At 37.5% G+C, this 144,179-nt stretch overlaps 1 long non-coding RNA gene across 1 annotated transcript; it reads left to right on the top strand.

The window, feature by feature from the left end:
• Positions 1–136,729: 136,729 nt before the first annotated feature.
• On the top strand, positions 136,730–137,752 carry LOC147623080 (uncharacterized). The gene is made up of 2 exons (XR_015269402.1): positions 136,730–136,980; positions 137,068–137,752. It is a non-coding gene; the product is annotated as an uncharacterized LOC147623080 (long non-coding RNA).
• The last annotated feature ends 6,427 nt before the right edge of the window (positions 137,753–144,179 follow it).

The following is a 144,179-nucleotide window of genomic DNA, read 5'->3' as shown; positions in this document are numbered from 1 at the left end:
TCATCAATATGCATAAACTAAAAGCATAGAAAAAAAAACCATTAATTTGGCCTCAAGCATAGTTTAATCTTGGATTAAGGAAAAGCTTTATGAAAAGCTTCTTTTGGATTGAGAATGGGTCATGAGTATGACCATTTCTTAAGTGAGAGAGAGAATTTACATAAAAATCATTAGAATTTAAACATAAATGAAAATTAACTTCAATAGCATTATGTAACTCTTCACTACTATTCAAACTTCAATAGCATAAAAAAAAAAACCATACCAATTAAACTTCTCAAGCTTGAGAGGGGTTGAGAAGAGAGAAACATTGAGAAATTATAGAAAGATCAATATTCACTAATTACCTTACAACTTGCTTGATTCTTTGTTCACGGTAGAGGCCCCCAACCAATCAATTGGTTAAGTATGTTGATGGAGCCACTAATGGGGATTGAAGAAAGAGGGAAGCTCCAAAAACTAGTGAATTATTAAATGAATTCACAGTTCTTGGCTTAGGTGGAGTAGAGTAACGATGCATAAACACTATATATTTTTCAACAAGGAGGAGGCTTCTATTTATAGGAAAAATTGAGCTCCTAACCAAACAAACTGATTCTAGAATTTTCTAAATCAGTTAGGTCAATATTTGACCATTTTTAGGTCAGTTAAGCTAACTTTTTGGAACTAGACTTAAATGAGGAGAGAGGAGAGATGAAATATCTCAATTTTTATGAGTTTAAAACTCATTAAAGCATGTGAAATATGCACCTCCTTTAAAGAACTCCCCTTCCTTACATATGTCATATTTTTAATATTGCTCATAGTTTTTTACTAATAAACCTTGTACATTTTCAACTCTTCATCTTATGTGAAATATGCACCTCCTTTAAAGAACTCCCCTTCCTTACATATGTCATACTTTTAATATTGCTCATAATTTTTTTCTAATAAACCTTGTACATTTTCAACTCTTCATCTTATGTGAAATATGCACCTCCTTTAAAGAACTCCTCTTCCTTACATATGTCATACTTTTAATATTGCTCATAATTTTTTACTAATAAACCTTGTACATTTTCAACTCTTCATCTTATGTGAAATATGCACCTCCTTTAAAGAACTCCTCTTCCTTACATATGTCATACTTTTAATATTGCTCATAATTTTTTACTAATAAATCTTGTACATTTTCAACTCTTCATCTTATGTGAGCATTTACTCATTTTTGGGTATCTTCTTTTTCAAATTGGATTTATCTCCTCCCTACACATGGATTGATGCTATTGGCCCATAGGAACCTTAATTGGACCATAATCCAAAAATTTCTGAAAATCTAGACCCTTAGACTAAGGTCCTTTATACACATTTCCAATTAATTCTAATTGCACATTGGAAAGTTCTTTTTTGAATTTCTGTTTCAGGGGAACTTATTTTAATAAGATGAGATAATTTTCTATCTAAAAATATTAAAAATCTGAATATTCTCTCTCTAGAATATTTTCTCTCTCTAGGTTAAAACAGTTAGAAACAAGTCTTTTATATTTCTGAAGAGGGATTGATTATAGAAGAAGATACTAGACATCAAAAAGGGTTTGGGGGAGGAATCTTACAATGTCTTAGGAACAAATCACAATGACTAGAGTGTGGGATACTCAATCAAGTCGTCAAAAGATGAATCACCCCATGCAAATAATATACCAAACCATCCATGCTGATGTAGCCAAGTGATGAAGTGATGAAAACACTGTGTGTGGACCACCTAGACCATCTGGCACATATTTGTTCCTCATCGAACAAATGCCGAAAATGCCTAGGCATCAAACTGTGAAGCTCGAACATCTGATACTGGCATGAATATGCTGCCTCAGGATAGCAAGAAGTTGACGAGCGAGGATGTAGAGGCCTAAGCCTCGAAATGCCAAAGGCATGTGTGAATTCTTTAAAAGATATGGATGGAGCACATGACACGAGAAGGCAAATCATAACAGCAATCATAGAGCCATGATGACATGAGCGGATCCCTTCACAATCAGAAATTTTGTCAAAATGATGTCGAGATAACAATGTGAATTCTCCACCATGGTGAGCAAATGAAGGATAAAATTAAAAGTAACAACCCATGGCTGTGTGTGAGCACTACCAAAAGTATACGCACCAAAACACAGTGCACAACAAGTGTGAACACACCTCTCAAACATAAGGCATATAGGACATGTGACCCACGATGTGTGAACAAGCCCAACTAACACTCAACACATAAATCAGTGTGTATAATGTGAAAGAATCCCCACCAAGAACACTCACAGCATGTGAACACCCCTCCTTAAACACCATGCATGTGAACACCCCTCCTTAAACACCATGCATGTAAATAATCCCAAAATGTATGAAGGCTATGAGACTTAATGCATAAACAAGCCCACTAATCACCAAGCGCATGATCACCCCGAAAACAAACGCAACGTGCAAAAGCATGTGAACAAGCCCAAGCAAGGCACATGTACAAACTCACAAGAAAGTACCCCAAAATGTGCTCGTGTTGTGTACAAACACAACAAAAATCCAAATGATGCAAGCTGCATGCGAAACGCCCCTAAGGTGTTATGGACAAGAGAGTAATGTGGTTTGGACCAAAGGTGCGAAGAGCCCAGAAGACAGTGCGGATAATTTAAAGGGAGAGATTCCTAAAGTGTAAAAATAACAAAACCCTAAACATTCAAAAACTTTTCCTTTCTCTTTTCCACACTAGTGGTGGCAAACTAGAAAGCTGTGAACTCGATGATAGCGGCCACTTATTGAACTGAGATGAGAGCTCTCTTGAGCTTCATGATGAGGACTCTTTTGCTGAGCCTAGAGCTTCTTATTAGCTCAGCGATGGTGATGATGCAAAACTTTTTATTTTTTTAATTAAAGATTCAAGTTCAGAGAGCAAGATTCGTGCAAAGATTCACAGTTGTGGATGAGTGATACTTATCAAAATCCTACACCCTCTTTGCATCCCTTTGCTATTTGTTATAGTTCTTGCTGTGACTTCCAAGAAACAGTTGAAATATCAAGAAATAGTTAAAATATCAAGAAATAGTAAAAATGCCAACAAATGTTTGCAAATAAAGATTAAACAACAGTGATTTTCTCATATTAGGTTGTTTACAACTCAATTGGACTAGCACTAGTCTTCAAAGATGAGTATTAATCAGTGGAAGTTTAAGAAAACCAGTTCAAAGAAGTGTTGTCTTGATAAATCAAGTGCAACTTTGGAAAAGATTGAGTTTAGATTGTAGCTTCATGTAGAAAACAATGCAAAGTTCTATGTATTTGATGCAAATACAGAGTATGGCCCTGTTGCGAATTGAGCCTAGTCAATTGGTGCGAGCGAGTGTGCCGCATACACCAAGGGTTCTCCTAACCTGCATGTATGGCCTCTTGAGTGGGAAGGTCTCTCACAAGCATTGATTTGTCCCTCTAAAGCATCATCACTTAGCTTTGCAAAAGCTCTCAACAAGCAACAGTACCAAGCTAGCAATATAGTATCATTAAGTAATATAATAAGAGAAAGATTGAAATACTAGCAGCAGTCAATGTTCTTAGTCAATATATAGAGCAACAACAACCAGCTTGGATACTATGTCTAGATACTATGGAGTCTAGATAAATATATTCTTTTGGTAGTGGCTTTAAAGGACTAAAGCTTGTTTGATTATAGAGATCATGAGTGATACTTCTAAAAGAAATAGATCTGGATTGCTTATAGCAAAACAACACATGTAGAAGTAAAGTAAAAACGAACTAAGGAGCATACCATTTTTGTTTACAACATCCTAAGTTGCAACCCAGCCAAGCAGGTAGCATCATCATCAATGTATCTAGAGAACAAGGTAGTTAGTCAAATCTCTCAAGCTAAATGCAGGTCTCTACCTGTGAGACAAATTCAGATAGTAACCCCATGGTTGATTGCCAATGTTGTGGTAGCCTTGGAGAAACAAGAAATTAGCAGTAAATCTATTTTGAGATCAAATCAGACTCTTTTTAAGATTCTATTTCCCAAACATTTAAGGGTCTCTACCCACAAATGTGGCTGTGGAGTTGTTGAGCATTTTGGGAAAATTTTATAGGCATTAAGGAGTCTCACAGGGACTAGGAATTGGTTTATGTAAGAAGCTCTAGCCATCTACTTCCCTATCTCACCCATTGACACTTGCTTCTTCCACCACCACACTCGCATTCTCAAAGCTCTGGTCATCTGCTTCTCTAGCTCACCCATTGATACTTGCTCCGCCACCGCGCTCTTATTCTCAAAGCTCTTGCTTAGCGCTCAGCACCATGACACTCCATCTCAGAAGGATCGCTTTCTAAGTGGTGTGCCACTTCATAGCCTTGTTTTAAAGATCAACATGTTTGCAACGATGCCTAAGTTGTGTGTTGCTTCATAGCTTGGTTCTAAAGCTCAACATACCTACAAACATCTTATCTAGAGCATAGCATAGATCTTCTATAGAGTGTACAAATCTCTAGTGGAGTGCTACGATTAGCTTACAGGTCTTATTCATCTTGGAGGATTTGCAAGCTCAATTCAGACCTTCCGACGACTCTACTAGCATCTACAATTGTTGCTTCATCATCTTCAAAGGCTTAGCATATTTTTAATTGATTTAAGCACAAGTAGAGCATTAGCGCTTTTGGATATGAAAGTTGTATCGTCACAGTGCCAACAAAGCCCAACTGCCATGGCTAAGCGCATTGGAAAGATTTATTGATCTTGAATTGAATCTTTAATGTTCTTCAACTCTACACTAAAATCTTTGACTCTGTACTTGAGATTGCACAAAAAATTATATTTTGTAACTGTACTAATACTCTTCTTCACAAAAGGAAGACTAGAATGGAATGATCATAAAGCTGAGATATGGGTTATTACGATATTAAAGAGATAATCTCATACAAAGAACCATGATGCCTAAGTGAGTTAACCTTTCACCAAGAGGATGCAAAAAGACTTCCATAATCCAAGGCTCCAAGAACAAACAAAATGTCTAGAGAGATAATGTCCAAAGATCATAAATGGTCATAAAAGTCATAAAGGGCACAAATGACAACCGTGGCCCCCTTATATACTTGAGTCCATGAACATGGTCCTAAGCCTAATATAAAAGTGGTTGCTCCATTACAAAAGCCATCCCCTCCTACATACATGAAATGTAAATCCAAACCATGTAGACTCCAAATCAATGGCTCTCGAATTGCCTGGATAGAATGGAAAATGTAGAGAGCCAATGTTGGTGATGTTCTTGGCCAATCCTCCCGGGTCAAATGGATAGCCACCCATGTCGATGATGTAGCTCGCTTGTTGAGAAAACTTGGTGCTCATGCTAGATCAAGTGTGTGGAGGAAAAGAACTCACAAAATACAAGAACAATATCTTGCTTATTAAGTTGTTTATGCATACAACTAGGCCTTGCTCAATACAAAATGCCTCATAGCTCCACCTTTAAATAGATGAGCTAGTGGACCTTAAGTCCATTCACCCTCACACCCTTCTCTTCCCCTTCTACATAACCTTAGTCTCTTAATACCCCCCCTTAAATAGATGAGCTAGTGGACCTTAAGTCCATTCACACTCACACCCTTCTCTTCCCCTTCTACATAACCTTAGTCTCTTAATACCCCCCCTTAATACCAACTATGAAAGGATGGAATACCAACTATGAAAGGATGGAATAGGTGGTATTGGACATAGGATGCCTTTATAACATTAGGCGTACAAGGTTTGGAATATAGGTGTGATTACATGGAGAATTAAAACAATTTTTCAGCAGAGGTAGAGGCTGATACAAAGTTGGCCTCTGACCCTTTGTTAGGACATTTAGAAGTGATATGTCCCGTTTGTTTACACTTATTATATTTCATTTTGTTGGGATATTTGATCCAACAATTATTTGCCAAATGACCCACCTTTTTGCAATGGGCACATCTTACTTTGACCACTTGATGTGACAAAGCTCCCCCATTTCTCCGTTGCAGTCGGAAGCTGGTCCACATGGTGGATGAGTGTCTCAAGATGAAGCATGATGATGGCTTGTGCCCTCTCATCATCTTCAATATCTTCAGCCTTTGTTCGATCAATAACCTTAGTGCCAGAGATGAATGGCCAAAAGCCTTTGGACATCATCTTGTACTTGACAAGGACTTGCCAAGTGTGGAAGCCCTCTCCCGAGAACTTCTTGATTTGAGTGCTGTCCTTTGACATTGGGTATTGAAAGAGATTATGAGAGAGTAATGGGCTGATTATGAAGAAGAAAAAACCAAAAATTTATGATATTTAGGCTTAATTAGAAAGAGAGAGGCTTATGAGAGTGCAACAACCCTAATCAAGTTGAGAATGTTGCATAAATAGGAGATTAAAATAGTAATTTTTATGATTTAACACTTAGGGTTTGTGCTTAATTACTAATTTTGATGGGTATTAGCTGCATTAGTGTTAAAGAACACTTTGGTTGGTGATTAAGATCACCATTAGTGTGTAGAAAATACAATTAGTGCTTAAAAAAGTACATTTTTAGTGTCAAATGACACTTATTTTGGTGATTAGTTCACCATTAATGTTTAATAACACTCTTAGTGTTTAAAAACACTTTATAATATCTTCCCTTTGCTGGATTAATAGATTGGTTAGTGTTAAACAACACTATTAGTGCTCATAAGCACATTTTGAAAGCTTTGAAAGCTTGAAAGTTAATGTTGATGATGGAGCTTGATGAGAGTGAGGCTTATGGATACCTCATATGGTTGGCCACTCTTCAAAATCAAGAGAAAGATCAGCAACAATCATTCACATCATCACTTGGATGATTAGAGTAAGGGAGAAGGTGATTAGAGCAAGAAAAAAACACTTATGAAGCTTTAATGGAAAGCTTCATATAGAGAAGATGAAGGGGCGACTGGTTTTTTGTCTGCAGCCGGCACGTCAGTGCTTTGTTGCTCAAACTTGAGCTGTGGAGTCCTCAGTGAGTGGGCTACCAAAGCCCTCAAGCCCCTTTCTTAATGATGGCCTACAACTAGCGTATGGCTGTACGGCCAACACTGGCAGAAAACGGCGTCGTCTCCCTCAGTGGGCAATGCCGCAGCAGCGTAGGATCTTTCCTCTCAATCGGCCATACGAATGCATTTGCCTAGGCCTCCTCTACATCTCCCATGAATAAATCTCTGAGAGTTATGCCCTCTACAAGCTGGTATAGCTCCTCCACTGCCAGGGGGTTGAGCTCCACAAGTAGAAGACAAGGGAAAATGAAGAGAAAATGACCTAATCTACACCACAAGAGTCCTAATCAACCTAGGATCTAGATACCATGTTGAGAAAACGTGGTGCTCATGCTAGATCAAGTGTGTGGAGGAAAAGAACTCACAAAATACAAGAACAATATCTTGCTTATTAAGTTGTTTATGCATATAACTAGGCCTTGCTCAATACAAAATGCCTCATAGCTCCACCTTTAAAAAGATGAGCTAGTGGACCTTAAGTCCATTCACACACACACCCTTCTCTTCCCCTTCTACATAACCTTAGTCTCTTAATATCGCTATATATCCACTTGGATCAAATAGATAGCCCAAGTGTGGACCATCCAACCATGGAACAAATGTGTGGCCCTCTGGCTTGAGAAGGAAGTATCCAAGCTCCTTGTCCAAAGTGAAATGACCACCAAAAATACCTCACTTTTGTTTTCTATGGGTGTCAACAGATTCTATTTTCTTTAAAATCAAGACATTTACTTTTAGATGCAATATATGTCTATTGACGCATGGTTCGGCTCATGCCCATACACCTATTGATGCAGTCGATCGTATCTTTGACGAGCGATGCTACATAGGATGACGGCATTGGTTTCCTCTTACCCTCGTATGATGCCAACCTTGAGACATGTTCTTTTGGTTCCTATGGTTGTCGACACAATCCTATTTTCTTTGGAGCCGGGACATTTACTTTTTTGTTCAACTCATGCCCCTATACGTGATGCAGTGGGTCATGTCTTTGACTTTTCAATTGATGCTAAATGGGATGATGGCATTGGTTTGCTCTTACCCTTACATGATGCCAACCTTGACATATGTTCTTTTGGTTCCTTCTTCGGGTGCCGACATGATCCTATTTTCTTTGGAGCCAGGACATTTACAAAATTTTGGGTGTAGTATATGCCATTTGACATGATCCACTATATCAATGGATATATGGGCATGAGCTAAACCGTGCATCATCTCCTCATGTGCAAAACCCTTTATGTGTGTATAATGATCCCAAGATAACAATTTGATCATCCACATCATCATAGTACTACATCACTGAAAAATGAAGAGGTATCCTCACATGAAAGGTAAATGTTATCGTCTCTTAAATCATCATCTATGGCATCCCCAAGGTCTGAAGGTCATCCTGATAAACATGGTCTATCTCCATCAAGAGTTCCCCTATGTGACCTACATCCGATAACAAATTTATCTCCAACAATATAGGATCTAAGGATATGTCTAGATCAAATGCAAATCTCTCAAGATCTAAGTCATATGATCTACTATGGACATGATCAATACGCATAATCCTACTATGATGTGTCACCTCGATGAGATCATCACTACTCTCATCATGCACTATCCTTGATTGCTTAAACACATGAACTCTATCCACATGAAGACTGCCAAGAATGCGCAATGAATACTAGAAGTATTGGTCGTATATCAGCAGCAATATCTCCACAAATAGAAATCCTAGAAGAATAGCCTAATGCATCTAACACTAAGAACTCAGATCTATGCTCATAGGTGTCTCTGTCACTTATATCTGGAGTATCACTAACCTCAAGTGTTCTAATGGGTATACTAATCTCGACTGTGCTAATGGATGCATCATTAATCAAATGCACACTATCCTCTAAAAGGTCGCTAAAAGGTCGCCAAGATCAACTAAAGTGTCCACATGATTTGTAGGAAAGAAGATAGGCATAGAAGTGTCGATGCTCAGTGTGTTAATGAGTATACTAATCCTGAGTGTGCTAATGGCTGCATCATTAATCAAATGCACACTATCCTCTAAAATGTCACCACAATCAACTAAAGTGTCCACATGATTTGTAGGAAAGAAGATAGGCATACAAGTGTCGATGCTCATTGTGCTTGTTGCCACCTCTATCCTCGAGATCATGCCCACATGATATGAATCGCACACATCACTATCACATACATCATCATCATGTGCATATGTGTCAGTGGCATCATGTGCATGTACATCACTATGATCATGTGCATTTTTGTGTGATACACATCAATGTCATCATGTGTGCGTGTGTGTGTGTCCAATACATCATCATGTGTATGAGTGTATAATACAATACATCATGTCTTAGGAACAAATCACATTGACCAGAGTGTGGGATACTTAATCAAGTCGTCAAAAGATGAATCATCCCCATGCAAATAATATACCAAACCATCCATGCCGATGTAGCCAAGCGATGAAGTGATTAAAACACTGTGTGGACCACCTAGACCATCTGGCACATATTTGTTCCTCATCGAACAAATGCTGAAAATGCCTAGGCATCAAACTGTGAAGCTCGAACATCTGATACTGGCATGAATATGCTGCCTCAAGATAGCAAGAAGTTGACGAGCGAGGATGTAGAGGCCTAAGCCTCGAAATGCCAAAGGCATGTGTGAACTCTATAAAAGATATGGATGGAGCACATGACACGAGAAGGCAAATCATGACAGCAATCATAGAGCCATGATGACATGAGCGGCTCCCTTACGATCACAATCAAAAATTTTATCAGAATGATGTCGATGACAATGTGAATTCTCCACCATGGTGAGCAAATGAAGGATAAAATTAAAAGTAACAACCCATGGCTGTGTGTGAGCACTACCAAAAGTATACGCACCAAAACACAGTGCACAACACAGTGCACAACAAGTGTGGACACACCTCTCAAACACAACAAGTGTGGACACACCTCTCAAACACAAGGCATATAGGACATGTGACCCACGATGTGTGATTAAGCCCAACTAACACTCAACACATGAATCAATGTGTACAATGTGAAAGAATCCCCCCACCAAGAACACTCACAGCATGTGAACACCTCTCCTTAAACACCATGCATGTAAATAATCCCAAAATGTATGAAGGCTGTGAAACACAACGCATAAACAAGCCCAATAATCACCAAGCACATGATCACCCCAAAAACAAACACAACGTGCAAAAGCATGTGAACAAGCCCAAGCAAGGCACATGTTCAAACTCACAAGAAAGTACCCCAAAAGGTGCTCGTGTTGTGTACAAACACAACAAAAATCCAAATGATGCAAGCTACATGCAAAACGCCCCTAAGGTGTTATGGACAAGAAGAAGAGAGTAATGTGGTTTGGACAAAAAGTTGTGAAGAGCCCAGAAGATAGTGCGGATAATTTAAAGAGAGAGATTCCTAAAGTGTAAAAATAACAAAACCCTAAACATTCAAAAACTTTTCCTTTATCTTTTCCGCACTAGTGGTGGCAACTAGAAAGCTGTGAACTCTATGATAGCGGCCACTTATTGAACTGAGATGAGAGCTCTCTTGAGCCCCATGATGAGGACTCTTTTGCTGAGCCTAGAGCTTCCTAGCTCAGTGATGGTGATGATGCAAAACTTTCTCTCTTTTTTATAATAAATAAATCTTTCCAATGTGCTTAGCCATGGCAGTTGCGCTTTGTTGGCACTGTGACGATACAACTTTCATATCCAAAAGCGCTAATGCTCTACTTGTGCTTAAATCAATTAAAAATATGCTAAGCCTTTGAAGATGATGAAGCGACAATTGTAGATGCTAGTAGAGTCATCAGAAGGTCCGAATTGAGCTTGCAAATCCTCCAAGATGAATGAGACCTGTAAGCTGATTGTAGCACTCCACTAGAGATTTGTACACTCTATAGAAGATCTATGCTATGCTCTAGATGAGATGTTTGTAGGTATGCTGAGCTTTAGAACCAAGCGATGAAGCAACACAAAACTTAGGCATCGTTGCAATCATGTTGAGCTTTAAAACAAGGCTATGAAGTGGCACACCACTTAGAAAGCAATCCTTCTGAGATGGAGTGTCATGGTGCTAAGCGTTGTGCGAGAGCTTTGAGAATAAGAGCGTGGTGGCAAAGCAAGTATCAATGGGTGAGCTAGAGAAGCAGATGACCAGAGCTTTGAGAATGAGAGTGTGGTGGTGGAAGAAGCATGTGAGATCCCTGTCCCCACCGCACAACAGATTCGGGTACTAGCAGCGGAAGTAGCACTTCTCACGCGGAACAAGGGTCCCACACTCGGGGCCTCGCCCACGGATATCCGGACAAGAGACTAATCCGTCGGTTTGTCCAAAACCGAAACCGGAAAAACTTCCTTTACCCGGAAAGCACGGGCGATTCCACCAGGATAACTCTTTACTCTAACGTAGTCAAGATCATTACTGATCAAACTGATCTGACTGCACCTTTAACGGTACTTGGTCAAATCAAGGAAGAACTTGCACTTGGATCATTGGGATCAACGTTTTTTTCCCCATCAAGAGGCACAGCCGTTGATTCCTATCCATAGAACAATTTCTATCCGGGATTTACTTCATCTATCGTAATAATAGAAATTAAATCTCGATTTACGGATCCATCAGTCCAACCTAACCCCATCCGATCCCATGGGTTAGCCAACCGCCCAACCACTGTAGTGATGGGATCCAATTTGAAATTTGGTTAGGTTTTGTCCCGGGTACCAAGGAAAAGAGTTCCAAGGCCCCCTAGCCGAAAGTTCATGCAAACATAAAACTAGTCATACCACTTACACACCCAATATGAAATTGCCTTTTTCTTAGCATCAACTAGCTTTAAAACAATCCTTTAATAAAACCATTATGTCACTGATGACAATCCTCAAAGTCTCTGGTTGAATCCTTATTTCCAGTCATTCTTTCATCGGTGTACTTATGGCATCATTGGCAAACCAGAACGCTCACCACCTGTTCTCTCAGGGGCCTTTTCCATAGTTCCTAGCTCATAGTAACCGGCAATATATTCATATAATAGAATGGAATCTCCGTGGAAGATCAGCAAGATCAACCCACAGATCCATATAAAAGAGCCATGGACTCATCTGTTGAGGACCAGCAAGGTCAATCAACCAGATCCATGCCCGGTTTCAGAAAACAACTCTTACTCCTTGTTCCAATATCTTCCACGACGCACGTGTGGGTATCTTCGGCGACCCAGAGCCCGAGCACCGTATGGTCAGCACCCTCTAGGATCCTTCGCAGGTGACCTAGCGCTTCACTCATAGGCCGCTTCCTTGGTCCCTCATCCACCGTACCGGAAGCTCACCATTTAAATCGAGCCGAGGCTGGTCAAGACCTCGATCGACCTTGCTACGCGAGACGTCCTCCATTGACTCTCCGTCTCAGCAGTTGCAACTTTATCAGTTCAGTCTTCATGACCTTAATCCTTAAGACGGTCAAAATGCTTCTCCAGCATTCTTGACATAAAACAGTCATTTACAAACAGTCACAAATACAGTTTCTATAACGAACTCTTGTCTTTCCATATTATCCACTCTCGGACCACATTACTTATTCCACATTCCATTCAGTGTGTACTCGTTCTCATCCATTCACTCATATAGACTACATTATCTCACATACATCTTCATATTCATTATTCTACATACATATCCATGTTCGTACGTCCACATCATACATCCAATTTCACATTCATACATACGCATCTACATGCATACATCCACATCTACATTCATACATCCATACCTCCATTTCCACATCCACACATCCACATTCATATTCATACATCCACATTCACATGCATACATCCATTTTCACATCCTCATTCATACATCCACATTCACATACATACATCCACATCCGTATCTACATCCATACATTCACATCCACCTCTTCATTCACAATCACATCCATACATCCACATCTACATACATACATCCACATCTGTATCTACATCCATACATTCACATCCACCTCTTCATTCACAATCACATCCATACATCCACATCTACATACATACATCCATACATCCACATCTATATACATACGTCCATTTTTACATCCTCATTCATACATACACATCCACATACATACATACACATCCGTATCTACATCCATACATCCACATCCACATCAACATTCACATTCATACATATACATCTACATGTATACATCCACATCACATTCATACAACCATATTACATCCATTCTCGTCCTAACACATCCCATATACATCTTAACACATCCTAACTCATCTTAACACATTCTATCACATCTCATACACATCTTATCACATCTTTTTACATCTCATACACCTCTTATCACATCCTATCACTTTCCATACGCATCTTATCAAATCTTATCACATCTCATACACATCTTATCACATCTTTTTACATCTCATACACCTCTTATCACATCCTATCACTTTCCATACGCATCTTATCAATTCTTATCACATCTCATACACCTCTTATCACATCCTATCACTTTCCATACACATCTTATCAATTCTTATCATATCTCATACACCTCTTATCACATCCTATCACTTTCCATACGCATCTTATCAATTCTTATCACATCTCATACACCTCTTATCACATCTTATCACATTTCATATCTTTTTTTTAAAAAAGAGAATTCTTATATTTGATATAAGATTTCTCTACACATTTATTTATACATAAATTCCATTTAAGGAGACTAACACTTTCGAAATTAAAATCAATCTTTTATGCATCTTCTTATGCATAATTTCAATTTGGTAGGGAATTACACTTTTAGAATAAAAGAATTTCTCTTATGCATCTAAGTTAAGCATAAAATCCATTTATGAGGAAAATCACACTTTTAGTATAGAAAGAATATCTTTTATGCATACCTATATGCATGAAATCCAATATGATAAAAGTAACACTTTTGATATAAAAATTTTTCCTTTATGCATACTTCTATGCATGAAAATTAAAAATGATAAAAGTAACACTTTTGATATAAAAAATTTTCCTTTATGCATACTTCTATGCATGAAAATTAAAAATGATAAAAGTAACACTTTTGATATAAAAATTTTTCCTTTATGCATACTTCTATGCATGAAAATTAAAAATGATAAAAGTAACACTTTTGATATAAAAAATTTTCCTTTATGCATACTTCTATGCATGAAAATTAAAAATGATAAAAGTAACACTTTTGATATAAAAAAATTTCCTTTATGCATACTTCTATGCATGAAAAATAAAAAATGATAAAAGTAACACTTTTGATATAAAAAATTTTCCTTTATGCATACTTCTATGCATGAAAATTAAAAATGATAAAAGTAACACTTTTAATATAAAAATTTATCCTTTATGCATACTTCTATGCATGAAAATAAAAATGATAAAAATAACACTTTTGATATAAAAATTTATCCTTTATGCATACTTCTATGCATGAAAATAAAAATGATAAAAATAACACTTTTGATATAAAAATTTATCCATTATGCATACTTCTATGCATGAAAATAAAAATGATAAAAATAACACTTTTGATATAAAAATTTATCCATTATGCATACTTCTATGCATGAAATAAAAATGGTAAAAATAACACTTTTGATATAAAAACTTATCCTTTATGCATGATATTAAAATTCAATTTCTCCATGATTATAATGAGATTCTTTCAATTAATCTAGGATGATAATTCCTAGAATATGGTAGAAAGTCCTCTTTTTATGCTTTGAATGAGATTATTTTATGCATAATTTTTATAAAAATTTTGCCATAGCTCCGCTGCTATGACTGATAAATCTCAATATTTCTAAGGGATAATGCTTATCATTAAGGAAATAATTAAAATAATCTCTAATTGGATTATTAATCCATAATGGATTGAATCATTAATATACATAAACTAAAAGCATAGAAAAAAGCCATTAATTTGGCCTCAAGCATAGCTTAATCTTGGGTTAAGGAAAAGCTTTATAAAAAGCTTGATTTGGATTGAGAACGGGTCATGAGTATGACCATTTCTTGAGTGAGAGAGAGAATTTACATAAAAATCATTAGAATTTAAACATAAATGAAAATTAACTTCAATAGCATTTATTAACTTATGTAACTCTTCACTACTATTCAAACTTCAATAGTATTTAAAAAAAACCATACCAATTAAACTTCTCAAGCTTGAGAGGGGTTGAGAAGAGAGAAACATTGAGAAATTATAGAAAGATCAATATTCACTAATTACCTTACAACTTGCTTGATTCTTTGTTCACGGTAGAGGCCCCCAACCAATCAATTGGTTAAGTATGTTGATGGAGCCACTAATGGGGATTGAAGAAAGAGGGAAGCTCCAAAAACTAGTGAATTATTAAATGAATTCACAGTTCTTGGCTTAGGTGGAGTAGAGTAACGATGCATAAACACTATATATTTTTCAACAAGGGGGAGGCTTCTATTTATAGGAAAAATTGAGCTCCTAACCAAACAAACTGATTCTAGAATTTTCTAAATCAGTTTGGTCAATATTTGACCATTTTTAGGTCAGTTAAGCTAACTTTTTGGAACTAGACTTAAATGAGGAGAGAGGAGAGATGAAATATCTCAATTTTTATGAGTTTAAAACTCATTCAAGCATGTGAAATATGCACCTCCTTTAAAGAACTCCCCTTCCTTACATATGTGTCATAATGGAATCATTTTAATATTGCTCATAGTTTTTTTACTAATAAACCTTGTACATTTTCAACTCTTCATCTTATGTGAAATATGCACCTCCTTTAAAGAATTCTCCTTCCTTACATATGTGTCATAATGGAATCATTTTAATATTGCTCATAGTTTTTTACTAATAAACCTTGTACATTTTCAACTCTTCATCTTATGTGAGCATTTACTCATTTTTGGGTATCTTCTTTTTACAAATTTGGATTTATCTCTTCCCTACACATGGATTGATGCTATTGGCCCATAGGAACCTTAATTGGACCATAGTCTAAAGATTTCTGAAAATCTAGACCCTTAGACTAAGGTTCTTTATACCTATTTCCAATTAATTCCAATTGCACATTGGAAAATTCTTTTTTGAATTTCTGTTTCAGGGGAACTCATCTGAATTATAAGAGATATTTTTCTATCCAGAAATATTCAAAATCTGAATATTCTCTCTCTAGAATAATTTTTCTCTCTCTAGGCTAAAATAGTTAGCAACAGGGTCTTTATATTTCTGAAGAGGGTTGATTACAAGGGAAGATACTAGACATCAAAAAGGGGTTGGGGGAGGAATCTTACATTCTACCCCACTTAAAAAACGCGAGATGTCCTCATCTCGCAACTTGTGATAATTTCGCAAGATTCACGAATATGAGACTTAGAGAAAAATTTTAATCAAGATTAACCACCAAGATAATTCTTAAAGAGAGCAAGATTCAAAATACGAACAAGATTTAAACTTTATTCATTCTCGGAACTTATACAGTAAAGATAGAAGAACTCTTTACACTTCCATAAGCCCGTCCATCATATGATCACAAAAGCAGTCCTCACAAGCTGCACAAGTATAAGGTAACTCATCTATGGGAATGATTCTGTGGGTTATTGCTGCGCCTATCTCAGTGGTATGAGGTGTTCTAACAAAAGGACCTCTGAGAGGCAAGCCAAAAATGGGGTAAAGGCATATCTTCTCATGAGGAAGAAAACACGCCAGTAAGAAGACCCGCTCAGAAAACCCAGGATGCCTTGATCTCATGATGCAGTAGTATCGGGGACCCAAACCCAAAGCTTCAATAACCATGGCCAAGCGGACATTGTTACGAAAGTGCTGCTGACCCCAGGGTGTTACCCTAGTTATGTCTTGATAGGTCCGCCATTTTGTCTACGCTACAGAAGTTCCCAAGTGAGGGAAAAGTGAGCGCTCATACTGCTCTATAAAATCTTTCTTCACAGACTCCCTTGCGTCTTGAAGGTGAGAAATCATTAGGGATAAAACTAGTTCTTGTTGCCAAGCCATGAAGGAGATTAAGAAAGAAAGAAGATCGATGGAAGTAAGATTACTGTGAACGACAAGTAAAAGTTACGACTTATATAAAGGAAGGAGCTAGCGTAACTTAGAAGCCAACGGTAACTTGCCACTGAAGTTTTACCGTCTTTTCATGATTTGGGTTTGGCATATTTTTCTATAGAAGGCATTCAGAACTTTGAGATGAGGAGATAAAAGAAGTTCGTAAGCTAAATCACCTACTTTCTTTGGTCCACAATATCTGGGAGATAACTTCTTATACTTCCCAAGAGATAAAGAACTTCTTTTGGGCCGTACTCGAGACCAAAACCTTGATATCCAAAACATCGATTCTCACTTCTGAACTCGTTGTTCTGAATCCTTAAAACAGGTGGAACTCTTGAGAAGTATTCAGGAAAAAGGTTCTTCCTTTTTTAAACAGAATCTTTCTTTTATTTTAGAGAGAGAATAATTATAAGATCAGAAAGGGAGATTCTTACTCCTGTATACCTCTAAGGTTGGGGGAGGAATCTTACATTTTACCCCACTTAAAAGGAGCAAGATGTCCTCATCTCGCAAGTAGAGGACAACTTTTTTGCTTAAGATCCAATTTATTCTGGGGTTCCTTATATTCCGGTCAACCCAACAGAATATGGGGATAAATATCCCTTATATAGAATTCATCATTAAATAACAATTCATTCAAATCATATCATTCATATCTTTAACACGATAATGGTCCATTAGACCGAAAATTTCCTTCAGAACATTCCTCCACGGAATTTAAGTTAAGCAAGTTCTCAATTTGTCATCCCTTAACTTGATCTACCGTCTCAAGTATTAACAGTAACAATTTGACAGTACAACCCACTAATCTCATAGTGATTTGCTGAATTCATTATCATCATTCCAGTTATGAATATCATCACTGGGACTCGTCCCATTCATCCTCATTGTGGTTTTGTTCAGATTTTTATATTTCAACTAATTTCAGAAATCATCATTTTTCAATCAGAATTTTCAATCAGAATCCAATTCAATTCATCAATTCTCAAACAGAATTAAAAATCAAATCAACCACATTCGAATTCATCATCTGGATAGCATTAACGCTTATAATTTCAAGTCTTAGATTTACTCGTATATACTGTCAGTAAAGACCTGCAGTATACTCTCGGTATATACGGGTAGTCGTGGCTCTTGGAATTATAATGTAAATACCATCATGTCTAGGCCTCAAGCAAGTCAGGGATTCTATATAATTGCGGTACTTCTATCTGAAGACCCAATTACCAAATTACGAATTTCAGTTTGAATATCAAATTGTAGAATTATACCACACAATTACAACCTTTTTGTGTTTCTACATAAATTTTTGACATATTTGTCTTCTCAGTTGATCTTTATTAACCAATTCGCTCTGATACCAACTGTGAGATCCCTGTCCCCACCGCGCAACGGATTCGGGTACTAGCAGCGGAAGTAGCACTTCTCACGCGGAACAAGGGTCCCACACTCGGGGCCTCGCCCACGGATATCCGGACAAGAGACTAATCCGTCGGTTTGTCCAAAACCGAAACCGGAAAAACTTCCTTTACCCGGAAAGCACGGGCGATTCCACCAGGATAACTCTTTACTCTAACGTAGTCAAGATCATTACTGATCAAACTGATCTGACTGCACCTTTAACGGTACTTGGTCAAATCAAGGAAGAACTTGCACTTGGATCATTGGGATCAACGCTTTTTTCCCTATCAAGAGGCACAGCCGTTGATTCCTATCCATAGAACAATTTCTATCCGGGATTTACTTCATCTATCGTAATAATAGAAATTAAATCTCGATTTACGGATCCATCAGTCCAGCCTAACCCCATCCGATCCCATGGGTTAGCCAACCGCCCAACCACTGTAGTGATGGGATCCAATTTGAAATTTGGTTAGGTTTTGTCCCGGGTACCAAGGAAAAGAGTTCCAAGGCCCCCTAGCCGGAAGTTCATGCAAACATAAAACTAGTCATACCACTTACACACCCAATATGAAATTGCCTTTTTCTTAGCATCAACTAGCTTTAAAACAATCCTTTAATAAAACCATTATGTCACTGATGACAATCCTCAAAGTCTCTGGTTGAATCCTTATTTCTAGTCATTCTTTCATCGGTGTACTTATGGCATCATTGGCAAACCAGAACGCTCACCACCTGTTCTCTCAGGGGCCTTTTCCATAGTTCCTAGCTCATAGTAACCGGCAATATATTCATATAATAGAATGGAATCTCCGTGGAAGATCAGCAAGATCAACCCACAGATCCATATAAAAGAGCCATGGACTCATCTGTTGAGGACCAGCAAGGTCAATCAACCAGATCCATGCCCGGTTTCAGAAAACAACTCTTACTCCTTGTTCCAATATCTTCCACGACGCACGTGTGGGTATCTTCGGCGACCCAGAGCCCGAGCACCGTATGGTCAGCACCCTCTAGGATCCTTCGCAGGTGACCTAGCGCTTCACTCATAGGCCGCTTCCTTGGTCCCTCATCCACCGTACCGGAAGCTCACCATTTAAATCGAGCCGAGGCTGGTCAAGACCTCGATCGACCTTGCTACGCGAGACGTCCTCCATTGACTCTCCGTCTCAGCAGTTGCAACTTTATCAGTTCAGTCTTCATGACCTTAATCCTTAAGACGGTCAAAATGCTTCTCCAGCATTCTTGACATAAAACAGTCATTTACAAACAGTCACAAATACAGTTTCTATAACGAACTCTTGTCTTTCCATATTATCCACTCTCGGACCACATTACTTATTCCACATTCCATTCAGTGTGTACTCGTTCTCATCCATTCACTCATATAGACTACATTATCTCACATACATCTTCATATTCATTATTCTACATACATATCCATGTTCGTACGTCCACATCATACATCCAATTTCACATTCATACATACGCATCTACATGCATACATCCACATCTACATTCATACATCCATACCTCCATTTCCACATCCACACATCCACATTCATATTCATACATCCACATTCACATGCATACATCCATTTTCACATCCTCATTCATACATCCACATTCACATACATACATCCACATCCGTATCTACATCCATACATTCACATCCACCTCTTCATTCACAATCACATCCATACATCCACATCTACATACATACATCCACATCTGTATCTACATCCATACATTCACATCCACCTCTTCATTCACAATCACATCCATACATCCACATCTACATACATACATCCATACATCCACATCTATATACATACGTCCATTTTTACATCCTCATTCATACATACACATCCACATACATACATACACATCCGTATCTACATCCATACATCCACATCCACATCAACATTCACATTCATACATATACATCTACATGTATACATCCACATCACATTCATACAACCATATTACATCCATTCTCGTCCTAACACATCCCATATACATCTTAACACATCCTAACTCATCTTAACACATTCTATCACATCTCATACACATCTTATCACATCTTTTTACATCTCATACACCTCTTATCACATCCTATCACTTTCCATACGCATCTTATCAAATCTTATCACATCTCATACACATCTTATCACATCTTTTTACATCTCATACACCTCTTATCACATCCTATCACTTTCCATACGCATCTTATCAATTCTTATCACATCTCATACACCTCTTATCACATCCTATCACTTTCCATACACATCTTATCAATTCTTATCATATCTCATACACCTCTTATCACATCCTATCACTTTCCATACGCATCTTATCAATTCTTATCACATCTCATACACCTCTTATCACATCTTATCACATTTCATATCTTTTTTTTAAAAAAGAGAATTCTTATATTTGATATAAGATTTCTCTACACATTTATTTATACATAAATTCCATTTAAGGAGACTAACACTTTCGAAATTAAAATCAATCTTTTATGCATCTTCTTATGCATAATTTCAATTTGGTAGGGAATTACACTTTTAGAATAAAAGAATTTCTCTTATGCATCTAAGTTAAGCATAAAATCCATTTATGAGGAAAATCACACTTTTAGTATAGAAAGAATATCTTTTATGCATACCTATATGCATGAAATCCAATATGATAAAAGTAACACTTTTGATATAAAAATTTTTCCTTTATGCATACTTCTATGCATGAAAATTAAAAATGATAAAAGTAACACTTTTGATATAAAAAATTTTCCTTTATGCATACTTCTATGCATGAAAATTAAAAATGATAAAAGTAACACTTTTGATATAAAAATTTTTCCTTTATGCATACTTCTATGCATGAAAATTAAAAATGATAAAAGTAACACTTTTGATATAAAAAATTTTCCTTTATGCATACTTCTATGCATGAAAATTAAAAATGATAAAAGTAACACTTTTGATATAAAAAAATTTCCTTTATGCATACTTCTATGCATGAAAAATAAAAAATGATAAAAGTAACACTTTTGATATAAAAAATTTTCCTTTATGCATACTTCTATGCATGAAAATTAAAAATGATAAAAGTAACACTTTTAATATAAAAATTTATCCTTTATGCATACTCCTATGCATGAAAATAAAAATGATAAAAATAACACTTTTGATATAAAAATTTATCCTTTATGCATACTTCTATGCATGAAAATAAAAATGATAAAAATAACACTTTTGATATAAAAATTTATCCATTATGCATACTTCTATGCATGAAAATAAAAATGATAAAAATAACACTTTTGATATAAAAATTTATCCATTATGCATACTTCTATGCATGAAATAAAAATGGTAAAAATAACACTTTTGATATAAAAACTTATCCTTTATGCATGATATTAAAATTCAATTTCTCCATGATTATAATGAGATTCTTTCAATTAATCTAGGATGATAATTCCTAGAATATGGTAGGAAGTCCTCTTTTTATGCTTTGAATGAGATTATTTTATGCATAATTTTTATAAAAATTTTGCCATAGCTCCGCTGCTATGACTGATAAATCTCAATATTTCTAAGGGATAATGCTTATCATTAAGGAAATAATTAAAATAATCTCTAATTGGATTATTAATCCATAATGGATTGAATCATTAATATACATAAACTAAAAGCATAGAAAAAAGCCATTAATTTGGCCTCAAGCATAGCTTAATCTTGGGTTAAGGAAAAGCTTTATGAAAAGCTTGATTTGGATTGAGAACGGGTCATGAGTATGACCATTTCTTGAGTGAGAGAGAGAATTTACATAAAAATCATTAGAATTTAAACATAAATGAAAATTAACTTCAATAGCATTTATTAACTTATGTAACTCTTCACTACTATTCAAACTTCAATAGTATTTAAAAAAAACCATACCAATTAAACTTCTCAAGCTTGAGAGGGGTTGAGAAGAGAGAAACATTGAGAAATTATAGAAAGATCAATATTCACTAATTACCTTACAACTTGCTTGATTCTTTGTTCACGGTAGAGGCCCCCAACCAATCAATTGGTTAAGTATGTTGATGGAGCCACTAATGGGGATTGAAGAAAGAGGGAAGCTCCAAAAACTAGTGAATTATTAAATGAATTCACAGTTCTTGGCTTAGGTGGAGTAGAGTAACGATGCATAAACACTATATATTTTTCAACAAGGGGGAGGCTTCTATTTATAGGAAAAATTGAGCTCCTAACCAAACAAACTGATTCTAGAATTTTCTAAATCAGTTTGGTCAATATTTGACCATTTTTAGGTCAGTTAAGCTAACTTTTTGGAACTAGACTTAAATGAGGAGAGAGGAGAGATGAAATATCTCAATTTTTATGAGTTTAAAACTCATTCAAGCATGTGAAATATGCACCTCCTTTAAAGAACTCCCCTTCCTTACATATGTGTCATAATGGAATCATTTTAATATTGCTCATAGTTTTTTTACTAATAAACCTTGTACATTTTCAACTCTTCATCTTATGTGAAATATGCACCTCCTTTAAAGAATTCTCCTTCCTTACATATGTGTCATAATGGAATCATTTTAATATTGCTCATAGTTTTTTACTAATAAACCTTGTACATTTTCAACTCTTCATCTTATGTGAGCATTTACTCATTTTTGGGTATCTTCTTTTTACAAATTTGGATTTATCTCTTCCCTACACATGGATTGATGCTATTGGCCCATAGGAACCTTAATTGGACCATAGTCTAAAGATTTCTGAAAATCTAGACCCTTAGACTAAGGTTCTTTATACCTATTTCCAATTAATTCCAATTGCACATTGGAAAATTCTTTTTTGAATTTCTGTTTCAGGGGAACTCATCTGAATTATAAGAGATATTTTTCTATCCAGAAATATTCAAAATCTGAATATTCTCTCTCTAGAATAATTTTTCTCTCTCTAGGCTAAAATAGTTAGCAACAGGGTCTTTATATTTCTGAAGAGGGTTGATTACAGGGGAAGATACTAGACATCAAAAAGGGGTTGGGGGAGGAATCTTACAAAGCAAGTGTCAATGGGTGAGATAGGGAAGTAGATGGCTAGAGCTTCTTACATAAACCAATTCCTAGTCCCTCTGAGACTCCTTAATGCCTATAAAATTTTCCCAAAATTCTCAGCAACTCCATTGCCACATCTGTGGGTAGAGAGCCTTAAATTTTTAGGTAATAGAACCTTAAAAAGAGTCTGATTTGTGATCTCAAAATAGATTTACTGCTAATTTCTTATTTCTCTACCAAGGCTACCACAACATTGGCAAACAACCATGGGGTTACTATCTGAATCTGTCTCATAGGTAGAGACCTACATTTAGCTTGAGAGATTTGACTAACTACCTTGTTCTCTAGATACATTGATGATGATGCTACCTACTTGGCGAGGTTGCAACTTAGGATGTTGTAAACAAAAATGGTATGCTCCTTAGTTCATTTTTACTTTACTTTTGCATGAGTTGTTTTGCTATAAGCAATCTACATTTATTTCTTTTAGAAGTATCACTCATGGTCTCTATAATCGAACAAGCTTTAGTCCTTTAAAGCCACTACCAAAATAATATATTTATCTAGACTCCATAGCATAATGGCTCTCGAATTGCCTGGATAGAATGGAAAATGTAGAGAGCCAATGTTGGTGATGTGCTTGGCCAATCCTCGCGGATCAAATGGATAGCCACCCATGTCGATGATGTAGCTCACTATATATCCACTTGGATCAAATGGATAGCCCAAGTGTGGACCATCCAACCATGGAACAAATGTGTGATCCAAGCTCCTTGTCCAAAGTGAAATGACCACCAAAAATACCTCACTTTTGTTTTCTATGGGTGTCAACACGATTCTATTTTCTTTAGAATCGGGACATTTACTTTTGGATGCAATATATGTCTATATACCTATCGACACATGGTTCGGCTCATGCCCATACACCTGCTGATGCAGTGGATTGTATCTTTGACTTTTCAAGCGATGCTACATAGGATGACGACATTGGTTTCCTCTTACCCTCGCATGATGCCAACCTTGAGACATGTTCTTTTGGTTCCTATGGGTGTCGACACAATCCTATTTTCTTTGGAGTCGGGACATTTACTTTTTTGTTCAACTCATGCCCCTATACCTGATGCAATGGGTCATGTCTTTGACTTTTCAATTGATGCTAAATGGGATGATGGCATTGGTTTGCTCTTATCCTTGTATGACGCCAACCTTGACATATGTTCTTTTGGTTCCTTCTGCGGGTGCCGACATGATCCTATTTTCTTTGGAGCCAGGACATTTACAAAATTTTGGGTGCAGTATATGCCATTTGACCATGATCCACTGTATCAATGGATATATGGGCATGAGCCACAAACCGTGCATCATCTCCTCATGTTGTGCAAAACCCTTTATGTGTGTATGATGATCCAAGATAACAATTTGATCATCCACATCATCATAGTACTACATCATTGAAAAATGAAGAGGTATCCTCACATGAAAGGTAAATGTTATCATCTCTTAAATCATCATCTATGGCATCCCCAAGGTCTCCAAGGTCATCCTCATAAACATGGTCTATCTCAATCAATAGTTCCCCTATGTGACCTACATCTCTTAAATCATCATCTATGGCATCCCCAAGGTCTGCAAGGTCATCCTCATAAACATGGTCTATCTCAATCAATAGTTCCCATATGTGACCTACATCCGATAACAAATCTATCTCCAACAATATAGGATCTAAGGATATGTCTAGATCAAATGCAAATCTCTCAAGATCTATGTCATATGATCTACTATGGACATGTTATCATCTCTTAAATCATCATCTATGGCATCCCCAAGGTCTGCAAGGTCATCCTCAATCATAAACATGGTCTATCTCAATCAATAGTTCCCCTATGTGACCTACATCCGATAACAAATCTATCTCCAACAATATCGGATCTAAGGATATGTCTAGATCAAATGCAAATCTCTCAAGATCTATGTCATATGATCTACTATGGACATGATCAATACGCATAATCCTACTACGCTGTGTCACCTCGATGAAATCATCACTACTCTCATGCACTATCCTCGATTGCTTAAACACATGAAGACTGCCAACAAGAATGCGCAATGAATACTAGAAGTATTGGTCATATATCAACGATATCTCCACAAATAGAAATCCTAGAAGAATAGCCTAATGCATCTAACACTAAGAACTCAGATCTATGCTCTTAGGTGTCTCTGTCACTTGTATCTGGAGTATCACTGACCTCAAGTGTGCTAATGGGTATACTAATCCCGAGTGTGCTGATGGATGCATCATTAATCAAATGCACACTATCCTCTAAAAGGTCGCCACGATCAACTAAAGTGTCCACGTGATTTGTAGGAAAGAAGATAGGCACAGAAGTCTCGATGCTCAGTGTGTTAATGAGTATACTAATCTTGAGTGTGCTAATGGATGCATCATTAATCAAATGCACACTATCCTCTAAAATGTCACCACAATCAACTAAAGTGTGCACGTGATTTGTAGGAAAGAAGATAGGCATACAAGTGTCGATGCTCATTGTGCTTGTTGCCATCTCTGTCCTCGAGATCATGCCCACATGATATGAATCGCACACATCACTATCACATACATCATCGTCATGTGCATATGTGTCAGTGGCATCATGTGCACGTGTATCACTATGATCATGTGCATTTTTATGTGATACACATCAATGTCATCATGTGTGCATGTGTGTGTGTCCAATATGTCATCATGTGTATGAGTGTATAATACAATACATCATGTCTTAGGAACAAATCACATTGACCAGAGTGTGGGATACTCAATCAAGTCGTCAAAAGATGAATCATCCCCATGCAAATGATATACCAAACCATCCATGCCGATGTAGACAAGCGATGAAGTGATTAAAACACTGTGTGTGGACCACCTAGACCATCTGGCACATATTTTTTCCTCATCGAACAAATGTCGAAAATGCCTAGGTATCAAACTGTGAAGCTTGAACATCTGATACTGGCATGAATACGCTGCCTTAGGATAGCAAGAAGTTGACGAGCGAGGATGTAGAGGCCTAAGCCTCAAAATGCCAAAGGCATGTGTGAACTCTGTAAAAGATATGGATGGAGCACATGACACGAGAAGGCAAATCATAACAGCAATCATAGAGCCATGATGACAGGAGCGGCTCCCTTATACGATCACAATCAGAAATTTTTTCAGAATGATGTCGATGACAATGTGAATTCTCCACCATGGTGACCAAATGAAGGATAAAATTAAAAGTAACAACCCATGGCTGTGTGTGAGCACTACCAAAAGTATACGCACCAAAACACAGTGCACAACAAGTGTGGACACACCTCTCAAACACAAGGCATATAGGACATGTGACCCACGATGTGTGAACAAGCCCAACTAACACTCAACACACAAATTAGTGTGTACAATGTGAAAGAATGCCCACCAAGAACACTCACAGCATGTGAACACCCCTCCTTAAACACAATGCATGTAAATAATCCCAAAATGTATGAAGGCTGTGAAACACAATGCATAAACAAGCCCAATAATCACCAAGCGCATGATCACCCCGAAAACAAACGCAACGTGCAAAAGCACGTAAACAAGCCCAAGCAAGGCACATGTACAAACTCACAAGAAAGTACCCCAAAGTGTGCTCGTGTTGTGTACAAACACAACAAAAATCCAAATGATGCAAGCTGCATGCCAAATGCCCCTAAGGTGTTGTGGACAAGAGAGTAATGTGGTTTGGACCAAAGGTGCGAAGAGCCTAGAAGACAGTGTAGATATTTTAAAGGGAGAGATTCCTAAAGTGTAAAAATAACAAAACCCTAAACATTCAAAAACTTTTCCTTTCTCTTTTCTGCACTAGTGGTGGCATCTAGAAAGCTGTGAACTCGATGATAGCGGCCACTTATTGAACTGAGATGAGAGCTCTCTTGAGCCCCATGATGAGGACTCTTCTGCTGAGCCTAGAGCTTCCTAGCTCAGTGATGGTGATGATGCAAAACTTTCTCTTTTTTTTAATAAATAAATCTTTCCAATGCGCTTAGCCATGGCAGTTGCACTTTGTTGGCACTGTGAGGATACAACTTTCATATCCAAAAGCGCTAATGCTCTACTTGTGCTTAAATCAATTAAAAATATGCTAAGCCTTTGAAGATGATGAGGTGACAATTGTAGATGCTAGCAGAGTCGTCGGAAGGTCCGAATGGAGCTTGCAAATCCTCTAAGATGAATGAGACGCGTAAGCTAATCGTAGCACTCCACTAGATATTTAAACACTCTATAGAAGATCTATGCTATGCTCTAGATGAGATGTTTGTAGGTGTGCTGAGCTTTAGAACCAAGCGATGAAGCAACACACAACTTAGGCATCGTTGCAATCATGTTGAGCTTTAAAACAAGGCTATGAAGTGGCACACCACTTAGAAAGCGATCCTTCTGAGATGGAGTGTCATGGTGCTGAGCGCTGTGCGAGAGCTTTGAGAAGAATAAGAGAGTGGTGGCGGAGCAAGTATCAATGGGTGAGCTAGAGAAGCAGATGACTAGAGCTTTGAGAATGAGAGTGTGGTGGTGGACGAAGCAAGTGTCAATGGGTGAGATAGGGAAGTAGATTGCTAGAGCTTCTTACATAAACCAATTCCTAGTCCCTCTGAGACTCCTTAATACCTATAAAATTTTCCTAAAATGCTCAGCAACTCCATAGCCACATCTGTGGGTAGAGACCCTTAAATGTTTGGGAAATAGAACCTTAAAAAGAGTCTGATTTGTGATCTCAAAATAGATTTACTATTTCTTGTTTCTATACCAAGGCTACCACAACATTGGCAAACAACCATGGGGTTACTATCTGAATTTGTCTCACAAGCAGAGACCTGCATTTAGCTTGAGAGATTTGACTAACTACCTTGTTCTCTAGATACATTGATGATGATGCTACCTACTTGGCTGGGTTGTAACTTAGGATGTTGTAAACAAAAATGGTATGCTCCTTAGTTTGTTTTTACTTTACGTCTGCATGTGTTGTTTTGCTATAAGCAATCTAGATCTATTTCTCTTAGAAGTATCACTCATGGTCTCTTTAATCGAACAAGCTTTAGTCCTTTAAAGCCACTACCAAAAGAATATATTTATCTAGACTCCATAGTATCTAGACATAGTATCCAAGCTGGTTGTTGTTGCTCTATATATTGACTTAGAACATTGACTGCTGCTAGTATTTCAATCTTGCTCTTCTTATATTACTTAATGATACTATATTGCTAGCCTGGTACTGTTGCTTGCTGAGAGCTTTTGCAAAGCTAAGTGATGATGCTTTAGAGGGAAAAATCAATGCTTGTGAGAGACCTTCCCACTCAAGAGGCCATATATGCAGGTTAGGAGAACCCTTGGTGTATGCAGCACACTCGGTCGCACTAGTTGACTAGGCTCAATTCCCAACAGGGCCATACTCTGTATTTGCATCAAATACATAGAACTTTGCATTGTTTTCTACATGAAGCTACAATCTAAACTCAATCTTTTCCAAAGTTGCACTTGATTTATCAAGACAACACTTCTGTTAACTGGTTTTCTTAAACTTCCAATTGAGTTGTAAACAACCTAATATGAGAAAACCACTGTTGTTTAATTTTTATTTGCAAACATTTGTTGCTGGCATTTTTACCATTTCTTGGTATTTTAACTATTTCTTGATATTTTAATTATTTCTTGATATTTCAACTGTTTCTTCTAACTATAACAAATAGCAAAGGGATGCAAAGAAGGTGTAGGATTTTGATAAGTATCACTCATCCACAACTAGCAATCTTTGCATGAATCTTGCTCTCTGAACTTGAATCTTCAATTTTACATTGATCTTGAATTGAATCTTCAATGTTCAACTCTACATTAAAATCTTTGACTCTGTACTTGAGACTGAACAAAAAATTATATTTTGTAACTGTATTAATACTCTTCTTCACAACAGGAAGACTAGAATGGAATGATCATAAAGCTGAGATATGGGTTATTATGATATTAAAGAGATAATCTCATACAAAGAACCATGATGCCTAAATGAGTTAACCTCTCACCAAGAGGATGCAAAAAGACTTCCATAATCCAAGGCTCCAAGAACAAACAAAATGTCTAGGAGAGATAATGTCCAAAGATCATAAATGGTCATAAAAGTCATAAAGGGCACAAATGACAACCGTGGCCCCCTTATATACTTGAGTCCATGAACATGGTCCTAGGCCTAATATAAAAGTAGCTGCTCCATTACAAAAACCATCCCCTCCTACATACATGAAATGTAAATCCAAACCATGTAGACTCCAAATCAATGGCTCTCGAATTGCCTAGATAGAATGGAAAATGTAGAGAGCCAATGTTGGTGATGTGCTTGGCCAATCCTCCCGGATCAAATGGATAGCCACCCATGTCGATGATGTAGCTCGCTATATATAACACTCTGTGTGGACCACCTAGACCATCTCGCACATATTTGTTCCTCATCAAACAAATGCCGAAAATGCCTAGGCATCAAACTGTGAAGCTCGAACATCTGATACTGGCATGAATATGCTGCCTCAGGATAGCAAGAAGTTGACGACGAGCGAGGATGTAGAGGCCTAAGCCTCGAAATGCCAAAGGCATGTGCCTACTCTATAAAAGATATGGATGGAGCACATGACACGAGAAGGCAAATCATAACAGCAATCATAGAGCCATGATGACATGAGCGGCTCCCTTACGATCACAATTAGAAATTTTGTCAGAATGATGTCGATGACAATGTGAATTCTCCACCATGGTGATCAAATGAAGGATAAAATTAAAAGTAACAACCAATGGCTGTGTGTGAGCACTACCAAAAGTATACACACCAAAACACAGTGCACAACAAGTGTGAACACACCTCTCAAACACAAGGCATATAGGACATGTGACCCACGATGTGTGAACAAGCCCAACTAACACTCAACACACAAATCAGTGTGTACAATGTGAAAGAATCCCCACCAAGAACACTCACAACATGTGAACACCCCTCCTTAAACACCATGCATGTAAATAATCCCAAAATGTATGAAGGTTGTGAAACACAATGCATAAACAAGCCCAATAATCACCAAGCACGTGATCACCCCGAAAACAAACGCAACGTGCAAAAGCATGTGAACAAGCCCAAGCAAGGCACATGTACAAACTCACAAGAAAGTAAACCAAAGCATGCTCGTGTTGTGTACAAACACAACAAAAATCCAAATGATGCAAGCTACATGCGAAACGCCGCTATATAGCCCAGTGTGGACCATCCAACCATGGAGCAAATGTGTGACCCTCTGGCTTGAGAAGGAAGTATCCAAGCTCCTTGTCCAAAGTGAAATGACCACCAAAAATACCTCACTTTTGTTTTCTATGGGTGTCAACATGATTCTATTTTTTTTAGAATCGGGACATTTGCTTTTGGATGCAATATATGTCTATATACCTATTGACGCATGGTTCGGCTCATGCCCATACACCTATTGATGCAGTGGATCATATCTTTGACTTTTCGAGCGATGCTACATAGGATGACGGCATTGGTTTCCTCTTACCCTCGTATGATGCCAACCTTGAGACATGTTCTTTTGGTTCCTATGGGTCTTGACACAATCCTATTTTCTTTAGAGCCGGGACATTTACTTTTTTGTTCAACTCATGCCCCTATACCTGATGCAGTGGGTCATGTCTTTGAATTTTTAATTGATGCTAAATGGGATGATGGCATTTGTTTCCTCTTACCCTTGCATGACGCCAACCATGACATATGTTCTTTTGGTTCCTTCTACGGGTGCCGACATGATCCTACTTTCTTTGGAGCAAGGACATTTACAAAATTCTGGGTGTAGTATATGCCATTTGACATGATCCACTATATATGGGCATGAGCCAAACCGTGCATCATCTCCTCATGTGCAAAACCCTTTATGTGTGTATGATGATCCAAGATAATGATTTGATCATCCACATCATCATAGTACTACATCACTGAAGAAGAAGAATGAAGAGGTATCCTCACATGAAAGGTGAATGTTATCGTCTCTTAAATCATCATCTATGGTATCCCCAAGGTCTACAAGGTCATCCTCATAAACATGGTCTATCTCCATCAATAGTTCCCCTACGTGAGACCTACATCCGATAGCAAATCTATCTCCAACAATATAGGATCTAAGGATATGTCTGGATCAAATGCAAATCTCTCAAGATCTATGTCATATGATCTACTATGGACATGATCAATACACATAATCCTACTACGATGTGTCACCTTAATGAAATCACCACTAATCTCATGCACTATCCTCGATTGCTTAAACACATGAACTCTATCCACATGAAGACTGCCAAGAATGCGCAATGAATATTAGAAGTATTGGTCGTATATCAGCGATATCTCCACAAATAGAAATCCTAGAAGAATAGCCTAATGCATCTAACACTAAGAACACAGATCTATGCTCATAGGTGTCTCTGTCACTTGTATCTGGAGTATCACTAACCTCAAGTGTGCTAATGGGTATACTAATCCCGAGTGTGCTAATGGATGTATCAGTAATCAAATGCACACTATCCTCTAAAAGGTCGCCACGATCAACTAAAGTGTCCACGTGATTTGTAGGAAAGAAGATAGGCACATAAATGTTGATGCTCAGTGTGTTAATGAGTATACTACTCCTGAGTGTGCTAATGGATGCATCATTAATCAAATGCACACTATCCTCTAAAATGTCACCACAATCAACTAAAGTGTCCACATAATTTGTAGGAAAGAAGATAGGCATACAAGTGTCTATGCTCATTGTGCTTGTTGCCATCTCTGTCCTTGAGATCATGCCCACATGATATGAATCGCACACATCACCATCACATACATCATCATCATGTGCATATGTGTCAGTGGCATCATGTGCACGTACATCATGTGCACGTACATCACTATGATCATGTGCATTTTTATGTGATACACATCAATGTCATCATGTGTGCGTGTGTGTGTGTGTCCAATACGTCATCATGTGTATGAGTGTATAATACAATACATCATGTCTTAGAAACAAATCACAATGACCAGAGTGTGGGATACTCAATCAAGTCATCAAAAGATGAATCATCCCCATGCAAATAATATACCAAACCATCCATGCTGATGTAGCCAAGCGATGAAGTGATGAAAAATTGTGTGTGGACCACCTAGACCATCTGGCACATATTTGTGCATCAAACTGTGAAGCTCGAACATCTGATACTGGCATGAATATGCTACCTCAGGATAGCAAGAAGTTGACGAGCAAGAATGTAGAGGCGTAAGCCCCTCGAAATGCCAAAGGCATGTGTGAACTCTGTAAAAGATACGGATGGAGCACATGACACGAGAAGGCAAATCATAACAACAATCATAGAGCCATGATGACATGAGCGGCTTCCTTATGATCACAATCAAAAATTTTGTCAGAATGATGACAATGTGAATTCTCCACCATGGTGAGCAAATGAAGAATAAAATTAAAAGTAACAACCCATGGCTGTGTGTGAGCACTACCAAAAGTATACGCACCAAAACACAGTGCACAACAAGTGTGAACACACCTCTCAAACACAAGGCATATAGGACATGTGACCCACGATGTGTGAACAAGCCCAACTAACACTCAACACACGAATCAGTGTGTACAATGTGAAAGAATCCCCACCAAGAACACTCACAGCATGTGAACACCCCTCCTTAAACACCATGCATGTAAATAATCCCAAAATGTATGAATGCTGTGAAACACAATGGATAAACAAGCCCAATAATCACCAAGCGCGTGATCACCCCGAAAACAAATGCAATGTGCAAAAGCATGTGAACAAGCCCAAGCAAGGCACATGTACAAACTCCCAAGAAAGTACCCCAAAGTGTGCTCGTGTTGTGTACAAACACAACAAAAATCCAAATGATGCAAGCTGCATGCGAAACACCCCTAAGGTGCTGTGGACAAGAGAGTAATGTGGTTTGGACCAAAGGTGCGAAGAGCCCAGAAGATAGTGCGAATAATTTAAAAGGAGAGATTCCTAAAGTGTAAAAATAACAAAACCCTAAACATTTAAAAACTTTTCCTTTCTCTTTTCCACACTAGTGGTGGCAACTAGAAAGCTGTGAACTCGATGATAGCGGCCACTTAATGGGAGGAGCACATGACACGAGAAGGCAAATCATAACAGCAATCATAGAGCCATGATGACATGAGTGGCACCCTTACGATCACAATCAAAATTTTTGTTAGAATGATGTCACACCCCTCCTTAAACACCATGCATGTAAATAATCCCAAAATGTACGAAGGCTGTGCAACACAACGCATAAACAAGCCCAATAATCACCAAGCGCATGATCACCCCAAAAACAAATGCAATGTGCAAAAGCATGTGAACAAGCCCAAGCAAGGCACATGTACAAACTCACAAGAAAGTACCCCAAAGTGTGCTCGTGTTATGTACAAACACAGCAAAAATCCAAATGATGCAAGCTGCATGCGAAACGCCCCTAAGGAGTTGTGGACAAGAGAGTAATGTGGTTTGGACCAAAGGTGCGAAGAGCCTAGAAGACAGTGCGGATAATTTAAAGGGAGAGATTCCTAAAGTGTAAAAATAACAAAACCCTAAACATTCAAAAACTTTTCCTTTCTCTTTTCCGCACTAGTGGTGGCAACAACTAGAAAGCTGTGAACTCGATGATAGCGGCCACTTATTGAACTGAGATGATAGCGGCCACTTATTGAACTGAGATGAGAGCTCTCTTGAGCCCCATGATGAGGACTCTTTTGCTGAGCCTAGAGCTTCCTAGCTCAGTGATGATAATGATGCAAAACTCTGTTTTTTTTATAAATAAATCTTTCCAATGCGCTTAGCCATGGCAGTTGCGCTTTGTTGGCACTGTAAGACGATACAACTTTCATATCCAAAAGCGCTACTGCTCTACTTGTGCTTAAATCAATTAAAAATATGCTAAGCCTTTGAAGATGATGAAGCGACAATTATAGATGCTAGTAGAGTCGTCGTCGGAATGTCCAAATTGAGCTTGCAAATCCTCCAAGATGAATGAGACCCGTAAGTTGATCATAGCACTCCACTAGAGATTTGTACACTCTATAGAAGATCTATGCTATGCTCTAGATGAGATGTTTGTAGGTGTGCTGAGCTTTAGAACCAAGCGATGAAGCAACACTCTATAGAAGATCTATGCTATGCTCTAGATGAGATGTTTGTAGGTGTGCTGAGCTTTAGAACCAAGCGATGAAGCAACACACAACTTAGGCATCGTTGCAATTATGTTGAGCTTTAAAACAAGGCTATGAAGTGGCACACCACTTAGAAAGCGATCCTTCTGAGATGGAGTGTCATGGTGCTGGCGCTGTGCGAGAGCTTTGAGAAGAATAAGAGCGTTGTGGCACGGAGCAAGTATCAATGGGTGAGGTAGAGAAGAAGATGACCAGATCTTTGAGAATAAGAATGTGGTGGGGTGGAAGAAGCAAGTGTCAATGGGTGAGATAGGGAAGTAGATGGCTAGAGCTTCTTACATAAACCAATTCCTAGTCCCTCTAAGACTCCTTGATGCCTATAAAATTTTCCCAAAATGCTCAGCAACTCCATAGCCACATCTGTGGGTAGAGACCCTTAAATGTTTGGCAAATAGAACCTTAAAAAGAGTCTGATTTGTGATCTCAAAATAGATTTACTGCTAATTTCTTATTTCTCTACCAAGGCTACCACAACATTGGAAAACAACCATGGGGTTACTATCTGAATCTGTCTCATAGGCAGAGACCTGCATTTAGCTTGAGAGATTTGACTAACTACCTTGTTCTCTAGATACATTGATGATGATGCTACCTGCTTAGCTAGGTTGCAACTTAGGATGTTGTAAACAAAAATGGTATGCTCCTTAGTTTGTTTTTACTTTACTTCTGCATGTGTTTAGTTCGTTTTTACTTTACTTCTGCATGTGTTGTTTTGCTATAAGCAATCCAGATCTATTTCTTTTAGATGTATCACTCATGGTCTCTATAATTGAACAAGCTTTAGTCCTTTAAAGCCACTACCAAAAGAATATATTTATCTAGACTCCATAGTATCTAGACATAGTATCCAAGCTGGTTGTTGTTGCTCTATATATTGACTTAGAACATTGACTACTGCTAGTATTTCAATCTTGCTCTTCTTATATTACTTAATGATACTATATTGCTAGCCTGGTACTGTTGCTTGCTAAGAGCTTTTGCAAAGCTAAGTGATGATGTTTAGAGGGACAAATCAATGCTTGTCAGAGACCTTCCCACTCAAGAGGCCATATATGCAGGTTAGGAGAACCCTTGGTGTATGCAGCACACTCGCTCGCACCAGTTGACTAGGCTCAATTCCTAACAAGGCCATACTCTGTATTTGCATCAAATACATAGAACTTTGCATTATTTTCTACATGAAGTGTAAGATTCCTCCCCAGCCTCTCAAGATGTCCAGCATCTTCCCCTGTAATTAAATCCCTCTTCAGAAATATACAAGATCTTGTTTCTAACTGTTTGAACCTAGAGAGAGAAAATATTCTAGAGAGAGAATATTCAGATTTTGAATATTTTTAGATAGAAAAATTTCTCATATTATTAAAATAAGTTTCCCTGAAACAAAAATTCAAAAAGAACTTTCCAATGTGCAATTGGAATTAATTGGAAATGGGTATAAAGAACCTTAGTCTAAGGGTCTAGATTTTCAGAAATCTTTGAAGGAGATAAATCCAATTTTGTAAAAGAAGATACCCAAAAATGAGTAAATGCTCACATAAGATGAAGAGTTGACTATGTACAAAGTTTATTAGTAAAAACTATGAGCAATATTAAAAATATGAGATATTTTGGGTATCCAAAAATGAGTAAATGCTCACATAAGATGAAGAGTTGAAAATGTACAAGGTTTATTAGTAAAAAACTATGAGAAGTATTAAAATATGAGATATTTTGGGTATAATCATTCCATTTTGACACATATATAAGGAAGGGGAGTCCATTAAAGGAGGTGCATATTTCACATGCTTGAATGAGTCTTAAACTCAAAGATAATGTGATATTTTTATCTCTCCTCTCTCTTGAACCAAACCAAATCAAAAAGGAATCAAACCGAATCAAAAAAGTAACCAAACTAGGTCCAAATCTAGTCTAAATTTAACCAAACTGAATCTGGAAAATTCTAGAAATCACTTAACCTTGGTTAGAGCCCCCCTCTCCTATAAATAGAACATGAGTCCTTTGAAAAAAAATGGAGAGGAGAATTTTACTATTCTAGAACTATGCTGAAATAATGCTAATATTTACTGTTCTCTAAAATTCTCTCCAAATTGGAGAAATTGGAGCTTCCCTCTTTCTTCAATCCCCATTGGTGGCTCCTTCAACATACTAAACCAATTGATTGGTTGGGGGCCTCTACCGTGAACAAAGAATCAAGCAATTTATAAAGTTAGTGGTGAATTTTGATCTTTTCTATAATTTCTCAATGTTTCTCTCTTCTCAACCCCTCTCAAGCTTGAGAAGCTTAATTGGAATAGTTTTTGAATGCTATTGAAGTAATTAATGAATGATAGTAAAGAATTACATAAATTTACATTTATGCTTAATTCTAATGGTTTTTATGTAATATCATTATCTCACTCAAGAAATGGTCATACTCATGACCTATTCTCAATCCAAATGAAGCTTTTCATAAAGCTTTTTCTTAATCCAAGATTAATCTATGCTTAAGACCAAATTAATGGCTTTCCCTATGCTTTTAGTTTATGTATTTCATGAATGTTGATGATTCAATCCATTATGGGTTAATGATCCAATTAGGGATCATTCTAATCATTCCCTTAATGATAAGCTTTATCTTTTAAGATAATTGAGATTTATCAGTCATAGCAGCGGAGCTATGGTAAAATTTTTGTAAAAATTATACATAAAATAATTTCATTCAAAGCATGAAAAGAGGACTTCCTACCATATTCTAGGAATTATCATCCTAGATTAAATAAAAGAATTTTATTGTAATCATGGAGATGTGGATGTATGCATGTAGATGTAGATGTATAGATGTGGATGTGAATATGGAGGTGGATGTATAGATGTATAGATGTGAATGTGGAGGTGGATGTATAGATGTATAGATGTGAATGTGGAGGTATAGATGTATGCATGTAGATGTAGATGTATGGATGTGAATGTGAATGTGGATGTGAGGTGGATGTATAGATGTGGATGTATAGATGTATAGATGTGGATGTGAATGTGGAGGTGGATGTATAGATGTATAGATGTGAATGTGGAGGTGGATGTATGCATGTAGATGTAGATGTATGGATGTGAATGTGAATGTGGATATGGATGTATGCATGGAGATGTGGATGTATGCATGTAGATGTAGATGTATAGATGTGGATGTGAATGTGGAGGTGGATGTATGCATGTAGATGTAGATGTATGGATGCGAATGGGAATGTAGACGTATAGATGTGGATGTGAATGTGGAGGTGGATGTATGCATGTAGATATAGATGTATGGATGTGAATGTGAATGTGGATGTGGATGTATGCATGGAGATGTGGATGTATGCATGTAGATGTATATGTATAGATGTGAATGTGAATGTGGATGTGGATGGATGCATGGAGATGTGGATGTATGCATGTAGATGTAGATGTATAGATGTGGATGTGAATGTGGAGGTGGATGTATGCATGTAGATGTAGATGTATGGATGTGAATGTGAATGCGGATGTGGATGTATGCATGGAGATGTAGATGTATGGATGTGAATGTGAATGTGGATGTGGATGTATGCATGGAGATATGGATGTATGCATGTAGATGTAGATGTATAGATGTGGATGTGAATGTGGAGGTGGATGTATGCATGTAGATGTAGATGTATAGATGTGGATGTAAATGTGGAGGTGGATGTATGCATGTAGATGTAGATGTATGGATGTGAATGTGAATGTGGATGTGGATGTATGCATGGAGATGTGGATGTATGCATGTAGATGAAGATGTATAGATGTAGATGTGAATGTGAAGGTGGATGTATGCATGTAGATGTAGATGTATGGATGTGAATGTGAATGTGGATGTGGATGTATGCATAGAGATGTGGATATATGCATGTAGATGTAGATATATGGATGTGAATGTGAATGTGGATGTGGATGTATGCATGGAGATGTGGATGTATACATACAAATGTAGATGTATAGATGTGAATGTGAATGTGGATGTGGATATATGCATGGAGATGTGGATGTATGCATGTAGATATAGATGTATAGATGTGGATGTGAATGTGGAGGTGGATGTATGCATGTAGATATATATGTATGGATGTGAATGTGAATGTGGATGTGGATGTATGCATGGAGATGTGGATGTATGCATGTAGATGTAGATGTATAGATGTAGATGTGAATGTGGAGGTGGATGTATGCATGTAGATGTAGATGTATGGATGTGAATGTGAATGTGGATGTGGATGTATGCATAGAGATGTGGATGTATGCGTGTAGATGTAGATATATGGATGTGAATGTGAATGTGGATGTGGATGTATGCATGGAGATGTGGATGTATACATGTAGATGTAGATGTATGGATGTGAATGTGAATGTGGATGTGGATGTATGCATAGAGATGTGGATGTATGCATGTAGATGTAGATGTATATATGTGGATGTGAATGTGGAGGTGGATGTATGCATGTAGATGTAGATGTATAGATGTGGATGTGAATGTGGAGGTGGATGTATGCATGTAGTTGTAGATGTATGGATGTGGATGTGAATGTGGATGTGGATGTATGCATGGAGATATGGATGTATGCATGTAGATGTAGATGTATGAATGTGGATGTGGATGTATGCATGTAGATGTAAAGTACGCATATAGATGTGGATGTATGGATGTGAATGTGCATGTAGATGTGGATGTATGGATGAGGATACATGAATGTGCATGTAGATGTGGATGTGAAAATAGATGCATGGATTTAGATGTGGATGTATGGATGTGAATGTGGATGTGGATGTGGATATATGTATGGATGTGAATATATGATATGTGATGTGAAGGAATCTGAAGTGATGAGATGGAAAATAATGTGATGGGATGAGTACACATGTAAATGGAATATGGAATAAGTAATGTGGATTGATGAGGGATAATGTGGAAAAATGAGAGTTAATATAGAAACTGTATTTGTAAACTGTTTGTAAATGCTGTCTGTAAATGGCTGTTTTATGTCAAGAATGCTGGGGAAGCATTTTGACCGTCTTGTGATTAAGTCGTGGAGACCTAACTGATAAAGTTGCAACTGCTGAGACGGAGAGTCAATGGAGGACGTCTCGCGTAGCAAAGTCGGCCAAGGTCTTGACGGAGAGTCAATGGAGGACGTCTAGCGTAGCAAAGTCGGCTGAGGTCTTGACCAGCCTCAGTTCGATTAAAATGGTGAGCTTCCGGTACGGTGGATGAGGGACCAAGGAAGTAGCCTATGAGTGAAGCGCTAGGTCACCTGCGAAGGATCCTAGAGGGTGCTGACCATACGGTGCTCGGGCTCTGGGTCGCCTAGGATATCCACACGTGCGTCGAGGAAGATATTGGAACAAGGAGTAAGAGTTGTTTTCTGAAACCGGGCATGGATCTGGTTGATTGACCTTGCTGGTCTTCAATGGATGAGTCCATGGCTCTTTATATGGATCTGTTGGTTGATCTTGCTGATCTTCAACGAGAGTCCATCTTGATTTTTATACGTGATTATATTGCCGAGTATTATGGGCTAGGAACTATTGAAAAGACTCCTGAGTGGATAGGTGGTGAGCGTTCTGGTTGCCAATGATGCCATAGATACTCTGATGAAGGAATGATGGGAAATTAAGAATCAACCGGATAATTTAGAAGATTGTGATCAGTGATACTATGTTGCATTAAAGGATTGTTTTAAAATTGGTTGAATCTGTGAAAAAGGCAATTTCATATTGGGTGTGTAAGTGGTGTGACTAGTTTTATTTTTGCATGAACATCCGGCTAGGGGGCTTGGGAACTCTTTTCCCTGGTACCCGGGACAAAAATCAAATTCTAAATTGGATCCCATCATTACAGTGGTTGGGCAGTTGGCTAACCCATGGGATCGGATGGGGTTAGGCTAGACTGATGGATCCATAAATCAAGACTCAATTTCTGTTATTACGATAGATGAAGTAAGTCCCGGATAGTAATTGTTCTATGGATAGGAATCAACGGCTGTGCCTCTTGATGGGGAAAAAAGCGTTGATCCCAATGATCCAAGTACAAGTTTCTTCTTTGATCTGACCGAGTATCTTTATAGGTGCAATCGGATCAGTTTGATCACTAATGGTCTTGACTACGTTAGAGTAAAAAGTTATCCTGGAGGAATCGCCCGTGCTTTTCGGATAAGCGAAGTTTTTTCGAGTTCGGTTTTGGAAAAACCGACGGATTAGTCTTTTGTCCGGAAATCCGTGGACAAATAAAGACTAATAAAGATCAAGTGAGAAGACAAATATGTCAAAAATTTATCAAGAAACACAAAAAGATTGTAATTGTGTGATATAAGTCATACAATTTGATATTCAAACTGAAATTCGTAATTTGGTAATTGGGTCTTCAGATGGAAGTACCGCAATTATATAGAATCCCTGACTTGCTTGAGGCCTAGACATGATGGTATTTACCTTATAATTCCAAGGGCCGTGACTACCCGTATATACCAAGAGTATAACTGCAGCTCTTTAATGATAGTATATACGAGTAAATCTAAGACTTGAAATTATAAGTGTTAATGCTATCCAGATGATGATTTCGAATGTGGTTGATATGATTTTTAATTCTGTTTGAGAATTGATGAATTGATTTGGATTCTGATTGAAAAATGATGATTTCTGAAATTTAGTTGAAATATAATAACCTGAGCAAAACCACAATGAGGATGAATGGGACGAGTCCCTCTGTGATGATACTCATAATTAGAATGATGATAATGATTTCAGCAAATCACTATGAGATTAGTGGATTGTGATGTCAAATTGCTACTGTTAACACTTGTCACGGTAGATCAAATTAAGGGATGATAAATTGAGAACTTGCTTGACTGAAATTCCCATGGAGGAATGTTCAGAAGGAAATTTTTCAGTCTAATGGACCATTATCATGTTAAAGATATGAATGATATGATCTGAATGAATTGTTATTTAACGATGAGTTCGATATTAGGGATATTTATCCCAGTATTCTGTTGGGTTGACCAGAATATAAGGAACCCCAGAATAAAATTGGATCTTAAGAAAAAGAGTTGTCCTCTACCTTGCGAGATGAGGACATCTCGCACTTTTTTAAGTGGGGTAGAATGTAAGATTCCTCTCCAGCCTTCGAGGTATACATGAGTAAGAATCTCCCTTTTTGATCTTATAATTATTCCCTCTCTAAAATAAAAGAAAGACTCTATTTAAAAAAGGAAGACCCTTTCCCTAGAATACTTCTCAGGAGTCCCACATGTTTTAGGGATTCAGAACAATGAGTTCAGAAGTGAAAATCGATGTTTTGGATATCAAGGTTTTGGTCTTCATTCGAGTACGGCCCAAAAGAAGTTCTTTATCTCTTAGGAAGTATAAGAAATTATCCCCCAGATATTGTGGGCCTTATCTGAATTCAAAGAAAGTAGGTGACTTAGCCTACGAGCTTCTTTTATCTCCTCATCTCAAAGTTCATAATGTATCTCATGTAAGCCTTCTATAGAAATATGTGCCAAAAACAAATCATGGAAAGACGGTAAAACTTCAGTGGCAAGATACCCCGTTGGCTTCTAGGTTACGCTAGCTCCTTCTTTTATATAAGTCGTAACTCTTACTTGTCGCTCGCAGTAATCTTACTTCCATCGGTCTCCTTTCTTCTTAATCTCCTTTATGGCTTGGCAGCAGGAATTGGTTTTATCCATGTGATGATTTCTCACCTTCAAGATGCAAGCGAGTTTGTGAAGAAGGATTTTATAGAACTGTATGAGCGCTCACTTTTCCCTCACTTGGGAACTTCTGTAGCTCAGACCAAATGGCGGACCTGTCGAGATATAACTAGGGTAACACCGTGGGGGCGACAGCACTTCCGTAACAATGTCCGCTTGGCTATGGTTATTGAAGCTTTGGGTTTGGGTCCCCGATACTACTGCGTGATGAGATCAAGGCATGGTGGATTTTCTGAGTGGGTCTTCTTACTAGCGTGCTTTCTTCCTCACCAGAAGATATGCCTTTATCCCGTTTTCGGCTTGCCTCTTAGAGGTCCTTTTGTTAGATCACCTCGTACCACTAAGGTAGGTGCTGCAATAACCGGCCGAATTATTCCCATAGATGAGTTACCTTATATGTGTGTGCAGCTTGTGAGTGCTGCTTTTGTGACCATATGATGGACGGGCTTATGGAACTGTAAAAAGTCCTTCTATCTTTGCTGTATATGTTCCAAGAGTGAATAAAGTTGAAACCTTTGTTCTTGTCTTGAGTCTTGTTCTCTTTGAGACTTTTCTTGGTGGTTAATCTTAATTAAATTTATCTTAGTCTCATATTCGCGCATCTTGCGAAATTACCCCCAGTTTGCGAGATGAGGACATCTCGCGTTTTTCAAATGGGAGAGAATGTAAGATTCCTCCCCAGCCTCTCAAGATGTCCAACATCTTCCCCTGTAATTAAATCCCTCTTCAGAAATATAAAAGATCTTGTTTCTAACTGTTTGAACCTAGAGAGAGAAAATATTCTAGAGAGAGAATATTCAGATTTTGAATATTTTTAGATAGAAAAATTTCTCATATTATTAAAATAAGTTTCCCTGAAACAGAAATTCAAAAAGAACTTTCCAATGTGCAATTGGAATTAATTGGAAATGGGTTTTAAGAACCTTAGTCTAAGGGTCTAGATTTTCAAAAATCTTTGGATTATAGTCCAATTAAGGTTCCTCTGGGCCAATAGGATCAACCAATGTGTGGGAAGGAGATAAATCCAATTTTGTAAAAGAAGATACCCAAAAATGAGTAAATGCTCACATAAGATGAAGAGTTGACTATGTACAAAGTTTATTAGTAAAAAACTATGAGCAATATTAAAAATATGAGACATTTTGGGTATCCAAAAATGAGTAAATGCTCACATAAGATGAAGAGTTGAAAATGTACAAGGTTTATTAGTAAAAAACTATGAGCAATATTAAAAATATGAGATATTTTGGGTATAATCATTCCATTTTGACACATATGTAAGGAAGGGGAGTCCATTAAAGGAGGTACATATTTCACATGCTTAAATCAGTTTTAAACTCAAAGATAATGTGATATTTTTATCTCTCCTCTCTCTTGAACCAAACTAAATCAAAAAAGAATCAAACCGAATCAAAAAAAGTAACCAACTAGGTCCAAATCTAGTCCAAATTCAACCAAACTGAATCTGGAAAATTCTAGAAATCAGTTAGCCTTGGTTAGAGCCTCCCTCTCCTATAAATAGAACATGAGTCCTTTGAAAAAAAATAGAGAGGAGAATTTTACTATTCTAGAACTATGCTAAAATAATGCTAATATTTACTATTCTCTAAAATTCTCTCCAAATTGGAGAAATTAGAGCTTCCCTCTTTCTTCAATCCCCATTGGTGGCTCCTTCAACATACTAAACCAATTGATTGGTTGGGGGCCTCTACCGTGAACAAAGAATCAAGCAATTTGTAAAGTAAGTGGTGAATTTTGATCTTTTCTATAATTTCTCAATGTTTCTCTCTTCTCAACCCCTCTCAAGCTTGAGAAGCTTAATTCGAATAGTTTTTGAATGCTATTGAAGTAATTAATGAATGATAGTAAAGAATTACATAAATTTACATTTATGCTTAATTCTAATGGTTTTTATGTAATATCTCTCTCTCACTCAAGAAATGGTCATACTCATGATCTATTCTCAATCCAAATGAAGCTTTTCATAAAGCTTTTCCTTAATCCAAGATTAATCTATGCTTAAGACCAAATTAATGGCTTTCCCTATGCTTTTAGTTTATGTATTTCATGAATGTTGATGATTCACTCCATTATGAGTTAATGATCCAATTAGGGATCATTCTAATCATTCCCTTAATGATAAGCTTTATCTTTTAAGATAATTGAGATTTATCAGTCATAGCAGCGGAGCTATGGTAAATTTTTTATAAAAATTACACATAAAATAATTTCATTCAAAGCATGAAAAGAGGACTTTCTACCATATTCTAGGAATTATCATCCTAGATTAATTAAAAGAATTTTATTGTAATCATGGAGATGTGGATGTATGCATGTAGATGTAGACGTATAGATGTGGATGTGAATGTGGAGGTGGATGTATGCATGAAGATGTAGATGTGTGGATGTGAATGTGAATGTGGATGTGGATGTATGCATGGAGATGTGGATGTGGATGTGAATGTGGAGGTGGATGTATGCATGTAGATGTAGATGTATGGATGTGAATGGGAATGTAGACGTATAGATGTGGATGTGAATGTGGACGTAGATGTATGCATGTAGATATAGATGTATAGATGTGAATGTGAATGTGGATGTGGATGTATGCATGGAGATGTGGATGTATGCATGTACATGTAGATGTATAGATGTGAATGTGAATGTGGATGTGGATGGATGCATGGAGATGTGGATGTATGCATGTAGATGTAGATGTATAGATGTGGATGTGAATGTGGAGGTGGATGTATGCATGTAGATGTAGATGTATGGATGTGAATGTGAATGTGGATGTGGATGTATGCATGGAGATGTAGATGTATGGATGTGAATGTGAATGTGAATGTGAATGTGGATGTATGCATGGAGATGTGGATGTATGCATGTAGATGTAGATGTATAGATGTGGATGTGAATGTGGAGGTGGATGTATGCATGTAGATGTAGATGTATAGATGTGGATGTGAATGTGGAGGTGGATGTATGCATGTAGATGTAGATGTATGGATGTGAATGTGAATGTGGATGTGGATGTATGCATGTAGATGAAGATGTATGCATGTAGATGAAGATGTATAGATGTAGATGAAGATGTATGCATGTAGATGAAGATGTATAGATGTAGATGTGAATGTGGAGGTGGATGTATGCATGTAGATGTAGATGTATGGATGTGAATGTGAATGTGGATGTGGATGTATGCATAGAGATGTGGATGTATGCATGTAGATGTAGATATATTGATGTGAATGTGAATGTGGATGTGGATGTATGCATGGAGATGTGGATGTATACATGTAGATGTAGATTTATGGATGTGAATGTGAATGTGGATGTGGATGTATGCATGGAGATGTGGATGTATGCATGTAGATGTAGATGTATAGATGTGGATGTGAATGTGGAGGTGGATGTATGCATGTAGATGTAGATGTATAGATGTGGATGTGAATGTGGAGGTGGATGTATGCATGTAGATGTAGATGTGTGGATGTGAATGTGAATGTGGATGTGGATGTATGCATGTAGATGTAGATGTATAGATGTAGATGTGAATGTGGAGGTGGATGTATGCATGTAGATGTATGGATGTGAATGTGAATGTGGATGTGGATGTATGCATAGAGATGTGGATGTATGCATGTAGATGTAGATATATGGATGTGAATGTGAATGTGGATGTGGATGTATGCATGGAGATGTGGATGTATACATGTAGATGTAGATGTATGGATGTGAATGTGAATGTGGATGCGGATGTATGCATGGAGATGTGGATGTATGCATGTAGATGTAGATGTATAGATGTGGATGTGAATGTGGAGGTGGATGTATGCATGTAGATGTAGATGTAGAGATGTGGATGTGAATGTGGAGGTGGATGTCTTTTATGCATATGTTTATGCATACAAATCATTTATGATGAAAATCACTCTTTTAATATAAAAGAATTTCTTTTATGCATCTAATTTATGCATAAAATCATTTATGATGAAAATCACACTTTTAATATAAAAAAATATCTTTTATGCATACAAATCATTTATGATGAAAATCACTCTTTTAATATAAAAGAATTTCTTTTATGCATCTAATTTATGCATAAAATCATTTATGATAAAAAGCACACTTTTAATATAAAAAAATATCTTATATGCATACAAATCATTTATGATAAAAACAATTCTTTTAATATAAAAGAATTTCTTTTATGCATCTAATTTATGCATAAAATCATTTATGATGAAAATCACACTTTTAATATAAAAAATATCTTTTATGCATATGTTTATGCATACAAATCATTTATAATGAAAATCACTCTTTTAATATAAAAGAATTTCTTTTATGCATCTAATTTATGCATAAAATCATTTATGATGAAAATCACATTTTTAATATAAAAAAATATCTTTTATGCATATGTTTATGCATACAAATCATTTAAAGGGTCTTCCTTCTTAAACAGAATCTTTCTTTTATTTTAGAGAGGGAATAATTATAAGATCAAAAAGGGAGGTTCTTACTCCTGTATACCTCGAAGGCTGGGGGAGGAATCTTACATTCTATCCCACTTAAAAAAAATGCGACATGTCCTCATCTCGCAAAGTAGAGCACAACTCTTTTTCTTAAGATCATTTATGATGAAAATCACTCTTTTAATATAAAAGAATTTCTTTTATGCATCTAATTTATGCATAAAATCATTTATGACGAAAGTCACACTTTTAATATAAAAAAATATCTTTTATGCATACAAATCATTTATGATAAAAATCACTCTTACATAAAAGAATTTCTTTTATGCATTCATTTGTGCATAAAAATCATTTATGATGAAAATCGCTCTTTTGAATTAAAAATAAAATTCTTTATGCATCTTTCTATGCATAAAATAAAAATTGATGAAAATAACACTTTTTGGATTAATTTAAATTCTTTACGCATCTATCCATGCATAAATCCAATTTAGTAGGAATTACACTTTTAGAATAAAAAAGTAAAACTTATTTTTACACAGTTTTAGCAAATTTTGCCATAACCTCCTTTGTATGGCTGACCATTTTTCAATTTTTAACTTTCTAAAATCAACTAGAATTTCACCAAGAGTATTTAATTCATTCTAATGTACGCAATTTCTACTTATTTAAGAGAATCATTATGAAAAACTTGATTTTATATCATTCATCTAGGATAAAGAATCGTTGGATTTACTAAAGAAGAGAAGGGAATGCCTTTTTTCAATGAGACATAACATCATTTTCATTTTCGAGAAGACAAAAATCATAAAAACCACTATAATTAAGCATTAATGGAAATTTATGTATTTCCTTACTACCATTCATCAATTAACTTCAATAGCATTAAAAAGCCATTCCAATTAAGCTTCTCAAGCTTGAGAGGGGTTGAGAAGAGAGAAACATTGAGAAATTATGAAAAAAGCTCAAAATTTGCACTTTACCTTACAAATTGCTTGATTCTTTGATCACGGTAGAGGCCCCCAACCAATCAATTGGTTTGGTGTGTGGATGGAGCCACCAATGGAGATTGAAGAAGGAGGGAAGCTCCAATTTCTTCAATTTGGAGAGAATTTTAGAGAATAGTAAAAATTATCATTATTTCAGCATAATTCTCGCATAGTATAATTCTCCTATTTTTTTACAAAGGGCTCAAGTTCTATTTATAGGAGAGGGAGGCTCTAACCAAGACCAACTGATTTCTAGAATTTTCCAGATTCAGTTTGGTTGAATTTGGACCAGATTTGGACCTAGTTTGGTTCGTTTTTGATTCGGTTTGATCCAAGAGAGAGGAGAGATAAAAATATCACATTATTTTTTAGTTTAAAACTCATTCAAGCATGTGAATTAGGTGCCTCCTTGAAGGGACTCCCCTTCCTTACACATGTGTCAAAATGGAATCATTATACCCAAAATATCTCTTTTTTTTAAAAATAATACTCATAGTTTTTTACTAATAAACCTTGTACATAGTCAACTCTTCATCTTATGTGGGCATTTACTCATTTTTGGGTATTCTCTTTTACAAATTGGATTTATCTCCTCCCCACACATGGATTGATCTTATTGGCCCATAGGAACCTTAATTTAAAATTTCGAAAAGAGTTCCCAGCCCCCCTAGTCGGATGTTCATGCAAACATAAAACTAGTCACACCACTTACACACCCAATATGAAATTGCCTTTTTTTCTCAGCATCAGCTATTTTTAAAACAATTCTTTAATGAAACCATTATGTCACTGATCACAATCCTCAAAACCTCTGGTTGAATCCATATTTCCAATCATTCATTCATCGGTGTACTTATGGCATCATTGGATACCAGAACGCACCACTTGTTCACTCAGGGGCCTTTTCGATAGTTCGTAGCTCATAGTAACTGGCAATATATTCACATAACAAAATGGAAACTCCGTGGAAGATCAGCAAGATCAACCAATAGATTCATATAAAAGAGCCATGGACTCATCCGTTGAGGACCAGCAAGATCAATCACAACCAGATCCATGCCCGGTTTCAGAAAACAACTCTTACTCCTCTTTCCAATATCTTCCACGATGCACGTGTGGGTATCTTCGGTGACCCAAAGCCCAAGCATTGTATGGTCAGTACCCTCTAGGATCCTTCGCGGGTCACCTAGCGCTTCACTCATAGGCGGCTTCCTTGGTCCCTCATCCACCGTATCGGAAGCTCACCATTTAAATCGAACCGAGGCTGGTCAAGACCTCGGTCGACCTTGCTACACAAGACGTCCTCCATTGACTCTCCGTCATCAGCACTTGCAACTTTATCAGTTAGGTCTCCACGACCTTAATCACAAGACGGTCAAAATGCTTCCCGAGCATTCTTGACATAAAACAGTCATTTACAAACAGTTTACAAATACAGTTTCTATAATGAACTCTCATCTTTCCACATTATCCCTCATCAATCCACATTACTTATTCTACATTCTCCATTCATATGTGTACTCATTCTTATCCAATCACATCATTTTCCATCTCATCACATCAAATTCATTCACATCACATATCATTTATTCTTCACATTCATACATCCACATCCACATCTACATTCATACATCCGCACATCCACATTTACATTCATACATCCACATCTACATTCATACATCCACACTTCCATTTCCACATCCACACATCCACATTCACATTCATACATCCCCACTTCCATTTCCACATCCACACATCCACATTCACATTCATACATCCATTTCCACATCCACATTCATACATCCACATCCACATCCACATCCATACATCCACATTCACATCTACATCCATACACATCCATTTCCACATCCACATTCATACATCTACATCCACATCCATACTTATCACATCCATATACATCTTTCCTTTCCCATACATCCTTCATATACATACATTTCCATCCATTCTTCGTTCATTTTCATCTATCTTATTCATTTCACATCCTCATATCTATTTATAGAATACAAGAGAATTCTTATTTTTGATATAAGATTTCTTTACGCATCTATTTATGGATAAATTCCATTTTAAGGAGAATAACACTTTCGAAATAAAAATCAATCTTTTATGCATCTTCCTATGCATAAATTCATTTTAAATGAGAATGACACTTTTGAATTAAAATTCAATCTTTTATGCATCTTCTCATGCATAAAATCAAAATTGATGAAAATAACTCTTTTGAACTAAAAATAGATTTCTTTATGTATCTTTCTATGCATAAAATCAAAATTGATGAGAATAACACTTTTGGGTTAAAATAAATTCTTTATGCATCTTTCCATGCATAAATCCAATTTAGTAGGAATTACACTTTTAGAAAAAAAGAATTTCTCTTCTGCATCCAATTTATGCATAAAATCATTTATGATGAAAATCACACTTTTAATATAAAAGAATTTCTTTTATGCATCTAATTTATGCATAAAATCATTTATGATGAAAATCACACTTTTAATATAAAAATATCTTTTATGCATATGTTTATGCATACAAATCATTTATGACGAAAACCACTCTTTTAATATAAAAGAATTTCTTTTATGCATCTAATTTATGCATAAAATCATTTATGATGAAAATCACACTTTTAATATAAAAAATATCTTTTATGCATATGTTTATGCATACAAATCATTTATGATGAAAATCACTCTTTTAATATAAAAGATTTTCTTTTATGCATAAAATCATTTATGAAAATCACACTTTTAATATTAAAAAATATATTTTATGCATATGTTTATGCATACAAATCATTTATGATGAAAATCACTCTTTTAATATAAAAGAATTTCTTTTATGCATTCATTTGTGCATAAAAATCATTTATGAGATGAAAATCACTCTTTTGAATTAAAAATAAAAGTCTTTATGCATCTTTCTATGCATAAAATAAAAATTGATGAAAATAACACTTTTTGGATTAATTTAAATTCTTTATGCATCTATCCATGCATAAATCCAATTTAGTAGGAATTACACTTTTAGAATAAAAAAGTAAAACTTATTTTACACAGTTTTAGAAAATTTCGACATAACCTCCTTTGTATGGCTGACCATTTTTCAATTTTTAACTTTCTAAAATCAACTAGAATTTCACCAAGAGTATTTAATTCATTCTAATGTAAGCAATTTCTACTTATTTAAGAGAATCATTATGAAAAACTTGATTTTATATCATTCATCTAGGATAAAGAATGGTTGGATTTACTAAAGAAGAGAAGGGAATGCCTTTTTTCAATGGGGCATAACATCATTTTCATTTTAGAGAAGACAAAAATCATAAAAACCATTTTAATTAAGCATAAATGTAATTTATGTATTTCCTTACTACCATTCATCAATTAACTTCAATAGCATTAAAAAGCCATTCCAATTCAGCTTCTCAAGCTTGAGAGGGGTTGAGAAGAGAGAAACATTGAGAAATTATGAAAAAAGCTCAAAATTCGCACTTTACCTTACAAATTGCTTGATTCTTTGATCACGGTAGAGGCCCCCAACCAATCAATTGGTTTGGTGTGTGGATGGAGCCACCAATGGAGATTGAAGAAGGAGGGAAGCTCCAATTTCTTCAATTTGGAGAGAATTTTAGAGAATAGTAAAAATTATCATTATTTCAGCATAATTCTCGCATAGTATAATTCTCCTATTTTTTTACAAAGGGCTCAGGTTCTATTTATAGGAGAGGGAGGCTCTAACCAAGACCAACTGATTTCTAGAATTTTCCAGATTCAGTTTGGTTGAATTTGGACCAGATTTGGACCTAGTTTGGTTCCTTTTTGATTCGGTTTGATCCAAGAGAGAGGAGAGATAAAAATATCACATTATTTTTTAGTTTAAAACTCATTCAAGCATGTGAATTAGGCGCCTCCTTGAAGGGACTCCCCTTCCTTACACATGTGTCAAAATGGAATCATTATACCCAAAATATCTCATTTTTTTAATAATACTCATAGTTTTTTACTAATAAACCTTGTACATAGTCAACTCTTCATCTTATGTGGGCATTTACTCATTTTTGGGTATTCTCTTTTACAAATTGGATTTATCTCCTCCCCACACATGGATTGATCTTATTGGCCCATAGGAACCTTAATTTAAAATTTCGAAAAGAGTTCCCAGCCCCCCTAGTCGGATGTTCATGCAAACATAAAACTAGTCACACCACTTACACACCCATTATGAAATTGCCTTTTTTTCTCAGCATCAGCTATTTTTAAAACAATCCTTTAATGAAACCATTATGTCACTGATCACAATCCTCAAAACCTCTGGTTGAATCTATATTTCCAATCATTCATTCATCGGTGTACTTATGGTATCATTGGCAACCAGAATGCTCACCACCTGTTCACTCAGGGGCCTTTTTGATAGTTACTAGCTCATAGTAACTGGCAATATATTCACATAACAAAATGGAATCTCCGTGGAAGATCAGCAAGATCAACCAACAGATCCATATAAAAGAGCCATGGACTCATCCGTTTTGAGGACCATCAAGGTCAATCAACTAGATCCATGCCCGGTTTCAGAAAACAACTCTTACTCCTTATTCCAATATCTTCCACGATGCACGTGTGGGTATCTTTGACGACCCAGAGCTCGAGCACCGTATGGTCAGCACCCTCTAGGATCCTTCGCAGGTCACCTAGCGCTTCACTCATAGGCTGCTTCCTTGGACCCTCATCCACCGTAACGGAAGCTCACCATTTAAATTGAACCGAGGCTGGTCAAGACCTCGGCTGACCTTGCTACGCGAGACGTCCTCCATTGACTCTCTGTCAGCAGTTGCAACTTTATCAGTTAGGTCTGCACGACCTTAATCACAAGATGGTCTAAATGCTTCCCCATCATTCTTGACATAAAACAATCATTTACAAATAGTTTACAAATACAGTTTCTATAATGAACTCTTATCTTTCCACATTATCCCTCATCAATTCACATTACTTATTCCACATTCTCCATTTATATGTGTACTCATTCTTATCCAATCACATCATTTTCCATCTCATCACATCAGATTCATTCACATCACATATCATTTATTCACATCCCAATTCACATGCCATCACATCTCATCCATTCACTCATATCGACGTCACATCATTTCACATACACATTCACATTCATTATTCCACATACACATCCACATTCGTACTTCCACATCCATATATCCACTTCCACATCCGCATTCATACATACATATCCATATCTACATCCATACATCCACTTCCACATGCACACATCCACATCCACATCCACATCTACATCCACATCCATACATCCATTTCCACATTCACATCCACATCCATACATCCATTTTCACATCCACATCCACATCCACATCTACATCCACATCCATACATCCACATTCACATTCATACATCCACATCCACATTCACATTCATACATCCACACCCACATTTACATTCATACATCCACATCTACATTCATACATCCACACTTCCATTTCCACATCCACACATACATTCACATTCATACATCCACATTCACATTCATACATCCACACTTCCATTTCCACATCCACACATCCACATTCACATTCACACATCCACATCCACATTCACATTCACATTCACATTCATACATCCATTTCCACATCCGCATTCACACATCCACATCCATACATCCACATCCACACATCCACATCCATACATCCACATTCACATCTACATCCATACATCCATTTCCACATCCACATTCATACATCTACATCCACATCCATACTTATCACATACATACACATCTTTCCTTTCCCATACAGCCTTCACATACATACATTTCCATCCATTCTTCGTTTATTTTCATCTATCTAATTCATTTCACATCCTCATATCTATTTATAGAATACAAGAGAATTCTTATTTTTGATATAAGATTTCTTTATGCATCTATTTATGGATAAATTCCATTTTAAGGATAATAACACTTTCGAAATAAAAATCAATCTTTTATGCATCTTCCTATGCATAAATTCATTTTAAATGAGAATGACACTTTTGAATTAAAATTCAATCTTTTATGCATCTTCTCATGCATAAAATCAAAATTGATGAAAATAACTCTTTTGAACTAAAAATAGATTTCTTTATGTATCTTTCTATGCATAAAATCAAAATTGATGAGAATACATCCACATTCATACATCCACATTCACATTCATCATCCACATCCACATTCACATTCATATATCCACACCCACATTTACATTCATACATCCACATCTACATTCATACATCCACACGTTCATTTCCACATCCACACATCCACATTCACATTCATACATCCACATTCACATTCATACATCCACACTTCCATTTCCACATCCACACATCCCCATTCACATTCATACATCCACATCCACATTCACATTCATACATCCATTTCCACATCCGCATTCATACATCCACATCAACATCCATACATCCACATCCACACATCCATATCCATACATCCACATTCACATCTACATCCATACATCCATTTCCACATCCACATTCATACATCTACATCCACATCCATACTTATCACATACATACACATCTTTCCTTTCCCATACATCCTTCACATACATACACATCTTTCCTTTCCCATACATCCTTTACATACATACATTTCCATCCATTCTTTTTTCATTTTCATCTATCTGATTCATTTCACATCCTCATAATCTATTTATGGATAAATTCCATTTTAAGGATAATAACACTTTCGAAATAAAAATCAATCTTTTATGCATCTTCCTATGCATAAATTCATTTTAAATGAGAATGACACTTTTGAATTAAAATTCAATCTTTTATGCATCTTCTCATGCATAAAATCAAAATTGATGAAAATAACTCTTTTGAACTAAAAATAGATTTCTTTATGTATCTTTCTATGCATAAAATCAAAATTAATGAGAATAACACTTTTGGGTTAAAATAAATTCTTTATGCATCTTTCCATGCATAAATCCAATTTAGTAGGAATTACACTTTTAGAATAAAAGAATTTCTCTTATGCATCTAGTTTATGTATAAAATCATTTATGATGAAAATCACACTTTTAATATAAAAGAATTTCTTTTATGCATAAAATTATTTATGATGAAAATCACACTTTTAATATAAAAAAATATCTTTTATGCATATGTTTATGCATATTATGATGAAAACCACTCTTTTAATATAAAAGAATTTCTTTTATGCATCTAATTTATGCATAAAATCATTTATGATGAAAATCACACTTTTAATATAAAAAAATATCTTTTATGCATATGTTTATGCATACAAATCATTTATGATGAAAATCACTCTTTTAATATAAAAGAATTTCTTTTATGCATAAAATCATTTATGATAAAAATCACACTTTTAATATTAAAAAAATATATTTTATGCATATGTTTATGCATACAAATCATTTATGATGAAAATCACTCTTTTAATATAAAAGAATTTCTTTTATGCATTCATTTGTGCATAAAAATCATTTATGAGTTGAAAATCACTCTTTTGAATTAAAAATAAAAGTCTTTATGCATCTTTCTATGCATAAAATAAAAATTGATGAAAATAACACTTTGGATTAATTTAAATTCTTTATGCATCTATCCATGCATAAATCCAATTTAGTAAGAATTACACTTTTAGAATAAAAAAGCAAAACTTATTTTTACACAGTTTTAGAAAATTTCGCCATAACCTCCTTTGTATGGCTGACCATTTTTCAATTTTTAACTTTCTAAAATCAACTAGAATTTCACCAAGAGTATTTAATTCATTCTAATGTAAGCAATTTCTACTTATTTAAGAGAATCATTATGAAAAACTTGATTTTATATCATTCATCTAGGATAAAGAATCGTTGGATTTACTAAAGAAGAGAAGGGAATGCCTTTTTTCAATGAGGCATAACATCATTTTCATTGTAGAGAAGACAAAAATCATAAAAACTATTATAATTAAGCATAAATGGGAATTTATGTATTTCCTTACTACCATTCATCAATTAACTTCAATAGCATTAAAAAGCCATTCCAATTAAGCTTCTCAAGCTTGAGAGGGATTGAGAAGAGAGAAACATTGAGAAATTATGAAAAAAGCTCAAAATTCACACTTTACCTTACAAATTGCTTGATTCTTTGATCACGATAGAGGCCCCCAACCAATCAATTGGTTTGGTGTGTGGATGGAGCCACCAATGGAGATTGAAGAAGAAGGGAAGCTCCAATTTCTTCAATTTGGAGAGAATTTTAGAGAATAGTAAAAATTATCATTATTTCAGCATAATTCTCGCATAGTATAATTCTACTATTTTTTTACAAAGGGCTCAGGTTCTATTTGGATTGCTTAGAGCAAAACAACACATGCAGAAGTAAAGTAAAAACGAACTAAGGAGCATACCATTTTTGTTTACAACATTCTAAGTTTGCAACCCAGCCAAGCAGGTAGCATCATCATCAATGTATCTAGAGAACAAGGTAGTTAGTAAAATCTCTCAAGCTAAATGCAGGTCTCTGCCTGTGAGACAGATTCAGATAGTAACCCCATGGTTGTTTGCAATGTTGTGGTAGCCTTGGTAGAGAAACAAGAAATTAGCAGTAAATCTATTTTGAGATCACAAATCAGACTCTTTTTAAGGTTCTATTTCCCAAACATTTAAGGGTCTCTACCCACAGATGTGACTGTGGAGTTGCTGAGCATTTTGGGAAAATTTTATAGGCATTAAGGAGTCTTAGAGGGACTAGGAATTGGTTTATGTAGGAAGCTCTAGCCATCTACTTCCCTATCTCACCCATTGACACTTGCTTCTTCCACCACCACACTCTCATTCTCAAAGCTCTGGTCATCTGCTTCTCTAGCTCACCCATTGATACTTGCTCCGCCACCATGCTCTTATTCTCAAAGCTCTTGCACAGCGCTCAGCACCATGACACTCCATCTCAGAAGGATCGCTTTCTAAGTGGTGTGCCACTTCATAGCCTTGTTTTAAAGCTCAACATGATTGCAACGATGCCTAAGTTGTGTGTTGCTTCATCACTTGGTTCTAAAGCTCAGCATACCTATAAACATCTCATCTAGAGCATAGCATAGATCTTCTATAGAGTGTACGAATCTCTAGTGGAGTGCTACGATCAGCTTACGGGTCTCATTCATCTTGGAGGATTTGCAAGCTCAATTCGGACCTTCCGACGACTCTACTAGCATCTACAATTGTCGCCTCATCATCTTCAAAGGCTTAGCATATTTTTAATTGATTTAAGCACAAGTAGAGCATTAGCGCTTTTGGATATGAAAGTTGTATCGTCACAGTGCCAACAAAGTGCAACTGCCATGGCTAAGCACATTGGAAAGATTTATTTATTTAAAAAAAGAGAAAGTTTTGCATCATCACCATCACTGAAATAGGAAGCTCTAGGCTCAACAAAAGAGTCCTCATCATGGGGCTCAAGAGAGCTCGTATCTCTCAGTTCAATAAGTGACCGCTATCATCGAGTTCACAGCTTTCTAGTTGCCACCACTAGTGCGGAAAAGAAAAAGGGAAAGTTTTTGAATGTTTAGGGTTTTGTTATTTTTACACTTTAGGAATCTCTCCCTTTAAATTATTTGCACTGTCTTCTCGGCTGTTCGCACCTTTGGTCAAAACCACATTACTCTCTTGTCTACAACACCTTAGGGGCGTTTCGCATGCAGCTTGCCTCATTTGGATTTTTGTTGTGTTTATACACAACATGAGCACACTTTGGGGTACTTTCTTATGAGTCTGTACATGTGCCTTGCTTGGGCTTGTTCACATGCTTTTGCACGTTGCGTTTGTTTTTGAGGTGATCATGCGCTTGGTGATTATTGGGCTTGTCTATGCGTTGTGTTTCACAGCCTTCATACATTTTGGGTTTATTTACATGCATGGTGTTTAAGGAGGGGTGTTCACATACGGTGAGTGTTTTTGGTGGGGATTTTTTCACATTGTACACACTGATTCGTGTGTTGAGTGTTAGTTGGGCTTGTTCACACATCATGGATCACATGTCCTATATGCCTTGTGTTTGAGAGTGTGTTTGAGAGGTGTGTTTACACTTGTTGTGCACTGTGTTTTGGTGCGTATACTTTTGGTAGTGCTCACACACAGCCATGGGTTGTTACTTTTAATTTTATCCTTCATTTGCTCACCATGGTGGAGAATTCACATTATCATCGACATCATTCTGACAAAATTTTTGATTGTGATCGTAAGAAAGCCGCTCATGTCATCATGGCTCTATGATTGCTATTATGATTTTCCTTCTCGTGTCATGTGCTCCATTTATATCTTTTACAGAGTTCACACATGCCTTTGGCATTTCGAGGCTTAGGCCTCTACATCCTCGCTTGTCAACTTCTTGCTATCCTGAGGCAGCATATTCATGCCAGTATCAAATGTTTGAGCTTCATAGTTTGATGCCTAGGAATTTTTTACGTTTGTTCGATGAGGAACAAATATGTGCCAAATGGTCTAGGTGGTCCACACACAGTGTTTTCATCACTTCATCGCTTGGCTACATCAGCATGGATGGTTTGGTATATTATTTGCATGGGGATGATTCATCTTTTGATGATGACTTGATTGAGTATCCCACACTCTGGTCATTGTGATTTGTTCCTAAGACATGATGTATTGTATTATACACTCATACACATGATGACGTATTGGACACACACACAACGCACACATGATGACATTGATGTGTATCACACAAAAATGCACATGATCATAGTGATGTACATGCACATGATGCCATTGACACATATGCACATGACGATGATGTATGTGATAGTGATTGTGTGATTCATATCATGTGGGCATGATCTCGAGGACAGAGATGGCAATAAGCACAATGAGCATCGACACTTGTATGCCTATCTTCTTTCCTACAAATCACGTGGACACTTTAGTTGATTGTGGTGACATTTTAGAGGATAGTGTGCATTTGATTAATGATGCATCCATTAGCAAACTTGGGATTATTATACTCATTAACACACTGAGCATCGACACTTCTGTGCCTATCTTCTTTCCTACAAATCACGTGGACACTTTAGTTAATCATGGCGACCTTTTAGAGGATAGTGTGCATTTGATTAATGATGCATCCATTAGCACACTCGGGATTAGTATACCCATTAGCGCTTTTGAGGTTAGTGATACTCTGGATACAAGTGACAGAGATAGACACCTATGAGCATAGATCTGAGTTCTTAGTGTTAGATGCTTTAGGCTATTCTTCTAGGATTTCTATTTGTGGAGATATCACTGATATATGACCAATACTTAGTATTCATTGCGCATTCTTGGCAGTCTTCATGTGGATAGAGTTCATGTGTTTAAGCAATCAAGGATAGTGCATGAGAGTAGTGATGATTTCATCGAGGTGACACATCGTAGTAGGATTATGCGTATTGATCATGTCCATAGTAGATCATATGACATAGATCTTGAGAGATTTGCATTTGATCTAGACATATCCTTAGATCCTATATTGTTGGAGATAGATTTGTTATCGGATGTAGGTCACATAGGGGAACTATTGATGGAGATAGACCATGTTTATGAGGATGACCTTGCAGACCTTGGGGATGTCATAGATGATGATTTAAGAGACGATAACATTTACCTTTCATGTGGATCTCTTTAATATCGTAATAACCCATATCTCAGCTTTATGATCCATCTATTCTAGTCTTCCTTTTGTGAAGAAGAGTATTAATACAGTTACAAAATATAATTTTTTGTGCAGTCTCAAGTACAGAGTCAAAGATTTTAGTGTAGAGTTGAATAACATTGAAGATTCAATTCAAGATCAATGTAAAATTGAAGATTCAAGTTCAGACTCACTTAGCTTTGCAAAAGTTCTCATAGCAAGCAATAGTACCAGGCTAGCAATATAGTATCATTAAGTAAATAAGAAGAGCAAGATTGAAATACTAGCAGCAGTCAATGTTCTAAGTCAATATATAGAGCAACAACAACCAGCTTGGATACTATGTCTAGATACTATGGAGTCTAGATAAATATATTCTTTTGGTAGTGGCTTTAAAGGACTAAAGCTTATTCGATTATAGAGACCATAAGTGATAATTCTAAAAGAAATAGATCTGGATTGCTTATAGCAAAACAACACATGAAAAAGTAAAATAAACAAGAACTAAGGAGCATACCATTTTTGTTTACAACATCCTAAGTTGCAACCCAGCCAAGCAGGTAGCATCATCAATGTGTATCTAGAGAACAAGGTAGTTAGTCAAATCTCTCAAGCTAAATGCAGGTCTCTACCTCTGAGACAGATTCAGATAGTAACCCCATGGTTGTTTGCCAATGTTGTGGTAGCCTTGGTAGAGAAACAAGAAATTAGCAATAAATCTATTTTGAGATCACAAATCAGACTCTTTTTAAGGTTCTATTTCCCAAACATTTAAGGGTCTCTACCCACAGATGTGGCTCTGGAGTTGCTGAGCATTTTGGGAAAATTTTATAGGCATTAAGGAGTCTTAGAGGGACTAGGAATTGGTTTATGTAAGAAGCTCTAGCCATCTACTTCCCTATCTCACCCATTGACACTTGCTTCTTCCACTACCACACTCTCATTCTCAAAGCTCTGGTCATCTACTTCTCTAGCTCACCCATTGATACTTGCTCTGCCACCATGCTCTTATTCTCAAAGCTCTCGCATAGCGCTCAGCACCATGACACTCCATCTCAGAAGGATCGCTTTCTAAGTGGTGTGCCACTTCATAGCCTTGTTTTAAAGCTCAACATGATTGCAACGATGCCTAAGTTGTGTGTTGCTTCATCGCTTGGTTCTAAAGCTCAGCATACCTACAAACATCTCATCTAGAGCATAGCATAGATCTTCTATAGAGTGTACAAATCTCTAGTGGAGTGCTACGATTAGCTTACGGGTCTCATTCATCTCGGAGGATTTGCAAGCTCAATTCGGACCTTCTGACAATGACTCTACTAGCATCTACAATTGTGTCTTCATCATCTTCAAAGGCTTAGTATATTTTTAATTGATTTAAGCACAAGTAGAGAACTAGTGCTGTTGGATATGAAAGTTGTATCGTCACAGTGCCAACAAAGCGCAACTGCCATGGCTAAGTGCATTGGAAAGATTTATTTATTAAAAAAAGAGAAAGTTTTGCATCATCACCATCACTGAGCTAGGAAGCTCTAGGCTCAGCAAAAGAGTCCTCATCATGGGGCTCAAGAGAGCTCTCATCTCAGTTCAATAAGCGGCCGCTAATATCGAGTTCACAACTTTCTAGTTGCCACCACTAGTGCGAAAAAGAGAAAGGAAAAGTTTTTGAATGTTTAGGGTTTTGTTATTTTTACACTTTAGGAATCTCTCCCTTTAAATTATCCGCACTGTCTTCTGGGCTCTTCGCACCTTTGGTCCAAACCTCATTACTCTCTTGTCCACAACACCTTAGGGGCGTTTCGCATGTAGCTTACATCATTTGGATTTTTGTTGTGTTTGTACACAACACGAGCACACTTTGGGGTACTTTCTTGTGAGTTTGTACATGTGCCTTGCTTGGGCTTGTTCACATGTTTTTGCATGTTGCGTTTGTTTTTGGGGTGATCATGCGCTTGGTGATTATTGGGCTTGTTTATGCGTTGTGTTTCATAGCCTTCATACATTTTGGGATTATTTACATGCATGGTGTTTAAGGAGGGGTGTTCACATGCTGTGAGTGTTCTTGGTGGGGATTCTTTCACATTGTACACACTGATTTGTGTGTTGAGTGTTAGTTGGGCTTGTTCACACATCGTGGGCCATGTGTCCTATATGCCTTGTGTTTGAGAGGTGTGTTCACACTTGTTGTGCATTGTGTTTTGGTGTGTATACTTTTGGTAGTGCTCACACACAGCTATGGGTTGTTACTTTTAATTTTATCCTTCATTTCCTCACCATGGTGGAGAATTCACATTGTCATCGACATCATTCTGACAAAATTTCTGATTGTGATCGTAAGGGAGCTGCTCATGTCATCATGGCTTTATGATTGCTGTTATGATTTGCCTTCTCGTGTCATGTGCTCCATCCATATCTTTTACAGAGTTCACACATGCCTTTGGCATTTCGAGGCTTAGGCCTCTACATCCCCGCTCGTCAACTTCTTGCTATCCTGAGGTAGCATATTCATGCCAGTATCAGATGTTCGAGCTTCACAGTTTGATGCCTAGGCATTTTCGGTATTTGTTCGATGAGGAACAAATATGTGCCAGATGCTCTAGGTGGTCCACACACAGTGTTTTCATCACTTCATCGCTTGGCTACATCAGCATGGATGGTTTGGTATATTATTTGCATGGGGATGATTCATCTTTTCAAGACCTTGATGGAGTATCCCACACTACTCTGGTCATTGTGATTTATTCCTAAGACATGATGTATTGTATTATACACTCATACACATGATGACGTATTGGACACACACACACGCACACATGATGACATTGATGTGTATCACATAAAAATACACATGATCATAGTGATTTACGTGCACATGATGCCATTGACACATATGCACATGACGATGATGTATGTGATAGTGATGTGTGCGATTCATATCATGTGGGCATGATCTCGAGGATAGAGATGGCAATAAGCACAATGAGCATCGACACTTGTATGCCTATCTTCTTCCCTACAAATCACGTGGACACTTTAGTTGATTGTGGTGACATTTTAGAGGATAGTGTGCATTTGATTAATGACGCATCCATTAGCACACTCAGGATTCGTATACTCATTAACACACTGAGCATCGACACTTGTGTGCCTATCTTCTTTCCTACAAATCACGTGGACACTTTAGTTGATCGTGGCGACCTTTTAGAGGATAGTGTGCATTTGATTAATGATGCATCCATTAGCACAATCGGGATTAGTATACCCATTAGCACACTTGAGGTTAGTGATACTCCAGATACAAGTGACAGAGACACCTATGAGCATAGATCTGAGTTCTTAGTGTTAGATGCATTAGGCTATTCTTCTAGGATTGCTATTTGTGGAGATATCACTGATACAACACTTCTAGTATTCATTGTGCATTCTTCGCAGTCTTCATATGGATAGAGTTCATGTGTTTAAGCAATCAAGGATAGTGCATGAGAGTAGTTATGATTTCATCGAGGTGACACATTGTAGTAGGATTATGCGTATTGATCATGTCCACTCTTTGTGCCATTAGATTGTATTTTGACACAACTATTTGGCGAATTTGTTTGTAGTTGTATAGATACATACGTCAATGCAACAATATTGGAAGGACAAGGGAAACATGACACTAAACTTAATTGAGATTATACACCTTCCATATGAAGAAAATGTTAAATACTATCTCCACTTTGAGACATTAAAGTAAAAACATGGGCTTTATTTAATTTTCCAAAAGAATTCTAAATATCACTTAAAAGGAACCTTAGAATATGAGAGATCTCTAAAGGGTGTGGTGTTAGAAACAACAAAACAAAAAGTAAATCTCAATGACAGTAACAATGTGCTAAGTTTACGATTGATCCACAGATAAAAACCCATCTTAGACACTATATCAAGATTATAAATCATGATATATATGCTCAAATCAAACGGACATTGAAGTAAAAATATGGGATAATAATGCCAAAGAACACTTGGAAAAGGAACCTTAGAATTGAGGGATCTCCAAAGAGTGTGGTGTTTAGAAACACCAGAAGCAATCAAATTTCAATGAGATTGTTACATTCAAGTTTACAATTCATCCGAAGACAAAAACCCTTCGTAGACACTTTGGTCAAGATAATAATTGAGTACAAATTGTATCTCAAACATAGCGTTTTCTCATGTATCGCTCCAATACATACAAAGTTTCTCTATCATAAGCTGCTTCATTTACTAAAGTGTTGCAAGTATACTTCCGTTTGTTCTTTACATAAATCCAACCAAGTAACCATGCGCGCTGATTGTTGTCTCCAAAAAACTTTGAAGCTTCTCTATATTTTGATTCCACATCTTTGGAAAAATCAAGTAGGTTTCGGGCATATTCCACATTACATTGTAGACGGTATCATAAAAAATTAGCGTGTTATTTTCATCCAGGTCATGAAAAATTCTCCATGCTACATCCAAGTTTTTGTGGTATCCAAATCGATATCCAATTAGAAGATCCATCTTTTGACATGCTGCCTGCCCTACTACGACCTTAAACTTTTGATGGTGTCGAGGAAAGCACAACTCAAGAATGCGTCGAGTCCTTTGTAGTCTATTAGTACTCCAGATCCATACCTCAAACCATTGCATACAAAAACCAAGAAAAGTGAATGCATCTTTGTGAATCAAATGCCAAACACTTGTATTCTCTTCCACAAGATGCATATGTTTGGCCCAGTCTGGACATACATCACCATGTTGCATCTCAATGGTCTTAAGTAAAACACCATTGAGATCAAGTATCAATACTCTTCTTTGTTTCCTTATTGTATCTGGGGGTGGTGGAGTCACCAATGATTGGTGCCACCTCAATAGTAAGTTTTATGTACACTTGAAATCAAAGCTATATGCTTCAACATATCCTGTTGAAAACAAAATGTATGGTTAATGGACATTCAAAATTTTAAATAAATATATTATGTGCCAACAACAACATAAATTCATCCATGATATGGATGGTCTTAAACCTTCATAGACAAACGTGTTAAAACAAGTGATCCTATATTATCAATGAGAGCTAATTACAACAAAACATCCACAAGTTTACTTTCGTTTCATGTTCCCATACTCATCTATGACGTGGCTCCTAGACTTGATTGCATTTCCCTATTGATTGGTGAAGATTGAAATACTAATCTATCTCCATCTCTCTCAAAAGAATATAAACTTCCTAGAGGCCTACTCTTTTGTGTATCAAAATGTAGCTCCTCAACACGTTGCTCTATTTCTTGCACACTTAACTTGTGATTGTTAGATGCAGCTGTACCTGCAAAAACAACTCTCGCTGAGAAACATACTACATCATCGACATGGTTGGCTATCTGTTTGATCCGAGAGGATTGGCCAAGCACATCACCAACATTGGCTCTCTACATTTTCCATTCTATCTAGGCAATTCGAGAGCCATTGATTTGGAGTTTACATGGTTTGGATTTATATTTCATGTATGTAGGAGGGGATGGTTTTTGTAATGGAGCAACTACTTTTATATTAGGCTTAGGACCATGTTCATGGACTCAAGTATGTAAGGGGGCCACGGTTGTCATTTGTGCCCTTTATGACTTTTATGGCCATTTATGATCTTTGGGCATTATCTCTCCTAGACATTTTGTTTGTTCTTGGAGCCTTGGTTTATGGAAGTCTTTTTGCATCCTCTTGGTGAGAGAGGTTAACTCACTTAGGCATCATGGTTCTTTGTATGAGATTATCTCTTTAATATCGTAACCCATATCTCATCTTTATGATCATTCCATTCTAGTCTTCCTTTTGTGAAGAAGAGTATTAATACAGTTACAAAATATAATTTTTTGTGCAGTCTCAAGTACAGAGTCAAAGATTTTAGTGTAGAGTTGAAGAAAATTGAAGATTCAATTCAAGATCAATGTAGAATTGAAGATTCAAGTTCAAAGAGCAAGATTTGTGCAAAGATTCACATTTGTGGATGAGTGATACTTATCAAAATCCTACACCTTCTTTGCATCCCTTTGCTATTTGTTATAGTTCTTGCTGTGACTTCCAAGAAACAGTTGAAATATCAAGAAATAGTTAAAATACCAAGAAACGGTAAAAAATGCCAGCAAATGTTTGCAGATAAAGATTAAACAACAGTGGTTTTCTCATATTAGGTTGTTTACAACTCTATTGGACTAGCACTAATCTTTAAAGATTAGTGTTAATCTGTGGCAATTTAAGAAAACTAGTTCACAGAAGTGTTTTATTGATAAATCAAGTACAACTTTGGAAAAGATTGAGTGTAGACTGTAGCTTCATGTAGAAAACAATGCCAAGTTCTATGTATTTGATGCAAATACAGAGTATGGCCTTGTTGGGAATTGAGCCTAGTCAATTGGTGCGAGTGAGTGTGCCGCATACACCAAAAGGGTTCTCCTAACCTGCATATATGGCCTCTTGAGTGGGAAGGTCTCTCACAAGCATTGATTTGTCCCTCTAAAGCATCATCACTTAGCTTTGCAAAAGCTCTCAGCAAGCAACAGTACTACCAAGCTAGCAATATAGTATCATCATTAAGTAATATAAGAAGAGCAAGATTGAAATACTAGTAGCAATCAATGTTCTAAGTCAATATAGAGTAACAACAACCAGCTTGGATACTATGTCTAGATACTATGGAGTCTAGATAAATATATTCTTTTGGTAGTGGCTTTAAAGGACTAAAGCTTATTCGATTATAGAGACCATGAGTGATACTTCTAAAAGAAATAGATCTGGATTGCTTATAGCAAAACAACACATGCAAAACAACATATGCACTAAGGAGCATACCATTTTTGTTTACAACATCCTAAGTTGCAACCCAGCCAAGCAGGTAGCATCATCAATGTGTATCTAGAGAACAAGGTAGTTAGTCAAATCTCTCAAGCTAAATGCAGGTCTCTGCCTGTGAGACAGATTCAGATAGTAGCCCCATGGTTGTTTGCCAATGTTGTGGTAGCCTTGGTAGAGAAACAAGAAATTAGCAATAAATCTATTTTGAGATCACAAATCACTCTTTTTAAGGTTCTATTTCCCAAACATTTAAGGGTCTCTACCCACAGATGTGGCTGTGGAGTTGCTGAGCATGTTGGGAAAATTTTATAGGCATTAAGGAGTCTCAGAGGGACTAGGAAATTGTTTATGTAAGAAGCTCTGGCCATCTACTTCCCTAGCTCACCCATTGACACTTGCTTCTTCCACCACCACATTCTCATTCTCAAAGCTCTGGTCATTTGCTTCTCTAGCTCACCCATTGATACTTACTCCGCCACCATGCTCTTATTCTCAAAGCTCTTGCACAGCGCTCAACACCATGACACTCCATCTCAGAAGGATCGGTTTCTAAGTGGTGTGCCACTTCATAGCCTTGTTTTAAAGCTCAACATGATTGCAACGATGCCTAAGTTGTGTGTTGTTTCATCGCTTGGTTCTAAAGCTCAGCATACCTACAAAAATCTCATCTAGAGCATAGCATAGATCTTCTATAGAGTGTACAAATCTCTAGTGGAGTGCTACGATTAACTTACGGGTCTCACTCATCTTGGAGGATTTGCAAGCTCAATTTGGACCTTCCGACGACTCTACTAGCATCTACAATTGTCGCTTCATCATCTTCAAAGGCTTAGCATATTTTTAATTGATTTAAGCACAAGTAGAGCATTAGCACTTTTCGATATGAAAGTTGTATCGTCACAGTGCCAACAAAGCGCAATTGCCCATGGCTAAGTGCATTGGAAAGATTTATTTGTTAAAAAAAAGAGAAAAAGTTTTGCATCATCACCATCACTGAGCTAGGAATCTCTAGGCTCAGTAAAAGTGTCCTCATCATGGAGCTCAAGAGAGCTCTCATCTCAGTTCAATAAGTGACCGCTATCATCGAGTTCACAGCTTTCTAATTGCCACCACAAGGGCCTCGCCCATGGATATCTAGACAAGAGACTAATCCATCAGTTTTTCCAAAACCCAACCCGAAAAAACTTCCTTTGCTCGGAAAGCACGGGCGATTCCACCAGGATAACTTTTCTCTAACGTAGTCAAAAGCCTTAACTAACTGAGCTCATCTGACTAAACCCATAAGTCCCATAGTCAGATTAGGGAAAAAGACTGTACTTGGATCATATAGACCAGTGCTTTTTTCCTCATTGTTGAGAGGCACAGCCGTTGATTCTTTTCCATAGAACAATTTTTGTCCGGGATTTACTTCATCTATCGAACTAAACTAAAATTGAGTCTCGATTTACGGATCCATCTGTCCAGCCTAACCATATCCAGTCCCAACCACTGTAGTGATGGGATCCAATTAGGAATTTGGTTAGGTTTTGTCTCGGGTACCAGGGAAAAGAGTTCCCAGGCCCCCTAGTTGGATGTTCATGCAAACATAAAACTAGTCACACCACTTACACACCCAATATGAAATTGCCTTTTTTCTCAGCATCAGCTATCTTTAAAACAATACTTTAATGAAACCATTGTATCACTGATCACAATACTCCAAAATATCTGGTTAAATCTTAATTTCCCATCATTCCTTCATCGGAGTATCTATGGCATCATTGGCAACTAGAACGCTCTCACCACCTGTCCACTCAGGGGCCTTTTCAATAGTTCCTAGCTCATAGTACCCGGCAATATAATCACTTATAAAAAAATCAAGATGGAATCTCCGTTGAAGATCAGCAAGATCAACCAACAGATCCATATAAAAGAGCCATTGAGGACCAACAAGGTCAATTAACCCGATCCATGCTCGGTTTCAGAAAACAACTCTTACTCCTTGATTCAATATCTTCCACAACGCATGTGTGGGTATCTTCGGTGACCCAGAGCCCGAGCACCGTATGGTCAGCACCCTCTAGGATCCTTCGCGCAGGTCACCTAGCGCTTCACTCATAGACCGCTTCCTTTGTAAGATTCCTCCCCCAACCCTTTTTGATGTCTAGTATCTTCCCCTGTAATCAATTCCCTCTTCAGAAATATAAGAGATCTTGTCTCTGCCTGTTTTAGCATAGAGAGAGAAAATATTCTAGAGAGAGAATATTCAAATTTTGAATATTTTTGGATAGAAAAATATCTCATCTTATTAAAATGAATTCCCCTGAAACAGAAATTCAGAAAGAACTTTCCAATGTGCAATTGAAATTAATTGAAAATGGGTATAAAGGACCTTAGCCTAAGGGTCTAGATTTTCAAAAATTCTTGGATTATGGTCCAATTAAGGTTCCTATGAGCCAATAAGATCAATCCATGTGTGGGGAGGAGATAAATCCAATTTTGTAAAAGAAGATACCCAAAAATGAGTAAATGCTCACATAAGGTGAAGAGTTGAAAATGTACAAGGTTTATTCATAAGAAACTATGGGTAATTTTAATAATATGAGATATTTTGGATATAATGATTTTATTTTGACACATATGTAAGGAAGGGGAGTCCCTTCAATGCTCACATAAGGTGAAGAGTTGAATATGTACAAGGTTTATTAGTAAGAAACTATGAGTGATATTAAAAATATGCGATATTTTGGGTATAATGATTCCATTTTGACACATATGTAAGGAAGGGGAGTCCCTTCAATTCTCACATAAGATGAAGAGTTGAAAATGTACAAGGTTTATTAGTAAAAAACTATGAGTAATATCAAAATATGAGATATTTTGAGTATAATGATTCCATTTTTGACACATATGTAAGGAAGGGGAGGGCCTTCAATGAGGTGTCTACTTCACATGGGCAAATTGAATTTTTTATCATAAAAAATTGAGATATTTCATCTCTCCTCTCTCCTCATTCAAGTCTAGTTCCAAAAAGTTAGCTTAACTGACCTAAAAATGGTCAAAATTTGACCAAACTGACTTGGAAAATTCTAGAATCAGTTTGTTTGGTTAGGAGCTCAATTTTTCCTATAAATAGGAGCCTCCCCCTTGTTAAAAAAATATAGTGTTTAGTGCATTGTTACTCTATTTCACCCAAGCCAAGAACTATGAATTTATTGAATAATTCATTAGTTTTTGGCATTTCCCTCTTTCAAAGATTGGTTGGCCACTCTTGTCTAAACAAGAGTTGAACCCTCAAACCATCAAGCCAAAGGAAAGCTTTCAAGTCATTAGTAAGTTGGTGATTCTTCTTTTCACTTATTTTATAGTTTTTATGGCTTTAATGGTTCTTATGCTTTATGTTTTCTTTAAAAATGTTATACCTCATTACAAAAAGGTATTTCCCTGTCTTTTCTAACAAAACCAACCATTCTCTATCCTAGGTGAATGGTTAATTAATTAATGTCAGTTTTTTATAATGATTATTTTATTATAGAAGTGTTACTTTTAGCTTAATTGAATTTTATGCATAGAGGTATGCATATAAGATGACTATTTTATTATAAAAGTGTTACTTTTAACATAATTGAATTTTATGCATAGAGGTATGCATATAAGATGACTATTTTATTATAAAAGTGTTACTTTTAGCATAATTGAATTTTATGCATAGAGGTATGCATATAAGATGAATATTTTATTATAAAAGTCTTACTTTTAGCATAATTGAATAGCATAATTGAATTTTATGCATAGAGGTATGCATAAAAGATGAATATTTTATTATAAAAGTGTTACTTTTAGCATATTGAATTTCATGCAGAGGTATGAAAAAAATATTTAATTTATTATAAAACTGCAAAGAAAAAAAATGATTATTTTATTATAAAAATGTTACTTTTATCATATTGAATTTCGTGCATAGAGGTGAAAAAAATAAATTATTATTTTATTATAAAAATATTACAAAAAAATGATTATTTTATTATAAAAGTGTTACTTTTATCACATTTGAATTTCTTGCATAGAAGTATGCATAAAAGATGATTATTATATTGTAAAAATGTTACTTTTATCATAATTGGATTTCATGCATAGAGGTATGCATAAAAGATATTCTTATATTTAAAGTGTGATTTTCATCACATAAATGGATTTTATGCATAAATTAGATGCATAAATTCTTTTAGTCTAAAAGTATAATTCCTACTAAATTGAATTTATCCATAAGAAGATGCATAAGAGATGTGATAAGAGGTGTAAGGGATGTGATAAGATGCATATGAGATGAGTTAAGATGCATATGAGATGAGTTAAGATGTGATAAGATGAGTTAAGATGTCATAAGATGTGTATGGGATGTGGAAATGGGAGTGTGGATGCGGATGTATACTTTGTTGAGATATCGAGCTTGTCTAGTGAGGCGGTGGCCACTGATGACCCGCCTGGGAGATAGGCCCCACACTTACACCACTGGCATGGTTGGTGAGATCTTGGGTGATATGCGGCCAGTGGGATGACAGGCTGTGTGACAGCCATTCGAGAGACTGGCATAGTTATAGCGCCAGCTCATTTAGTCGGGTTCACACTATAGAGAACCCGTGTATGTATTTGGTTGAGTACCTTTCATATTATTGTGTACTCTTATCTTTGTATATGGTGTGTTGAGTGTTGAGTGAAGAAGAAGAAGATTTTCAGCCTCTCACCTTGTGTGTTCTCTATTAGGGTTTGTGAGTGTGTGTGTGTGCTTGCAAGAGCTCAAGCTCTCTTCCCCCCTGCATCTTTTCATGGTATCAGAGCCTGGTTTGTGCTAAGGGCTGAGCTGCAAGCAAGAGAACCACAGGAAGCGGTACGAGGGTAAGAGCTTCAACTACTCTTCCCTATTGTGTTGGTGACTACACCCTTGTCGGGAGCTCTACGGGAGGCATCGGCAACGATCTCTGATTGAGGAGCTTTCTTCGCGGGAGTAAAGCTATAGGGCAACTATACTGTCCTATCGGACAACATTTTCTGGGCGGAAAACGCGTTTCGGGCGCGTCTGGACCTCCGTTTTTTAGAAAGCAGGCGACTTCGACCACTGCGGGTAAGTCATCGATTCTCTGCAGAACTCTGTTTTAAGAACTACAGGAAGACAGATTGACTGTGCAAACACTGTGGGTGTTGCAAAGAGGTCTACAGTTGCCATTGGGTGTATGTATGCACATTGAAGTCACTGGTTGTGACATTTGAGAGTACTACAGTACCGCTGTGTAGAAAATACTGCAAGTTGTGCAGAAAAAACCAGAGTGCAGTTTCTGGTGAAATTGTGTGTTTGGCAAGATGTCTAATGATGGCATAACATAGATTGTGGCTGAGAAGCTGGATAAGAATAACTTCCATGCTTGGAGGTTCAGGTTGACAAATTTCCTGATGGGAAAAGGTTATTGGGACTACATAGAAGGTGAGCATGAAGAGGCACCGGAGATACCAGATATAAATCCGACTACCTGCAGATGTGAAAGAGTTTAAAGACTGGAACCAAGGAGCCAGGAAGGTTATATATTGGCTATCCATTAGTATACAGGACACCATGATTGGGCACATTCAGGATGCCAAGTCCCCCAAGGAGGCGTGGGACACCTTGGTAAAGCTCTATGAAACAAATACCAAGGCACGTAAGATACAGTTGAAGAATGAACTTCATATTGTGGAGAAAAAGAGCATGTCTGTGAATGACTATGCGTTGAAGATAAAGGGTATTGTGGAATCCCTTGCATCTATTGGTGTGTCAGTAGATGATGATGACAAGGTGGAAGTCTGTCTACGTGGTCTCGGGCCACAATACAAGGCGTTTAAGACGTCTATTCAGACTCGGGAAAACATTCCCAACTTTACAGATTTGGTGTCTACGCTGATTATCGAAGAGAAGAACTTGGGTGAAGACCAACAGTCTTCACAAAGCAAAAACAGTTCAGAGCAACAGGCCTTCTACACGAGTTCAGGAAGAGAACGAGATAGAGGAGGCCGTGGACGCGGTCAAGGAGGTGGCCGAACAGGTAATCAAAATTATGGCCAGCACAGCAGCAGCAACAACAACAGTCCCAGAATCAACAACAACAACAACACGCAGGTGGAAGAGGCAAATTCAGAGGCAGGGGGAGTCAAAGAGGCCGTGGAAATTGGCAAAGGCAATATAATGATGCACGTGAATGCTATTATTGTGGTAAGCCTGGACATGTGCAGGCAGAATGTTATAAGAAGTAGGCTGACATGCAAAATGGGAAAGTGCAGCAAAACAACTATGCATCCTCAAGCAGAAATAATGAGGATAATGAAAGGTTGTTTGTTATGCAGCATGTCGTGAATGCCATGTCTGAAAATGTTGATGCAGCACAAAAAGATAATGTATGGTATGTGGATTCAGGCGCTTCGAACCACATGACGAGTCATGGGGAGTGGTTCAAGGAGATGAAAAACCCGGAAAGACCAGGTTTTGTGGAAACAGGGGATGACACTGCTCATCCAATTGCCCACGTTGGAGATGTGCCATTGTCTATGCAGGATGGCAAAGTGAAGTACCTTGCAGATGTACTTCATGTACCAAACATAACAAAGAATCTGGTTTCAGTTGGCCAGATGATTGAGCAGGGGTTGCAGGTTCGGTTTAACCCCGATGGTTGTTATGTCGAAGACTTCAAAGACAAGTGCAGGTTGGTTGCAAAAGGCAACAGAGTGGGCAGAATGTTTACGTTAGATGTAGACATGCCTGAAATGAGTGCTGCGATGTTTGCAAATGGTTCAGGAGTTGTTACAGACACAGACATATGGCATAAAAGAATTGGACATGTAAATGTGCAGAGATTGAAGTCTATGCAGACAAAAGGAATTGTGACGGGGCTGCCAAAATTTAAAGTGGAAGGTATGTAGAAAATATGTGAAGCATGCCAATTTGGGAAGCAAACAAAGCATGTGTTTCCACGTAACAGATATGTGAGCAGAAATGCACTAGATGTTGTGCATTCAGATGTATGGGGTCCTACGAAGACCATATCTATGGGAGGCTGCAGATACTATGTGACTTTCATTGATGACTACACAAGGAAAGTGTGGGTATATTTCATGAAAGAGAAGAGTGAGGTGTTCACTCGCTTTCAGAATTTCAGAGTTTTGGTTGAAAAGAAAACAGGGAAATATGTAAAGTGCCTAAGGTCAGATGGAGGGAGAGAGTACTTCTCCAATGAGTTCTCTGAATTTTTGAAGAAGAATGGTATTCAGAGACAGTTTACATGCAGATACACTCCGTATCAAAATGGAGTTGCTGAGCGAAAAAACAGGCACATTGCTGAGATTGCGCGAGCATTGATGGAAGAGAAGAGTATGCCGCATTGCTATTGGGCTGAGGCTGTTTCTACAGCAGTATACATCATGAACAGGACTCCAACTGCAGTCATACATGATGTAACTCCAGAGGAGAGGTTTACTGGCAGAAAACCAGATTTGTCTCATCTGAAAGTATGTGCATGTGCCAGATGAGCTGAGAACTAAGCTGGATCCGAAAGCTGAAAAATGTGTGTTTATTGGATATTCCCTTGAGCAAAAGGGATATAGGTGTTATAACCCTGCTACACGTGAGTTAAGGGTAAGTGGGGATGTTGTCTTTGATGAGATGAGCAGCTGGTATGCTGCTGAAAAAGAAGCTGTTGGGGCTGATGTGAGTGGAAGTGTGGTTGCACAGAATGCAGGTCAGCAATCACAGTCTTTGAGTGGACCAGGAGAGTCCTCATCTAGTGGGTCTGTTGATAGACCATGGATTGGCAGGCTGCGTCATAATACCAGTCCTGCAAATGTGATTAGTACATCACGTAAAGGAAAAGAGAAAGTGGTTGAGCCCCTTGGTATGCCTGACATTTCTGCAGGGCATTCTCATGTTGATGGAGAGTCTAGTGGCTCAGATATGAGCCTTGATGAGGAGCTTGGGATCCCAGCTATGAGAACACCTGGTGTAAAGAAGGCTATGGAGGCCATGAATGAAAAGCTGTGAAGATCAGGGAGAGTGAAGAACCCTGTGCAGAGATTTACATATGATGGTTATGTGGCACATCACTATGCATATATGGCAAAGGTTGTGCAGGTTGTTGAACCCACATGCATTGATGAGGCTGTTGGAAATGTGTGTTGGGAGAAAGCTATGGATGAGGAGATGGATGCACTATATGGAAATGAAACTTGGGATTTAGTGCAATTGCCTGAAGGCAAGAAAGCCATTGGATGCAAGTGGGTGTACAAAGTTAAACATAACAGTGATGGGAGCATAAACAGGTACAAGGCTAGATTGGTAGCCAAAGGATATGCGCAGACATATGGGATTGATTATGAGGAAACTTTCAGCCCAGTTGCCAAGATGACAACGGTGAGAGTTGTGATAGCAGTGGCTGCGTCAAAGCAATGGTCTTTACATCAGATGGATGTAAAGAATGCATTCTTGCATGGGGATTTGCAAGAAGAGGTGTATATATTGCAGCCACCTGGTTATGAAGATGTGGGTCACCCCGAGCATGTTTGCAGGTTGAAGAAAACCTTGTATGGCTTAAAGCAAGCACCAAGAGCATGGTCTGACAAGATTTTTGAATATCTTGTCACTATTGGCTTTCATGTAGCCAATGCAGATTTCTCATTGTATGTGAGACATGGTGATAGAGGGGTTGTGCTTGTTGTCATCTATGTAGATGACTTGATCATTACGGGGGACCATGATGCAGAGATCTTTGATGTAAAGATCTTGCTTAGACAGAAGTTCGAGATGAAGGATCTGGGGGAGCTCAGATATTTCTTGGGCATTGAGGTGATTAGGTCACCACATGGTATTGGATTACTGCAGAGTCAGTATGGCTTGGACATGTTGTCCAAGTATGGTATGACAGGCTGTAAGCCTATTTCTGTGCCATTGGATCAGAATGGCAAGTTGAGTGCAGATTCAGGAGAGATCTTGGAGGATCCTACTATGTACAGGAGCATAGTAGGAAGTTTGATCTACATGACGATCACCAAACCAGATTTGAGCTATGCTGTTGGGTTGGTGAGTCAGTTTATGCAAGTTCCACGAAAACCGCATTTGGATGTAGTGAGACGCATACTGAGGTATGTGAAGTCTACTTTACATTGTGGACTATTCTATGAGACTGGGACAGAGATATGTGTACATGGGTACACAGATGCTGATTGGGCTGGTAGTATCTCAGATAGGAGATCTACTAGTGGCTTCATGTTTTCTTTGGGGAGTGCTGCTGTGACTTGGAGCAGCAAGAAGCAGCCTACGGTTGCTCTATCGAGTACAGAGGCCGAGTACATAGGAGCTGCTATGGCAGCATGTGAGGTAGCTTGGTTGAGAAAGCTACTTGCAGATTTGGGTCTATCAGTGGATACACAAGTTGTCATTTTCTGTGACAACATTAGTAGTATACAGTTGGCCAGGAACCCAGTCTTTCATGCTCGTACGAAGCACATAGAGGTCCACTACCACTTCGTCAGAGAAAAGGTCTTGGAAGGAGACCTTGACCTTGTTTATGTCAGCACAGAGGATCAGGTAGCTGACATCTTCACCAAAGCATTGGGTACAGAGAAGCTCCGCAGATTCAGGGCTTCGCTTGGTGTACATGAGATGGAGTTGAGCTCGAGGGGGAGTGTTGAGATATCCAGCTCGTCTAGTGAGGCGGTGGCCACTGATGACCCGCCTGGGGGATGGGCCCCACACTTACACCACTGGCATGGTTGGTGAGATCTTGGGTGATATGCGGCCAGTGGGATGACAGGCTGTGTGACAGCCATTCTAGAGACTGGCATAGTTATAGCACCAGCTCATTTAGTCGGGTTCACACTATAGAGAACCCGTGTATGTATTTGGTTGAGTACCTTTCATATTATTGTGTACTCTTATCTTTGTATATGGTGTGTTGAGTGTTGAGTGAAGAAGAAGAAGATTTTCAGCCTCTCACCTTGTGTGTTCTCTATTAGGGTTTGTGAGTGTGTGTGTGTGCTTGCAAGAGCTCAAGCTCTCTTCCCCCCTGCATCTTTTCATACTTGGAGATGTAGATGTATGCATGTAGATGTAGAAGTATGGATGTGAATGAGAATGTGGATGTGGATGTATACATGGAGGTGCGGATGTATACATGTAGATGTAGAAGAATGGATGTGAATGAGAATGTGGATGTGGATGTATACATGGAGATGTGGATGTATGCATGTAGATGTAGAAGTATGGATGTGAATGAGAATGTGGATGTGGATGTATACATGGAGATGCGGATGTATACATGTAGATGTAGAAGTATGGATGTGAATGAGAATGTGGATGTGGATGTATACATGGAGATGCGGATGTATACATGTAGATGTAGAAGTATGGATGTGAATGAGAATGTGGATGTGGATGTATACATGGAGATGTGGATGTATGCATGTAGATGTAGATGTATGGATGTGAATGAGAATGTGGATGTGGATGTATACTTGGAGATGTAGATGTATGCATGTAGATGTAGAAGTATGGATGTGAATGAGAATGTGGATGTGGATGTATACTTGGAGATATAGATGTATGCATGTAGATGTAGATGTATGGATGTGAATGAGAATGTGGATGTGGATGTATACTTGGAGATATAGATGTATGCATGTAGATGTAGATGTATGGATGTGAATGAGAATGTGGATGTGGATGTATACATGGAGATGCGGATGTATACATGTAGATGTAGAAATATGGATGTGAATGAGAATGTGGATGTGGATGTATACATGGAGGTGTGGATGTATGCATGTAGATGTAGATGTATGGATGTGAATGTGAATGTGGATGTGGATGTATGCATGGAGATATGGATATATGTATATGTGTGATTGCGGATGTGGATGTATGTATGTGGATATGGGATTGGAGGTATGATGTGGATGTACGAACATGGAGGTGAATGTAGAATAATGAACGTGAATGCGTATGGAAAATAATGTGTCATCGATATGAGTAAATGGATGAAAATGAATACACATTGAATGGAATGTGGATTAAGTAATGTGGATTGAGGAAGGATAATGTGGAAAGACGAGAGTTCGATATAGAAACTGTATTTTGTGACTGTTTGTAAATGATTGTTTTATGTCAAGAATGCTGGGGAAGCATTTTGATCGTCTTGTGGATTAAGGTCATGGAGACCTAACTGATAAGTTACAACTGCTGTGACGGAGAGTCAATGGAAGACGTCTCGCGTAGCAAGGTCGACCGAAGTCTTGACCAGCCTCGGTTCGATTTAAGTGGTGAGCTTCCGGTACGGTGGATGAGGGACCAAGGAAGCGGCCTATGAGTGAAGCGCTAGGTCACCTGCGAAGGATCCTAGAGGGTGCTGACCATACGGTGCTTGGGCTCTGGGTCACCGAAGATACCCACACATGGGTCGTGGAAGATATTGGAACAAGAGTAAGAATTGTTTTCTAAAACCGGGCATGGATTTGGTTGATTGACCTTGCTGGTTCTCAACGAGAGTCCATGACTCTTTTATATGGATCTGTTGGTTGATCTTGCTGATCTTCAACGAGAGTCCATCTTGATTTTTATAAGTGATTATATTACCGAGTATTATGGGCTAGGAACTATTGAAAAGGCCCCTGAGTGGATAGGTGGTGAGCGTTCTAGTTGCCAATGATGCCATAGATACTCTGATGAAGGAATGTTGGGAAATTAAGAATCAACCGGATAAATTGGAAGATTGTCATCAGTGACATAATGGTTTCATTAAAGGATTGTTTTAAAGTTAGCTGATGCTGAGAAAAAGGCAATTTCATATTGGGTGTGTAAGTGGTGTGACTAGTTTTATGTTGGCATGAATTTCCGGCTGGGGGGCCTTGGAACTCTTTTCCTTGGTACCCGGGACAAAACCTAACTAACCAAATTTCTAATTGGATCCCATCACTACAGTGGTGGTTGGGCGGTTGGCTAACTCGTGGGACTGGATGGGGTTAGGCTGGACTGATGGATCCGTAAATCGAGACTTAATTTCTGTTACTACGATAGATAAAGTAAATCCTGGATAGTAATTGTTCTATGGATAGGAATCAACGGTTGTGCCTCTTGATGGGGAAAAAAGCATTGATCCCAATGATCCAAGTGCAAGTTTCTTCCTTGATCTGACCAAGTATCTTTATAGATGCAGTCGGGTCAGCTTGATCAGAAATGGTCTTGACTACGTTAGAGTAAAAAGTGATCCTGGTGGAATCGCCCGTGCTTTCCGGATAAAGGAAGTTTTTTCCAGGTTCGGTTTTGGAAAAACCGACGGATTAGTCTCTTGTCCGGATATCCGTGGACGAGGCCCCGAGTGTGGGACTCTGCCCCATGCGAGAAGTGCTACTTCCACTGCTAGTACCCCGAATCCGTTGCTCGATGGGAACAGGGATCTGACAGTTGGTATCAGAGTGAATTGGCTAATAAAGACTGAGAAGCCAAATATGTCAAAAATTTATCAAGAAGCACAAAAAGGTTGAAATTGTGTGATATAATTCATACAACTTGATATTCAAACTAAAAATTTGTAAGTTAGTAATTGGGTCTTCAGATGGAAGTACCGCAATTATATGGAACCCTGACTTGCTTGAGGCCTAGACATGATGGTATTTACCTTATAGTTCCAAGCATCATGACTACCTGTATATACCGAGGGTATAACTGCAGCTCTTTACCAGGCAGTATATACGAGTAAATCTAAGACGTGAAATTATAAGCATTAATGCTATCCAGATGGTGAATTCGAATGTGGTTGATATGATTTTTAATTCTGTTTGGGAACTGATGAGTTGATTTGGATTCTGATTGAAAAATGTTGATCCCTGAAATTTGGTTGAAATGCAATAAGCTGAACGAATCCTCAATGAGGATGAATGGGACGAGTCCCTGTGATATTCATAACTGGAATGATGATAATGATTTTAGCAAATCACTATGAGATTGGTGGATTGTGCTGTCAAATTGCTACTGTTAACTCTTATCACGATAGATCAAGTTAAGGGATGACAATTTGAGAAATTGCTTAACTTAAATTTTCGTGGAGGAATGTTCAAAAAGAAATTTTTCAGTCCGAGGGACCCTTATCATGTTAAAAATATGGATGATATGATCTGAATGAATTATTATTGATGAGTTCTATATAAGGGATACTTATCCCCGTATTCTGTTGGGTTGACCAGAATATAAGGAACCCTAGAATAAATTGGATCTTAAGAAAAAGAGTCGTCCTCTACTTTGCGAGATGAGGACATCTCGCACTTTTTTAAGTGGGGTAGAATGTAAGATTCCTCCCCCAGGCTTCGAGGTTTACAGGAGTAAGAATCTCCCTTTCTGATCTTATAATTATTCCCTCTCTAAAATAAAAGAAAGGATTATGTTTAAAAAAAGGGAGACCCTTTCCCCAGAATACTTCTCAGGAGCCCCACCTGTTTTAAGGATTCAGAACGATAAGTTCAGAAGTGAGAATATGTGTTTTAGATGCCAAGGTTTTGGTCATAATGTTAAAAGACTGCCCGACTCCTGCCATGTCAAGGGCACAGGGAAGTCAAGAACCCCAAAGTCAGAGACCAATTCCTTCGTACCAGTCTAATCAGGGTCTATCTCGGACAGGATTGCTTAATTCCATTAGCTAGGTCTGGCCCATTGATCGGGGTCGAGATGACCAGTCAAATGATTGACGACATGGAGCAGCAAATGCAGGCAATTCATTAAGATATAAAAGCTACCCAGGATTGACAGAAACAGTAGGCAGATAAGAAGAGGACAGTCAGAGAATGCAAAGAAGCAGATATGGTTTTCATTCGAGTACGGCCAAAAGAAGTTCTTTATCTCTGGGAAGTATAAGAAGTTATCCCCCAGATATAGTGGGCCATAATTGATTTCAAAGAAAGTAGGTGACTTAGCCATACGAGCTTCTTCTACCTACTCATCTCTCAAAGTTCATAATGTATTTCATGTGCCAAACCCAATTCATGGAAAGACGGTAAAACTTCAGTGGCAAGATACCCCGTTGGCTTCTAAGTTACGCTAGTTCCTTCTTTTATATAAGTCGTAACTCTTACTTGTCTCTCGCAGTAATCTTACTTCCATCAATCTCCTTTCTTCTTAATCTCTCTTATGGCTTGGCAGCAAGACTTAGTTTTATCCATGATGATTTCTCACTTTCAAGACGCAAGTGAGTCTGTGAAGAAGGATTTCATAGAACTGTATGAGCGCTCACTTTTCCCTCACTTGGGAACTTCTGTAGCTCAGACCAAATGGCGGACTTGTTGAGACATAACTAGGGTAACACCGTGGGGTCGACAGCACTTTCGTAACATGTCTGCTTGGCCATGGTTATTGAAGCTTTGGGTTTGGGTCCCCGATACTACTGCGTGATGAGATCAAGGCATGGTGGATTTTCTGAGCGGGTCTTCTTACTAGCGTGCTTTCTTCTTCATCAGAAGATATGCCTTTATCCCATTTTTGGCTTGCCTCTCATAGGTCCTTTTGTTAGATCACCTCATACCACTGAGGTGGGTGCTCAATAACCGACCGAATTATTCCCATAGATGAGTTACTTTATACGTGTGCAGCTTGTGAGTGTTGCTTTTGTGACCATATGATGGACGGGCTTATGAAATTGTAAAGAATTCTTCTATCTTTACTGTATATGTTCCAAGAATGAATAAAGTTGAAATCTTTGTTCTTGTCTTGAGTCTTGCTCTCTTTGAGACTTTTCTTGGTGGTTAATCTTAATTAAATTTTCTCTCAGTCTCATATTCGTCGTGCATCTTGCGAAATTATCCCAAGTTTGCGAGATGAGGACATCTCACGTTTTTTAAGTGGGGTAGAATGTAAGATTCCTCCCCCAACCCTTTTTGATGTCTAGTATCATCCCCTGTAATCAATTCCCTCTTCAAAAATATAAGAGATCTTGTCTCTGCCTGTTTTGGCATAGAGAAAGAAAATATTTTAGAGAGAGAATATTCAGATTTTGAATATTTTTGGATAGAAAAATATCTCATCTTATTAAAATGAATTCCCCTGAAATAGAAATTCAGAAAGAACTTTCCAATGTGCAATTGGAATTAATTGGAAATGGGTATAAAGGACCTTAGCCTAAGGGTCTAGATTTTCAGAAATTCTTGGATTATGGTCCAATTAAGGTTCCTATGAGCCAATAAGATCAATCCATGTGTGGGGAGGAGATAAATCCAATTTTGTAAAAGAAGATACCCAAAAATGAGTAAATGCTCACATAAGGTGAAGAGTTGAAAATGTACAAGGTTTATTAATAAGAAACTATGAGTAATTTTAATAATATGAGATATTTTGGGTATAATGATTTTATTTTGACACATATGTAAGGAAGGGGAGTCCCTTCAATGCTCACATAAGCTGAAGAGTTGAATATGTACAAGGTTTATTAGTAAGAAACTATGAGTGATATTAAAAATATGAGATATTTTGGGTATAAGGATTCCATTTTGACACATATGTAACGAAGGGGAGTCCCTTCAATTCTCACATAAGATGAAGAGTTGAAAATGTACAAGGTTTATTAGTAAAAAACTATGAGTAATATCAAAAGATGAGATATTTTGAGTATAATGATTCCATTTTTGACACATATGTAAGGAAGGGGAGGGCCTTCAATGAGGCGCCTACTTCACATGGGCAAATTGAATTTTTTATCATAAAAAATTGAGATATTTCATCTCTCCTCTCTCCTCATTCAAGTCTAGTTCCAAAAAGTTAGCTTAACTGACCTAAAAATGGTCAAAAATTGACCAAACTGACTTGGAAAATTCTAGAATCAGTTTGTTTGGTTAGGAGCTCAATTTTTCCTATAAATAGGAGCCTCCTCCTTGTTAAAAAAATATAGTGTTTAGTGCATTGTTACTCTATTTCACCCAAGCCAAGAACTATGAATTTATTAAATAATTCATTAGTTTTTGGCATTTCCCTCTTTCAAAGATTGGTTGGCCACTCTTGTCCAAACAAGAGTTGAACCCTCAAACCATCAAGCCAAAGGAAAGCTTTCAAGTCATTAGTAAGTTGGTGATTCTTCTTTTCACTTATTTTATAGTTTTTATGGCTTTAATGGTTCTTATGCTTTATGTTTTCTTTAAAAATGTTATACCTCATTACAAAAAGGTATTTCCCTCTCTTTTCTAACAAAACCAACCATTCTCTATTCTAGGTGAATGGTTAATTAATTAATGTCAGTTTTTTATAATGATTATTTTATTATAAAAGTGTTACTTTTAGCTTAATTGAATTTTTTGCATAGAGGTATGCATATAAGATGACTATTTTATTATAAAAGTGTTACTTTTAACATATTTGAATTTTATGCATAGAGGTATGCATATAAGATGACTATTTTATTATAAAAGTGTTACTTTTAGCATAATTGAATTTTATGCATAGAGGTATGCATATAAGATGAATATTTTATTATAAAAGTGTTACTTTTAGCATAATTGAATTTTATGCATAGAGGTATGCATAAAAGACATAGTATCCAAGCTAGTTGTTGTTGCTCTATATTGACTTAGAACATTGACTACTGCTAGTATTTCAATCTTGCTCTTATTATATTACTTAATGATACTATATTGCTAGCCTGGTACTGTTGCTTGCTGAGAGCTTTTGCAAAGATAAGTGATGATGCTTTAGAGGGACAAATCAATGCTTGTGAGAGACCTTCCCACTCAAGAGGCCATATATGCAGGTTAGGAGAACCCTTGGTGTATGCGGCGCACTCGCTCGCACCAGTTGACTAGGCTCAATTCCCAACAGGGCCATACTCTGTATTTGCATCAAATACATAGAACTTTGCATTGTTTTTTACATGAAGCTATAATAATCTACACTCAATCTTTTCCAAAGTTGCACTTGATTTATCAAGACAACACTTATGTGAACTGGTTTTCTTAAACTTCCACAGATTAACACTAATCTTTGAAGATTAGTGCTAGTCTAATTGAGTTGTAAATAACCTAATATGAGAAAACCACTTTTTTGAATCTTTATTTGCAAACATTTGTTGGCATTTTTAGAACTTCTTGGTATTTTAACTTTTCTTGATATTTCAACTGTTTCTTGGAAGTCACAGCAAGAACTATAACAAATAGCAAAGGGATGCAAAGAAGGTGTAGGATTTTGATAAGTATCACTCATCCACAACTTTGAATCTTTGCACGAATCTTGCTCTCTGAACTTGAATCTTCAACTCTACATTGATCTTGAATTGAATCTTCAATGTTCTTCAACTCTACACTAAAATCTTTGACTCTGTACTTGAGACTGCACAAAAAATTATATTTTGTAAACTGTATTAATACTCTTCTTCACAAAAGGAATACTAGAATGGAATGATCATAAAGCTGAGATATGGGTTATTACGATATTAAAGAGATAATCTCATACAAAGAACCATGATGCCTAAGTGAATTAACCTCTCACCAAGAGGATGCAAAAAGACTTCCATAAACCAAGGCTCCAAGAGCCAGGACATTTACAAAATTTTGGGTGCAGTATATGCCATTTGACATTATCCACTGTATCAATGGATATATGGGCATGAGCCAAACCATGCAGCATCATCTCCTCATGTGCAAAACCCTTTATGTGTGTATGATGATCCAAGATAACAATTTGATTATCCACATCATCATAGTACTACATCATTGAAAAATCAAGAGGAATCCTCACATGAAAGGTAAATGTTATCGTCTCTTAAATCATCATCTATGGCATCCCCAAGGTCTGCAAGGTCATCCTCATAAACATGGTCTATCTCCATCAATAGTTCCCCTATGTGACCTACATCCGATAACAAATCTATCTCCAACAATATAGGATCTAAGGATATGTCTAGATCAAATGCAAATCTCTCAAGATCTATGTCATATGATCTACTATGGACATGATCAATACGCATAATCCTACTACGATGTGTCACCTTGATGAAATCATCACTACTCTCATGCACTATCCTCGATTGCTTAAACACATGAACTCTATCCACATGAAGACTGCCAAGAATGCGCAATGAATACTGTTGGATATGATAACTAAGATATGAAGATTGATCAAAACATACTCAAGGTGGATCAAAGATTGTACAAGACATCATGAATATGAGGGACAAAAATTGGTATATACAGAAAATTGATATGAGATTAACACAAGAAGACACTAATTGTAATTAGACATGAACCAAACTTACATAATACCTTGATCACGACTTGTACCTTATTTAGAGTCTCCTCTACCCTATTTTTAGTTGCATGAGTTGCATGAACAACATGCACCAACCATTTGTAGGCTTTACACACCAACACCACTGACCACTAGCCTATCAACCACATATTAAATTGGACTAAGGAGTTGGGATTACATTTATCCAACAATCCCCCCTTAAGACCAACTTCTTACAAAACATGAATCAAGTCTAACAAACCTCCTTGACACAATGAGTCAGAGTCCCCCCTTAATAACAACATAGGGTAGTGTACTCTCCTCTACAACTCGTCAAGTTGGAACAACATAAGTCTTGACTCAACCACATACATGACATAATCTAAAAAGCATACTCCTCATCTACATCTTTTATACTGAGACTAGACTAGAACAAAGATTTGTTTCTTCTTGTTGGTTGACTTCTTCAACCACATGTGCCTTTGCTTGCTTTTGATCTTTTTGGTAGCACTTTAAGGATGGATGATTCGTCTTTCCACAATACTCACAAGGATGTTTGGAGAAACAATCCTTAGTAAGATGATTTGTACGACCACAAATAGTACACTTCTTCTTTGCTGATGTCGTAGTAACAGTATATGCATAAGGATCTATCACATCCTTTGTAATCTTCTTGTCTTCTTCCTGCAAAGAATTTATGATACTTTCCAAAGAAGGGACTGGCTCCTTCTCTTTAAGTACCGTCACAATTTGTCTAAAGCTTGAAGGTAAGCTTTTAAGCAGGATAGCAATAGCATCTTCTTCAGGAACAGGAGATTTTACATAAACCAACTGTGTCATTAAGCTCCTCAACCTATTAATCAAAGCTGCTAAATTTTCATTACTCTCCATGGTTAGATCAAAGAGTTGCATCTTCAAACTGATCTTGGAATGCTTTGCCTTTGCACCAAAAGTACGTTCTAATAATTCCCAAGCTTCCATAGAGCTGACTCAACATCATCAATATAATGAATAAAATCATCTTCTAAAGCAGTAATAATAATACCAAGTGCTTGTTCATGTTTTGCTTGAAGTGCAGCCGTTGTCTCTTGTAACTGCAGCAGAAATACCAGCTTCATCTTCACTAAGTGGCTTGACCGTACTCCACAGATTTTTCTTCATGAGGTAGCCCTTCACCTTGATTTGCCAGGTATGGAACCCAGTTCCATTGAATTTATCGGGGAATTTGGAACTCATGATGATAAAATATGATGATTGATGTTGAAAACTTGCTCACATAGATGATTTAAGCCCAAATAACAAAAATATCATCAATATAAATCAAAATAGGTATCACCATGTTGGAGGAGCAAAAATTACAGAAAAGAGGTGACTGGAAAAACGATGCGTGCAACTGCTACAGTGGACCATATGCCTCCAAATTTTGTGTGCTCAATCTTCACTTGATGGACTTGCAATGCCTCAGAGGAATTGGCACAATCGAAGCGACGAAGGCGAATGGTTCACAAAACTGCAGAAATCGGGCTGCGCTAATGGCGATGGGAAATTCGCCCAGCTGCATTGAAATTGGGCGTTGATCTTCGAATTGTAGCAAGCGTGGGAGCAAAGCTAAGAGTCTATATCAAAATCTTGGGGTATGATCAACTCAAGTGCACACATGGAATCAAACTACAGCATGTGGTTCAAACTGAGAAAAATTGGTTATGGTGATTAAGAAATTGATTAAGATTTTTGCTAATCAACTAAACCTAATTGAGTCAAGCTCTAATACCAAATGTTGGATATGATAACTAAGCTATGAAGATTGATCAAAACATACTCAAGGTGGATCAAAGATTGTACAAGACATCATGAATATGAGGGACAAAAATTGGTATATGCAGAAAATTGATATGAGATTAACACAAGAAGACACTAATTATAATTAGACATGAACCAAACTTACATAATACCTTGATCACAACTTGTACCTTATTTAGAGACTCCTCTACCCTATTTTTAGTTGCATGAGTTGCATGAACAACATGCACCAACCATTTGTAGGCTTTACACACCAACCACTGACCACTAGCCTATTAACCACATATTAAATTGGACTAAGGAGTTGGGATTACATTTATCCAACAAATACTAGAAGTATTGGTCGTATCAATAATATCTCCACAAATAGAAATCCTCGAAACATAGCCTAATGCATCTAACACTAAGAACTCAGATCTATGCTCATAGGTGTCTCTATCTCACTTGTATCCACAGTATCACTAACCTCAAGTGTGCTAATGGGTATACTAATCCCGAGTGTGCTAATGGATGCATCATTAATCAAATGCACACTATCCTCTAAAAGGTCGCCACGATCAACTAAAGTGTCCACGTGATTTGTAGGAAAGAAGATAGACACAGAAGTGTCGATGCTCAGTGTGTTAATGAGTATACTAATCCCGAGTGTACTAATGGATGCATCATTAATCAAATGCACACTATCCTCTAAAATGTCACCACAATCAACTAAAGTGTCCACGTGATTTGTAGGAAAGAAGATAGGCATACAAGTGTCGATGCTCATGGTGCTTGTTGCCATCTCTGTCCTCGAGATCATGCCCACATGATATGAATCGCACACATCACTATCACATACATCATCGTCATGTGCATATGTGTCAATGGCATCATGTGCACGTACATCACTATGATTATGTGCATTTTTGTGTGCAAAAGCATGTGAACAAGCCCAAGCAAGGCACATGTATAAACTCACAAGAAAGTACCCAAAGTGTGCCCGTGTTGTGTACAAACACAACAAAAATCCAAATGATGCAAGCTGCAAGCAAAACGCCCTTGTGGAAACACTTAAGATAGTCCACTAAGTCTTAACTTGGAGAAAATTTCGTGTTTATCTAGCGTAGGGCTTTCACTTAATCTATTGGAAAGCTACCCGACTAATCGGGTCCACCCGTCCGTAGGATGGTGCCATCGGGACATTCCATCCTCCCACTTTCCACCCTACTCATGCGTCAATTTGTTTTCTAATTAATCCTACCACACTATTCGACATAAATAAACATGTTCCTTAATTAATTAAGGCCTTTTTCACAAGGTTTGTTGAAACAGCCTTTTTACACAATACAATCATGCCAAAGACAAGATATATATATATATAAAGTTTATACATGAATCAATTCCATACAAGCCAAACCGGCTCTCTTATTCTTTTCCTTTATTCTGCCGATGATCTAGAATTCGGCCTTCCAGCCTCTACATGATGTGGGGGGCAAAACCCTACAGGACCATACACCTCATCGTGGCCGTTGGCGAGGACTCAAACCGGCCTGTCTCCCTCTCAGGCTCCATCACTTGATCCTCCCGCCCCTCAGAGGGATGTCTGCACACTAGGGTGGGCTTATTCACTGCACTAGCCTGGGCCCTCAGAACTAGGCAGCATCATAATCTCTCGCCTCAATCGGCAAACCTTATTCTCCCAATGGTATGAGGGATACCTTGGGCCATTCCCGGGCTTTGCTAACGATGCCGCCCGGCTACACAAGCACAAAACGGAGTTAGCGTTGAAGCTAGGACTGCATATATGGCCTCTTGAGTGGGAAGGTCTCTCACAAGCATTGATTTGTCCCTCTTGAGTGGGAAGGTCTCTCACAAGCATTGATTTGTCCCTCTAAAGCATCATCACTTAGCTTTGCAAAAGCTCTCAGTAGAGCAAGCAACAATACCAAGCTAGCAATATAGTATCATTAAGTAATATAAGAAGAGCAAGATTGAAATACTAGTAATAGTGAATGTTCTAAGTCAGTATAGAGTGACAACAACCAGCTTGGATACTATGTCTAGATACTATGGAGTCTAGATAAATATATTCTTTTGGTAGTGGCTTTAAAGGACTAAAGCTTGTTCGATTATAGAGACCATGAGTGATACTTCTAAAAGAAATAGATCTGGATTGCTTATAGCAAAACAACACATGTAGAAGTAAAGTAAAAACGAACTAAGGAGCATACTATTTTTGTTTACAACATCCTAAGTTGCAATCCAGCCAAGCAGGTAGCATCATCATCAATGTATATAGAGAACAAGGTAGTTAGTCAAATCTCTCAACGTAATGCAGGTCTCTGCCTGTGAGATAGATTTAGATAGTAGCCCCATGGTTGTTTGCCAATGTTGTGGTCTCTGCCTGTGAGATAGATTCAGATAGTAGCCCCATGGTTGTTTGCCAATGTTGTGGTATCCTTGGTAGAGAAACAAGAAATTAGCAGTAAATCTATTTTGAGACCACATATCAGACTCTTTTTAAGGTTCTATTTCCCAAACATTTAAGGGTCTCTACCCGCAGACGTGGCTGTGGAGTTGCTGAGCACTTTGGGAAAATTTTATAGGCATTAAGGATGCTCAGAGAGGGACTAGGAATTGGTTTATGTAAGAAGCTCTAGCCATCTACTTCCCTAGCTCACCCACCATTGACACTTGCTTCTTCCACCACCACACTCTCATTCTCAAAGCTTTGGTCATCTGCTTCTCTAGCTCACCCATTAATACTTGATCTGCCACCATGCTCTTATTCTCAAAGCTCTCGCACAGCGCTCAACACCATGACACTCCATCTCATAAGGATCGCTTTCTAAGTGGTGTGCCACTTCATAGCCTTGTTTTAAAGCTCAACATGATTGCAAAACGATGTCTAAGTTGTGTGTTGCTTCATCACTTGGTTCTAAAGCTCAGCATACCTACAAACATCTCATCTAGAGCATAAGCATAGATCTTCTATAGAGTGTACAAATCTCTAGTGGAGTGCTACGATCAGCTTACGGATCTCATTCATCTTGGAGGATTTGCAAGCTTAATTCGGACCTTTCGATGACTCTACTAGCATCTACAATTGTCGCTTCATCATCTTCAAAGGCTTAGCATATTTTTAATTGATTTAAGCATAAGTAGAGCATTAGCGCTTTTGGATATGAAAGTTGTATCGTCACAGTGCCAACAAAGCACAACTGCCATGGCTAAGCGCATTGGAAAGATTTATTTATTTAAAAAAAAAGACAAAAAGTTTTGCATTATCACCATCACTGAGCTAGGAAGCTCTAGGCTCAGCAAAAGAGTCCTCATCATGGAGTTCAAGAGAGCTCTCATCTCAGTTCAATAAGTGGCCGCTATCATCGAGTTCACAACTTTCTAGTTGCCACCACTAGTGCGGAAAAGAGAAAGGAAAAGTTTTTGAATGTTTAGGGTTTTGTTATTTTTACACTTTAGGAATCCCTCCCTTTAAATTATCCGCACTGTCTTTTGGGCTCTTCGCACCTTTGGTCCAGACCACATTACTCTCTTGTCCACAACACCTTAGGAGTATGCCTTGTGTTTGAGAGGTGTGTTCACACTTGTTGTGCATTGTGTTTTGGTGCGTATACTTTTGGTAGTGATCACACACAGCCATGGGTTGTTACTTATAATTTTGTCCTTCATTTGATCACCATGGTGGAGAATTCACATTGTCATCTCGACATCATTCTGACAAAATTTCTGATTGTGATCGTCGCTCATGTCATCATGGCTCTATGATTGCTATTATGATTTGCCTTCTCGTGTTTTCATCACTTCATCTCGCTTGGCTACATCAGCATGGATGGTTTGGTATATTATTTGTGTGTATGATGATCCAAGATAACAATTTGATCATCCACATCATCATAGTACTACATCACTAAAAAATGAAGAGGTATCCTCACATGAAAGGTAAATGTTATCGTCTCTTAAATCATCATCTATAGCATCCCCAAGGTCTGCAAGGTCATCCTCATAAACATGGTCTATCTCCATCAATAATTCCCCTATGTGACCTACATCTGATAACAAATCTATCTCCAATAATATAGGATCTAAGGATATGTCTAGATCAAATGCAAATCTCTCAAGATCTATGTCATATGATCTACTATGGACATGATCAATACGCATAATCCTACTATGATGTGTCACCTAGATGAAATCATCACTACTCTCATGCACTATCCTCGATTGCTTAAACACATGAACTCTATCCACATGAAGACTGCCAAGAATGCGCAATGAATACTAGAAGTATTGGTCGTATCAGCGATATCTCCACAAATAGAAATCCTAGACGAATAGCCTAATGCATCTAACACTAAGAACTCAGATCTATGCTCATAGGTGTCTCTGTCACTTATATCTGGAGTATCACTAACCTCAAGTGTGCTAATGGGTATACTGATCCTGAGTGTGCTAATGGATGCATCATTAATCAGATGCACACTATCCTCTGAAATGTCACCACACGATCAACTAAAGTGTCCACGTGATTTGTAGGAAAGAAGATAGGCACACAGAAGTGTCGATGATGCTCAGTGTGTTAATGAGTATACTAATCCCAAGTGTGTTAATGGATGCATCATTAATCAAATGCACACTATCCTCTAAAATGTCACCACAGTCAACTAAAGTGTCCACATGATTTGTAGGAAAGACGATAGGCATACAAGTGTTGATGCTCATTGTGCTTGTTGCCATCTCTATCCTCAAGATCATGCCCACATGATATGAATCGCACACATCACTATCACATACATCATCGTCATGTGCATATATGTGTCAGTGGCATCATGTGCACGTACATCACTATGATCATGTGCATTTTTGTGTGATACACATCAATGTCATCGTGTGCTTGTGTGTGTGTCCAATACGTCATCATGTGTATGAGTGTATAATACAATACATCATGTCTTAGGAATAAATCACAATGACCAGAGTGTGGGATACTCAATCAAGTCATCAAAAGATGAATCACCCCATGCAAATAATATACCAAACCATCCATGCTGATGTAGCCAAGCGATGAAGTGATGAAAACACTATGTGTGGACCACCTAGACCATCTGGCACATATTTGTTCCTCATCGAACAAATGCCAAAAATGCCTAGGCATCAAATTGTGAAGCTTGAACATCTGATACTGACATGAATATGCTGCCTCAGGATAGCAAGAAGTTGACGAGCGAGGATGTAGAGGCCTAAGCCGCCTCGAAATGCCAAAGGCATGTGTGAACTCTATAAAAGATATGGATGGAGTACATGACACGAGAAGGCAAATCATAATAGCAATCATAGAGCCATGATGACATGAGCGGCTCCCTTACGACGAGGATCACAATCAAAAATTTTGTCAGAATGATGTTGATGACAATGTGAATTCTCCACCATGGTGATCAAATGAAGGATAAAATTAAAAGTAACAACCCATGGCTATGTGTGAGCACTACCAAAAGTATACGCACCAAAACACGATGCACAACAAGTGTGAACCCACCTCTCAAACACAAGGCATATAGGACATGTGACCCCCCACGATGTGTGAACAAGCCCAACTAACACTCAACACATGAATCAGTGTGTACAATGTGAAAGAATCCCCACCAAGAACACTCATAGCATTTCAAAAACTTTTCCTTTCTCTTTTCTGCACTAGTGGTGGCAACTAGAAAGCTGTGAACTCGAGGAGAGATGAGAGCTCTCTTGAGCTCCATGATGAGGACTTGCTAAGCCTAGAGCTTCCTAGCTCAGTGATGGTGATGATGCAAAACTTTTTCTCTTTTTTTTATAAATAAATCTTTCTAATGCGCTTAGCCATGGCAGTTGCCCTTTGTTGGCACTGTGATGATACAACTTTCATATCCAAAAGCGCTAATGCTCTACTTGTGCTTAAATCAATTAAAATATGCTAAGCCTTTGAAGATGATGAAGCGACAATTGTAGATGCTAGTAGAGTCGTTGGAAGGTCCGAATTGAGCTTGCAAATCCTCTAAGATGAATGAGACCCATAAGTTGATTGTAGCACTCCAATAGAGATTTGTACACTCTATAGAAGATCTATGCTATGCTCTAGATGAGATGTTTGTAGGTATGCTGAGCTTTAGAACCAAGCGATGAAGCAACACACAACTTAGACATTGTTTTGCAATCATGTTGAGCTTTAAAACAAGGCTATGAAAAGTGGCAAACCACTTAGAAAAGCAATCCTTCTGAGATGGAGTGTCATGGTGTTGAGCGCTGTGCGAGAGCTTTGAGAATAAGAGCGCTGTGCGAGAGCTTTGAGAATAAGAGCGTGGTGGCAGAGCAAGTATCAATGGGTGAGCTAGAGAAGCAGATGACCAGAGCTTTGAGAATGAGAGTGTGGTGGTGGAAGAATGAGAGTGTGGTGGTGGCAGAGCAAGTATCAATGGGTGAGCTAGAGAAGCAGATGATCAGAGCTTTGAGAATGAGAGTGTGGTGGTGGAAGAATGAGAGTGTGGTGGTGGAAGAAGCAAGTGTCAATGGGTGAGCTAGGGAAGTAGATGGCAGAGCTTCTTACATAAACCAATTCCTAGTCCCTCTGAGACTCCTTAATGCCTATAAAATTTTCCCAATATGCTCAGCAACGCCACAGCCACATTTGTGGGTAGAGACCCTTAAATTTTTGGGAAATAGAACCTTAAAAAGAGTCTGATTTGTGATCTCAAAATAGATTTACTGCTAATTTCTTGCTTCTCTACCAAGGCTACCACAACATTGGCAAACAACCATGGGGTTACTATCTGAATTTGTCTCACAGGCAGAGACATGCATTTAGCTTGAGAGATTTGACTAACTACCTTATTCTCTAGATACATTGATGATGATGCTACCTGCTTGGCTCGGTTGCAACTTAGGATGTTGTAAACAAAAATGGTATGCTCCTTAGTTTATTTTTACTTTACTTCTGCATGTGTTGTTTTGCTATAAGCAATCCAGATCTATTTCTTTTAGAAGTATCACTCATGGTCTCTATAATCGAACAAGCTTTAGTCCTTTAAAGCCACTACCAAAAGAATATATTTATCTAGACTCCATAGTATCTAGACATAGTATCCAAGCTGGTTGTTGTTGCTCTATATTGACTTAGAACATTGACTATTGCTAGTATTTCAATCTTGCTCTTCTTATATTACTTAATGATACTATATTGCTGGCTTGGTACTATATTGCTAGCATGGTACTGTTGCTTGCTGAGAGCTTTTGCAAAGCTAAGTGATGATGCTTTAGAGGGACAAATCAATGCTTGTGAGAGACCTTCCCACTCAAGAGGCCATATATGCAGGTTAGGAGAACCCTTGGTGTATGCGGCACACTCGCTCGCACCAGTTGACTAGGCTCAATTCCCAATAGGGCCATACTCTGTATTTGCATCAAATATATAGAACTTTGCATTGTTTTCTACATGAAGCTACAATTTACACTCAATCTTTTCCAAAGTTGCACTTGATCTATGCACTTCAAGACAACACTCCTGTGAACTAGTTTTCTTAAACTTCCATAGATTAACACTAATCTTTGAAGATTAGTGCTAGTACAATTGAAATGTAAACAACCTAATATGAGAAAACCACTGTTGTTTAATATTTATTTGCAAACATTTGTTGGCATTTTTACCATTTCTTGGTATTTTAACTATTTCTTGATATTTCAACTGTTTCTTGGAAGTCCCAGTAAGAACTATAACAAATAGCAAAGGGATGCAAAGAAGGTGTAGGATTTTGATAAGTATCACTCATCCACAACTGTGAATCTTTGCACGAATCTTGCTCTCTGAACTTGAATCTTCAATTCTACATTGATCTTGAATTGAATCTCCAATGTTCTTCAACCCCTACACTAAAATCTTTGACTCTGTACTTGAGACTGCACAAAAAAATATATTTTGTAACTGTATTAATACTCTTCTTCATAAAAGGAAGACTAGAATGGAATGATCATAAAGCTGAGATATGGGTTATTACGATATTAAAGAGATAATCTCATACAAAGAACCATGATGCCTAAGTGAGTTAACCTCTCACCAAGAGGATGCAAAAAGACTTTCATAAACCAAGGCTCCAAGAACAAACAAAATGTCTAGGAGGGATAATGTCCAAAGATCATAAATGGTCATAAAAGTCATAAAGGGGGCACAAATGACAACCGTGGCCCCCTTATATACTTGAGTCCATGAACATGGTCCTAAGCCTAATATAAAAGTAGTTGCTCCATTACAAAAACCATCCCCTCCTACATACATGAAATGTAAATCCAAACCATGTAGACTCCAAATCAATGGCTCTCGAAGAGGTATCCTCACATGAAAGGTAAATGTTATCATCTCTTAAATCATCATCTATGGCATCCCCAAGGTCTGCAAGGTCATCCTCATTAATATGGTCTATCTCCATCAATAGTTTGCCTATGTGACCTACATCCGATAACAAATCTATCTCCAACAATATAGGATCTAAGGATATGTCTAGATCAAATGCAAATCTCTCAAGATCTATGTCATATGATCTACTATGGACATGATCAATACGCATAATCCTACTACGATGTGTCCCCTGGATGAAATCATCACTACTCTCATGCACTATCCTCAATTGCTTAAACACATGAACTCTATCCACATGAAGACTGCCAAGAATGCACAATGAATACTAGAAGTATTGGTCGTATCAGCAATATCTCCACAAATAGAAATCCTAGAAGAATAGCCTAATGCATCTAACACTAAGAACTCAGATCTATGCTCATAGGTGTCTTTGTCACTTGTATCCGGAGTATCACTAACCTCAAGCACTAACCTTAAGTGTGCTAATGGGTATACTAATCCTGAGTGTGCTAATGGATGCATCATTAATCAGATGCACACTATCCTCTAAAATGTCACCACACGATCAACTAAAGTGTCCACGTGATTTGTAGGAAAGAAGATAGGCACAGAAGTGTCGATGCTCAGTGTGTTAATGAGTATACTAATCCCGAGTGTGCTAATGGATGCATCATTAATCAAATGCACACTATCCTCTAAAATGTCACCACAATCAACTAAAGTGTCCACGTGATTTGTAGGAAAGAAGATAGGCATACAAGTTTCGATGCTCATTGTGCTTGTTGCCATCTCTGTCCTCGAGATCATGCCCACATGATATGAATCGCACACATCACTATCACATACATCATCGTCATGTGCATATGTGTTAGTGGCATCATGTGCATGTACATCACTATGATCATGTGCATTTTTGTGTGATACACATCAATGTCATCATGTGTGCATGTGTATGTGTTTGTCCAATACATCATCATGTGTATGAATGTATAATACAATACATCATGTCTTAGGAACAAATCACAATGACCAGAGTGTGGGATACTCAATCAAGTCGTCAAAAGATGAATCATCCCCATGCAAATAATATACCAAACCATCCATGCTGATGTAGCCAAAGGGATGAAGGGATGAAAACACTGTGTGTGGACCACCTAGACCGTCTGGCACATATTTGTTCCTCATCAAACAAATGCCGAAAGTTCCTAGGCATCAAACTGTGAAGCTCGAACATCTCATACTGGCATGAATATGCTGCCTCAAGATAGCAAGATGTTGACGAGCGAGGATGTAGAGGCCTAAGCCACTAATGCCAAAGGCATGTGTGAACTCTGTAAAAGATATGGATGGAGTACATGACACGAGAAGGCAAATCATAATAGCAAACATAGAGCCATGATGACATGAGCAGCTCCCTTACGTAAGAAGCTCTTGCCATCTACTTCCCTAGCTCACCCATTGACACTTGCTTCTTCCACCACCACACTCTCATTCTCAAAGCTCTGGTCATTTGCTTCTCTAGCTCACCCATTGATACTTGCTCTGCCACCACACTCTTATTCTCAAAGCTCTCGCACAGCACTCAACACCATGACACTCCATCTCAGAAGGATTGCTTTTCTAAGTGGTGTGCCATTTCATAGCCTTGTTTTAAAGCTCAACATGATTGCAAAACGATGTATAAGTTGTGTGTTGTTTCATCGCTTGGTTCTAAAGCTCAGCATACCTACAAACATCTCATCTAGAGCATAGCATAGATCTTCTATAGAGTGTACAAATCTCTAGTGGTGGAGTGCTACGATCAGCTTACGGGTCTCATTCATCTTGGAGGATTTGCAAGCTCAATTCGGACCTTCCGACGACTCTACTAGCATCTACAATTGTCGCTTCATCATCTTCAAAGGCTTAGCATATTTTTAATTGATTTAAGCAGCACAAGTAGAGCATTAGCACTTTTGGATATGAAAGTTGTATCGTCATAGTGCCAACAAAGCGCGACTGCCATGGCTAAGCGCATTGGAGAGAAAAAGTTTTGCATCATCACCATCACTGAGCTAGGAAGCTCTAGGCTCTGCAAAAGAGTCCTCATCATGGAGCTCTCTCATCTCAGTTCAATAAGTGGCCACTATCATCGAGTTCATAGCTTTCTAGTTGTAAGATTCCTCCACAGCCTCTCAGGATGTCGAGTATCTTCCCTTGTAATCAATCCCCTCTTCAGAAATATAAAAGATCTTGTTTTTGCCTGTTTTGGCCTAGAGAGAGAAAATATTCTAGAGAGAGGTTATTCAGATTTTGAATATTTTTGGATAGAAAAATTTCTCATCTTATTAATATAAGTTCCCTTGAAACAGAAGTCCAAAAAGATTTCCAGAAGGTGCATTAGAAATCAAGTATAATATGCTCAAGAGGCCTTATCCTAAGATTTTTTAAAAAATTTTAAAGGTTCCTATGGGCCAATAGGATCAATCCATGTGTGGGGAGGAGATAAATCCAATTTGTAATAGAAAATAACCAAAAATGAGTAAATGCCCACATAAGATGAAGAGTTGACTATGTACAAGGGTTATTAGTAAAAAACTATGAGTATTACTAAAAAATGAGATATTTTGGATATAATGATTCCATTTTGACACATGTGTAAGAAAGGGGAGTCCCTTCAAGGAGGCACCTACTTCACATGCTTGAATGAGTTTTAAACTAAAAAATAATGTGATATTTTTATCTCTCCTCTCTCTTGGATCAAACTGAATCAAAAAGGAACCAAACCGAATCAAAAAGGAACCAAACTAGGTCCAAATCTGGTCCAAATTCAATCAAATTGAATCTGGAAAATTCTAGAAATCAGTTGGTCTTGGTTAGAGCCTCCCTCTCCTATAAATAGAACCTGAGCTTTTGTAAAAAAATAGGAGAATTATACTATGCCAGAATTATGCTGAAATAATGATAATTTTTACTATTCTCTAAAATTCTCTCCAAATTGAAGAAATTGGAGCTTCCCTCCTTCAATCTCCATTGGTGGCTCCATTAGCATACCAAACCAATTGATTGGTTGGGGGTCTCTACTGTGATCAAAGAATCAAGCAATTTGTAAAGTAAAGTGTGAATTTTAATCTTTTTCCATAATTTCTCAATGTTTCTCTCTTCTCAACCCCTCTCAAGCTTGAGAAGCTTAATTGGAATGGCTTTTTAATGCTATTGAAGTTAATTGATGAATGGAAGTAAGGAAATACATAAATTCCCATGTATGCTTAATTTTTATGGTTTTTTTTATGATTTTTATCTTCTCTAAAATGAATATGATGTTATGCGTCATTGAAAAAAGGCATTCCTCTCTCTTCTTTAGTAAATCCAACCATTCTTTATCCTAGATAAATGATTAATGGATAAAATCAAGCTTTTCATAATGTTTCTCTTTGATAAGTAGAAAATGTTTACATTAAAATGATTTAAATACTCTTGGTGAATTTCTAATTAATTTTAGAGAGTTAAAAATTGAAAAATGGTCAGCCATACAAAGGAGGTTATGGCAAAATTTTCTAAAATTGTGTAAAATAAGTTTTACTTTTTTTTTAATTCAAAAAGAGTAATTCCCATCGTATATGTATTCTTAAAGTGTTATTTTTCATCCTAGGTGTATAGAAAAGTGCATACTAAAAATATTTTATTAAAAAAGTGTTACTTCTTTAGAATTAAATTCTATGCATAGAAGGAAGCATATTGAAATTGTTATTTTGATTATAAAAGTGTTATTTTCATCATAAATGATTTTTATGCATAAATGGATGCATAAAAGAAATTCTTTTATATTAAAAGAGTGATTTTCATCATAAATGATTTGAATGCATAAACATATGCATAAAAGATCTTTTTATATTAAAAGTGTGATTTTCATCATAAATGGATTTTATGCATAAATTAGATGCATAAGAGAAATTCTTTTATTCTAAAAGTGTAATTCCTACTAACTAGAAATCAGTTGGTCTTGGTTAGAGCCTCCCTCTCCTATAAATAGAACCTGAGCCCTTTGTAAAATAATAGGAGAGTTATACTATGCCAGAATGCTGAAATAATGATAATTTTTACTATTCTCTAAAATTCTCTCCAAATTGAAGAAATTGGAGCTTCCCTCCTTCTTCAATCTCCATTGGTGGCTCCATCAGCATACCAAACCAATTGATTGGTTGGGGGCCTCTACCGTGATCAAAGAATCAAGCAATTTGTAAGGTAAAGTGTGAATTTTGATCTTTTTCCATAATTTCTCAATGTTTCTCTCTTCTGAACCCCTCTCAAGCTTGAGAAGCTTAATTGGAATGGCTTTTTAATGCTATTGAAGTTAATTGATGAATGGAAGTAAGGAAATACATAAATTTCCATGTATGCTTAATTTTTATGATTTTTTTTATGATTTTTGTCTTCTCTAAAATGAATATGATGTTATGCCTCATTGAAAAAAGGCATTACCCTCTTATGGATGTAGATGTGGATGTGGATGTGGATGTAGAAATGTGGATGTGAAAATGGATGTATGGATGTAGAGGTGAATGTGGATGTACGAATGTGGATGTGAAGGTGCTTTTTTTGGATGGTGTTATTGAGCTCAGAGAGCGTAATAAATGTGTTTACCATGCATGGAGTGTGGGACCCTGCCCCGCGCAAAAAGTGCTACTTCAGCTGCTAACACCCCTGAAATTGTTGCGCGGTGGGGACAGGGATCTCACAGTTGGTATCAGAGCTATGTGGCTAATGAGGATCAACCGAGAAGCCAAATATGTGCACTAAAAGGTTGTAATTGTGTGATAAAATTCATATAATTTGATATTCAAACTGAAATTCGTAAATTGGTAATTGGGTCTTCAGATGAAAGTACCACAATCGTATGGAATCCCTGACTGTTTGAGCCCTAGACATGATGGTATTTACCTTATAGTTCCAAGAATCGTGACTACCCGTATATACCGAGGGTATAACTGTAGCTCTTTACTGATAGTATATACGAGTAAATCTAAGACTTGAAATTATAAGCATTAATGCTATCTAGATGATGAATTCGAATGTGGTTGATATGATTTTTAAATTCTGGTTGTGAACTGATGAGTTGATTTGGATTCTGATTGAAAAATGATGATTCTCGAAATTTAGTTAAAATGTAATAAACTGAGAAAAACCACAATGAGGATGAATGGGACGAGTCCCTGTGATGATGTTCATAATTGGAATGATGTTAATGACTACAGCAAATCACTATGAGATTAGTGGATTGTGCTGGCAGATTACTACTGTCAGTGGATCAAGTTAAGGGATGATAAATTAAAAATCTAAAAAATTGAAATCCCCATGGAGGACTGTTCAGATGGAAAAATTCAGTCTGATGGACCATTATTGTGTTAAAGATATGAATGAAATATTTTGAATAAATTATTAACTGATAATGCGTTCTATATGAGTATCTTTATCCCTTGATTTTGTGGAGAGCCGACCTATTTAGAGAACCCCGAAATTAGTTGAATCAAAAATCGGATTGAATCATAAATAAAGAGACTTAACAAGAATTTTCGTATTGATAGGAACATGGATCGAGGTCGTTGCTCGTGGTAGAAATGTTAACCCCCAACTCGATAAAGAAGAGCTCAACCTGGATGTTCGTAAAACTCTTCATAGTTCGCAGCCTGGACCTTTCAAGGGAGAAGGGGAAAACTTGGGCGAGGCTATGGAGAAGTGGATCGAATCAATGGAAGAATACTTCAATGTCATCGGGTACAATGAGAAGAGCAAAATGGCTCTTGCAAGGCTAAATATAGTGGAGTCAGCTAGAGTGGCATGGAGAAACCACTGCGAGACAAACCGTCTCGACCGAAATACCCAAACCTGGATTGATCTCAAAATTTACCTAAGGACGAGGTTTTGTCCTCCCGACTTTTTAGTAGAAACAAAGATGAACGAATTCTTAGAGTTAACCCAGGGGAGTAGAACTATTGAAGCATATCACCAAGCATTCGTACTCCTCCTCAAATACTCGCCTCTGCTGGATGAAGAATAGCTGATGGCCAGGTTCATTAGGGGGACTAAACAAACCTTTGAATATCCTCGTGATTGAAGAATGCCAAGCCAGTTTCCATGGCCGAAGTAGTTTGGATGGCAAAGGATTTCGCCAAGGCCTTTGATGTCAAAGTCTCGCCAAAGCCAGCACCATCACCTTTCAAAAGGTTTTTATTCCCAGAAGGTGATTCCAACCTTCCTCCGCCTAAGAGATATCACGGTCAAACCCAAGATATGGGAAGTTCCAGAATGGAAGAAATGTCCTTTTCTCGAAACTCAATCCCCTGGATTTCAACTTCAGAAGTTCCACCCTTGAACAAGAGAGTGAAATGCTATAACTATCAAGGGTTTGGACATCGTAGCATGGATTGCCCAACTCCTTTTGGATCAAGGTTTTCAGGGCAGGAAAATCAGGGATCAAGATTCCAAACTCTAGCCCCTTCCGTCCAGAGTAATCAGGGTTCTATCCGCCCAAAATCAGGGAAATCCTAGAGGTAGGCCCTCTATCCAACCTGCAGTTTCAATCCAAGGTAATACAAGACCTCCACCTCAAAATAGAGGAAGTCAAAGAGAGTTGTTCCCAAATCGACCGTCCACTTCCAAGGCAGTAACGCTGGACGTGATTGAAGAAGAAGAAGATGATGAAAGAGATCATACTCCACCTGCAAGATGAGGACATCTCGCGTTTTTTAAGTGGGGTAGAATGTAAGATTCCTCCCCAGCATCTCAGGATGTCTAGTATTTTCCCCTGTAGTCAAATCCCTCTTCAGAAATATAAAAGATCTTGTTTCTACCAGTTTTGGCCTAGAGAGAAAAATCTTCTAGAGAGTGGTAATTCAGTTTTTAAATATTTTTGGATGAAAAAATATCTCTTCTTATTAAAATAAGTTCCCCTGAAACAGAAGTTCAAAAAGATTTTCAGAAGGTGCATTAGAAATCAAGTATAATCTATTCAAGAGGCTTTATCCTGAGGGTCAAGATTTTTTCGAAATTTTAAATTAAGGTTCCTATGGGCCAATAAGATTCATCCAAATGTGTGGAGGAGAAAAATAGAAGAAATAAAGAAAATCCCCCCAAAAATGAGTAAATGCTCACATAAGATAAAGAGTTGACTATGTACAAGGTTTATTAGTAAAAAACTATGAGTATTACTAAAAAAATGAGATATTTTGGGTATAATGATTCCATTTTGACACATGTGTAAGGAAGGGGAGTCCCTTCAAGGAGGCACCTACTTCACATGCTTGAATGAGTTTTAAACTAAAAAATAATGTGATACTTTTATTTATCCTCTCTCTTGGATCAAACCGAATAAAAAAGGAACCAAACCGAATCAAAAAGGAACCAAACTAGATCCAAATCTGGTCCAAGTTCAACCAAACTCAATCTGGAAAATTCTAGAAATCATTTGGTCTTGGTTAGAGCCTCCCTCTCGTATAAATAGAACCTGAGCCCTTTGTAAAAAAATAGGAGAATTATACTATGCCAGAATTATGCTGAAATAATGATAATTTTTACTATTCTCTAAAATTCTCTCCAAATTGAAGAAATTGGAGCTTCCCTCCTTCTTCAATCTCCATTGGTGGCTCCATCAGCATACCAAACCAATTGATTGGTTGGGGGTCTCTACACCGTGATCAAAGAATCAAGCAATTTGTAAGGTAAAGTGTGAATGTTGATCTTTTTCCATAATTTCTCAATGTTTCTCTCTTCTCAACCCCTCTCAAGCTTGAGAAGCTTAATTGGAATGGCTTTTTAATGCTATTGAAGTTAATTGATGAATGGAAGTAAGGAGATACATAAAATTCCATGTATGCTTAATTTTTATGGTTTTTTTTATGATTTTTATCTTCTCTAAATTGAATATGATGTTATGTCTCATTGAAAAAAAGGAATTCCCCTCTCTTCTTTAGTAAATCCAACCATTCTTTATCCTAGATGAATGATTAATGGATAAAATCAAGTTTTTCATAATGTTTCGCTTTGATAAGTAGAAAATGTTTACATTAGAATGATTTAATACTCTTGGTGAACTTCCAATTAATTTTAGAGAATTAAAAATTAAAAAATATTAAAAGAGTGATTTTCATCAGAAATGATTTGTATGCATGAATTAGATGCATACAAATCATAAATGGATTTTATGCATGAATTAGATGCATAAGAGAAATTCTTTTATTCTAAAAGTGTAATTCCTACTAAATTGGATTTATGCATGGAAAGATGCATAAAGAATTTATTTTAATCCAAAAGTGTTATTCTCATCAATTTTGATTTTATGCATAAATAGATGCATAAAGAATTTTATTTTTAATTCAAAAGAGTTATTCTCATCAATTTTGATTTTATGCATATACACTCCATGCAACTTGAACACATGATCCACAAACTGTTTTGCAACACTGTATCAATGGATATATGGATATGAGCCAAACCGTGCATCATCTCCTCATGTGCAAAACCCTTTATGTGTGTATGATGATCCAAGATAACAATATGATCATCCACATCATCATAGTACTACATCACTGAAAAATGAAGAGGTAAATGTTATCGTCTCTTAAATCATCATCTATGGCATCCCCAAGGTCTGCAAGGTCATCCTCATAAACATGGTCTATCTCCATCAATAGTTCCCCTATGTGACCTACATCCGATAACAAATCTATCTCCAACAATATAGGATCTAAGGATATATCTAGATCAAATGCAAATCTCTCAAGATCTATGTCATAGAGGCACAGCCGCGTTGATTCTTTTCCATAGAACAATTTTTATCCGGGATTTACTTCATCTATCGAACTAAACAAAAATTGAGTCTCGATTTACGGATCCATCAGTCCAGCCTAACCCCATCCAGTCCCATGGGAACCACTGTAGAGTGATGGGATCCAATTAGAAATTTGGTTAGGTTTTATCTCGAGTACCAGGGAAAAGAGTTCCCAGGCCCCCTAGCCGGATTTTCAAGCAATTTAACTCTAGTTCACACCACTTACACACCCAATATGAAATTGCCTTTTTCCTAGATTCAAATGTATTTAATTCAGTCATTCAATGAAATCATAGTGTTACTGATCATAAACTTCCAAGTATCCAGTTGAATCTTAATTTCCAATCAATCCTTCATCGGAGTATCTATGGCATAATTGGCAACAACCAGAACGCTCACCACTTGTTCACTCAGAGGCCTTTTCTATAGTTCCTAGCTCATAGTACCCGACAGATAATCACTTATAAAAATCAAGATGGAATCCTCAAAGATTAGAAGAACAACCAACAGATCCATATAAGAGAGCTATGGACTCATCAGTTGAGGACCAGCAAGGTCAATCAACTAGATCCAGACTCGGTTTCAGAAAACAACTCTTACTCCCTGTTCCAATATCTTCCATGATGCACGTGTGGGTATCTTCGGTGACCCAGAGCCCGAGCATCGTATGGTCAACACCCTCTAGGATCCTTCGCAGGTCACGTAGCGCTTCACTCATAGGCCGCTTCCTTGGTCCCTCATCCACCGTATCGGAAGCTCACCATTTAAATCGAACCGAGGTTGGTCAAGACCTCGTCTCGCGACCTTGCTACGTGAGACGTCCTCCATTGACTCTCCGTCATCAACAGCAGTTGAAACTTTATCAGTTAGGTCTCCACGACCTTAATCACAAGATGGTCAAAATGCTTCCCCAGCATTCTTGACATAAAACAGTCATTTACAAACAAGTCACAAATACAGTTTCTATATTGAACTCTCGTCTTTCCACATTATCCCTCATCAGTCCACATTACTTATTCCACATTCCATTCATATGTGCACTCATTCTCATCCAATCACATCATTTTCCATCTCATCACCTCAGATTCATTCACATCACATATCATATATTCACATCCCAATTCACATGTCATCACATCTCATCCATTCACTCATATCGACGACACATCATTTCACATACACATTCACATTCATTATTCTACATACACATCCACATTCGTACATTCACATCATACATCCAATTCCACATCCACATTCATACATACACATCCATATCCACATCCACATTCATACATACACATCCATATCCACATCCACATCCATATCCACATCCACATTCATACATCCTATCTACATCCACATCCATACATCCATTTTCACATCCACATCCACATCCACATCCACATGCATACATCCATTTCCATATCCACATTCATACATCCACATCCACATTCCATATCTACATCTATACATCCACATCCATACCCACATCCATACATCCACATTCACATTCACATCCATACATCCATATCCACATTCCACATTCATACATCATATCCCATACATCCACATCCACATTCACATTCATACATCCATATCTACATCCATACATCCATTTTCACATCCACATTCATACTTCCACATCCACATCTACATTCATACATCCACATCCACATCCACATCCATACACATCCACATCCACATCCACATTCACATCCATACATCCATATCCACATTTCACATCTACATCCATACATCCACATCCATACCCACATCCATTTACATCTATCTGATTTCTATCACATCTTATCACATCTATTTATAGAATATAGGAGAATTCTAATTTTTTGATATAAAGATTCTTTACGCATCTAATTAGGCATAAAGATAACTTTAGTAGGAAACTTTAGTAGGAATAACACTTTTATAAAAATCCTTTTATGCATCTATTTAGGCATAAGTTCAATTTTAAGGAAAATAACACTTTCGAATTAAAAATAAACCTTTTATGCATTTTACTATGCATAAATTCCATTTTAATGAGAATAACACTTTCAAAATAAAAATAAATCTTTTATGCATTTTACTATGCATAAATTTCATTTTAATGAGAATAACACTTTCAAAATAAAAATAAATCTTTTGTGCATTCTACTATGCATAAATTACATTTTAATGAGAATAACACTTTCAAAATGAAAATGAATCTTTTATGCATCTAACTATGCATAAATTTAATTTCAAAAAAAATAATACTTTTGAAATAAAAATAAATATTTTATGCATTTTACCATGCATAAATTCCATTTTAATGAGAATAACACTTTCAAAATAAAAATAAATCTTTTATGCATCTAACTATGCATAAATTTAATTTTAATGAAAATAATACTTTTAAAATAAAAATAAATCTTTTATGCATCTTTCTATGCATAAAATCAATATTGATAAGAATAACTCTTTTGAATTAAAAATAAAATTCTTTATGCATCTTTCTATGCATAAAATCAAAATTGATGAAAATAACTCTTTTGAATTAAAAACAAAACTCTTTATGCATCTTTCTATGCATAAAATCAAAATTGATAAGAATAACTCTTTTGGAATAAAAATAAAATTTTTTATGCATCTATTTATGCATAAAAATAAAATTCTTTATGCATCTATTTATGCATAAAATTAAAATTGATGAGAATAACTCTTTTGAATTAAAAATAAAATTCTTTATGCATCTATTTATGCATAAAATTAAAATTGATGAGAATAACTCTTTTGAATTAAAAATAAAATTCTTTATGCATCTATTTATGCATCAAATCAAAATTGATGAGAATAACACTTTTGGATTAAAATAAATTCTTAATGTATCTTTCCATGCATAAATCCAATTTAGTAGGAATTACACTTTTAGAATAAAAGAATTTCTCTTATGCATCTAATTTATGCATAAAATCCATTTATGATGAAAATCACACTTTTAATATATAAAAAAATCTTTTATGCATATGTTTATGCATACAAATCATTTATGATGAAAATCACTCTTTTAATATAAAAGAATTTCTTTTATGCATCTATTTATGTATAAAAATCATTTATGATAAAGATCACACTTTTAATATAAAAAATATCTTTTATGCATATGTTTATGCATAGAAATCATTTATGATGAAAATCACTCTTTTAATATAAAAGAATTTCTTTTATGCATCTATTTATGCATAAAAATCTCTTATGATGAAAATGACACTTTTAATATAAAAAAATATCTTTTATGCATATGTTTATGCATACAAATCATTTATGATAAAAATCACTCTTTTAATATAAAAGAATTTCTTTATGCATCTATTTATGCATAAAAATCATTCATGATGAAAATAACACTTTTATAATCAAAATAACAATTTCAATATACTTTCTTCTATATGCATGGAATTTAATTCTAAAGAAAGTAACACTTTTTTAATAAAATATTTTTAGTATGCATTTTCTTATACCTAGGATGAAAATTAACACTTTAAGAATACATATACGATGGGAATTACTCTTTTTGAATCAAAAAAATTAAAACCTATTTTTCACAATTTTAGAAAAAATTTTCCATAACCTCCTTTGTATGGCTGACCATTTTTCAATTTTTAATTCTTTAAAATTAATTGGAAGTTCACCAAGAGTATTTAAAGAATGGTTGGATTTACTAAAGAAGAGAGGGGAATGCCTTTTTCCAATGAGGCATAACATCATAATCATTTTAGAGAAGACAAAAATCAATGAGGCTTGATGGTTTAAGGGATCTAATCTTGTTTGAAACAAGAGTGGCCACCAATCTTTAGAAGAGGAAAGGTCAAAAACTAATGAATTATGAGTAAATTCACAGTTTTTGGCTCTTGGGAGAAGCAAGGTACTAGTACAAAAAACAATATTAAGTTTTAACAAAGAGGGAGGCTTCTATTTATAGGAAAAAGTGAGCCTCTAACCAAGCAAACTGATTCTAGAATTTTCCAAATCAGTTTGGTCAATTTTTGACCATTTTTAGGTCAGTTTAGCTCACTTTTTGGATCTAGTTGAAACAGGAGAGAGGAGAGATAAAAATATCTCATTATTTGGGAGTTTAAAACTCTCCCCCACATATGAAATAGGCGCCTCCTTCATGAGGGGAATTCCCCCATACTGAGGTGTCAAAAATGCATCATTTCTTTTAAATATCTCTCTTTTTTAACTAATAACCTTGTCCTTAGTCAACTCTTCATCTTATGTGAGTATTTACTCATTTTTGGGAGGATTTTCTTTATTTCTTCCATTTATCTCCTCCAGACATTTGGATGAATCTTACTGGCCCATAGGAACCTTAATCTAAAATTTGGAAAAAATCTTGACCCTCAGGATAAGGCCTCTTGAACAGATTATACTTGATTTCTAATGCACCTTCTGAAAATCTTTTTGAGCTTTTGTTTTGGGAGAACTTATTTTAATAAGAAGAGATATTTTTCCATCCAAAAATATTTAAAAACTGAATTACCACTCTCTAGAAGATTTTCTCTCTCTAGGCCAAAACTGGTAGAAACAAGATCTTTTATATTTCTAAAGAGGGATTTGACTACAAGGGAAGATACTGGACATCCTGAGAGACTGGGGAGGAATCTTACATTCTACCCCACTTAGAAAACACGAGATGTCCTCATCTCGCAGGTGGAGTATGATCTCTTTCATCTTCTTCTTCTTCTTCAATCACTTCCAGCGTTACTGCCTTGGAAGTGGACGGCCAATTTGGGAACAACTCTCTTTGACTTCCTCTATTCTGAGGTGGAGGTCTTGCATTACCTTGGATTGAAACTGCTGGTTGGCTAGAGGGTCTACCTCTGGGATTTCTTTGATTTTGGTATTACTCTAGACGGAAGGGGCTGGAGTCTGGAATCTTGATCCCTGATTTTCTTGCCTTGAAAACCTTGATCCAAAAGGAGTTGGGCAATCCATGCTGTGATGTCCAAACCCTTGACAGCTATAGCATTTCACTCTCTTGTTCAAGGGTGGAACTTCTGAAGTTGAAATCCAGGGGATTGAGTTTAAATTCTTGTTAAGTCTCTTTATTTATGATTCAATCCTATTTTTGATTCAACTGATTCTGGGGTTCTCTAAAATAGGTCGACTCCCCACAGAGTCAAGGGATAAAGATACTCATATAGAATGCATTATCAGTTAACAATTCATTCAGAATTATCTCATTCATATCTTTAATACAATAATGGTCCATCAGACTGAACTTTTCTATCTAAACAATCCTCCATGGGGATTTCAAATTTTCAGATTTTTAATTTATCAACCCTTAACTTGATCCACTGATCAAAAGTTAACAGTAGTAATCTGCTAGCACAATCCACTAATCTCATAGTGATTTGCTGAAGTCACTAACGTTATTCTAGCTACGAACATTATCACAGCCAGGGACTCGTCCCATTCATCCTCATTGTGGTTTTGCTCGGCTTATTACATTTTAACCAATTTTAAAGAATCATCATTTTTCAATCAGAATCCAAATCAATTCATCAGTTCACAACCAAAATTTAAAAATCATATCAACCACATTCGAATTCATCATCTGGATAGCATTAATGCTTATAATTTCAGGTCTTAGATTTACTCGTATATACTGCCAGTAAAGAGCTGCAGTTATACCCTCGGTATTGAAAGAAAGTAATAGGGGTGGGTTAGTCCCTCACCAAGGGAGTGGCTCATGAAGGAGTCACCACTTAGCATCTCACAAGAGTTCACACCTACTTACTAGCTGTCCATGGCCTTGGGCCCATAATGCTTTCTTACAGGTATATACGGGTAGTCATGGTCCTTGGAATTATAAGGTAAAGACCATCATGTCTAGGCCTCAAGCAAGTCAGGGATTCCATACAATTGTAGTACTTCCATCTGAAGACCCAATTACTAATTTATGAATTTCAGCTCAAATAACAATTTGTATGAATTTCATCACACAATTCTGATCTTATATTGCTACTTCATAAATTTTTGACATTTTTGGCTTTTTGGTTGATCCTCATTAGTCAATTTGCTCTAATACCAATTGTAAGATCCCTGTCCCCATTGCGCAACAATTTCAGGGGTGCTAGTAGCGGAAGTAGCACTTCTTGTGTGGGGCAGGGTCCCACGCTCGGGGCCTCGCCCATGGATATCTGGACAAGAGACTAATCCATTGGTTTTTCCAAAACCGAACCTGGAAAAACTTCCTTTGCCCGGAAAGCACGGGCGATTCTACCAGGATAACTTTTCCCGAACGTAGTCAAAAGTCTTAACTAACTGAGGTCATCTGACCAAACCCGTAAGTCCCATAGTCAGATCAGGGAAAAAGATTGTACTTGGATCATAGAGACCAACGCTTTTTTCCTCATTGAGAGGCACAGTCGTTGATTCTTTTCCATATAACAATTTTTGTCCGGGATTTACTTCATCTATCGAACTAAATAGAAATTGAGTCTCGATTCACGGATCCATCAGTCCAGCCTAACCCCATCCAGTCCCATGGGTTAGCCAGCCGCCCAACCACTATAGTGATGGGATCCAATTAGGAATTTGGTTAGGTTTTGTCCCGGGTACTAAGGAAAAGAGTTCCCAAGCCCCCTAGCCGGATTTTCAAGCAAATTTAACTCCAGTCACACCACTTATACACCCAATATGAAATTGCCTTTTTCCTAGATTCAAATTTATTTAATTCAGTCATTCAATGAAATCATAGTGTTACTGATCATAAACTTTCAAGTATCCAGTTGAATCTTAATTTCCAATCATTCCTTCATCGGAGTATCTATGGCATCATTGGCAACCAGAACGCTCACCACTTGTTCACTCAGAGGCCTTGTCTATAGTTCCTAGCTCATAGTACCCGGTAGATAATCACTTATAAAAATCAAGATGGAATCCTCGTTGAAGATCAGCAAGATCAACCAACAGATCCATATAAGAGAGCTATGGACTCATCAGTTGAGGACCAGCAAGGTCAATCAACTAGATCCATACTTGGTTTCAAAAAACAACTCTTACTCCATGTTCCAATATTTTCCACGATGCATGTGTGGGTATCTTCGTCGGCGACCCAGAGCCCGAGCACCGTATGGTCAGCACCCTCTAGGATCCTTCACAGGTCACCTAGCGTTTCACTCATAGGCCACTTCCTTGGTCCCTCATCCACCGTACTACCGGAAGCTCACCATTTAAATCGAACCTAGGCTGGTCAAGACCTCGGCCGCGACCTTGCTACGTGAGACGTCCTTCATTGACTCTCCGTCTCAGTAGTTGCAACTTTATCAGTTAGGTCTCCACGACCGTAATCACAAGACAGTCAAAATGCTTCCCCAGCATTCTTGACATAAAACAGTCATACAGTTTCTATATTGAATTCTCGTCTTTCCACATTATCCCTCATCAGTCCACATTACTTATTCCACATTCCATTCATATGTGTACTCATTCTCATCCAATCACATCATTTTCCATCTCAGCACCTCATATTCATTCACATCACATATCATATATTCACATCCCAATTCACATGTCATCACATCTCATCCATTCACTCATATCGACGACACATCATTTCACATACACATTCGCATTCATTATTCTACATACACATCCACATTCGTACATCCACATCATACATCCAATTCCACATCCACATTCATACATACACATCCACATCCACATTCATACATCCACATCCACATTCATACATCCATATCCACATCCACATCCATACATCCATTTCACATACACATTCGCATTCATTATTCTACATACACATCCACATTCGTACATCCACATCATACATCCAATTCCACATCCGCATTCATACATACACATCCACATCCACATTCATACATCCACATCCACATTCATATATCCATATCCACATCCACATCCATACATCCATTTCCACATCCACATCCACATGCATACATCCATTTTCACATCAACATTCATACATCCACATCCACATTCCATATCTACATCTACACATCCACATCCATACCCACATCCATACATCCACATTCACATTCACATTCACATCCACATCCATACATACATCCATATCCACATTCCATATTCATACATCCACATCCACATCCACATTCACATTCACATTCATACATCCATATCTACATCCATTTTCACATCCACATTCATACTTCCACATCCACATCCACATCTACATTCATACATCCACATCCACATTCACATCCATACATCCATATCCACATTCCACATCTACATCCATACATCCACATCCATACCCACATCCATTTACATCTATCTGATTCCTATCACATCTTATCACATCTATTTATAGAATGTAGGAGAATTCTAATTTTTTGATATAAAGATTCTTTACGCATCTAATTAGGCATAAAGACAACTTTAGTAGGAATAACACTTTTATAAAAATCCTTTTATGCATCTATCTAGGCATAAGTTCAATTTTAAGAAAAATAACACTTTCAAATTAAAAATAAACCTTTTATGCATTTTACTATGCATAAATTCCATTTTAATGAGAATAACACTTTCAAAATAAAAATAAATCTTTTATGCATTTTAATATGCATAAATTTTATTTTAATGAGAATAACACTTTCAAAATAAAAATAAATCTTTTATGCATTTTACTATGCATAAATTCCATTTTAATGAGAATAACACTTTCAAAAAAAATAAATCTTTTATGCATCTAACTATGCATAAATTTAGTTTCAATAAAAATAATACTTTCAAAATAAAAATAAATCTTTTATGCATTTTACTATGCATAAATTCCATTTTAATGAGAATAACACTTTCAAAATAAAAATAAATCTTTTATGTATCTAACTATGCATAAATATAATTTCAATGAAAATAATACTTTTGAAATAAAAATAAATCTTTTATACATCTTTCTATGCATAAAATCAATATTGATAAGAATAACTCTTGAATTAAAAATAAAATTCTTTATGCATCTTTCTATGCGTAAAATCAAAATTGATGAAAATAACTCTTTTGAATTAAAAATAAAATTCTTTATGCATCTTTCTATGCATAAAATCAAAATTGATGAAAATAACTCTTTTGAATTAAAAATAAAATTCTTTATGCATCTTTCTATGCATAAAATCAAAATTGATAAGAATAACTCTTTTGGAATAAAAATAAAATTCTTTATGCATCTATTTATGCATAAAATCAAAATTGATGAGAATAACTCTTTTGAAAGAAAAATAAATTTCTTTATGTATCTATTTATGCATAAAATCAAAATTTATGAGAATAACTCTTTTGAATTAAAAATAAAATTCTTTATGCATCTATTTATGCATAAAATCAAAATTGATGAGAATAACTCTTTTGAATTAAAAATAAAATTCTTTATGCATCTATTTATGCATAAAATCAAAATTGATGAGAATAACACTTTTGGATTAAAATAAATTCTTAATGTATCTTTCCATGCATAAATCCAATTTAGTAGGAATTACACTTTTAGAATAAAAGAATTTCTCTTATGCATCTAATTTATGCATAAAATCCATTTATGATGAAAATCACACTTTTAATATAAAAAAATATCTTTTATGCATACAAATCATTTATGATGAAAATCACTCTTTTAATATAAAAGGATTTCTTTTATGCATCTACTTATGCATAAAAATCATTTATGCTGAAGATCACACTTTTAATATAAAAAAATATCTTTTATGCATATGTTCATGCATACAAATCATTTATGATGAAAATCACTCTTTTAATATAAAAGAATTTCTTTTATGCATCTATTTATGCATAAAAATCATTTATGATAAAAATCACACTTTTAATATAAAAAAATATCTTTTATGCATATGTTTATGCATAGAAATCATTTATGATGAAAATCACTCTTTTAATATAAAAGAATTTCTTTTATGCATCTATTTATACATAAAAATCATTTATGATGAAAATCACACTTTTATAATCAAAATAACAATTTCAATATACTTCCTTCTATGCATGGAATTTGATTCTAAATAAAGTAACACTTTTTTAATAAAATATTTTTAGTATGCATTTTCTTATACCTAGGATGAAAATTAACACTTTAAGAATACATATACGATGGGAATTACTCTTTTTGAATTAAAAAAATTAAAACTTATTTTTCATAATTTTAAAAAATTTTGCCATAACCTCCTTTGTATGGCTGACCATTTTTCAATTTTTAATTCTTTAAAATTAATTGAAAGTTCACCAAGAGTATTTAAATCATTCTAATGTAAACATTTTCTACTTATCAAAGCGAAACATTATGAAAAACTTCATTTTATCCATTAATCATTCATCTAGGATAAAGAATGGTTGGATTTATTAAAGAAGAGAGGGGAATGCCTTTTTTCAATGAGGCTAACATCATAATCATTTTAGAGAAGACAAAAATCATAAAAACCATAAAATGAAATAGAAAAGAGAAGAATCTCCAACTTACAAGGAGAATTTGAGAGCTTTCCTTTGGCTTGATGGTTTGAGGGATCTACTCTTGTTTAAAACAAGAGTTGCCACTAATCTTTAGAAGAGGGAAAGTCAAAAACTAATGAATTATGAGTAAATTCACACTTTTTGGCTCTGGGGAGAAGCAAGGTAACAATGCAAAAAACACTATTAAGATTCAACAAAGGGGGAGGCTTCTATTTATAGAAAAAAGTGAGCCTCTAACCAAGCAAACTGATTCTAGAATTTTCCAGATTAGTTTGGTCAATTTTTGACCATTTTTAGGTCAGTTTAGCTCACTTTTTGGATCTAGTTGAAACAGGAGAGAGGAGAGATAAAAACATCTCATTATTTAGGAGTTTAAAACTCTCCCCCACATGTGAAATAGGCACCTCCTTCATGAGGGAAATTCTTCATGAGGTGTCAAAAATGCATCATTTCTTCTAAATATCTCTCTTTTTTAACTAAGAACCTTGTCCTTAGTCAACTCTTCATCTTATGTGAGTATTTACTCATTTTTGGGGGATTTTCTTTATTTCTTCCATTTATCTCCTCCACACATTTGGATGAATCTTATTGGCCCATAGGAACCTTAATTTAAAATTTTGAAAAAATCTTGACCCTCAGGATAAGGCCTCTTGAACAGATTATACTTGATTTCTAATGCACCTTCTGAAAATCTTTTTGAACTTCTGTTTCGGGGGAACTTATTTTAATAAGAAGAGATATTTTTCCATCCAAAAATATTTAAAAACTAAAATACCACTCTCTAGAAGATTTTCTCTCTCTAGGCCAAAACTGGTAGAAACAATATCTTTTATATTTCTGAAGAGGGATTTGACTATAGGGGAAGATGCTAGACATCCTCGGAGGCTGGGGAGGAATCTTATAGGGAGCCGCTCATGTCATCATGGCTCTATGATTGCTGTTATGATTTGCCTTCTCTCATGTCATGTGCTCCATCCATATCTTTTAACAGAGTTCACACATGCCTTTGGCATTTTGAGGCTTATGCCTCTACATCCTCGCTCGTCAACTTCTTGCTATCCTGAGGCAGCATATTCATGCTAGTATCAGATGTTCGAGCTTCACAATTTGATGCCCAGGCATTTGTTTGATGAGGAACAAATATGTGCCAGATGGTCTAGGTGGTCCACACACAGTGTTTTCATCACTTCATCGCTTGGCTACATTAGCATGGATGGTTTGGTATATTATTTGCATGGGGATGATTCATCTTTTGGCAACTTGATTGAGTATCCCACACTCTGGTCATTGTGATTTGTTCCTAAGACATGATGTATTGTATTATACACTCATACACATGATGACTGACGTATTGGACACACACACACACACACACACATGATGACATTTATGTGTATCACACAAAAATGCACATGATCATAGTGATATACATGCACATGATGCCACTGACACATATGCACATGACGATGATGTATGTGATAGTGATGTGTGCGATTCATATCATGTGGGCATGATCTCGAGGACAGAGATGGCAACAAGCACAATGAGCATCGACACTTGTATGCCTATCTTCTTTCCTATAAATCACGTGGACACTTTAGTTGATTGTGGTGACATTTTAGAGGATAGTGTGCATTTGATTAAATATGATGCATCCATTAGCACACTCGAGATTAGTATACTCATTAACACACTGAGCATCGACACTTCTGTGCCTATCTTCTTTGCTCTTTAATGTAATGTTTTCTCCTTCTCTTTACTAAAATAATAAGTAGGGCATATGTAGGTTTATGTTTTATCACTATTAATTGTACATCCTTGATTGCACGCTCAGGTGCTATACAAGGATTTTTTTCATGATAGTAGTATGCATAAAGGGCTCTATGCATAAAAAGGAATCTAGGCATATAGATATTACATATAAAACACCTATATGCATGTATATTAGAGAATACTCTAATATTCACACATATTAGAGTATACATATAAATCTATTATGCCATATATATACTCTATGCATGCATAATAGAGAATACTCTAATATGCATGCATATTAGAGTATACATATAGATCTAATATGCCATATGCATACTCTATGCTGCATGCATAATAGAGCATGCAAAGCTCTAATATGCATGCATAGAGCATGCATAAAGCATACATATGCATACATGGAGAATAGATATGTTCTATGTATGCACACTAGAGCTTTCATAGAGAATACATATGTTCTATGCATACATGCATATTAGAGCTATTCATGCTTGTTGTTGTTGGGTGACCACTACTCGATAAACCTACTAAGTGTCTCTGGTTATATGTGCAACAATACACTAGTGTGATATAGAAAACATACACTAAAATATGCAGAAAGAATAGCGTATTTGTCTTATAAGAGATATGAAACAGAGGGCTTACGCAAAATAGATGTTGACTCATTTATATTACCCAATTGGAACATAAAACATAAACAAAGAAGACTTGAAAGACGAATATATAGAATGATAAACCACCTAGCCAAAAGTAGCATGTATACAGATTTCCATTACATCTTTATACTTTTGAATGCGCAATTATAAAGTGGCACAAGAGATGGCATCGTGCTTTGATCATGGCTTATTTACATAAATAATGTCCTGATTAACCAAGTTGACATTACATCTTTATACTTTTGAATGCGCAATTATAAAGTGGCACAAGAGATGGCATCGTGCTCTGATCATGGCTTATTTACATACATAATGTCCTGATTAACCAAGTTGACTATAGTGTTAAATGCATCGGATTGTGCCAACGGCTTTGACATTCGGGCGTCGTTCCGGCTCGACGGTTGTCTAGCTCGGTGGTTGTTTGGCCCCAACACCTGACATGCCTAGCGGGTCAGATTCCAAATCTGACAACCGAACCTTAAGTCTTACTTGATGTTGATATAGTGGAACATATCACCCAGTGATAGTAACCATGTTGGATACGCCTTAGCATCCTCCTCAGCTAGGGCACATTCCTGATCCTAAACTCCACACAAGTGCTTGTTCGGTTACACACATCTGTGGTCCCCCTTGTCTTCTTATCTGACTTCTTAACCCTGACCTACTTGGGCATGTTCCTACTTCCACAGTCTAGAGGATCTAGTCTTCAACACTGCCCATCTCATCATCATCATTGCCACCACGAGGAGTAGTTGGTTTGGACTGTTTGAGCTGCGTGGTGCTGGGGCGAGGTTGGGGAGGGGATGATGGTGCAAGGAATGCTGTTCCTGCAGAGAAAAAGGTGTCCATCCTCCTCCAGGCTTGGGATTTTGGCAGGTTGTCCGCAACAATGGCATCAGCTAGGATTTGCATGTAGAAACAAGCCTGACAGATTGTTTGTGTGAGGTTTCCCTATTGCCTGATTGTTGTGTGTTGCAAGTCACTAAGCTTGGTATGGACAGATGTGAGTTTGGGGTAGAAGGTCACATTCTTGGCCTCTTTAATGCTGGTGATGGCCTCTTTAATGCTGGCAATGTTGCGTGTTGGACGTCACTGAGCTTGGTATGGACAAATGTGAGTTTGGTGGAGAAGGTCACCTTCTTGGCCTCTTTAATGCTGGCGATGGCCAACATGTCCCCTTGTGTGTCATAGGGATTCTTTCGCTGAGTGATGGGTCTCTTCCTTGCTACCTTGGATTTGAGCTCATCAACGTGAGCTTGAATTTCCTTGTTGTCCTCCGTGGCATGCTTGTGCTGGTCCTTGTAGCCCATCTTCATGCTGCCATCTTATCTTGTAGCTCATCATAGTTCTTGTGGAGCACCACCACATGGTCTTTCAAGAGGGCCAAGGGTGAGTCTTCCCTTGATGTGGCTCCCCCACAGAATGGCACCATCGCTAGTTTTAGGTTCTACATGTCAATTGGCTCGTCTAGGTTCTTAGATAGTACCTAGGGCATTCTTCTCTTTGTATCAAGCGAGCTCTTGCTCCATCTAGTCCATCCTCAGGAGGAGGTCATCATGGGTTGCAGATCCCTTTGGTGGGAAGGCGGACTCGGTTGGAGCTTTTGGGGCTTGCAACACTACCGACTCTTGTTGGGCACAGTGGTTGAGCTTAGTGCTCCAGAATATGAGCATCCCCTTCATCATCCGAGTCAACGTCCTCCCTTGGTTTGATTGCTTGCACTAGCCTGTGAGGATCAGGCGGAGCTCGTCCATGAGGTTGTCTCATAGATGACTCAAGTCATCTTACAGGGTGTCGGAGAGCTCGGCCAAGACTTCAGTGTCGATTTGGATGGTATTGGAAGAGGGGCTGGTGTGCGCTTTTAGTTGGACTTCCAAAAAGCTGATTTGCATTTTATCCTTAAGGACTTGGTCTTTGAGCGAGTGGAGGAAGCCAGTGAAGTAGGTGGTGGCTCATCTTTTGGCTTCCTTAGCAACAATTACTTCCCTCTGCGCATCTGCCACCTACTCTCTTAAGTTGTCATTCTCCTACTAGAGTGATTAATGGTGTCTTGTAGGCGAAGAATGTAGGCATTAGTTTCGTATGTGCGGAATGGATCCTCCCCCTCAAAGCACTAGGTCAGGTACATGGCATACCGTCTAGTCGTGGGTATGTCGAAGGGTAGGTGATGGGCGGAGGGACCTATAGGGGTGGAGACCACCACCAACTGTGCAGGGGTGACTCGGGCTATTGGAGGTCGACAACTCCACCAATACTCGTTGCTTCTTTTCTTTGGACACTTGGGAGGCCAACACCATCTTGCGCTTGAATTGGGACACCATGGCCGTTGATTAGGTGTGCCCCATTTCAAAGTTCAATCTAGCCATCCTCTCTGAACTGACCACCTTGATCAAGATGTGCACGATTTGTGGCTCTATGCTTCTAGAGCGTTTTGCATTTTGTCTTGTTGGGGTGGGTTCTATACTACCACAACACCATATGGAAACAACACCATTAGTAGTTGTCCCATATTGGTATGGGTGTTACTCTTTTGGCTTCCTTTTGCAGCTTGGTGAAGTAGAGGGTGGGACAAATGACATCCTTTCTTTTCTCCACCTTTCCGAATCCATCCCATGGCTATGCTGTTGAGATGTGCTATGTTTTATTCTACAGCCCCACAGGGTCTCCAAGACCATTCTATAGTAGTAGAGAATGGTTGAGGTGCTCTTGTGGTTTTGGAGTTTGTGCTCTCCACCACTGACTTGGTCTCCAAAATGCTAGACCATGTAGTTGTGCTTTTCTAAGGGAATTTTTGTAAGGCCGTCGAGGGGGGAAACTTTAGCCATTCGGCCACCAAATCTTCTGTTAGGTTCATCTCGATGCCGTGCAGGTTGATGGTTGTGCCTGCCTACAGTTGCCTAAAAAGTTCATCAGCATGAGTGTGCACTGGCATTGTGTGCTATGGCATGTTGAGAAAATCAGCAAGCCGATGATTCGCAACCACCCCTGCACATCAGCACTATATGTGGAAATGTTGTTGAAGGGTTTAAAGGTGCCCCTGGTTGCGACAGGGGAAGAAGATACTGTGCGACAAGAGAGTGCAGCAAGTGTCGCCAGGCGCGATGGTTTGCGAAGAGCTTAGTGTAGGTGCATGGTTTGCGAAGAGCTTAGTGTAGGTGCATGGGGATGGTAGCATGATAAACTGGCTACTTCGCAGTAGTTTGGCAAGAAGTGGGACATTTTTAAGCCTCTCGAATCCATGTCTAGGGTAACTCCGATGAGTTCAAAATGACCAATCAATTGCCACAGCCATATATCTCAGTCAAGATATGTGTCGGCCACATAGGTTCGGGAGGAAAACTAGCCACGTAATATCTCGGGCGAGATACATGGCAACATGATCGGGCAATCTAGTCAAGATCTAAATGTATCTCGGTCAAGATAGCTGGAGTTATTGACTAGATTGCCCAGTCACATGGTGGTGGCGTGCCAAGTGAACATGTACATTCATATCTTTGGAGAGATATGAAAATCCATACAAAGTTTCTTGGGCGAGATAATTATATATTTATCATATCATGGGCGAGTTTCGAAATCGAATTAATTATATATTTATCATATCGCAGGCAAGATATGTAAATCAAATTAATTATATGTTTATCATATCTCGGTGAGATACGTAAATCGAATTAATTATATATTTATCATGAGATACGTAAATCGAATTAATTATATATTTATCATATTTCGGGCGAGATACGTAAATCAAATTAATTATATATTTATCATATCTCAGGTGAGATACGTAAATCAAATTAATAATTTATATATTTATCATATCTCGGGTGAGATACTTAAATCAAATTGATAATTTATATATTTATCATATCTCAAGTCAGACACTTGAATCAAATTGATAATTTATATATTGAAAGCAAAAATGAAATGTCGGTGCCACATATCTCGTCCGAGATATGTGCACCCTAAAATTCCCAAACTCTCCTTGCCTTTCATTATTTGACGTCCTTTTCTTAGCTTTTTCGGATCTACTTACATGAGCACTTATCGTCATCTATCACCTTCGCTGGAGCTCGATCGAGCTGTTGCTATTGTTGATCTCGCTCGAGCTGTTGTTGTCTGCCCGTTGGACCCATATTTTTGCCCAGGTAAGCCCCTAGTTTAATTAGTAATGGATTTTTAAGCTTTGGGCAAAACATTTCTATTAACACATTAATTAATGTAACCTAATTATTATAAAGCATAATTAACAAAACCAGCGTGCATTCGTTTATGCGTCGGTCTGCATTTGTTTATATGCGAGTTTGCATATGAAAGTAGTAATTAATGAAACTAGTAAGCTCTGCATTCAAAACCAGGGTCTGCACTAGTAATTAATGAAACCAATAATTAACAAAACCATTAAGAAGGCTAATTAAATCATCAAAACATAAAAGCTGATCAAATTTTGGTCGTTATGCATGTAAAACCACGTTTTAAAACCCAGCCAAACCCATTAAGCAGGTTATTAAATGAAGCCTCTATGGGCTTAATGCATGAAGCCCTATGCAACATGAATTATGGCTTTATAGGATGAAGCCTTTATGCATAAGGGCTTATTGCATGAAGCCTTATGCAAGATTCATTATGGCTTCATGCATGAAGCCCTATGCAACATGAGTTATGGCTTTATAGGATGAAGCCTTTATGCATAAGGGCTTATTGCATGAAGCCTTTATGCATAGAGGCTTTATGATTAAGCCTTAAAGCTTTATGCATACAAGCCTTATTCATGAAGGCTTAAGCATAAGGCCTTTATGCATAAAGACTTAATCATAGGGCTTTATACATAGAGGATAGAGGCTTTTCTCATCATTAATAACTCTATAGTATTGCCCTAGTAACCTTACATGTCATAGTATTAGCGAAGTGTCCAACCAACCACTCACACCCCTTGGAACATATGCATGTATCACCAACCGTGCAACCTATAATTGCTCCTAAAGCAACGAGGTTCTTGTGTCCATAATTAACAAAAGACCCTCTTGCCCCATGTAGACTACAATGGCCCGCAACAACATTTCTGAAATTGTTTCAAGCCTACATGGCTGGCCCCCAAGCAACGTATTTGCCCTTTGGGTTTCTCGAGGTGGATGGCCTCTGTGACCACAATCCCCTTTTGTTCTTGTCCCAAGGTGTAGAGGTTATGTGGAGGTGTTTTCATGTTGTGTCTATAGGCACTGCATTGAGGGGGCTTCCTATTGCTTTTCCTCAAGCTTCTATGAGAGGATGGACTTCTTAATGCTGGCAAAGTCCTCTTTGAGTTCCTTTTTTCTCTTCTCCTTTGCTCCCGTCTTTCTATTCTTCCCCTTCTTCTTTTATCCAAACTCAAACGCCCACTTCTTTTGGACTGTGTTTGCCCTGATGAACTCCCCTCTTCCTAGGGCTTTACAATAGATTCTTCCTTATGCTCTATGCTCTTTTTGTGGCCTGCTCCCTCCTTCTTGCCCAACTCCTTAATGTGCTTTAAAAAAAGTTGTTATGTATGGGCCAATCTTTGTCTTGGTGTTCGGGGGCGGCTGACTTTGAGAAGATGCAGGGGGGAAGAGAGCTTGAGCTCTTGCAAGCAGACACACACACTCACAAAACCCTAATAGATAACACACACAAGGTGAGAGGCTGAAATCTTCTTCTTCTTCACTCAATACTCAACACACCATATACAAAGATAAGAGTACACAAGGTACTCAACCAATACATACAAGGGTTCTCTATAGTGTGAACCCAACTAAAATGAGTTGGCGCTATAACTATGCCAGTCTCTAGAATGGCTGTCACACAGCCTGTCATCCCACTGGCCGCATATCACCCAAGATCTCACCAACCATGACAGTGGTGTAAGTGTGGGGCCTATCCCCCAGGCTAGTCATCAGTGTCCACCACCTCACTAGATGAGCTCGATATCTCAACAGTCCTCCTCGAGCTCAACTCCATCTCATGTACACCAAGCGAAGCCCTGAATCTGTGGAGCTTCTCTGTACCCAATGCTTTGGTGAAGATGTCAGCTACTTGATCCTCTGTGCTGACATAAACAAGGTCAATATCTCCTGCCAAGACCCTCTCTCTGACGAAATGATAGTGGACCTCTATATGCTTCATATGAGCATGAAAAACTGGGTTCCTGGTCAACTATATACTGCTAATGTTGTCACAGAAAATGACAACTTGTCTATTCACTGATAGACCCAAATCTGCAAGTAGCTTTCTCAACCAAGCTACCTCACATGTTGCCATAGCAGCTCCTCTGTACTACTCGGCCTCTGTACTAGATAGACCAACCGCCGTAGGCTACTTCTTGCGCTGCTCCAAGTCACAGCAGCACTCCCCAAAGAAAACATGAAGCCACTGGTAGATCTTCTATCTGAGATATTACCAGCCCAATCAGCATCTGTGTACACATGTACACATATCTCTGTCCCAGTCTCATAGAATAGTCCACAATGAAAAGTAGACCTCACATACCTCAGTATGCATCTCAATGCATCCAAATGCCATTTCCGTGGAACCTTCATAAACTGACTCACCAACCCAACAGCATAGCTCAAATATGGTCTAGTGATTGTCATATAGATCAAGCTTCCTACTATGCGCCTATACATAGTAGGGTCCTCCAAAATCTCTCCTGAATCTGCACTCAACTTGCCATTCTGATCCAATGGCACTGAGATAGGCTTACAGCCTGTCAGACGATACTTGGACAACATGTCCAAGCCATACTGTCTCTGCAGTAATCCAATACCATGTGGTGACCTAATCACCTCAATGCCCAAGAAATATCTGAGCTCCCCCAGATCTTTCATCTCAAACTTCTGTCTAAGCAAGATCTTTACATCAAAGATCTCTGCATCATGGTCCCCCATATAATGATCAAGTCATCTTCATAGATGACAACAAGCACAACCCCTCTATCACCATATCTCACATACAGCGAGAAATCTGCATTGGCTACATGAAAGCCAATAGTGACAAGATATTCAGAAATCTTGTCAGACCATGCTCTTGGTGCTTGTTTTAACCCATACAAGGCTTTCTTCAACCTACAAACATGCTCGGGGTGACTCACATCCTCATAACCACGTGGCTACAACATATACACCTCTTCTTGCAAATCCCCATGCAAGAATGCATTCTTTACATCCATTTGATGTAAAGACCATTGCTTTGATGCAGCCACTGCTATCACAACTCTCACTGTTGCCATCTTGGCAACTCGGCTGAAAGTTTCCTCATAATCAATGCCATATGTCTACGCATATCCTTTGGCTACCAATCTAGCCTTGTACCTATTTATTCTTCCATCACTGTTATGTTTTACTTTCTACATCACTGTTATGTTTTACTTTGTACACCCACTTGCATCCCCCAATGGCTTTCTTGCCTTCATGAAATTGCACTAAGTCCCAAGTTTCATTTCCATATAGTGCATCCATCTCTTCATCCATAGCTTTCTCCCAACACACATTTCCAACAGCCTCATCAATGCATGTGACCTTAGGCACTTTTTAAAAAGAATGAGTTCTCTGAATTTTTAGGTAAGTACTCTCCCCCTCCATCTGACCTTAGGCACTTTACATATTTCCTTGTTTGCTTTTCAACCACCATAACTCTGAAATTCTAAAAGTGAGTGAACACCTCACTCTTCTCCTTCATGAAGTATACCCACACTTTCCTTGTGTGGTCATCAAATAAACGTCACATAATACCTGCAGCCTCCCATAGATATAGTTTTCGTAGGACCCCATACATATGAATGCACAACATCTAGTGCATTTCTGCTCACATATTTGTTACGTGGAAACACACGCTTTGTTTGCTTCCCAAATTGGCATGCTTCACATATTTTCTCCATACCTTCCACTTTAAATTTTGGCAGCCCTGTCACAATTCCTTTAGTCTACATAGACTTCAATCTCTCCACATTCACATGTCCAATCCTTTTATGCCAAATGTCTATGTCTATGTCTGCAACAATTCCTAAACCATTTGCAAACATTGCAGCACTCACTTCAGGCATGTTTACATTCAATGTGAACATTCTGCCCACTCTGTTGCCTTTTGCAACCAACCTGCACTTGTCTTTAAAGTCTTCAACATAACAACCATCAGGGTTAAACCAAACCTGCAAACCCTGCTCAATCATTTGGCCAACTGAAACCAGATTCTTTGTTATGTTGGTACATGAAGTACATCACTTTGCCATCTTGCATAGACAATGGCACATCTCCAACATGGGCAATTGGATGAGCAGTGTCATCCCCTGTTTCCACAAAACCTGGTCTTTCCGGGTTTTTCATCTCCTTGAACCACTCCCCATGACTTGTCATGTGGTTCGAAGCACCTGAATCAACATACCATACATCATCTTTTTGTGCTGCTTCAACATTTTCAGACATGGCATTCATGACATGCTTCATAACAAACAATCTTTCATTATCCTCATTGTTTCTGCTCGAGGATGCATAGTTGTTTTGTTGCAATTTCCTATTTTGCATATCGGCCTGCTTCTTATAACACTCTGCCTGCACATGTCCAGGCTTACCACAATAAAAATATCCACGTGCATCATTATACTGCCTTTGCCAATTTCCATGGCCTCTTTGACTCCCCCTGCCTCTGAATTGGCCTCTTCCACCTGCGTGTTGTTATTGTTGTTGTGAATTCTGGGACTATTGTTGTTGCTGCTTTGCTGGCCATAATTCTGATTACCTGTTCGGCCACCTCCTTGACCACGTCCACGGCCTCCTCTACCTCGTCCTCTTCCTGAACTTGTGTAGAAGGCCTATTGCTCTGAACTGTTTTTGTTTTGTGAAGACTGTTGGTCTTCACCCAAGCTCTTCTCTTCTATAATCAGCGTAGACACCAAATCTGTAAAATTGGTAATGTTTTCCCGAGTCTGAATAGACATCTTGAACGCCTTGTATTGTGGCCCGAGACCACGTAGATAGACTTCCACCTTATCATCATCATCTACTAACACACCAACAATAGATGCAAGGGATTCCACAATACCCTTTATCTTCAACGCATAGTCATTCACAGACATGCTCTTTTTCTCCACAGTATGTTCATTCTTCAATAGTATCTTGCGTGCCTTGGTATTTGTTTTATAGAGCTTTACCAAGGTGTCCCACGCCTCCTTGGGGGACTTGGCATCCTGAATGTGCCCAATCATGGTGTCCTGTATACTAACGGAGAGCCAATACATAACTTCCCTAGCTCCTTGGTTCCAGTCTTTAAACTCTTTCACATCTGCAGTAGCAATCGGATTTATGTCCGCGGATTTATGTCCGGTATCTCCGGTGCCTCTTCATGCTCACCTTCTATGTAGTCCCAATAGCCCTTTCCCATCAGGAAATTCGTGAACCTGAACCTCCAAGCATGGAAGTTATTCTTATCAAGCTTCTCAGCCACAATCTGTGTTATGCCATCATTTGACATCTTGCCACACACACAATTTTACTAGAAACAGCACTCTGGTTTGTCCTGCAACAAACTGTTGTATTTTCTGCTACAGCACCCACAGTGTCTGCACAGCCAATCTGTCTTCCTGCTTTCTCCAAGCACATTGTGAGGTGTGTAATGTGTTCTTTTTTCTTCCTAAATGCACTAAAGTCATCCATAAACACTATCATGATGCTCATGAAGGTGGTCAGATATTCATAGAATATTTCTTGAACCATCCTCTAGAATGTATTAGGATCATTTTTTAGCCCAAATGTCATCACATTGGAGGCAAATGCTCCCCATTCTTTCATAAAAGCAATCTTTTCTTTATCATCCTGGGTCATTTGCACTTGATCGTACCCACTAAATCCATCCAAGAAAGAATATGTTTCATGCCCCACTACTGCATCCTGCAAGGAATCAATCAAAGGCAATGGAAATGGGTTGAATATAGTGGAAGAATTCAGCTTAAGCTTCCCATTATTTTTTGGAATGATGACTACCGGTGAGATAGCCACATTCCGCCCAATCCACATGATAGATGAACCCCAGCTTTAATAATTTGTCAATCTATTCCTTCACTTGTTTGGCATAGTTTGGGTTCATCCTGTACCTCCTCTGCCTGATTGGGGTTGCATCTTCTTTAGGTTAATTTTATGCTAGTAGAAACTTGGATCAATCCCCTTCATGTCAGAATAGTTCCAAGAAAAGACATCCTTGTAGGAATTAAACAATTCTAGGAGCCTCCCTCTGATATCCTGATTCAGAGTTTGGCACTAGTCCTGACTGTCTTGGGTTCTTAATCATCCCCTATGTTCACCTCCTCGAGCTTGTCTTCTTGAACTCTAATATTTTGTTTCCTGAGCTTGGCTTCCTCCTGTTTTAGAGCCACCATGGCTTTTTCCTCTTCTACCTGTAGCTCTTTCACATTATCCTGAGTATCCTCTTCCTCTTTACAAGTGATGTCCGCATTGAATATCACTTCAAGATGAGCTACCAGGACCTTTGGGTCATACCTTTGCGAAATCCTTTCTTTGTCTACTTTAAACAGTGAAAGTAGATCTGGATTCTCCTTCAAGATCTTCTCTTCTTCATTATCTTCTACCCCTTCTAGCTAGTTCAGGCCCTTTGCATGCATTGGTCAGTTTATCGGGTTTAGCCTGTCCTTTCCTACCATTGAGATGCAAAATTTCTTTTTTCCTCTTCTGATTGTGATCTTGTCATCTCCCAGTTATGCTTTATTCTTCCATTTTTGAGCCAAGGCCTTCCTAGGAGCATGGGATATTCACCTACTATCTCGATCATCTTGAGAACAATGAACCTAGCAGTGAAGCTACATCCTGCCACCTCTATCTGTTCTCCCCTGATTATCTTGACAGGTTAGACCTTCTCTGGTCAGCCATGCATTTCTGGAATAGAGCAGGCTACATGTTAGTGATCCCTAGCTTTTTAGCCAATCTATCTGATATTATGTTTACCCCTGACCCATGAAGAGTTTAGTGCCATGCTCATGGTAGTGATTCTACTTTCTTTACTAGCACAAAAGAAAGGTAAGGGAAGTAGTATAGTAACCCCTCTTCTTTTGGTAGTGATTCTACTTTCTTTACTAGCACAAAATCAAGGTAAGGGGAAGTAGTATAGTAACCCCTCTTCTTTTGGAAAGAAGAAGAAGAAGATGGTGAAATGTGACAAGCTAGAGCATATGCCAAAAGCATGAAGCAATGGGAGGTAGATGAGAAGAATCGTACTTTGGAGCCATCAAAGAAAGTAGAAGTCAAGTAATAGTGGGGGTGGGTTTAGAGAGAGTTTTTTGGAGCAAGATTTTTTTGTCATCCACTCTCTTTCTATACCCTCTATAACCCTTATCCTCTCTCTATATACCCTCTATTACCCATGTGCTCTCTCTCTTCTCCCCTCATCCTCCCTCTTCCCAAGCCGAGAGCCCACCACCCCTCACTCCATCTAATCTCTATGTCTATCTCTCTCTTTAATTCCCCTCTTATTGAGAATCATTAAGAAATTATAGAAAAGATCAAAATTCACTATACTTATCTTATAATTTTCTTGATTCTTTGTTCACGGTAGAGGCCCCCAACCAATCAATTGGTTTAGTATGTTGATGGAGCCACCAATGGGAATTGAAGAAAGAGAGAAGTGTCAAAAACTAGTGAATTATTAAAGAATTCATAGTTCTTGGCTTAGGTGGAGTAGCGTAACAATGCATAAGACACTATATTTTTTTTAACAAGGGAAGGCTTCTACTTATAGGAAAAATTGAGCTCCTAACCAAACAGACTGATTCTAGAATTTTCCAAGTCAGTTTGGTTGAATTTGGACTAGATTTGGACTTAGTTTGGTTACTTTTTTATTCGATTTGGCTCCATTTTGATTTGGTTTGGTTCAAGAGAGATGAGAGATAAAAATATCATATTATTTTTGAGTTTAAAACTCATTCAAGCATGTGAAATATGCACCTCCTTTAAAGAACTCCCCTTCCTTACATATGTGTCAAAATTTTATTGCTCATAGTTTTTTACTAATAAACCTTGTACATTTTCAACTCTTCATCTTATGTGAAATATGCACCTTCTTTAAAGAACTCCCCTTCCTTACATATGTGTCAAAATTTTATTGCTCATAGTTTTTTTACTAATAAACTTTGTACATTTTCAACTCTTCATCTTATGTGAAATATGCACCTTCTTTAAAGAACTCCCCTTCCTTACATATGTGTCAAAATTTTATTGCTCATAGTTTTTTGCTAATAAGCCTTGTACATTTTCAACTCTTCATCTTATGTGAGCATTTACTCATTTTTGGATACCCAAAATATCTCATATTTTTAATATTGCTCATAGTTTTTTACTAATAAACCTTGTACATTTAACCTTGTACATTTTCAACTCTTCATCTTATGTGAGCATTTACTCATTTTTGGATATCTTCTTTTACAAATTGGATTTATCTCCTCCCTACACATGGATTGATGCTATTGGCCCATAGGAACCTTAATTGGACCATAATCCAAAAATTTCTGAAAATCTAGACCCTTAGACTAAGGTTCTTTATACCTATTCCCAATTAATTCCAATTGCACATTGGAAAATTCTTTCTGAATTTCTGTTTCAGGGGGATTCATTTTAATAAGGTGAGATATTTTTCTATCCAAAAATATTCAAAATCTGAATATTCTCTCTCTAGAATATTTTCTCTCTCTAGGTTAAAACAGCCACAAACAAGATCTCTTATATTTCAGAAAAGGAATTGATTACAGGGGAATATGCTAGACATCAAAAAGGGGGTTGGGGGAGGAATCTTACATTCTACCCCACTTAAAAAAATATAAGATGTCCTCATCTCGCAAACTGGGATAATTTTGCAAGATGCACGAATATGAGACTTAGAGAAATTTTTTTAATCAAGATTAACCACCAAGAAAAGTCTTAAAGAAAGCAAGATAAGAACAAGATTTAAACTTATTCATTCTCGGAACTTATACAGTAAAGATAAAAGAACTCTTTACACTTCCATAAGCCCGTCCATCATATGGTCACAAAAGCAGCACTCACAAGATGGGGTAACTCATCTATGGGAATGATTCTGCTGGTTATTGCCGCACATATCTCAGTGGTATGAGGTGATCTAACAAAAGGACCTCTGAGAGGCAAGCCAAAAATGGGATAAAGGCATATCTTCTCATGAGGAAGAAAACACGCCAGTAAGAAGACCCGCTCAGAAAACCCAAGATGCCTTGATCTCATGACGCAGTAGTATCGGGGACCCAAACCCAAAGCTTCAATAACCATGGCCAAGCGGACATTGTTACGAAAGTGCTGCTGACCCCAGGGTGTTACCCTAGTTATGTTTTGATAGGTCCGCCATTTGGTCTGAGCTACAGAAGTTCCTAGGTGAGGAAAAAGTGAGCGCTCATACTGTTCTATAAAGTCTTTCTTCACAGACTCTCTTGCATCTTGAAGGTGAGAAATCATCAGGGATAAAACTAATTCTTGTTGCCAAGCCATGAAGGAGATTAAGAAAGAAAGGAGATTGATGGGAGTAAGATTACTGTGAGCGACAAGTAAAAGTTACGACTTATATAAAGGAAGGAGCTAGCGTAACCTAGAAGCCAACGGTAACTTGCCACTGAAGTTTTACCGTCTTTCCATGATTTGTGTTTGACACATTTTTCTATAGAAGGCATTAAGAATTTTGAGATGAGGAGATAAAAGAAGCTTGTAGGCTAAGTCACCTACTTTCATTGAATTCAGATATAAGGGTCACAATATTTGGGGGATAACTTCTTATACTCCCCAAGAGATAAAGAACTTCTTTTGGGCCGTACTCGAATGAAAACCAAAACCTTGGTATCCAAAATACCGATTCTCACTTCTGAACTCATTGTTCTAAATCCTTAAAACAGGTGGGACTCCTGAGAAGTATTCTAGGGAAAGGGTCTTCCTTTTTTAAATAGAAACTTTCTTTTATTTTAGAGAGGGAATAATTATAAGATCAGAAAGAAAGATTCTTACTCCAGTATACCTCGAAGGTTGGGGAGGAATCTTACATTCTACCCCACTTAAAAAGTGCGAGATGTCCTCATCTCGCAAGGTAGAGGAGGACAACTCTTTTTCTTAAGATCCAATTTTATTCTGGGGTTCCTTATATTCTGGTCAACCCAACAGAACACTGGGATAAATATCCCTTATATAGAACTCATCATTAAATAACAATTCATTCAGATCATATCATTCATATCTTTAACATGATAATGGTCCATTAGACCGAAAAGTTTCCTTCGAAACATTCCTCCACGGAAATTTCAGTTAAGCTAGTCCTCAATTTGACATCTCTTAACTTGATCTACCGGTCAAGTATTAACAGTAGCAATCTGACAGCACAACCCACTAATCTCATAGTGATTTGCTGAATTCGTTATCATCATTCTAGTTATGAATATCATCAGAGGGACTCGTCCCATTCTCCCTCATTGTGGTTTCATTATATTTCAACTAATTTTTAAAAATCAACATTTTTCAATCAGCATTTTCAATTAGAATCCAAATCAATTCATCAATTCTCAAACAGAATTAAAAATCATATCAATCACATTCGAAATCATCATTTGGATAGCATTAACGCTTATAATTTCAAGGCAGCTACTAAACACAGCAGTGGTGTAAATTTAGAATGGCCACCCATGCACATCATGGGTGTCAAATCATGTTGAGCTTAACATCTCAACACCCAGTAATATGTGCCCTTAGAACCTGTACTTGCTAATGGAGAAGAGACCAACAATGGGGTTCCACAATGTTGGCTAGGTATGCTCCACCTTCAAGGAAAAGAAGCTACACTTTCATTACCAAGAAGCCAAAGGAGAAAGTTCCACTAGCTTCTAGTTATTATGGGTGAGGAGAATTTTGGTGATGCCTACAAGAGGAATCAGAGCCCCAAAAAAAGCCCTTGGTAGGTGTAAATATGAGAAAGAGTAGCTACAGGTAGCCTTTAGATCCTTATGGTCTTATGTTTGATAGAGTAGAGATGATTGAGCTGCATGTAGAGAGTGACAAAAATTAGATGTGGTGGTTGGTGACGTTCATGATGATGATACATTGTTGTATGCATCTGACATCCACATGGAATCTGTTCACATGGTAACATAGGTTTTTTGAGAGTGAAATACTAAGAGAGGGTGGTTGTAAATAATCATAATCTATCCATGATGTAGGAATGATGGGAAATAAGTGAATGGCTATCCATGATGTAGGAATGATTAGAAATAAGTGAATGGATGTAGAATGGTGTTAAGAATGACTCATGGTTGATCATGTGCATGATCATGTGCATGGGGATGATGCATTGGTATATACATCCAATGTCTATACATAGGTGGTAGTCCACTTGACATGGAGAGGGGGCACCACCAATTGAGGAAAGGCCAAGAGAAGTTGCTAAGTTAGGTAGTTTTGAGAGTTGCCAATTTGGAATGCATGGTGCAGAGAAGATCAGGGGACAGAGAGGAAAAACATTGAGTTTTTTAACATAGAGCAGAGAGAGAGCTGAAGTTCTATATGAACAGAGGATTTGGACAATAGAGGGTGGGGAATAGGATGGTTAGAGAGGCACAATTAAAACTAAATTAAAGAGGAAACACCAATAATAGAGGCTATGATTCAAATTACAGAGGTATTTGGAGAATTTGGGTATGTGGGATTCATAACCAGAGCAGAGATGGATATATAGGTTAAGGCAAAGGTGAATTGGAGGGCCAGAGCATTTGGAGCACATACTCTGTTAGAACTTGTTTCTTCCCCACACCTTCTTTTGATTGTTGGAGCTGATGTAAGTTGTAAGATGGTTGTTACTTGCTGGGAGTTCATCACACAGGGCTTCATCTTCTTCAATTCGATCAAGAAATGCATCCTTTAAAGCATAAAATTGCCATCAGTTTTTTGTCTTGTTGTTGTAAGATCCATTGAGAAAGGATTGCTGTAAGTTTTATATGAGTGTTGTGTGGGTGTCCAAAGTATTCGGTATCTGATGGTTCAACTTTTGGACAATGGATTACTGTTTATGAGTTTTGAGTCTTGATCTTGTGTATGTGTTGGGCTAAAGGAATCATTCAGTGGTTGTATTGGTTTAACTTCATCAATTTAGAGGGTTTGTATTATTTTTTTAGAGATTAAGCATGGATTGCTAGCATGAATCGGGTCCCTGAATTGTACAACTCATTTGAGGGAGATCATCAAAAGGAATTTTTGGTTCTTGACTAAGTAGACACAAGTTTGAGTTGGACATGATCAAAGGGGGGACATAGCAACAAGTAGTGCTGGTATGTTTTGGATTCAGGCGTGTCATGTGAGGAGAAAAGTAAGTGGATTTATGTGGATTTTCAAGAAGAGAGTCAACTAGGGACAAATTTGGTATCCATATGACTATGAAGCAAGATAGATTTAGACCTAAATTGAGGTATTACTCAGACTCAAAGTTTGGCCAACTGGGGAACAACTGGTCTGCGGTGTTGTGAAGCTAGAGAGGAAAGTGAAATTACAGGTTTTCGGGAATCTAAGAAGAGGGATCATTTGGTTGAGGACAATTTTTGACTTGGGTTTAGGGAGGTTGATATAGAAGCAAAGGATGGTGAAGGTGTGAGATATAATCATGGGGCTTTTTCTGAGGTTTAGAGTAGATGAAAGTCCATGGATCTAGAGAAGTAGTGGAGAACAAGGGACTGAATACATTTCTTCAAAGAGGTAAGGTGATCTAGGAGCCCCCATTTTTTCTAGCTCTCTATCTCTCTGTTATGTAGTATTTGGTGTTGTTATAGAGGCGATCACCCAGAGACCTCACATGTTTTGATTCCCCCACTGAGGATTGAAGAGATTTTGTTGATCTGCTGGTTGGAACCCACTTGATGAGACCATGTCAGGTATTGGATATGAAGTGTTTAGAGGGAAAAGGATTGAGGATGTCAACCAATTTTTAAATAGGATTGAGCTGGTAGCTTTAAGTAGTAACATAGATGAGGCTGCATACAAGCTGAAGATGGTGAGTGTGATATTGGAAGGACTAGCTAAGGAATGGTATGAGGATGTTGTTTATAGATGCTAAAAAAGGGGGATTGGGATAGGTTAAAAGAGGCATTGAGGAGGAAATATGGAAAGGTAGATAGTCCTAAAGATTGATGGAGGGAGCTAGGTAAGTTGGAGAGGATGAAGAGATGCTAGCCTTTTTGGGAACGTTTGCGGATGTTTGGAGAAGGATAATCAGAGCCTTGGGGGAGAACCGAGTACCACTAGACTTCTTGAAAAAGGATTGGTTTACTGGTGGTGTATTGCATGGTAGTATTAAAGAAAAGGTGAAGTTGAAGGATTGCAACACATTTGCTGAAGATGTAAGGATAGAAACTAAGCAAATGGAGAAAGAAGATGAGAAAGCTGGAGCTAGCAAGGAAGGAAAGAGAAGCTGGTATGTAAATCAAATAGGAGTAGGTACAACATGGTCCTATAGTGGATCCTCCACCTTTGGACCTACATTTGGAAAGGGGAGTTTTAGTGGAATCTCCAAGGTTAATGGAATCAAATAGGGCTCAAGATGGATTACATCAGGAGATCTAGAGACTTACTGAATAGATTGGCAATCTTAACCTTGTTGTTCAAGGGATTTAGAATCAAGTGGGAAGGCCACAAGGATAGACATAGCCAAGAAATAGATTGGAACAAGTACAATGTTTCAATCGTGGAGAGAGAGGACACATAGCACCTTAGTGTCTTCAACCTTGAATGGAGCCAAGTGGGATATACCCAGTGATTTAGAGATAGGAAGGGGATAGAACTTTGGACCATAAAATTGGGGAAATGGGAATCAGGTGCCAATACAGGATCAAGCTCATGCTTCCTTGGGAAATGTGAGCATTTTGGAGGCTATGTTGGAGGAGACAAATGGGGTTCATGTGATGGCCACCAATAAAATGACAAGGATGCAAAGGTCACAATTTGAAGTGGTAAATAGGGAAGAAAGAGCCAAGAAGAGATCAAAGAAAGGGAAATCTCCCATGGATTGAGGGGAATGTAGAAAACAGGAAAGGCTAGGGCCATGAGAAGGAAGATTGGGATGGGATATTTTCAGCTCTGGGAGAAGGCCAAATACCATATAGTTTGTTGGTAGATGTAAAGCACAAGAAGGTTGACATTACCTATGGACAACTGCTAGCATCAGAAGGGTGAAGGTTAGAGTGCATGAAGCAAGTGTGGTTCAGTTGAGTAAGAAGTCAGATGTATTTCCTGTGGTAGATGTCGCAATCCATGGTAGAAAGATAAGCAAATTTTACATTGATAGTGGAGCTCGAGTATGTGTGATTACTGAGAAAGCAGTTCATGCCCTAAAGTTGGATTGATAAGTTACATTGATAGTTCAGCTCGGGTATATGTGATTACTGAGAAATTAGTTCTCTAATATGCATGCAAATAGGTGTTTTATACATAATATCTCTATGCATAGATGCCTCTTTATGCATAGATTCCTTTTTATGCATAGAGCCCTTTATGCATTCTAGTAGCATGAAAAAACAAAACTCCTATAGCACCTGAGCATGCAATCAAGGATGTACAATTAATAGAAAGGGTTTAGGGTGCAGAGGTTAGCTAAATATATAAGAAGGACAAGGTGTTGGACCAAAAAAAGAAGAAGACCTACAAACGTATGAACCATAAACATCAAGCTTATTGCAAAAAAATGAGAGAGAGGGTTTCTCACCTTATGTGAAAATATCTAGTGAAAATAATTTATTTTCAATATTAAGTGTGATAAAACGTAAACCTACATATGGCCTACTTATTAGTAAAGAGAAGGAGAAATCATTACGTTAAAGAGCACACCTTCATATATTGCATGCTTACGGAGAGAAGAGAGAGGGAAATAGCATAACCTTTTGATTAGAGAAGGGAGATGAGGGGTTTTCCAAGGAGGGATATTATACGAGGAGGGTTTTTCCAAGGAGGGATATTATACGAGGTAGATGAGGGTTGAGGGAGATGAGGGGTTTTCCACCAAGGAGGGATATGAGAAGAGGCAAATGAGGGTTGAGGGAGATGAGGTGAGGGTTTTCCAAGGAGGGATATGAGAAGAGGGAGTCGATAGATGCATGAGGAGGAATGTGGAGGGAAAAACGAGCTAGCTGGCAAGAAAAACCCACTGCTTGCAAATGGAGAGAAGATATAGTGTCAACAAGTCTTTCTTTGGAAAAGCCTTAAGGACCCACTTGCATGATGAGAAGGCAAAAAAGAGCAGGGTGTATTATTAGTCTATGGCAAAAAGTATTGGGTTAGCACATGGACTTCTTCTTTCTTAGGTGTATTATTAGTCTATGGCAAAAAGTATTGGGTTGGCACATCCTTCTTCTTTCTTTCTTTTTTGAAAACTAGTTGGCTTTTTTAATTAAAAAAAATTTGTTGTTTTTGTTTTTGTTTGAAAACTCCATCAATGGCAAAAAGTATTGGGTTGGCACATGCTTTCTTTGAAAACTAGTGTGACTCGTGGGGCGCGGAGAGTGGGTCCCGGTTTAGAGAATCGGACAATGGCTTTTTGGTTTTCAAAGTTGGAGCCGTGAATGACTACTAAGCAGCTGCTTCTTCTTCTTTTTCTTCTTCTTCTTTTTCTTCTTCTGTAACATTTTGTTGAATGCTGACTTAAGGAAAAGAAAATTTTTAAATATTGTCCGGTCGTAGAATCTGGTGGAAAAACGCAAGGAAAATTGGTATCAATCGAACTCTTCCAGTAGTGTACCAATAATATATTGCTATATATGAAAGTATAATATAGCCCAATGCTCCCTCGCCTTTCCATCTACTTCTTCTCTTCTCTTGTGGTGGTGGAAGCAAGCAATATTCACCAACAAGCAAGCATCAAAGCAAAGCAAAGCCAGTAATTAGCAAAATGGCCATCGAGGTGTGCAGCGACAAGGTGGAGTGCAAAGTGTGGGGCAGCCTTTGAGGACGCCCACAACTGCCTGCCCAAGGCTGTGCCGCACGTGATCGCGGGCGTGGAGTACGAGGGGAGCGGCTTCAAGGCGGGCTCCGTGAGAACCATCCACTTCCAGAAGAGTAAGCGTATTTATAAACTCTTGTGCATTAGGCATCTCCCCAACCCAATTTGATGTGAAATTTGGGTCATAATTTATTTATTTTTAGGCTACGCCGAGAAGATCTCCAAGGAGAAGCACCTGGAGCACGTGGTGTTGTACATCAAGGAGAAGCTGGAGGAGGTGGATCACGAGTCCCTCAAGCTAACAGCGGTGGTGGTGGAAGGCGGCTTCCTGGGCGTCCTCGTCAAGCACTACAAGTTCACCATGCATGTCAAGGAAGGGGCCCAGCCCAGCACCTGCGTGCTGCACTGGTCCTTCGAATATGAGGCTCTCTCCGAGAAGCATCAGCCCCACATCCCTCTGGCTCTCAAGGAGGTGGTTCCCGTCGGCTTCAAGGATTTGGAGGCCTACCTGCTCGCCCACCCCGACTGCGCGCAGTGATTGCTCGCAGAGATACCATCCACGTATCCGTCGTTTTAATAATAAGTACATGCTCTCTTACTTATGTACTCCTCCATGTGACATGTATACAAGTGCTTTTTTACCAATGGAACACTAGTATGCTTTATTATGTGGCATTTGGATGCCATAAGTATCTACTCCATGTATGTGACATGTATACAACTATTTTCCAATGGAACACCCTCATGAGCCTTGCACTAAGGGGGGGAAGAGAAGAATGCAAGGGTAGATACAGGGCTTGCCTAAATGTTATAACCCCCCCTTTTTTGGGAAGCTAGGTCACCTCATTTGCATCACTTCACTCACTCTATACAGTTTTATATTCTCGGTATGGTTCTTCTTTCTCAATCTAAAAAATCCAGCTTTGATATAGCAACCGCCTACAAATGTTTCAATTCCTCTATGGGATCCTTGTCAATCTAGGAAATACCGTTACGTTCCAGGAAATTCTAAGAAGCTCCAACGTACTTTTTTAAATCCCTATGTAGACAATGCCATTTATAGGATTCATAAAATTATAATATTTGTTAGCATATAATCATTTTTATCTAGCATAAAATCATACCACTGTAATTTTGAAAGTTATTCATATATAGATCTTCGGAGCATTGAGAATGCAGATCGACCCCTCTTCTCAAATTTTCTATTTCGTGCCTTGCTTGAGCTAACATGCCTGAGCTAACATCTTGGAAAATAAACTGGGAGCCTCTCAATAGCTTTAAAGAAATGCCATGATGTCAAAAAAGCTCCTATGAGCCCTATTAAAAGACGTGGCGTTTTCAATCACCCCAAAGAGAGATCTTACGTGGTGTTTCAGGGGGTAAACACCCCAATGAGGAATCTTAAACCTGGAGTCATCCTTTAAAGATGTCATTCATGAAACATTAGTGTCAAGTGTTACTTATTTTGTACACCTTATTCTCTACCACTCTTTAGGTCTTGTAATAATTTAATCTTAGAAGAGAGTATGCTAATGGTATATGTGTTTGTCTTAAAACTACATCCTGAACAAAGTTGAGGTGAAATGCTATAAATTTTGACACATCATTGAGCAGTATTGTAGGTGCTAAAAATTAAACAAATTGACATGTATCATGTAAGGAAAAAGAGAAAGCAGATCTACCTTTGATAATGCTTGATGTTTCAATTAGCCATTCATTTGTTGTGATGGGAATAGTGACTGAGAACAAAGCCTTGATGAGGAGTTTAGAATCTTGATTGTGGTTACACTTGGTGGCATAGATCCAAAGTAGCGTTGAGAACAAATGGTAGTGATGAGAAGTTTGGGATTTTGACTATTGTTACACCTAATGTACAAATAGAAAAAGTAGTGTTGAGAATACATGGTAGTGATTGACATGTATGCATGTCAATGAGGATTATATATCTAATGGACAGGTTAAGATATGATGGGTATAAAAACCTCATTATGCTTATATGGTTAAAGCAATATAGGAAATAGAGCCCACATGTTTTGAGGAGTCACTTAGACACAAACATTGGGAAGATGCCATGGGTGAAGAGATGGCTGCATTGGATACAAATGAGACATGGGAGAGAGTTAGTGCCTTGGCCTAAGGAGAAAAAGGAAATTTTAAGTCCACGGGTCGATAAAGTAAAGGAAAATTCAAATGGGTCTATAAAATAAAGCAGATTTCAAATGGGTTTGTGATCAAATGTATAAGGCAAGCTTGGTAGCCAAGGGATGTGCACAGACCTATGGCATTGATTATACATTTAGTGTAACCACCTAGATATGAGGATGATGTATATCCAAATTTTTCTTTTGCATGTTGCATAAAGCCTTGTATAGCTTGAAACAGGTATCTAGAGTATGGTGGTACAAGATATGAGAGTATCTTGACACTATTAGATTCCATATATCTACATCATTTTTTTTTTGCTTTATGTGAAAATGTTATGAGGAATATATTCATATTCCCACATTTCCCATTATTTTTGAATTATCCTAGATAGGTTTAGATTGGGATGCTTTTCTAAATCTAGGTGATCGTAGCTTACTTTATGTGTACGGAGGTGAATCCGTACATGCGTGGGAGTACTGGTTATATCGTCTTGATGTTATGAGTTTTGGTATGGTTATTTGTATTTTTAGTCAATTAAGTTTTTAATTGATTGGCATAGTTGATGTGATTGTAGATTCTTTGATTGGATTATGCAGGCAAGTTGGTGGTGGTGGTGGATTGTAGATTCTTTGATTGGATTTGTGTGTCATCGGATATTATTTGATTTTGTGACAAAAAGACTTATTATTTCCTTTTGGGTATCATCCATATTTATTGATGATGTATATATATTTATTGGGACATGTGAAAGCTCCCTTGTGCATATTTGAATTTACAAGAAATGTACACATTTGTATGGTTTTAGGTTTACATCTATTTTTTATTAGATTAGCTTGTATGTTATTTTAAAGAAGTTGATATTTTTGTAAGAGGGCACTATTTTGAGGCCCACAAGTTATTTCAAGTAATATACTTAAATACACCAAGAGGAAGTGTGGGATCACTTTTGTGTGGGGGAAAATTGAACCCAATCTTGTGTCATGTGAAATTATTTATTCTATTCTTTGCTTGGTGTTTAATACTTTGCAATTAATTTATTGGGTTCATGTCAACCTCCCCCAAGCCTTTAAAGCTTATACTTATAAGATTATAAAAGCTTAAAGATTTAAATCTTTATAAACCTTAAAACTTTATAAGCTTTACAAAGCTTTTCTTAAAGATTCTCAAAAAAGCTATCAAGCCTCATTTTTTTTTCAAATTCCTCACCCAAAACGCAACCATAGCTTTGGAAATTATTTTCTCCCTCACTAGTAGTTTCCAAAAAATTTCAAACTGTTTTTTGCTTTCTAAAATCATTATTTTTTATCCAAAATTGCTATTTTTGAACCCAAACATTTCTTACAAATTACCTAAGAATCCAAAAAACTTCTCTAAAATGTTTTTAGAGCTTAGTAAGAAATTGGGCACATTTTCGACCACTTATGCATACTTATTTTAATCAAGCTACCCAACAAATAAATTATTTATTGATTGTTTTTAAAACTAACACACGTGAGACTTTCTTTCTATATCAGAATATTTAGTACACACCGCAATGACTTGCCCATCTCCTCATAATCATCGTCAACCATCGAAACTCCTACAAATTATAATGGAATGTCTCTGACTCACTTGTATTATATTGCAATTCACACTTATTCGAGGCATTGTTACACATCTTCAACAATAAACCTAAAGATGAATGGTCAAAGAGTTGGACGGAAGATCATGAAGTTGTTTTGTTATGATCCCCATTGGCAAAACTCACATCTTTCCTCGTAATATTTAGTTTTGTCAACTCATGAAACAACATGGAATCATTTGAGGATACAAAATTGAAGATGATACCACCATCGCTAGTGAACACTTTCTTACTCATTTAAGTTACCCATCAATCTCACTAACCCCCTAAGAAGATATTTGTCACAGTACATTATAAAATAAAACTTACTTTCTCAAACATAAATCACCCATTCAATCTTTATTCTAAATTTATATTCACTTATTACTCCAGCATGAAACTAATAAATAATAAACAGATATTCCTTGTTAATCCTTTTTTCAAGGATTTTCCACAACCACAAGAAATGGAAATATCTGTCATAGATATTCAGTCAAGCATAAAGGCCACCCCATCAAAGAATCTTAATGGCTACTTGATCGTATCCTTGTTGCAAAGAATTACATAAGATTCTATTTATATTTAATTCTAATGGTTTTTCTCTCTCTCACTTAAGAAATGGTCATACTCATGACCCTTTTCAATCCAAATGAAGCTTTTCATAAGGCTTTTCCTTAATCCAAGATTAAGCTATGCTTGAGGCCAAATTAATGGCTTTTTTCTATACTTTTAGTTTATGTTTATCGATGATTCAATCCATTATGGATTGATGATCCAATTAGAGACCATTCTAATTATTTCCTTAATGATAAGCCTTATCCCTTAGAAAAAATTGAGACTTATCAGTCATAGTAGCGGAGCTATGGTAAAAATTTTATAGAAATTACGCATAAAATAATTTCATTCAAAGCATAAAAAGAGGACTTCCTACCATATTCTAGGAACTATCATCCTAGATTAATTAAAAGAATTTTATTAGGCATGGAGATGTGGATGTTTGCATGTAGATGTAGATGTATGGATGTGAGTGTGGATGTGGAGGTGGATGTATGCAAGTAGATATAGATGTGGAGGTGGATGTATGCATGTAGATATAGATGTATAGATGTAGATGTGAATGGAGATGTGGATGTATGCATGTAGATGTAGATGTATAGATGTAGATGTGGATGTGGAGGTGGATGGATGCATGTAGATGTAGATGTATAGATGTAGATGTGAATGGAGATGTGGATGTATGCATGTAGATGTAGATGTATAGATGTAGATGTGAATGGAGATGTGGATGTATGCATGTAGATGTAGATGTATAGATGTAGATGTGGATGTGGAGGTGGATGGATGCATGTAGATGTAGATGTATAGATGTAGATGTGAATGGAGATGTGGATGTATGCATGTAGATGTAGATGTATAGATGTAGATGTGAATGGAGATGTGGATGTATGCATGTAGATGTAGATGTATAGATGTAGATGTAGATGTATGCATGTAGATGTGAATGGAGATGTGGATGTATGCATGTAGATGTAGATGTATAGATTTAGATGTGGATGTGGAGGTGGATGTATGTATGTAGATGTAGATGTGGATGTAGATGTGGAGGTGGATGTACACATGTAGATGTAGATGTATAGATGTGGATGTGAATGTGGAGGTGGATGTATGCATGTAGATGTAGACGTATAGATGTAGATGTGAATGGAGATGTGGATGTATGCATGTAGATGTAGATGTATAGATGTGGATGTGGATGTGGAGGTGGATGTATGCATGTAGATGTAGATGTGGATGTGGATGTATGCATGTAGATGTAGATGTATAGATGTGGATGTGAATGTGCATGTAGATTTGGATGTATGGATGTGGATGCATGAATGTGCATGTAGATGTGGATGTGAAAATAGATGTATGGATGTAGATGTGGATGTATGGATGTGAATGTGGATGTGGATGTGGATATATGTATGGATGTGAATATACGATATGTGATGTGAAAGAATCTGAAGTGATGAGATGGAAAATGATGTGATGGGATGAGTATACATATAAATGGAATATGGAATAAGTAATGTGGATTGATGAGGGATAATGTGGAAAAATGAAAGTTAAAATAGAAACTGTATTTTAAACTGTTTGTAAATGCTGTTTGTAAATGACTGTTTTATGTCAAGAATGCTGGGGGAGCATTTTGACCATCTTGTGATTAAGGTCGTGGAGACCTAACTGATAAAGTTGCAACTGCTGAGACGGAGTCAATGAAGGACGTCTCGCGTAGCAAGGTCGGCCGAGGTCTTGACCAGCCTCGGTGCGATTAAAATGGTGAGCTTCCGGTACGGTGGATGAGGGGCCAAGGAAGCGGCCTATGAGTGAAGCGCTAGGTCACCTGTGAAGGATCCTAGAGGGTGCTGACCATACGGTGCTCGGGCTCTGGGTCGCCTAGGATACCCACCGTGCGTCGAGGAAGATATTGGAACAGAGTTGGAGTTGTTTTCTGAAATCGGGCATGGATCTGGTTGATTGACCTTGCTGGTCTTCAATGGATGAGTCCATGGCTCTTCAATGGTTGATCTTGCTGATCTTCAATGAGAGTCCATCTTGATAAGTGATTATATTGCCGAGTATTATGTGCTAGGGATTAGGAAACGGCCCCTGAGTGGACAGGTGGTGAGCGTCCTAGTTGCCAATGATGCCATAGATACTCTGATGAAGGAATGATGGGAAAATTAAGAATCAACTGGATAAATTGGAAGATGGTGATCAGTGATACTATGGTTTTATTAAAGGATTGTTTTAAACTGGTTGAGTCTGTGAAAAGACAATTTCATATTGGGTGTGTGAGTGGTGTGACTAGTTTTATTTTGCATGAACATCCGGCTAGGGGGCCTTGGAACTCTTTTCCTTGGTACCCGGGACAAAACCTAACCAAATTATTAATTGGATCCCATCACTATAGTGGTTGGGCGGTTGGCTAACCCATGGGATCGGATGGGGTTAGGCTGGTCTGATGGATCCGTAAATCGAGACTCAAACTTTTGTTTTTACGATAGATAAAATAAATCCCGGACAGTAACTGTTCTATGGATAGGAATCAACGGCTGTGCCTCTTGAATGGGGAAAAAAGCGTTGATCCCAATGATCCAAGTGCAAGTTTCTTCCTTGATCTGACCAAGTATCTTATAGATGTAATTGGATCAACTCGATCAGAAATGATCTTGACTACGTTAGAGTAAAAAGTTATCCTGGTGGAATCGCCCGTGCCTTCCGGTAAAGGAAGTTCTTTCGGGTTCGGTTTTGGAACAACCGACGGATTAGTCTCTTATCCGGATATCCGTGGGTGAGGCCCCAAATGTGGGACCCCTGTCCCGCACGAGAAGTGCTACTTCCGCTGCTAGTATCCCGAATCTGTTACTCGGTGGGAACAGGGGGATCTTACAATCCATTAGCACACTCTGGATTAGTATACTCATTAACACACTGAGCATTGACACTTATGTGCCTATCTTCATTCCTACAAATCACGTGGACACTTTAGTTGATCGTGGCGACATTTTAGAGGATAGTGTGCAT

The sequence above is a fragment of the Cibotium barometz genome, chromosome 27 (genome assembly GCF_041138505.1).
Source record: "Cibotium barometz isolate CiBa-2024 chromosome 27, ASM4113850v1, whole genome shotgun sequence".
Lineage (NCBI taxonomy): Eukaryota > Viridiplantae > Streptophyta > Polypodiopsida > Cyatheales > Cibotiaceae > Cibotium > Cibotium barometz.
Note: the sequence above shows the minus strand (reverse complement) of the source record. Positions and strands in the feature narration are given on the sequence as shown.